Source organism: Sphaerodactylus townsendi, linkage group LG01, assembly GCF_021028975.2.
Source record: "Sphaerodactylus townsendi isolate TG3544 linkage group LG01, MPM_Stown_v2.3, whole genome shotgun sequence".
Taxonomy (NCBI): Eukaryota; Metazoa; Chordata; class Lepidosauria; order Squamata; family Sphaerodactylidae; genus Sphaerodactylus; species Sphaerodactylus townsendi.
In genome coordinates this window covers 24438032-24579421 of record NC_059425.1, presented here as the reverse complement: position 1 = coordinate 24579421, position 141390 = coordinate 24438032, and the positions used below count along the sequence as shown (strand labels likewise).

The 141390-nt window shown below is 48.6% G+C and overlaps 5 protein-coding genes across 8 annotated transcripts in view; 2 read left to right on the top strand and 3 right to left on the bottom strand.

Moving 5' to 3' along the window:
• Window positions 1-6071, top strand: part of LOC125442670 (inositol-trisphosphate 3-kinase B-like) — a 16746-nt gene extending 10675 nt beyond the window's left edge. For all 4 annotated transcript variants that reach the window (XM_048514246.1, XM_048514254.1, XM_048514272.1 and 1 more), the window contains 4 exons: window positions 141-345; window positions 595-696; window positions 3940-4011; window positions 5317-6071. In XM_048514246.1, the coding sequence (XP_048370203.1) occupies window positions 141-345; window positions 595-696; window positions 3940-4011; window positions 5317-5559 (622 nt within the window). In that variant the 3' untranslated portion in view covers window positions 5560-6071. The remainder of the gene's footprint in view (window positions 1-140; window positions 346-594; window positions 697-3939; window positions 4012-5316) is intronic.
• Window positions 6072-7242: 1171 nt separating this feature from the next.
• On the bottom strand, window positions 7243-52414 carry ATG2A (autophagy related 2A). Its single transcript, XM_048514235.1, has 42 exons — window positions 51875-52414; window positions 45979-46141; window positions 45426-45578; window positions 44094-44196; window positions 43656-43833; window positions 43312-43446; window positions 42116-42212; window positions 41526-41687; window positions 40139-40281; window positions 39800-39875; window positions 37776-38016; window positions 36529-36679; window positions 36267-36368; window positions 34077-34250; window positions 33712-33949; window positions 30831-30933; window positions 30464-30626; window positions 30182-30324; window positions 29710-29858; window positions 29286-29443; window positions 28406-28556; window positions 26891-27084; window positions 25673-25753; window positions 25324-25430; window positions 24495-24587; window positions 23602-23672; window positions 22421-22497; window positions 21993-22163; window positions 21699-21825; window positions 20826-21034; window positions 20171-20400; window positions 19350-19485; window positions 18263-18460; window positions 17461-17562; window positions 17057-17141; window positions 16772-16907; window positions 16292-16364; window positions 15872-15954; window positions 10902-11023; window positions 10567-10721; window positions 10162-10317; window positions 7243-9320 (listed from the first exon to the last, which is right to left on the bottom strand). Exons 1-42 carry the CDS (start codon window positions 52043-52045, stop codon window positions 9084-9086), a joined length of 5997 nt encoding a protein of 1998 aa, XP_048370192.1. The 5' UTR covers window positions 52046-52414; the 3' UTR covers window positions 7243-9083.
• Window positions 52415-62166: 9752 nt separating this feature from the next.
• On the bottom strand, window positions 62167-86115 carry LOC125437087 (solute carrier family 22 member 6-B-like). Its single transcript, XM_048504459.1, has 9 exons — window positions 85699-86115; window positions 85135-85238; window positions 83735-83889; window positions 79128-79296; window positions 78771-78894; window positions 77027-77139; window positions 67122-67336; window positions 65766-65874; window positions 62167-62374 (listed from the first exon to the last, which is right to left on the bottom strand). Exons 1-9 carry the CDS (start codon window positions 86113-86115, stop codon window positions 62167-62169), a joined length of 1614 nt encoding a protein of 537 aa, XP_048360416.1.
• Window positions 86116-96247: 10132 nt separating this feature from the next.
• Window positions 96248-120173, top strand: PPP2R5B (protein phosphatase 2 regulatory subunit B'beta). The gene is made up of 13 exons (XM_048514207.1): window positions 96248-97521; window positions 103956-104152; window positions 105461-105562; window positions 105797-105889; window positions 110041-110171; window positions 111162-111221; window positions 111661-111769; window positions 112399-112452; window positions 112951-113001; window positions 115933-116052; window positions 116236-116363; window positions 116932-117033; window positions 118092-120173. Exons 1-13 carry the CDS (start codon window positions 97323-97325, stop codon window positions 118237-118239), a joined length of 1494 nt encoding a protein of 497 aa, XP_048370164.1. The 5' UTR covers window positions 96248-97322; the 3' UTR covers window positions 118240-120173.
• A 309-nt stretch (window positions 120174-120482) lies between these two features.
• On the bottom strand, window positions 120483-131956 carry GPHA2 (glycoprotein hormone subunit alpha 2). The gene is made up of 4 exons (XM_048514221.1): window positions 131898-131956; window positions 129506-129610; window positions 127345-127529; window positions 120483-121496 (listed from the first exon to the last, which is right to left on the bottom strand). Exons 1-4 carry the CDS (start codon window positions 131920-131922, stop codon window positions 121395-121397), a joined length of 417 nt encoding a protein of 138 aa, XP_048370178.1. The 5' UTR covers window positions 131923-131956; the 3' UTR covers window positions 120483-121394.
• Between the last annotated feature and the right edge of the window lie 9434 nt (window positions 131957-141390).

Genomic DNA, 141390 nt, shown 5'->3' with positions numbered 1-141390 from the left:
AGCAGCAGGAGACACCTTGGTTACCTTCTGGGAGACAACAGAGATTAGGTCAAGCAATGAGACGACCAGTGGCCATCAGCAGTCCTTTGCGTCACAAATGGTTGCTCACTTTCTCCTTGTTCACCTCTGCTTGTACCCAGGACCTACCTGGAGGAGGAGGTGAACAAAGCTGGGCAAAGCCCAGTGGCACGGCGGGACCTGTATCAGAAGATGGTGAAGGTTGATCCACTGGCCCCCACGGCCCAGGAGCATGGCCAGGCTGCTGTCACCAAGCCACGGTACATGCAGTGGCGGGAAAGCATTAGTTCCAGCGCTACTCTTGGATTCCGTATTGAGGGTGTTACGGTGAGTGACGGAGGAAAGGAGAAGAAGGGTTCTACCCTGCCTGAGCCTGGAAGGGGGCGGGACATATTACTACTGGGCCACGCCCATTTCCAGATGACCCTTTGTCCTTAGTATCTCTGGTTGCAATCCCATATATGCTTCTTCTAGACTAGAGCAAGTCCTGTTGAGCTGTGGGATGTTATGTCTGGATATATCAGCTGAGGATTGTTTCTTGAGAGGGCTGATTCCTCAAATGCTGTCTCTCTGCAGATGGAAGGGGGAGTCGTGCAGAGGGATTTCAAGCAGACCCGCACTAAGGAGCAGATTGTAGAGACCTTCTTGACATTTACCAGGAGTCACGTGGATGTGTTGGTGAGATCTTGGGGAAAGAAAGAGGGGACTAAATCTCATTGACTGGGGCCAGGGGTCAACGTTTGGCAAAAATAGTCATTTTTTAATTTGGAAATCTCATGTTGAGAAACACATTGGAAATGTTCGAAATATATTGTTGAAAGCTTTCACGGCCAGAATCAACAGACTGTTGTCGGTTTTCTGGGCTGCATGGTCTAGAAAATCTGCATCTATTGCTATCGTGTTTACCTGAAAATAAGACAGAGTCTTATATTAATTTTTGCACCAAAAGATGCATTAGGGCTTATTTTTGGGGTAGGGCTTATTTTAGGGGAAATATGGTACCTTCACAGTTCATTAAGGCGGGCTCTCAGCAGCCCCATTGCTTCCTCTCACATGCGATGCAAGCTGCATCCGCATTGGCAGGGATCACCCTGCTGGATATAGCACCAAATTCCACTACACCCAGGTGTCTAGTTGCTTGAAAGTGTTAACTTTGCCCCTGCAAAAGCATCAAATTACAATGAGTATTTTTTGTAAAGCCCCCTTCCCTACCATATATTTTCCCTGTCAGAAAGATTACATAAAGGTGGTTGTCTCATGGAGGGGAACATCTTACAGGAAGAATATACTGGTTAATACCTTTCATTTAAAAACAATTTGTAGTTCTTTTTTACTGCAGAGTTATAAGGGGAAATGTGCAGGCAATAGAAAGGGTTAGAAAGCTGGAAATTAGTTGAACAGTTGGAAATCATTACACTAGATCTCCTTTATGATTCTGTAGTGATCTAGTTATTGTCAATTAAAAAGAAAAAAGCCCTACACTGTTGGGGAAAATGGTACCAGTGGGGATGGGACATGCAAAAATGTATGCTGTGATTTTTCCAAAAGATCACAACCGGGGCGACGTGGACGGCGGACACAGAACTAAGAGAAACAAAAGTATTTTAGATGCTCCAAAACAGCATAATGGCAAAGAAGAAGAGGCAGAGTTCAACATCTGTGTGGAAACAGTCACAGATTGGTCAAGACAGAAAATCTTTCCCCATTTCTAATTGCAACTTTTTATCAAACTGCCTCTGAAAACACAGAGTTTCTTCTCAGTGGGAAGGAAGGCACAGCTTCACTTCAGGGTCGTTTCCCCACTCACCTTTAGTTGTGGGGTACTTGTGGCAAATAATCCGGGGGCCTGCTGTGTTCCTCAACGGCAGCAACGCAGTGACCCCGATCTTCCGCTCTCCTTCCTCCTTTGCACGCGTTATTTCAGTTCCGGGATGTTCGAGTGCCATTTTGAAAACCCCGCGCCGAGCGTGGGGGTGCGCGGGTGAGTGGGGAAGCCCAGGGGGTGACTTCGGGCTTAAGTTTCCCGCCATCCATCCAATAAGGCAACGGCGGGATGTGCGCCATACGCGCACAGCCTGGGTTTTAATTTTTTTTATTTGTAACGCTGAAAATCTACGTCTCCACGTCGTTTTGAGCGAACCTGGGCAGATGCATATTGTGGATTCCTCGGCAGAATGTGGAGACGTGGATTCGTTTTTTTGAAAAATAAAAAAAAATTCCCACCCCAGAACAGTGCAGCAGCCAATCAGGGCAGCCCTGAGCGGAGTGGGGAGTCCTGCGTAGCTGCTGCGCGGCTGCACCATTCATTCGACCAAGGGGTAGAAGCTGCTGTGGGGACCATGAGCCCGCGCTGAAATGGTCCCGCAGCAAAGGAAACTGCAGGTATCGTCCACCATTTAAGTGGGGAAACGACCCAGGTTGCCTTGTTTAAACGGAGCAACTGGCCTTTTGCTGACGAAACTGCTCAGTTGAATATTCTCTGCCCTGACAAGCAGCATCGCTCCAAGATCTCAGCCAGAAAGGGGCCTGTCCCAGCATCTGCTGAAATCCATTTTTCCAACTGCAGCTGCTGGGTATTGCCCCTATTGGCTAACACTGAGGGTTTCTCGATTGTTATGCAGATTACCCTGGGGGACATATTATACTGTTTCATGAATATGCATCTTTATTCTCTGGCTTTGACAGGTTCCTTTGTGTTATTTTGTTCTGCCTGTTAATCCATCTTCTGGCTGACCAGTTGCAGAGGAAGGCTGTTGAAGCAAAACCCCAAAAAGAGGTTTTGGGGTACTTATTCTGACATTAATTCAGAGGTGGGATCCAGCAGGTTCTCACTAGTTCCCGAGAGTGGGTTACTAATTATTTGTGTGTGCCGAGAGGGGGTTACTAATTGGGTCCACTTTTCCATCTTCATGCCCTCGCCTCCCCCGAGAGGCATACTGCCTTTGAACGTGAAGGTTCCATATAGCAATTACGACTAATAATAATTGCGACTGAACTGGGTTGATCCCTTTCAGGTACTGCAATTCATTAATTCTCAGCCTTTCATACCTTTTATCTCACCAATCTCTATCAAAGAACCTGTGTGTTTCACCATTGCTGTGTTCAGATTTGTGAGTTGGGGCATTTTTCTATAATGTGATGATGATTTAGAAATGACCTGGTGCAAAAAAAGTTTTGGGGTCATGGTGGGGTGTCTGCCCATGCGGGGGGCATCCAACTCAGGTTTTGCCCAGGGCTCAGGTTTGCCTAGGTACGCCTCTGCCCCCTTTGCTGAGGGGGGCTGGTGAGGGAACCTGTTACTAAAATTTTTGGATCCCACCACTGCATTAATTTATGGGTGCTAGAATCCGATTCAGCAGATACACGTGCACATAGAAACAGAACAGTAAACAGCGGGGAGTCGACAAGCACCAAATTGCAAGAAGTCCTGCGTGATATTTCCATGCACAGCTAGATCTAATGTAGACAAGCTAAGCGCAAAGGTCCTTTCTTTAAAGGCGGTATTAACAAGTCTAACAAGAAGGTGTTATTGGCAAGGACTGCTGCTGTGAAAAGTCGCTGGATTTATCTAGTATTCATTTGAGCTTTGCTGGACTTCTTTTAACTCAGTGCCTGTGGACCCTCACCTACCATTCTTCTCTGTTTACATATAATATGCCGCATAACGACCTGTTGAAGAGAATGCTAGCACATAAAAACTGATGCCACGATAGACCTGTTAAATCTTTTAGGGAGCGCAGGATTCCTTTTTGGTTGAGCTTGATGGCTCTCCCCACCCCATCCCCCTGAAAGTCTTGTTTTCTCTTTCCTAGGCAGGGCTAGCCTGAACTTTCATAACTTGTACATTCTAACAAGTGAAAAGGCACGGGGGAGATGGGGGAGACTTACAAAGTGGCTCAGCCTTCCTCTTTTACTTTGCAGAGCACGTACCTTGCTCGCCTGGAGAGTCTGCGCCAGGCCCTGAAGGAGTCCATCTTTTTCAAGACCCACGAGGTGAGTTTTGGGGGGCCCTTTTCACTTTTTTGGGGGGGGGGCAGGCATATGCTTGCAGAGCCTCAAGAGCAGGGGTAGGGAACCTGCGGCTCTCCAGATGTTCAGGAACTACAATTCCCATCAGCCCCTACCAGCATGGCCAATTGGCCATTCTGACAGAGGCTGATGGGAATTGTAGTTCCTGAACATCTGGAGAGCCGCAGGTTCCCTACCCCTGCTCAAGAGGGTGTTGCTGCATTCATGACCGTTAAATGTAGCACCTGTAGATAAAAGTCATCCCACTAAAATACCAAGCACGACACCTCCAAATTAGAGGCTTTATTGGCTTCAGTTTGTGCCACTGCCAGCATCCCTTTCCTTTGGATCTTCCTCCCTATGAACGCAAATGCTCTTTATTAGTGACAGAATGTTCACTTAAAAAGCCAGTGTGGTGGAGTGGATAAGACCAGGTGGGCTCTACTCTAGAGAACTGGTTTTGATTCCCCACTCCACCACATGAGTGCTGGACTCTTATTTGGTGAACTAGATTTGTTTCTCCACTTCTCCGTATGAAGCCTGCTGAGCGACCTTGGGCCAGCCACAGTTTTCTCAGAAGTCTCTCAGCCCCACCTACCACACAAGGTGTCTGTAATGGGGAGAGGGAGGGAAAGAAGTTTGTAAGCCACCTTGAGTCTCCTTACAGGAGAGAAAGGCTGAGAATGAAGCCAAACTGCTCTTGTTCTTCTTCTGCAGTACTGGAAAGGCATTTCTTACATTTGCAGGCTGTATGCTTCCAGACTTGATTTGGAAAATAAGGAGGGCTGGGCTGATGTCCCACTGAAAGCACTGCTCCTCATCTTAGATTCACTTGGGTATGCAGGAAAAGCACTTTTCACATGCCCAGAGAACATCTGTATCAGCTAGTGGGTACAGCCCAGGTGCTGGAACACAAGTTATGATGAGCATTAATATTGAAAATAGCAGGGGGTTGTGTAGAAGGTTTGGAGGAAAAATCCTCCGATGAATTGGCTTGAGTTTGTCGGCAAATATTTTTGTATTGCAGTTTGAGCTTACAACATTACCAATTTTAAAATCTTTGACATCAGCTTTAGAGAAATATTGAACATTTTTAGATTCTCCTAGGCATCTCTTACAATTCAATTTTGCAAAACGTGATTTTTTTTATCACAACATTTTGAAATAGGAATTCTGGCATAAAGAAAGACGCGAATGTCCCATTTGGGCTCAAGGACAGATCAGGTAGCACTTGTAGGCCAGGTGCCCCACCCTCCGGTTTGCCAAACCAGCCCTTGTTTTCTCCTCCAGGTGATTGGCAGCTCCCTGCTTTTCCTCCACGACCGGAAGGGCCAGGCCAGTGTTTGGATGATTGATTTTGGCAAGACGCGCCCCACGCCAGCGAACGTCCAGCTGAGCCACAACGTGGCCTGGACTCAGGGAAACCACGAGGACGGCTACCTGCTCGGCTTGCAGAACCTGATCGACACCATGCAAGCCACCTTGGACAAGGCCAAGAAGCACCAAGAAGAGACAGCCGCTTTCCACTCTTAAGCCCGGCGGGGCTGCCTGGCAGCCTTAGATTCCAAAACCAGAGGAGGTAGAAAAGGCCCAGCCGGTCAGTTTGGGAGGAGGCCGGCGTGGGGCGAGAGGCGCAGTCCCAAAGGAAAGCTACGCTATTCGTGGCTTCCTTAGCACAGGGGCCCCAGTGGAGTCAAACCTCCGGGAATTTTCAAAGCGGCATTTATATATTTGATCCCTGCCCAGGACTTTCTTCATGTACCACTTACATGGAAGGACAAGGTTATGAGATAGCAGCCTTGGAGCTACAGGGTGAAGGCAAAGTGTGTGGATCAGGCTTCTCGTGTCTATGGGACTGCAGCCATGTGCAAAAAAAAATACCAGGTAGAACACCTTAAAAGGTAGCTCAGCAGCCCTCATGTCAGCCCCTGAACATATGAAGCCACCCTCCACTGAATCAAAACATTGGCCTGTTTAAGTTAGTGTTGTCTGATTGCCAGCAGCTCTCCAGTAACATTTAACAAAGAGAGAGATTCAGAATTGAACTTGGGTCTCTGTGCTTGGCAAGCTGACGCTGCCACTGAACCGTGGCTCCCCTTCCCAGGAAGTTGCTTGTTCCCTGTACACCTTTGCCTTGAGGGGTGTGGCTGTGCTCAGATCACTGGGCCAGTGGAGGGATATGGAAAAAAAAGACCCTGGAGCGGGCAAGAGGCAGTGACCAGACCCAGCACACCTGTGAGCTTCTAGCCCTGACAATTATTTCAATCCACCCCCTTCCTGGAAGACAATCCATTCAAGGAAGGCTTTAAGGAAAGTGTAACAGAAAAGCGAACGCCACACCCAGTAGCGACTTCAGCCCTGTTCACAAGTTACAGTGAATGCACATACAGTCCTTGTAGAGCGTACACTTCCTTCTTCTTTATACGTGCATTGAGTAATTCTCATGTTACATTCAGCCCACGCACAGCTGATTATGTGTTTTGAACTCCACATTTACCTCGTTCCCTGGACTCATATGAAAAGTGATCACGGAGAGAGCCAGCGTGGTGTAGTGGTTAAGAGCTCTAATCTGGAGAACCGGGTTCCCTGCTCTGCCGCTTGAGCTGTGGAGGCTTATCGGGGGAACCAGATTAGCTTGTGAACGCCCAGCACATACCAGCTGAGTGACCTTGGGCTAGTCACAGCTCTTCGGAGCTTTCTCAGCCCCACCCACCTCACAAGGTGTTTGTTGTGAGGGGAGAAGGGAAAGGAGATTGTTGTCCCCTTTGAGTCTCCTTACAGGAGAGAAACTCTTCCCTTCTTTTTTTACACACATATATGCTGGCTGTATCCGCATTCATTGTAATGTGTGAACAGGGCTGGTGACTTGATGCAGCAGCATTTTCTGCCTCCTGATACCCCTCCCCTGGAATATTTACAATACTGAAGCACGATTTGGTAACACAAAAGTGCTGCTTTTAGGAAATCAACAGCTCAGCGCAAAACTCCTGCAGAATTGCTTCTTCGCAGCTCTCCTGGATGTGCTGGCTGTGATAGTGTCATAAACTCTAGGGGAATGGGGCACAGGCAGAAATGTCCATGCCCCTTGACAGAAGGCTGTTTTCAATCCCTGTCTGGGATATAATGGAGGCAGGCACAGTGTGGGTGTCTAATTTGGGGCAAGGGGAGGGTCCCAACTCCTAAAAACATGTCACTCTCCTAAATAAAAACAGTCTGTTCCAAAAGCAGATTGCTCCATTTATTCTCAACTTTAATACACTCAAGTTCCCCCCAGAAACTTCCTTGCAGCAGACAAAATTCTGTTCCCGCTCCCTTGCAGCCTCTTTTTCCGTACCACTGTTGGGCCTGAGGCCCTCGTGCCAGATGGTAGCAACTAGGGCAGCTGAGGAAGAACCGGAGCCTCCTGCAGATGAGCGTGCAAGAATCTAGCTCTTGTGGGAAAGAATTTGAGAAACACCACACTGAGGCTCTCCCGAGTCCAAAAGCGGGCCAAGGACAAATGTGTTCCATCCTTTGGCTTCGATCCTCAGCCTCCTGATTACTCCCTGGAGAGCTTGGGATGCACCGTCAGAAGCGGCCGGCACTGTCCAGGGGCCTGCTTGACATTCCATGCAGAATTGCACTCTCCTGGGCACATTACATCTTGCAGCATCGCCCGGGCAACTGGACACAAACAAGCCACTGCAAAGCCCCCGGTCCCAGGCTGAGCGCCAAGGGGCAGGCGGCAGAAGCTTCCCCTTCTGGCAGCTGGAGCCAACCACCGGTCCCTTCCCCCTCCTGCATTCTGATGCCAAGCCCTCGGCAAGCGTTTCCTTTCTATGAAACAGGTTGCCATGGATATGGTTTCCTTTTCCCAACAAGGTGTAGTGGGAGGAAGAACACGAGAGACAATGGGGAAAGGAGGCGGGAGAAATGATTCCTCCTTCCTTGCCGGAGTACAGAAATGACGCACTTGAACTTCTGCTCCTCTCTCTGGAGAAACAAAGCCCAGAAAAACGAGCTCTAGCCCCACACTCGCAACAGCTTCTCCGATACCACGGCTGTGCTGAAGGAGGACAGCCAGGAGGCAGCACCGACACCACTGCGGTGTGCCAGAAAAGGAGATATCTTAAGTAAGGGGTCCATGTTGCTTGCTATGCCAGAACAATTTGGGCTGAGCTTGCAGGGACCCAGTTCCCTAGGCAAGAAGCAAATGGTCCCATTTTGCTCCCCCCAGAGGCCGCAAGGAGCATTGCAACCCGGCTGTCAGGGGCGTTTCCAGATTCAGATGCAAGAAAATGTGAGTCTGGGTCTCTGCCCAGCACGGACTACCTCCTCCAACCACTGGTGGCCATATCCCCAGACGAGCCTCACCTGCTCTTCACAGTGGCCTAAGCTTACCCCTCCCATTACTCCCCTCACCCCACTTTCCTTTTGGTTCTTGGCTTGCTTACTACTGTACATTATCTTCACGTGGAAAGAATTACACCATTAGTCCTGCATGGGGTTGCTCACACAGAGAGACAACAGCTGCTCCGGACTGTGCAGCTTCCGGTAGGCCAGGAGCACCTGAATACTTCTTTCGACAGGTGGAGGCAAAAAATAAGAGGCTCCCCACTTATAGACCTCTGACCCCATATCCAACCACACCTGGAGCTGAAAACAGATCCACATTGTCCTTTAATTGTTCGACTGTTTTCCCTCTCGTCCTCCTCACTGGGGTGGGGGGTGGGAGGTGGGACAGCAGCTGCAGATCATATACCAGCTGGATAGCAGAAGTTTACTCCCAAAAAGTACAAAAATAAGACTGAAGCCACATGAGGACCGGTGGAGTCGGCCCCTCCCCATGATGCTTTGTGTACCCCGTGCGTGTTGAGCTAAACCAACTCCCCCCTAAATTCTTGCTGAGGGAGAAGCTTTTCTCTCCCCCCCCCAACCCACAATTCAACAGTTCTTCATATGGGGGAAGGGGGTTGCGTCGTTCAATGGCTGTGCAACATCTGGCATAATGAAAAGGCACAGCCCCCACCCCCCGCGCCATGCTCCGGGTCTGGCTCCACAGGATTGGATGGAGCCCATCACTCCTGGTTGTCCTCTGACCGCCATTTCAGAGACTCTTCCTTGCGAGCGTCGGGCTTGATCTGGTTACGCATCCCCCCCAGGAGGTTGGAGGTGGCTTCTGAAGCCACGATGAGCGGTTTCACCACCGTGGGGGGAATCTGCCGCAGGACGCCTCCCACTGCTCCCGTGATCCCCTTCTGCTCATGGCCGCGGGTGGCAACGTCACAGATGGCCTGGGCTGTGTCGATGACGCCCTGGAGAATGAGGAGGACAGAAAGCATTGGCAGGAGGAGGAGGAGGGCGGGGTCTAGTTATGTCCATAAGTGCGGTCAAGTTGCAGCTGACTGATGGGGACCCCAGCAAGGATCTTTCAAGGCGTGTGAGAAACAGAGGTGGTTTGCTATTACCGTCCTCCACAAAGCCTTCTTTGGGGTCTCCCATCCAAGTATCAACCCTACTTAGATTCCAACATGGGCTATATTAGAACATAAGAACGTAAGAAAGAGCCTGCTGGATCAGACCAGAGTCCATCTAGTCCAGTACTCTGCTACTTGCAGTGGCCCACCAGGTGCCTTTGGGAGCTCACATGCAGGATGTGAAAGCAATGACCTGCTGCTGCTGCTGCTCCTGAGCACCTGGTCTGCTAAGGCATTTGCAATCTCAGATCAAGGAGGATCAAGATAATATGGGTAGCCATATTATGCCACCTTCCTTCCCGGGCCTAGTTAAGATACTACAAATCAAGGAGTACTTAGGTTTCAACATGGGCTATATTATGCCGCCTTCTTTCCCGGGCTCTAGTTAAGATAAGACAAATTAAAGAGCCTCACCCCACATTCCCCCCAGCCCCTGACAGAACTCTGAAGAAAGGCAGACAGGGAGAGCTGAACAGATGTTGGAGAGATTGGATAACCTCTCTTCTCCCCCATTTCACGCAGAAGGTGGCTCCAGGGCAGGATATAAACTCCCAAAGTGACTGTCAGGAGCCCACATGTTGCCTCTCACTTGACAAGACTGGTGAGGCCTCTCCATTGGCCAGAACCTCCGTTCCTCCGGCAACCCAGCACCCCCCGGGAGTTGCACGGGGGACATTACCTCTCGCACGGTGTCATACGCTTTGGCCATGCCCTCCCGCAGGTCTGCTGGCTGATGACCACGCCTTAGTTTGCGAGTGTGCTTCTTATCCAGAAGGGCGCGAGTCGTAGGAGGGGCTGTAGGGGACAGGATGTCGTAGACTGTCTCTGCTGTGGCCTAAAAAGCAAGAGAAGAGATTGTATGTGGCGAAGGAAGAGGGTGCATTTCAAAGCACCCTGGTTGCCTCCACCCTGCGCCAGAGCAGACAGGTCTCAAGGAAGGCTTTAGAAGGAGGAAAACAAGGTCAAAGCTCTCTGCTCAAAGTTAAGAACCTTGGACACAGCCCTGAAAAATCACAAGGGCAGGAACAACGCCCTCCCCCCCCCCCCCCAATCCTTCCCATCTCCACTGCCACACAACCCAGACCTGGATGGCTTGCACCAGGCGATTGCTGAGCTCCAGTGCCGCAGAGGCAGTAGATGTGCCAAAGGAGGCCGCGCCACGCTGCAGGCCACGGATGATGCGCCCATCCTTGCGATACTGTTCGATGGGGAGCCAGAAGAGGTCACGCAGGCCGTGGACTGGGGGGAGAAAGAGGAGAGTGCTTGTGCGGGGGGGGGGGGGGGGGGGAAGCTTTCCAAACCTCGCACCCCCCTCCAAAAACATTTAGCAGACAGCCACTTTTCTTGCTGGGGCTGCTGCTATCCCCCACTCCCTCTGCACAACCCAAAAGGCTCATTCTGCCGTCAGGGACCACTTACAGAGCTGCACCACCGAGTGCATGGGGCCTACACCTCCCAGGATGCCTGGCAGCTGGTTCTTGCGGATATCTGTCAGCCACTCCGTCAGTGCATAGTTCACCACTTTCTCTACACCTAGGAGCCTTAGGGTGGAAGAGCAAAGGTCAGAGGCCCAGTGGTAATGTCCTTCCCCCACATAGGAGGCCTGATGCAGAATCCAACCACCTACACAATGACTTATGCAGCTCAGCTGGGACTCTTGGCACAATTTATCTCTTTTATTTATATCCTGCCTTTCTACCCCAATGGGGCCCCAAAATAGCTTCTATCATAATTCTTTTCCCCGTTTTACCCTCACAACAACCTTGTGAAGTAGGTTAGGCTGAAAGCATGACTGGCCCCGGGTCACTCAAAGCAAGCTTCAACAGGAGGCAGAATGTAAAACACACGTGTCTGGAAGAAACCTGAATTCTGGGACTTGCCTACGTTTCGCAACTTCAAAAAACTTATATAATTGCCTCTTTTGCATAATTCGCTCCACACTTTTGCTAGGGGCAAAAAATGCAGGCTGCCACTGAGAGGCATCCCAAAAATTCCTGGAATGTCACTAGGATGAAGAAGAGCTGGTTTTTAAAAAGCTCTTTAAGGAGTCTCAAAGCGACTCACAATTGCCTTCTCTTCCCCTCCCCATGACAGACACTGTGTGAGGCAGGTGAGGCTGAGAGAGTGCTGAGAGAACTGTGACTGGCCCAAGGTCGTCCAGCAGGCTTTATGTAGAGGAGTGGGGAAAACAAATCCAGTTCACCAGATCAAAGTTTGCTGCTCTCAACTTCTACATTACGCTGGCTCTCAACAGCATGGACACTCCGCTCCATTTGATTTTCATATTAAAGGCATGAACACATGAATATGAGCACATGGGGCTTTTGATGGGGCCAGCTGCTGATTGTGCCCCACCTTAGTTCCCCTCTACATCTGGGGTCCCGCTAACATCACCAGGACCACCATTCCCCCTCTGTTCTTGGGGAGGGTTTTCATGTGGGTTTTAATTGCAGAACGCCGACACATTTGTATCGATTGCTGCATTTTAAAGAGTTTTTAGCAGTATGACTTTGGGGCCTATATTATTTATGTATATCATGTAATTTGTTTATGTGCTCAACTGGTTTTATTGTTATATGTTATGTTGTACACCGCCCAGAGCCCTTCGGGGGAGGGGCAGTATATAAAATTAACAATGAATGAATGAATAAATGAGTGAATGAATGAGTGAATGAATGAATGAATGAATGAATGAATGAATGAATGAATGAATGAATGAATGAATGAATGAATTCCAGGTCAGTATTGGTTCCACAAGGTCAGTATTGCCTACTCAGACTGGCCGTGGTTCTGCAGGCAGAGGTCTTGAACATCACTTGCGACCTGGTCTTTTCAACTGGAGAGGTCAGGTATTGAACCTGGGACCTCCTTCATGCCGAGCAGATGCTCTACCTGTGAGCCACAGCACCTCCCAATTATAAAATATATATGAATATAGAGTCTTCAGAAATGGATGTCACCTCACCAAACAAGTAACTACCCTTTGCAATTTCAAATTTTTCAGAGCTGGCTAAGAAAACCCAAGTTTAGCCACAATAATTAGCTTTTTTAGTTACTTCATTTATATCCTGCCTTTACCCTCAATTGAGACCCATAGCTCATATCACTCTCCTTAACCCCCCCCCCCTTTCCATACATGTTACACTCAGTTTCTCCAATGCACATTTTCTAAGGACAGAAGAGCATGATTTTCCCCTTCCACTGTTAGCCCAAAATGCAACCAACCCAACCCCCCCCCCTCTTAAAAAATGCTATCCTGGGGTTTCCCTGCCCCCACGGAACTACATTTCAGACCGCATTAGAAGAGGGTTTGAGAAAGTTGTGCTCTGCACGAGGAAAGCCTTCCAAAAATATTTGAAAAGATATTTTTTAAAATGGTACTGAGTGTGTGGGTTCGTTATGTGATCAATTCCACCGTACAAAATCATTCCCAAACGTTTTCTTTGGTGCTACACACTTCCTTCTTTCCGCCGCTATGCAAAATGTCACTCTCGTTGCAGCCAGCATATAAAAAGCAACAACCCTTTTATATTTATAGCAGAAACATTTGTACACAATTGCAGATGATGTCATAAAGGATGGGAATGAGCTTTTCAGCATTCACACGACGAAGGTACAATCAGCCTTTCTGCAGGCTGGATTAATAAGCCCCACACCACAGGGGGTCGAGGATCCTAGAGACAGCAGGAAGTAGCTTACGTTTTCCCTGTCATCAAACTCGAGATCCCACACCACGACAATTCCATTGCGTAAAGTTTGCCAATTACGGAGGAGGAATAAGCGTGGTTGATTCACAGCGCTGGATTTTTTTTTAGAAGCAGGAAGGCAAGCTTGCTCGGCCCTCACTTGTTCGACATCCTAAAGCTAGTGACTGGCAGGCAGTTCCCCTTCAGAAAGGTCTGATTTTCAACATCTGTTTTTGGCTTCACACTCTGCTCTGACTAATCAGTAGACACACTTCGCTGGATTGCCTGAGAGGGGCTTAGTATTGTTAAACACATCTTAAACAAGGAGCGCTTTTCAGGCAGGAGTGCTGTCCGATAAAGGGATTCCTTTGTGAGCACCAGAACAGTATTTTTCTCTGTCAGAGACTCAGTAGTATAGATTGCTCTCTTGCTATGTGTCTGGAAGGAGGGTAGTTTATAGGCATCAAGAAAAAGCCTTTTCCAGCCTGAGACTTAGCTCAGGACCTTGAGTATGTTGGGTGGTCACCAAATCACACACAGTAAAGAGTTTTCAGACACCTGTTATCTCATGGCTTTCTTCTCATGCTGAACATATCACAAATCCAAGGAAGGAAGGCTGTGAATAGCCAAAATTGATGGCACTCAAGAAATAAGGAATTCATTAGTTTTAACTGTGCAACCAGCAAGCAACAATTGAATCTGGCAGTTAAGGTGAACTGAAAGTAAATACAAGGACTTCTGGGGGAATTTAAATTCCGCCTGTTACAAGATTATAGGAATAATAGTATTGTAGTTGGATGGGAAATGCTATGGTTAGATAGACTGAAGAAAATTGGATATACTAGGTGAAGGTAACTGGAAGTAGAGAATTCTGAACTTTTGTTGTTTATGGATTATGTTCTTTCTCTTTTTGTCATGATGATATTAACATTATTTTATAATCAATGTTGTTATATTGCAATAAGCATAACGGTTGATTAATGTGGTATAATGGTTAACAGCAGGTGGATTCTAATCTGGAGAACAGGGTTTGATTCCCCACTCCCACACCTGAGTGGCAGGGGCTTATTTGGTGAACCAGATGTGTTTCCGCACTCCTACATTCCTGCTGGGTGACCTTGGGCTAGTCACAGTTCTTTCAGAACTCTCTCAGCTCCACCTACCTCACAAGGTGTCTGTAAGGAGACTCAAGCCACCTTGAGTCTCCTTACAGGAAAGAAAGGTGGGGTATAAATCCAAACTCCTCTTCTTCTAAATGTGTGTGGTATTTATTATGTCAATATAGGCTTAACACTTATCAAATAAATTCCACTTATGCAGACATAATCTCTGAAGTGGGGCACTGGAATGCTTGTCTACTGAGATCTCTGACAGCTAACCTCTCAACATTTAACTTCTTAATTGCTTCAGGCGAGCCAACTTCATTTTTGATAACCTTCTGGATGAAAAAATGGAGCAATGCTCCCTGAAGCCTTTTGTCAGTGGTAAACTGGAAGAAACTGCAGCAGAACTGGCACTGACTGTAAGCTTCACAGTTTTGGTCCTAGTAACAAGTCACCCAGTCAAAGTTTTAGCCAAGTTTTCCATAGTGAAACTTGGAAATTATTCATGGGCCAACCTCCCCGGCCACCTCACGATGCAAAGGCCCAGCAGTTCTGGAGGGAAACCTCTGGCCACTTCTAGTGAACCCCTAATGAAGCAGTTACCAGCTGGGGCTCAACCCTGGGTGAGCTGCTCCAGGGGTCTCCCTGCTCCATAAGTAAGGAGCCAAAGTTCTCTGCTGCAGTCTCTGAGATCCCCATCTCTGCTTCGTGTGTCACATGAGAAACAAATGAGTGGCACCTAAGTTTTGATCTGTGGGGAAACTTGCAGTAAAAATTCAACAGAGTACTGTTGCTTTTATCTCACTTGTTTGCCCACAATATAGGACAGACCTTCTGTTTGTTGTAAGAGACCAGTGCTTACAGTATCACGTTTGCAGCCTAAGGGTCAGTCACTGCATTCTTATTCATTTTTATTTTATTTTCTTCCTACCACTGCACTGAAATGGGGACGTGAAGCTGTTTGCATTGCGTTCCTTGCCTCCATTTTATCCGGACATACACCCTATGGGGTAGGTTGCTGAGCGTGTGTGACTAGTCCAAGGTCACCCAGCAAGGTTCCATGGCTGAGTAGGGATTTGAGCCTGGGTCACAAAGATGCCAGCGTGACACTCAAGCCTCCCTGGAGTCACTGCTCACATTCCATCCCACGTTTCCTTCTCAGTGTCTCCACTGCGGCTGAAATTGTAACTGTAAGCTCCTTGGGGCAGGGAGCTTTTTAAAATGTTGCTGCTATTTTGGAAGCCTGCCACGTACAGAGATGATGCAACAAAAAGGCCACCAGCTTTGCATCTCTTGCTATTAGTCATCAAACCGAAATAGTCGGCGTATTTTGTGAGAGGAAGCGAGGAAGGGCAATAAATGCCAAATATAGTTTTTGACAAACAGACAAAGTTTGTGAACGTTTCGGAGCAAAAAGACAGCAATCCTGCGAAAATCCCTGTCGTTACATTAATAGTGTGAATATGTGAGTGGGGTAGCGTAATAATGCGCGCGCATACTGAGGTCAGTCCTCGCAAGGACATGCCGCTATGTCAGCAAAAATTAACCACTGCCCTCTCCTGGCCTTCCTCTTCTCTGACCCTCCGCCCCAGCTCCTTACCCATGTCGACAGCAAAGCCTCTTGAGTTTGAGTTCGGAGCAGTTGAGCTGCGCCAGGCCAATCAGGATGCCAGCAAAAGTGCCCTAGGAAAGCAGGAAGTTACGAACCTTCTTCTAAACAGAAAATTCTCTTCCCCGCCCAAACCCTGGGGCATTTTCCCTTCTCAGCACTAAGGGCAAGCAGGGCCATGGGTTAGGAGGAGAAGGTTTTACTCACAGAAAAGAAAGGCAACAAAGTCCCTTCTTTTGGCCTGATTGGTCTTTCACACCGCTTTTGTTAGACGCCTTTGAGTTTTTCCCATCAAAGCAGGGAGGTGGGACACAGAAAGGGCTGCCAGGTAGTCCACAGGGAAGGACCAGTTTCCTGAGTGAGTTCACAGGGCCTGGAGGTGGAAGAGCTTTCCCCAGCTTAGCTACTCACCACCTGGTCCACAGTCACGTGCTTGCCATGGTAGTCTAGCCAGATGGGCACTTCAGAGGTGAACCGGAACTCCCTGCAGGTAAATATCAAGCAGGTGAGGAAGAAAGAAGAAGAGGAGGAGGAAGAGTTTGGATGTATGCTTTTTCTCCTGTAAGGAGACTCAAGGTAGCTTACAAACTCCTTTCCCTTCCTTTCCCACAACACCCACCTTGTAAGGCAGGTGGGGCTGAAAGACTTCCAAAAAACTGTGACTAGCCTAAGGTCACCAAGCAGGAGTGTAGAAGTGTGGAAACACACTTGGTTCACCAGATAAGCCTCTGCCACTCAGGTGGAGGAGTGGAGAATCAAACCCGGTTCTCCAGATTAGAATCCACCTGCTCTTAACCACTACACCACGCTGGCTCTCAGCTTCCTCAGTACAGCCTCCTCCTGCTCTCCACACACAAGTGCTTTGGCCTCCCTCCCTTTGAGGTTATTTACCGGAAGTAGACAGGCTGGTCAGAGGAGGAAGAGGAGGTGTTGGACAAAGAGCTGTTTTCACTGAACGTGGTCTCCATCGAAGCCGTCATCTCTCCCTCAATTCCCTCAGTCTCCTTCCCCAGAGACTCCAGGCGACCTATGGGACGATGGGAACAAAAAAGAGCAGAGGCCACATCAAGGGAACGACTTTCCAGCCTGGTCTTTCATAGGTCTGCTCTAAATCCACAGCCATGCCTCTGAGAGGATGGGAAAACCGGCCAAAACAAACTGATAGGCCAGGCTCACCTTCAGGCCCTGCCTCAATGGGCACTACAGGGTTAATGCCGGCAGCCAAGCTGGTGAAAAAGTCCTTCAGGAAGAACAAGGCGTCCTAGAGAGGAAACAAAAGGGAGAAAAGGAGTCGTGCCACCTCTCTGGCTCCAACCAGGGGAAGGCTGGCTAGCTCCAGAGGGGCAAAGAGGAGAAAGGACCCAGACCTCCTTACAGCCCACAACGCCTGCCCCAAATGCCCCCTTCCACATTAGTCATGCCTGTCCAAATTCAAATGGGGTAAGACAGGGTCTGCACATTTAGACAGTCTGGGAGGATATCACTACCTTCATACAGACGCTGCCCTTGCAAGCTATAAAGCATAAAGGCAGGGCCTTCTCTACTTCCCAGGTGGTGACAGCATTCATGCCGTTCCGTACCTGGTCAATGTTCAACCTCAGTGGCATCAGGGAGACACGAAGGCAGCATTCTGGGCCTCCCAGGCCAGCTTCAGGGCAGACATGGAGGGCTTTGATGGTGAGCTGTCAAGGGAGGGGGCGGGGGGGGGGAAAGCAGAGCGTCACACTCCTGGCATCCCAGAGGATGATCTATACCTGGGCTGCTTGCCAGGCAGAGAGACCCCACTTCTGCAGCCAGCCTGATAGTAAGTTTGCAGCCAGAGGGAGTCAACAAGTCTTGTCAGGCATCCAAGCAACACCTCCACAACCCGATTCCAGAGAGGTAAGGCTCCCACCAAGCATGTAGGACAGACTGAAGGAAACCAAGATCTTGAAAAGCTGCTCCACAATCTATTAAAACATGTTACTTCCAGACTATTGCCTCTCTTGGAACTGCGACCCACTCAAGAGTTTGTAACTTTGTTTTTGATAATGTAATCTAGGATGAAAGGCCTAACAGTCCCATATCACACCAGAAGGTCACATAATGTGAGACTGCCCACAAGAGGACCCACTGTGTGAACAGGCCAGAAGGCAGCATTTCTTAACACAAAGATGGGGAAGGCCCCCTTTCCCCATAGATATGCAATGGAGGTAACAGGGTCACCCAACAGTGTTGCAAGTGTGCAAAGGAGACGAAACAAAACCCAGTTCCAGAGCTTTGGGAACAGTCGTGTTTGTTGGCTCCACCTGGTCATCAAAAATAATGGACCGTCCCACAATCCCATCCCGTGATCTGAGAGTCAAAGCTGCTTCCTCAATATGGCTTGTTATGAGCCCCTACCATGTTGGAGTGGGTACGCCGAGGCATGCACTCGCTGCTGTACAGGTAGAGGAACTTGTTGATCTGGGAGGAGGCCAGGCGGTCCCGAATCTCCAACTCTTGGACGATGAACACCTGCCTGGCTAGGGGCTGCTCCCCCAGCTCCAGGACTGGCTTCTCAGAGTGGCCGGTGGGGTATGTTTCATGCTGAAAGCTCACCTGAGAAAGGAAAGGGTCATGGCACCTTCGCAGTAGGCAGGAGAGACAGAGCCATATGTGCCATCTGTCTCCCACCGAGCCATTTGTAGGCAGCTGCAGGGGGGCAGAGAGGTACTGCCAATGGCTGTCCCACCTTTCAATTTACTTATACCCCGCTCTTCCCTCCCGTGGTGACCCAAAGCGGCTTACATTATTCTCCCTCTCCTCCAGTGTATCCTCACAGCAATGCCACATCATGATGTTTACTAGGCAGACTATGCCATTGCCTTCCTCTGTTGTCTTACCCTGTTTTTTTTAAGAGCCCCAGAACATTTTTTAAATCAGAGAGGATTTATTTCCTCCCACCTTTTTTCTTTTGGATTTATTAGATTTGGTTTTAGAAAATACATTTTTTTCATGATGAAAAATCATACGATGTCTTCTACTGTATCTGCTGCTCTTCCCAATTTGGGATCATCTGATCACTACGCCCTGCTGGATCTCACAAGGAGCTCTTTTGGCCCAAACATCTTCTGGAGCAGAAGCAGTGTAGTGGCTAAGAGCAGTGGCTAAGAACAGGTGCACTCTGATCTGGAGTAACTGGGTTTGATTCCCAGCTCTGCCGCTTGAGCTGTGGAGGCTTATCTGGGGAATTCAGATTAGCCTGTGCACTCCCACACATGCCAGCTGGGTGACCTTGGGATAGTCACAGCTTCTCAGAGCTCTCTCAGCCCCACCCACCTCACAGGGTGTTTGTTGTGAGGGGGGAAGGGCAAGGAGATTGCAAGCCCCTTTGAGTCTCCTACAGGAGAGAAAGGGGGATATAAATCCAAAGTCCTCCTCCTCCTGGAGAGATGGGCCATCAGAGGGGAGATGGGTCTGCCCTCAACATCCTCTTGGAAGCACTCACTTTTGTCAACTGGATTTCCATTAGCAAGTCGTGAATCCGGCCAGTGCCTCCCTGGGCCCGCCAGGTGTTCTGGGGCCGGTTGATGACCGAGCAGCGGGAAGGGGAGGAGCGGGCACTGGACAGAGACGGCTTCGCCCTGAAGTGGGGGGGGGGGGGAGAATAAAACGAGGAGGAGGTTCAGAGATGAATTATGGCCAAAGCAAGGAGCTCGTTTCCCCCCTTTCATTTCGATATTATGCCTGGGAAATGCAGGACAGCTGCATATTTAAAGATCTTGCTTGACTCTGAGGTGGTTATTCACCAGAGCAAGAACTAATACATTTCCTCTTACCTTTTCCTCGGAGAGATTTATGACATCCTTACAGCAAAAGCATACATGTGCATATTGCTTAACCTCTGAGGAGTCATTGGAGCACATTTTATTAGTTGCCCAAATTTACAGATCTCAGACCAAATTTGTTTTTTGAGGCCCCAATACCAGTTTACCCATGCCCCCCCCCCCCCCCCCAAATTTTAAATTGAACCACCTCTTGAACAATGAGGATCCCAAGTAATTGGAAATGCTGGCCAAATTCCTGCTCAATATTGTGAAATAATCCTTTGGGTCTCTGTTTAAAATTATTATTTCCCTGAAGTTTGCACTTTATGAAATACGAGCAGTTGTTTTACTTTGTCAAATTGTACCCGGATCATACTATCACACAGTTTTTATCTGAATTTTTCTCCTGATGCCTAATAAAGGACTCTGAATTCTGAATTATGGCCAGCAGAGATCACTGAGTGCGAACACGACCAGGATGCACGTGGACGGGCGCTCTCACCTTGGCGAATGGACATGACCCGAGGCAGAGCGCCCAACGCCAAAGTCTCTGCCGCCATAGAGATGCCAGACCACCGAAATTTCACGCAGCATGACACGGCTCTCGGGCATAGGGAAGTGCAAGGGAGCCTTCAGCAAATCCGTGCTGCCCAGCGGTCGGGAGAAGTGACCTTCCCGGATGCAGACCGGTCCTTCTAAAAGCTTCGTCACAACGGGCTCGCCGTCTCGGGGCTGCAGAGAGAAAAGCAGACACTGGCCTCAGTCAATACGACCCATGGGCAGAGCCCCCAGCAGCTTGCTTGTCCCTGTACGTCATGCTGATTTTATCAAGACAGTTTATGGATTGTGCAAGCCACCTCGAGTCTGGATTTAAAAGTAAGTTATGGCTCACAGCCCCCAAGTCCAGCCTACTCTTCTTGCTCCTTGAAAAGCATATAATTTTATGCATCCCATTCTTGAATCTGTTGCAAACAATAAGAAAGCCCTCCAAACTGTGTACAATTACAGGAGACGGGCAACAACACCGATAGTCAAAAGAGGGGGTGATGCTGAGGTCGTAAAGAAAGAGCACTTTCCTGAGCAGGAAGGTCTAGTTAAGGAAGGGAAAGAGGCTTGGCCTCCCGCTCCCCACACTTATTGAGGACAGGTGCCCTTACCGGGATGCCTGTGCCTGGGGCATCCAAGATGCAGAAGTCGTCCGTGTCTGTGGCCTCACTCTCACACTCACTGTCTTCTGAGGGGCTTAGATCCAGCCCTTTCCCCTCAGGGGCAGGGGCTGGGACCTTGCCCTTGACTGCAGCACCCTTCTCTCCTGGGAACAGGTAAACGGACACTGGAGAGGATTGCCGCCTGAATCCGGAATCACCTGGGAAGAAGAAGAAAAAAAGAAAAAGAAGAAGAAGAGGAGGAGTAGTTTGGATTTATATCCCCCCTTTCTCTCTTGTACGAGACTCAAAGGGGCTTACAATCTCCTTTCCTTTCTCCCCTCACAACAAATACCTTCTGAGGTGGATGGGGCTGAGAGAGCTCCAAAAAGCTGTGACTTGCCCAAGGTCACCAAGCTGGCGTGTGTTGGGAGTGCACAGGCTAATCTAGTTCACCAGATAAGCCTCCACAGCTCAAGCGGCAGAGCAGGGAATCAAACCCAGTTCCTCCAGGTTGGAGACTACACCTGGCCAAGGCTTGCTCTGTCCATGCTAGATAACAGGGTCCTGGCCAGGCCACCCCCACAGACCCACTAGCAAAAACATCCCTTGAATACTGAAGATCCCATCATGTGCAGTAAATGAGTTTTGATACCAATTGCGGGACTGCATAAAGTGAAAAAGCTTCCCTTTGTTGAACGAAGGAAATCTCAAGAAACAAGAAGCACAGGGTGTGTGGAAAGAGGGTTTTATTCACTTCTAAGGGTTAGAATTTTGGGCAAGCAAACCGATGCAGAGTTTTTGTGCCGTAAAGCAAAAGCGGCAAGAATCTGGACTCAGAAGAGTCAGAACAACAAGGCAAGTACCCCAGTCCTCCCTACTTACCAGACTCAGTAGACAGCTCCCGGAGACTCCGCTCCGTATCAATGAGGGCATCCGTGAGGTCCCGCTGGTTAATGGCTGCTGTCTCAACAGGGGGGCAAGACGGCAGCGATGCTGGGCTCTCGGACAGCTAGCAGAGGAAGAGAGGAGGGTTCAGCAAGCTAGGGTGGGGACATCCTTGCCAGGAAAGGGACTATGTCAATACCCCACTGCAGACGTGGCAAGGACAAGGATGCTGCAACCCCAGGCCTCACCTTTGTGGACAGAGGCTCTGATCCAGCCTTCATTCACACTCACCTGCACCTTCTGGCCGGCAATCTCGGTGGGGCTGTCATGCCGAGGCGGAGGGTGTAGGTCGCCGTTGTTAACCACGTACTGGATAAGGTTTGCAAGTGCCGCGCACGAGTCTGCACAGGTGTGCACGTGAACAACGTTGTTGGAACAGCGAAGCTCGAACAGCGGCTGGGTCTACGACCAGGAGGATAAAAAGAATAAAAAAACCTCAACCTGCTTTTTCTCTTGCTTGTCAAGAGGCTAACAAGGTACAAGAAACAGGGCCCTTCAAAAAACCCTGTTCCTTTCTATTTGATCCAGATTGGGTGGCACAGGATTCCAGGTGGTTTCTGAGGAAGGAGTCTCTTGTACCCCAGTCTGCTGCTTAATGCAGAGCAGGAAGTGTGCAAAGGTCAGCACAGGTCCTCTACAAGGTCCCTCTTATCACTCACCAGTTTCCCATCTGTGGCTCCCTTCCACGTGGTGATCACCAACTCCAGAAGATCCACATCCACAACACACACGTAATCTGAGAGCAAGAGAGAAGCTGTAACCCCATCATGCCCGGAACCCAAGTTCAAACTCATAGAAGGCGAGGAAAAGGACAACACGATGCACCACCAAAAGCTTGCTTTTTGCCTTAACTGGATTTCAGTATGGAAGCATTTGGCTAAGCGCTATCATAGAAAGCAAACTATGTGTAATTCAACCCAAACCGGTGGCTGTTGTGGCCGTGGGCTGGTAGTTTCAGCCAAACAAGCCCACAACACTCAGTTGATTCCAGCTGTGAAAGCCTCCGATAACATCAACTCAAACAAATAACCAGAATAGCGCAAATTACATTCCACCAGAGGCGTACCTGGGCCAAACTGCGCCCAGTGCACAGGGGGTTTTTTCCACCACCACCCCGGCCCCCCTTCCCACATTTACCTTAGTTCCTTTCCTTTTTCTAGTACTTTTTCAGGCTGAAAAAAGCAGCCTCTTCACAGTTCAGGCTAAAAACTGCCCGAGGAACTATACTTCCCAGGAGACCTTGTGAGCCCCAAGGTCTCCTGGGAACTGAGTTCCTCAGACCATTTTTGAGCCTGAACTGTAAATAGGCTGCTTTTTTCAGCCTGAAAAAGTACTAGAAAAAGAAAGGGAACTAAGGTAAATGTGGGAAGGGAGTAGGGCGGGATGGGGTGTGGGGGGTCACAAGGAAAAGGGGGAGGGGCCGGGAGCGATTTTCCGCTCCAGGCGTGCGCCCGGTGCACGACGCACCCCCCAGTCCCATTGCAGCTCCACCACTGCATTCCACTGGCTCAAACAGGAACTACAAGAACCCAACGGTTGTGGGTTTCCCCAACTTGTTGTCCTGGGGAAAATAAAAAGCTCCCTTTGTCTGGATGCTCGAGATGGAAGGAGCCGAGGACAGGTAACTGGCATGCTGCAGGGATGCCTCATTCCTCAACACAGAGATGGGGCAGATGGGACAGTATGGCAAGTTGCCGTCACGTATCTCAGCCTCAGACTTGTTCCTTGGCTGCAATCAAAATGGGCATTCAAGGGCACTGCAAGTCTCCTTTTGACGGACATCTCTTCACAGCCTAAGGTGCACGAACAACAGGGATGCAGAGGATCAAACAGGCATTACCTTTCCTCAAGTCACCCGTCTCAGAGTCGCATTTGTTTGACAGGTAAATGGCAGAGTCGTCCAAAATGAACCTGCGGAGGGAACAAGAGAGCTACTCAGAGCCTTCCGCTTCCCTGGGGAGCAGGGGTCTTCACCTCACTGTCTCTTCATGACATACTCAGTTAGTGGGCAACATGGAGGAGTAGCAGCTCCGTGGCTCATGCCAAAAGCTTCCAGGTTTAGTCCTAGCCTTCTCCATTTAAAATAATCAGGTAGCAGGTAATCTTTTGCATCATCTGAGACTCTGGAGAGCAGCTACGAGACAGAGAAGGTCATACTGATTTTGCCGCAACAGGGATCAGGATAAGGTAGCTTCAGGGGCTCAGAGGAACAGCAGTGGCATAGTGGTTAAGAGCAGGTGCACTCTAATATGAAGGAACCGGGTTTGGTTCCCCACTCTGCCGCCTGAGCTATGGAGGCTTATCTGGAAATTCAGATTAGCCTGTATACTCCCAACACATGCCAGCTGGGTGACCTTGGGCTAGTCACAGTTCTTCGGAGCTCTCTCAGCCCCACCCACCTCACAGGGTGTTTGTTGTGAGGGGGGAAGGATAAGGAGTTTGTAAGTCCCTTTGAGTCTCCTATAGGAGAGAAAGGGGGGATATAAATCCAACGCTTCTTCTTCTTCACATGAGTAAGTGGCAAAGGAAGAACCCCTGTCTGCAGCTGATAGTACACATCAATGAGAAATGCAGATCACACACTTTTCAGCTGAAAATCCCCACTTTATTCTTCCCTGCAATGGAAAATCAAGACGAGACCCAACCTGGCTTCTCACACAAACTCCCTGAAGCTGCCACTTCTACGGTGCAACACAGTGAGCAAAAATTACTTTGAGGTGCAGTGAGACCCACCGGAGGAGGAAGACTGACGTATCCACGATTATGTTGCTTGAGAGGGTGAAGGTCTCGGCTGTAATGAGGACCCGGATTGGTAAATAGAGAGGCCTGAGGGGGAACAGAGCAGAATCAAGCATGGGGGAGAGGAAGGATGGCCAGGCACATCCACCACAGCCAGCCATAGATCGTCTCCGCTTTCATGCATAGCAGGAAGAAGCTACGTTCTCTACACCTGCCTCCAAAATGTGGCTGCTTTGAGTTAAAGTTCCAGCAATGATAAAGCAGCCAGAGCATGTCTTCCCTTCCAGGACAGATACCGTCTTGGGGGGGGGGAGGGGGCGTAGCTGCCACGGGGACACGTGTGGACAAATGTCTCAGGCACCCACCATTTGGTCACACGGAGGGCAGAAAATTTTGAGTTTGTATATTTTTTTTTGCATTTTTAGTGTTTTTGACGTTTTTGGCCAGCAGGGGGTGCAAATATCCCCCCCCCCCCCCCCCGCCAAGCAGCACCATTTTCAATGTTGTTTAAACTAGGGGCCCCCTGAGTGAGTTCTGATTTGTGAGTTGGGGCATGTTCTATAATGTGATGGAGACTTTGAGATGACCTGGTGCAAAAAATAATTCTTTAGCTGGGGGGGGAGGGGGGGTGCGGAAAACTCAGATCTTGCACAGGGCTCCGTTTTCTATAGCTACGCCTCTGGAGGGGGGAGCACACAAGCATCCTCAGCAGACATCCCCATTCCTATACCTTAACTGGCCACCCCCACCTCCATTTCCTGCTCAGCACTCCACAGATGCCTTTGGCTTTCCAAGCAACCCTGCCCGCATCTCTTCTTCCAACCTGTAATCCACTGCGCAGCTGAAGAAATGGGTGTGCAGCACCGTGATGACTGTGGGAGGCACAAAGCCCAGAATTGGGTCATCTAGAACATCCAGGAAGTCAATCATCTGGGAGAACAAGACAGACAAGGTAGAGGAGATGGAGAAGAACACTCCCTCCCCTCATCCATACACCTGTCTCCGCTAATAGTCCTCCATCAACGGCCCAGGAACATGACCAGCGCCAGTCAAAACAACCCAGCTGGCTCCCACATCTTGCTTTGCCTGTCACCAAGAGGACCCAGAACCCTTGAGAACCTCGTGCAGATTTGGGAGAATAGACCTCAGGGAGGAAAGAGAATAGACCTCACCTGTGTATACCAGCTCTGGTGTGTTAGTGCCATGTGATGTCGCATTGTGGCACCTACCAGTCGCAGAGTCACCAGAAATTCCTGTAAAAGACATGCAAGAATCTCAGCCCATGTTGACATGTGTAGCCATTCCAGTTTAAGCGCCCTTTCAACATGTTTTAACTTTGGATGGTTGCTGCCAAGGTGGTGTTGCCAATGTGACATTTACACATCACCAAAATCAGCAGACGCTTTTCCGTAAGCAGCTTCTACAGGACACCTGGCAAAAGTTTTAACCCCAATTTCCCTCTTTCAAAAAATACAGTAGCCTCCTCCTGAGAATGCCTGTTCATCTGACTGTCAGAGTGGGAAACAGCTCTGGAGTATCCCTGACCTCCTTAAAGTGGAATACCACCCCACTAGAAAGCAAATCCCAACAGCTGGGTGGCAGAACACAGCCTAAAAACGGCCCCAAGAACATCCTTCATCAGGCAAGATGATTTCATCTGTGATACAAACTAGGAAAGCCATAGCTTTCTATGCTGGGAATAATTAGGAAAGGAATTGAGAATAAAACTGCCAAGATTGTCATGCCCTTATATAAAGCAGTGGTGTGACGGCACTTGGAGTACTGTGTTCAATTCTGGTTGCCATCTCAAAAAGGATATCGAAGAGATAGAAAAAGCGCAGAGAAGGGCAACGAGGATGATTGAAGGATTGGAGCACCTTCCTTATGAGGAGAGGCTGCAGCATTTGGGACTCTTTAGTTTGGAGAGGAAACGTCTGAGGGGGGATATGACTGAAGTCTATAAAATTATGCATGGGGTAAAAAATGTTGACAGAGAGAATTTTTTCTCTCTTTCTCACAATACTAGAACCAGGGGCATTCATTGAAAATGCTGGGGGGAAGAATTAGGACTAATAAAAGGAAACATTTTTTCATGCAACGTGTGATTGGTGTTTGGAATATGCTGCCACAGGAGGTGGTGATGGCCACTAACCTGGATAGTTTTAAAAGGGGCTTGGACAGATTTATGGAGAAGTCGATCTATGGCTACCAATCTTGAACCTCCTTGATCTGAGATTGCAAATACCTTAGTAGACCAGGTGCTCGGGAGCAGCAGTAGCGGAAGGCCATTGCTTTCACATCCTGCATGTGAGCTCCCAAAGGCACCTGGTGGGTCCCTGCGAGTAGCAGTCTGATCCAGCAGGCTCCTTTTTATGTTCTTATGTTCTTACTTTGATGTTCTTCTCCACATCCAGGTTGATCTGGATAGCCATGGAGAACTTCTTCACAGGCTCATCCTTCTTGACCTCTGATGGCCAAGCCACGGTGCCCTCCTGGGAGGCGTAGATGGTGGGGTTGAGCCCCTCAGGGGGCAAAAAGCTGGGGATTTCCAGATGATCGGCCATGAGGTAGTCCTCAACCACAGCTGCGCAGACAGAGGAGGGCGTCCAAAATTAAGTCTGTGCCAAAACCTACCACCTTCCTCGAGTCAATGGCATTTCAATGAAGTAAGACCCCTCCCCCTCCTCATAGCTCTATTCCCCTCCCACAAGCAGTTCTTTGAGGAAGTGGAGCCACAAGGAAATCTTCAGGTGGGGAAGAAATGGCTCATTCTGGAGCACATTAAGTCCTCGTGGGCAACTGATGAGATCAAAGCTGAACCCACTCCCCTGCAGTTCAGTCTATATTGGAAATGGACTGGAGGAGATGCTAGCATGCCGCCTCAGTGTACACACAAAATTGCCACGCAAAAAAAGCAAAACAAACGTGGAGTTGGAAGGAACCACACAGGCCATCGAAGTCCAACCCCCTGCTCAATGCAGGATCAACCTAGAGAGCATCCCAGACAAGCATTTATCCAGCCTCTACTTAAAAGGCTGCCAGTGAGCGGGGAGCTCACCAGCTCCGCCAGCAGCTGATTCCGCTGTTGCACAACTCTTACTGTAATTCCCCCCCTAATTATCCAGTAAATCTTTCTGCCTGTAATTTAAAACCCGAAGTTTTCCATTCATTTGAAGCTGGCCTTCCAAGTTAGGCAGGAAGAAACCATGTAAGTCAATGGTCACATAATAATGGAGAAGGGCACACAGTACTGGGTTATGGATGGAGTGTTGGACTAGGACCTGCATCACCTGGATTTAAATCCTCACTTGCCTATGAAGTTCACTGGGCGACCCTGGGCTAGTCACTTGCTTTTAACCTGGCCCACCTCGGAGGGTTGTTGCAAGGATAAAATGGAGGTAAGGAGCACGTGCACTGCCCTGAGCTCCTTGGAGGAATGGCAAGCCAAAATTGCTCTACAGCAGTGGTTCTCAACCTTCCGATGCCGCAACCCTTTAATACAGTTCCTCATGTTGTGGTGACCCCCAATCCTAACATTTATCCATTTTACAGATGGAGAACACTGATGCAGAGAGTCTTAGGTGACCCCTGTGAAAGGGTCGTTCGACCCCCAAAGGGGTCGCGACCCACAGGTTGAGAACCACTGCTCTACAGCAACTTCCACTATTTACAGGTTGTTGTCTTCCCAGAGGTTGCTGGCCCAGGGACCTGCAAGCATCCCCTCCCCAGTCAGCAAGAGACAGCTCCACCCTCCAGAACCCTCTTTGGGCACTTACTAACACGGGTGGTTTGAGAAGCTCCAACCTGATCAATAGCTACAAGCAGCAACTGATTTCTGCACACTTTCGGTGCTGCTGACCAAGCCCCCCAGCAGGCTCTTCTGCTCCATCCCACCGCAGTTGTACCTTTGTGATAAAGTGCGACCTTCTCTGACTCGATGCAGAAGTAGCCGAGGTCCTCGCGGCCTTTGTACTGCGAGACGCTGAAGAGGCTGCCGCTCTCCACGTCCAAGACCAGCTCTCCATGGCAACCTTCCAGCTTCTTACCACCCTCACCCTGCAGGCAAAAAAGAGTCCCGTCAACAGAGTAGATAATCCTGGATCTCAGCCCAGACACTTATGGGTGCACCAGAGGGCCTTTCAAGAGGCTGCTGGGCCAGCTCTGCATTGCTCCTTTCTTCCCTGAGCAAGAAGCAGCTATGGGGCTGCTCCAAGTTCACCTACTCTCTATTAACTATTTCAGCAGGCTCCCGTATCTGAGGATTGGCAAGCCAGCATAGTCCATTAAGGGTTTTCTAAATTTTTCTTCCAAGCAGAAGCCAAAAGTGACCAGCCCACCCCCCCACCCCTCAGGGCCAAACTGTATGCAAACTGGTCATTTCTACCCAAACACAGGATTTGCATTCAGCAATACTACTGCTGCTAAAGAGAATGCAAATGCAACTAAAAATGTAAATGGACTGATAACCTCATTCGCAATACAATGCGCTCAACCGCACCTTTGCGTAGCAAGTTCCAGCCAAACACTTACTGATTGGTTCCCCACCCTGAGACATGGACAATATATACCCCATACATTTCCTTCTCTCTGGACACAGGGGGTAACAGACTTCCCTCTGTGATACACCTCGGAAGATGCCAGCCACAGATGCAGGCGAAACGTTAGGAACAAGATCTACCAAACCACGGCCACACAGCACGGAAAACCCACCACAACCAGTTGAATCTGGCCATGAAAGCCTTCGACAATACATTGTCATTTCTTCCCAGCCGCTGTAAGCATTACCTTGGCATCGCACAGAGCGGTGACCCGGCCCTTCCCCACTCGGAGCATGATGGAGACACAGCTCTGGAGAAACTGGCTCCTTTGCTCCCCCTTCTTCCGCTGTGCGGCTGCCTCGTCTGATGAATAGAAGTGGGAGTCCTCCTCTTCAGAGTCAGAATCTGGACAGGTATGTTTTGAAAAGAATGTAATTTCTTTTCCCCCTCCGGGCATGCCCCAAAAGCTCTGCCCCCTGCCAAGGGAGGAAATCCAGGAGTTCTGAGCTCCTGTCACTCCATTCCGCACTAAGAGAGGTAACAGGCTCGTGCGTTCCGGCTGCGAGACAGTCGGAGCTGTGACTTGACCCACATCCAGAACTATTCTCCAGGTAAGGATGGCCCTGAAGTGTCTGCCCCCCAGAGCCCAGCGTGACACCATCATTCCTCACCCAGTTTAAAGGCCGACTTGCACATCTTGAAATCCTCCCGCCAGCGGGGGAATGCCTCAGCAGCTGTGGTGCTCACGTGGCCCCCCAGGGGATCCGAGGGGCTTGGAGGAGGGCTGAAGGGCTCCCACATCAAAAGGTCATTATTGATCCTGCGGGAGGAGGAAATGGAAGACACCGCCCCTTCCCATCAACATCACATAACCCCAAATGCACGTAACAGTTCACCTTGACGTTCTCCCTTCCGTTTCCGTCCCACCCTCTGTCATCCAGAACCGGATAGGAGCAGCTAGATGCCAGCCCACAGGTAACGACTATCCTCCACCCATGGCTAAGATGGGAAACAGCATGCGGCCAACGCGGCACCAGAACAGACCATTTTACGGGCAGAAAAGCCTCAAGGGAAAACACAGAGCTCGCCAGGTGACTCCCGCCGGCCCTGTCTCCCCTAGATTTGCAGAGTCACAATTCTGACCTGTTGTAAATGCTCTCGTAGAACTCCTTGCTGGGGAGGAAAATGTGTGCGGTGGGGAACAGCACCTCTAGGGCGTACTGGGAGGCTGCCATCGTCTGGGCCTGGAACTCTGCCATCTCCTCAGGATCCCCAGGGATCACCATCTAGTGGAAGGGGAAAGAAAAGACCAGAACTGAGATGAATCAAGACATGGCAGGGAAAGGCCTGCAGGAAAGCAGGAGTAAGTCCAGGGAGGGACTGGCTGGCACCCTGACCAGCTGACCGCTACGCCCAATCACTCACCTCCTCCGTCTCGTACATGGTCCTTTTGGAGGAGAAGGGGGAAGGCTCGGGCTGCTTCAACTCACACGGGCTCTCTGCTGACGAGAGCTCCATCTCCTCGACCTTAGCAAGGCTCAAGTCCCACTGAGGGTCGCAAGCCTGAGGGTGGAGGGTCAGAGTGATTCTGTCGGGGAGAAAACAGCACGGGGCAGGGCGCTGGGGTCATCAGGGTGGTTCAATGCCACACAGTTGGAGGGAAACACCAGCCCAAGCCAGAGCGGAGGGGAGACAGGGCAAAGCACCCCTTTCCCATCCACAGCAGCCAAGATGACAACCCCCAAAGCTATCTGAGCTGCAATTCGGAGGGAAGCACGGGAGACAACCTTACTTTGGGAGGATGTATTTCTTTTCTGTCCCTTTGGCCAACAAGTTGGGGGCTTTGCCCACCCGGAAGCAGGGCACCGAAAGCTTCTCACCATCTTCGTACACACCTGCGAAGAGCAAGGGCAAGAGAGACAGCCCCTCAGGCACGAGTGGCCTTGCAAGTGGGCTTCCGACTGCCCCTCCCCCACATCCAGGGCCCTCCTCAGACTCTCCCCTCAGCAATCTTTGGGCTGCCACACGCATATGGAGATACACCCCAAGCATCACATCTCCGGTTCTTCACTAGCTGACCAGTCAGGCCCACTTTTGTGCTGAGTAAGCAACAATACTTAAGGCCGCGAAGGCCAAAATAAAACAAAAATAACATTTAATATCCACACACATCTGTCAGTTAAAATACCTAAAGCAAAGACAGCATTTACTTTATAAACAGACAACCCCCCCCCAGCAATACAGTCTAAACAAGAAAGAGCAGCAGAAGTATAAAAACTGTATAATTGCCACAAGTCACTGTAGCTTGAAAATTAAAATGTTACGTTAGCAAAACCATCAGAGGCCTTCCAGAATGAAACACATTGTGTAAACTGGTTGTGGTGGGTTTTCCGGGCTGTGTGGCCGTGGTCTGGTAGATCTTGTTCCTAACATTTCGCCTGCATCTGTGGCTGGCATCTTCAGAGGTGTATCCCAGAAACACATAGTGTGTAACAGACTTCCCTCTGTGATACACCTCCGAAGTTGCCAGCCACAGATGAAGGCAAAACGTTACGAACAAGATCTACCAGACCACGGCCACCCAGCCTGGAAAACCCACCAGAACCAGTTGAATCCGGCCGTGAAACCTTCGACAATATATTGTGTAAACTTCTGAAGACTAATCTGACATCTGCTAACATAAACAGAACTGGCAAAAAGACGGATTCAAACTGGCGAGATGGGAGAGAGAAGGTTGAATAATGAATGATAAAGCACTCAACTCGTCCTTGCACAAAATAGATGGAACTTCCAATCCTTTTCTCTGCTCCTCCCAGTTTATTTCTGTGCAAGCTGGCATTAAAAGCTCACCTATAAACTGATGGCTGTAAGCCATTTACACTTTTGTAAACCCAGGCCAGGGTAAAGAAAAGGCTGGAACAATTTAAGACTGTCATTAACATTATGAGTAGAATCACATGTAACAGCCTCAGAACTTCATACACCCCTTTCTTCACTGTTCTCACCATTGACAGAAATAAGACCAGGCATTCGCGAATACAGTAAACCCACCAATGGTGACCTTTCCTGAAAATGCACAGTTAAAAAAAATCAATCATCTACGCTGGGGTGTTGTGTGGTTTCCAGGCTGCAAGGCTGTGTTCTAGTAGCATTTTCTCCTGATGTTTCGCCTGCATCTGTGGCTGGCATCTTCAGAGGATCTGATGGTACTTGCTTTACTACCATCAGATCCTCTGAAGATGCCAGCCACAGATGTAGGCGAAACGTCAGGAGAAAATGCTACTAGAACACAGCCACACAGCCCGGAAACCACACAACACCCCAGTGATTCCGGCCGTGAAAGTCTTCGACAATACAATCATCTACATTGCCTGACCCTACAAAACCAAATGCGCTGGCCATAACAAGAATCATTGCTTCAAGCAAGAGCCCACTAAGAGAAAAGGTTGCTGACTAATATCCACCAGGCATCAATCCTGATCAGAGAATCCATCCTCTATAAAAGGCATGGGAAATATTTACAAGAAACTATCCCATTTGTGGCAACCCTTCACCCACATTGTCATGCAATTCAAAAAAACCTTCAAAAAGCCTTTTGCGAGTCTCCTTTCTACTACTTTTTTGCTAGCCTATGCTCATAATCTGCAAGGCTTGCATTAAAGCTATCAAAAATGGGCTTCGTTGCAAATCCTCCGGTATCAGCCATCTTGAAGATGCTACTTACACCACGCTCTAACCCCACCTCAATAATAAAGGTACAATGACTGGGGAAACACAGACACCAACATGCAAATCCAGCAATATCAGAGAAGGCAAATGCCCTGGACATCACATAGAGTAGGTTGAGAGAGCAACCACAGGTCTTAGCATTAATTCCTGTGGAAGACCGCTTAGAACATTTTCCACCAGAAAAGCCATCTGATGCCAGGATGCTAGAAGCAAGCAATACACTGATTAAAAATTGTTTTTAGTATTGGGAATATTCATTCAATGGGGGTGATTCTTACCCCCCAAAGTAACATACAGTACTTCACCTTTCCTTTTTGCTCAAGTTTGAAGAACTAACTGGCTCTTCTGTTGTAGGAAGAACTACTTAAATTGGAAGAAGGCTATTTGGAGGACGGTTGGGGCCCTACCCCAATCTATGCTTTTAACTTTGTTCACATTTTAAAGCTCTTGCACTATGCAAGAATTCCCCCTTCTTGAGGACTCTTTCTATCCTCAGCCTGCTTAAAAAGTCACAAACCTCAATCTAAGTAAATGCTGGGGCCTATTTTTTTTTTAATTGTGTTAGTGATGAGGATAGAAGATGAATCTTTTCTGCTAAAACTTGCTCTACTTCATGGGTACACCTGTTAACGTTCTTGCTAAGATGCACTCAGAAAGGCTAACAACAAAGTGCTGTAGATAAAAACAGAAGGCATGAGAGAGACCATACTGCTCAACACAGAAATAAAACATATCCCCCGACACTCCCAAGCACAACACTGGTCCTCCCCCACTGTCCACTTCTGCAATTTGACCAAGTATTTCACCCAACATAAGCCTTGACTTCTTTTGACAAGGTTCACAGTATGCTGGGATTTTACGCTGTATTATAGAGGCTGTGCAGCAGCTTTCTGCAGTTGCTGGGGAAGGAGCTCAGCTTGAGAGTAGTCCGGGCCTTTTCTTACCATGCACATTGCTGAAGGTGGCTTCTAGATGGGTGGAGCCAGCAGGCCCAAGCTCTGTGTGCAGCTCGAGATCCGCCAAATCCAGGCGCAGACTCTCTTTGCGCACCGCCTTCTCCGCCCAGGGCCGTCTCTCAGGCCACGCCCGCAGGTCTGGAATTGGGAACTGCACCCGCAGGGTGGTCTTGGGAGCCGCCAGCTTCACACTTGTCTGCCATTCGGCAGCAAGGGGAGAATCTGCCTGGCACCCAGCCAGAGGGGAAAGGGGAAAAGAAATGGTTGAGGAGACCCTTTCCAGTGGGGGTTCCCGTGGCGTCAGTGCGCCAAGTGTGCCAAGTCAACCAGCGTCGCCACCATCCCGCACTTACCAAGTGTGCCTCGGCAGGAGGGGCCGGAGACCAAGTTGGGCCGGTAGGCTCCGTGGCGCGGTGGAGGAGGGAGCAAAGCCGGTCAAGAGTTCCCAGATCCACATCTGAGCAGAAGTCAGTCAGCTCGGCCACCAGCTCCACAGTATGTTTGGCAGCAGCTTTGGCAAGGCGGCTCTTTTGGCAAAACAGAAGCAGAGTTTCAGGAGGAAGGCTGGTCTCTTGTGCTCAAGCTGGGCTGCTGCCCTTGCAAAAGCCTCTTCGGACACACTGTGCACCACGCGTTTGCATGCCGGGTTTGGAGACGGTTCACCTTCACAGCCAACGAGGGGGGCCACCTCAGCTTTCATTTGAAAAAAATAACAGAGCTCTGCTAATGCTGTTTTTTGAACATTTTCTAAGGGGAGTTTTGACGACAGGGAGCAGACAAATAAAATACTGAAAAGTGTGGAGCCCAGCCACCGCCATCCCTTCCGCAGCATCCTGTGCCTTCCCATCTTCCCTTTCCCGAGCGTTGGCAATGTCATCCTCGCCCCCATTTCGGGTGTGTGTGTGTGTGTGTGTGTGTGTGTGTTGTTAGCGACGACCGTCGAGGCCACAGGACAACTCATGGCAGATTTTCCCTACCCAGTCAAAACCGCCTCGCCCCATCTTCCGCTTTGCCTCTGCCCCTGCAATGTGCCTAGCATAATGTCGTGATGGGCCCCTGTACTCTGCTCTTCACTTTCTCCTTCCAGACACTCTTTCTCCACCTTCCTCCACCAGTTCCTTCACCACCCTGCTGTCTTTTGCAGTTCAATGTAGCAAAATGTAAAGTGATGCACATAGGGGCAAAAAATCCAAACTTCACATACATGCTACAGGGATCAGTGCTATCAGTCACAGACCAGGAAAGGGATTTGGGCGTCTTAGTGGATAGTTCCATGGGAATGTCAACTCAATGCATGGCAGCTGTGAAAAAGGCAAACTCTATGCTGGGGATCATTAGGAAAGGAGTTGATAATAAAACTGCAAGGATTGTCTTGCCCTTATATAAAGCAGTGGTGCGACCGCACTTGGAGTACTGTGTTCAGTTCTGGTCGCCACATCTCAAAAAGGATATCGAAGAGATAGAAAAAGTGCAGAGAAGGGCAACGAGGATGATTGAAGGATTGGGGCACCTTCCTTATGAGGAGAGGCTGCAGCATTTGGGACTCTTTAGTTTGGAGAGGAGACGTCTGAGGGGGGATACGATTGAAGTCTATAAAATTATGCATGGGGTAGAGAATGTTGACAGAGAGAAATTTTTCTCTCTTTCTCACAATACTAGAACCAGGGGGCATTCATTGAAAATGCTGGGGGGAAGAATTAGGACTAATAAAAGGAAACACTTCTTCACGCAACGTGTGATTGGTGTTTGGAATATGCTGCCACAGGAGGTGGTGATGGCCACTAACCTGGATAGCTTTAAAAGGGGCTTGGACAGATTTATGGAGGAGAAGTCAATCTATGGCTACCAATCTTGATCCTCCTTGATCTCAGATTGCAAATGCCTTAGCAGACCAGGTGCTCAGGAGCAGCAGCAGCAGCAGCAGGCCATTGCTTTCACATCCTGCATGTGAGCTCCCAAAGGCACCTGGTGGGCCACTGCGAGTAGCAGAGAGCTGGACTAGATGGACTCTGGTCTGATCCAGCAGGCTAGTTCTTATGTTCTTATGTTCATCTCTTCCATCAGTTCCACACACACACTCACACATACCCAACCTGGTCAGTCATCTGCCCTCCATCCCCTCCGCCCCTGCCATGCCCTCCCTTATTAGGTCCACAAATGAATGAATGAACAAGTAGAAGGCATGTGGTTGTGGTAGGTTTTCTGGGCTGTGTCCAGTGTGTAACACAGTGTGTAACAGACTTCTCTCTGTGATACACATCTGAAGATGTCAGCCACAGATGCAGGCGAAACGTTAGGAACAAGATCCGCCAGACCACAGCCACACAGCCTGGAAAACCCACCAGAACCAGTTAGGAACAAGATCTACCAGACCATGGCCACACAGCCTGAAAACCCACCAGAACCAGTCAGGAACAAAATCCACCAGACCACGGCCACACAGCCTGGAAAACCCACCAGAACCAGTTGAATTCGGCCATGAAAGCCTTCGACAAAGGAGCAGGCATGTTGGCATACCTAGCTGCCCATCTGCCAACACTTACCTTTGAGGAGGGCAGTTTCTTCGAGTGCTTGGAGTGGACACGGGCACAAGGCCGAGGTGACTGGCTGTATGGAAAGGCACTGGGGATGGCGAAGACCAGCAGCTGAGAAGGAAACAGGGAAGCAAGAACAGTTGAAGGGAAGACGTTTTCCCAATGAAGGGAAGGGGGTTGTTGGCTGCCATCACAGATGTATCACCCACATGTAGCCAGCACAGCCTGGACTTGGAAGAAGCCTGCAGTTTCCAGATGATCCTGCCCTCACCTCTGTGTACTCCGGCTTTGCCAGCGCGCTGCTCTCCGGCCAGAGGCACTCTAAAATCTCTAGCAGTCCGAAGGACGCGTCCCAGCTGAGCATCTGCTGCCTGCTGGAGGCTTTGTGCTCACAGCTGATCTGGACGGCAGCCCCAGTTAGCCTGAAAAGAGACCCACGGTATTCAGCATTAGGGAATTGCACAGAATATGGAATTATGATGCTGCACACCAATGATGCACCTCCCTCCCTCCCTCCCTCCCTCTTGTTTAAATGAGGCTGGTGTGAAAAAGTTAATATTTTATCTTGGTATTTTCCTGCTTCTTTGATTAAATCCACATTAGAAAAAAACTGAAGAGGATTGTTACAATGCAATCCAGGGCAAATTTATGCCCTTCTAAGCCCATTGACATTGATGGGTTTAGAAGCCTATGATTCTGCTTAGGATTGCAGTGTTTGCCACCATATATAGCCTTTCATTATTCATATATATATTTTTAACTACACTTACACGTAAACATGCATAAACATGTATCGCTACAGTTCACCCAACTAATGTATATATACAGTTATTCCTATTCATTTACCTATAAACATAAATGCGTTCTCGCTATCTAAGCGTCTGAAATATAAATATAATATTGGTTAACATGCATGGTATATAGAGATATTGACATCCTCCTCTGTCTTTTTTCCTCACAGATGAGTCTTACAGACTTGTCCGGTAAAGTATTTATGGCTTTCCACCCGGTCAACTGCACGTACCGTACTGTTTATAGGTAAATGAACAGGAATAACTGTATATACACCTTGTTAGTTGGGTGAACTGTAGTGATATATGTTTATGCATGTTTACTTTTAAGTATAGTTAAAACATATATATATGAATGATATTCATGCAGCATTGGTGTACAATGTCATAATTCCATATTCCGTGCAATTTCCTGATTTCTTTCATTGAACACTGATACTATATAATTCAGCATTAGCTGGAGCAGACAAAAAATGAGAAAGAAACTGGGGGGGGGAAAACATGAGCGAGAGGGAGAGATCCCTCCGTGGGAATGTTCTGGCTCCTAGCAGCAGAACTGTAGACCACAGTGAGTCTTTGCAACACAACAGAAGAGTTTACTCGGCCTTTCTGGAATGCTCTTCTGTGCTCTGTTCCTTGTCCCACCCGATGCAATTGCAGTTCATCTGCAGGAGGGTACAAGGGCTGGAGGCACAGCGAGTAACCGAGTTTGGGCCTCAACACCTACCTGACGTTGCTGAACGGACAGGCCTCCTCGAAGCACCGGCGCAAAGGCTGGAAGTCCCGACCCCCAAAGGCAGAGTCCTTCAAGCCACCCAACTGGGAAAAGAACCGCTGAGCCAGTTGAAGGCAGGGGCTTTCTCGGTACTGGTGCAGCAGCGTCACGGTGAGTCCCCCCATGGTCACCCGCAGCAGGGCTTCAGGCCGCTGGCTCTCCATGGAGGGCAATGGTGGATGGGTGGGCTTGCCTGAAAGACAGAGAGGAACCTTTGAACAGGCAGAATCGGCACCCTGAAGACTACCCTACATGACGCTTGAGAGGTCTGTGGAGATGCCTCTGCCAAGCAGCTGCACAGAGCTCAAAGACAAGTGAGGATGTCTTCCTGGCCAGTCAGAGACAGCAATTCATTCAGATCAAGCAATGCAACAGGAGCCAACTTGGTATAGTGGTTAAGAGTGGTGAACTCTAATCTGAAGAACCGGTTGTTGATTCCCCACTCCTCCACATGAATGACAGACTCTAATCTGGTGAACTGGATTCATTTCCTCACTCCTATACAATGTCTTGTGCTAGCCAGAGTTTTGGCGAACTCTCTCAGCCTCACCTGCCTCACAAGGTGTCTGTTGTGGGGGGAGGAAGGGAAAATGAGTTTGTAAGCTCTTCTTACAGTCACCTTACAGGAGAAAAAGCAGGGGTATAAATCCAAACTCTTCTTCAAAGAAGCGGCAGCTTGCTCTATTGGATGCTGACCAGACGATTACGTTTTTAAAAGCCTCCACTGTTACAACCTTGCTTCTGTTCCTGTGGCAGCTCCGAATGCAGGGAGATCCAATCAGCACTTAAGTCCTGCATACCTATTATTGCTATAAATAATACAGTACAGCCATTACCTAGGCGTGGGAGTATTTTTGCATGCTTTGACTGCAGTTGGCCAACTGGTAGGATAAACAGACTGCTCACCACTGGAAGCCAAAGCCGGCCAGCTCAACAACAGCATCTCCAGCTATGCAAAATGTTTATGCCCCTCTCACTGTCAAAGTCTAAGGAATATTGCAGCCTGAGTTTTTTCTGTGTCTTTGGTCAAACTTTCACAGTGAGGGTAGAACGTTAAGGGTGCTGACAGCTTTAAAATAGCTTGGGAGTTTGGTACATTACTATAACAGGGAATCAAGGAGAAGCTATCAAAATCAGCCTTTTCTTCTGCGTGAAGCTTCTCCATATTTAAACTGCAAGTTCTCAAAATGGCACCTGAACAGTAGTGTTGGTAACAGAAGAAGAAGAAGAGTTTGGCTTTATATCCCCCCTTTCTCTCCTGTAAGGAGACTTCAAAGGGGTTTACAATCTCCTTGCCCTTCCCCCCTCACAACAAACACCCTGTGAGGTAGGTGGGGCTGAGAGAGCTCTGAAGAACTGTGACTATCCCAAGGTCACCCAGCTGGCATGTGTTGGAGTACACAAGTTAATCTGGTTCACCAGATAAGCCTCCACAGCTCAAGTGGCAGAGTGGGGAATCAAACCCAGTTCCCCAGATTAGAGTACACCTGCTCTTAACCACCTCACCACGCTGGCTCTCAATAGGAAGACATTTTCACATTTACTGACAATTATAAAGTTGGAGCAAAAAGCCCTAATAACCATTGCTGATCCACGAGGTGATGTCACAGCATGATGTTTACTAGGCGGACTATGTTGACAGGGTGGTTTGCCATTGCCTTTTCCAGTTGGCTGCATTTTACCTTCAGCAAGCCACCAGGCTCCTTACTTACAACTATTAAGAGGTGATTTATTACTGCTAATAAAAGTTCTGTCCAACTGACTCGTTCAAGAGCTACAAAAGGCTGCAGTCTTTGTGGTGTCTGGAGGAAACCCAGCTTCCTACATGGATCTGGCTTGCATTACCATCCTAATACTCATGTTGGATTCTAAAACCTCCTTTCTACTCCTTCTCAGACCTCTTCCAGAGACTCAGGGAAGAATATTATCCTTTTTCTCCCCCCCCCCCACCTTTCTCCAGCGGAAACCCCTCTCACTTTGTATCTTGTTGAGGCATGGCAATGTAGCAGCAAAGGGTGACTGTCCGTAGCGCCTGGGACTACTCAGGATCAGCTGTGGGGAGAGAAAAAGAGAGAGACCAGAATGAAGCAACATCTGTATTCGGAGAGGTTTTATAGGGAAGCAAGGATTGCACAGCACTTATGGGCAGCAGGAAAAGGCAAAGTAGGGAAAGGGACCTACAGCCAGAAGCTGAGACTATCTGAATCCCCAAATATACCCCAACAGCAGTCAGGAAATGACACAAGCCACAAACGGTTCAAAGCCTCCTGAGCAGGCCGAAGATCTCTGTCCCAAAGCTCAGCAGGAGTTCTTACCCCTGGGGTGAAGGCCGGAGCCTGAAGATGGCTGGCACTGAAGTCACTGTGAGTGGAGGACTCTAGATCAATATCGGAGAGTTCGCTGACTGAGCGCACTGAGGCCACGCTGCTGGTCATGGGTGCCATGGAGAAGAACATCTCTGAAAGGCAATGCCAGATGAATGAAGACCCGAAGCAGTCAGCTCAGCTCTGCAATTCAAGGGGGCAACTGGCTGAGCCAAGAAAACCCAGAGCAGGAAGCGGGCCACTACAGGGGGGTTTTAGCTTCCGTGCAAAATTCACTTTTGGCATCAAGAGCATCTCAAAAGAAGCCTCCCGTCAGGATCTCACAGATACAGAGGTGGAGCTATCAGTGTGTGTTGCACCGGGCATGCACCGTGGTGGGGGTGGGGGCGGAAATCACCTCCCCACCCACTGCGCCCCCCTCCTGACCTCCCCCCATGGTGCCCTCCTCCCCCACACTTACCTTAATGAAACAGTGCAGGTTGGAGAAGTGGCCTGTTCCCTTCAGACTGAAAACGGCCTGGTGGGAACTACACTTCCCAGGAGACCTTGCGAGCCCCAGGGCCGTTTTCAGCCTGAAGGGATCAGGCCGTTTCTCCAGCCTGCACTGTTTCATTAAGGTAAGTGTGGGGGGGAGGGCACCGTGGAGGGGGGGGGGCGGAAAACACAGAGTGCGTACCAAGCGCGCTCTGGCCCAGCTACGCCTCTGCACAGATACCAAACAGAAAAGAAAAAAACATTAGGGCTCATTCTGCAAAAGGTTTGCCCAGGAAATGACAAATCCCTTAGTCTATAGGCAGGATGAGATACTTCCACTTAGGCTACATGGAACAGGAGGAATAAGAAATATGTCTGCTGTCAGCTCCTTCAAGCAGGAATGGGAATTAGGGCCTGGAAGGGTAACGAGGGAGCAGGAATGGGAATTAGGGCCTGGAAGGGTAACGAGTGACATCAAATAAGCCATGGAGCCTTTTGACACCCAGCAGAGCTTCGTTTCCACATGACGACTTGCCTCATCACTTGGAAAAAGACTAGCTGGTGATAAGGAACAAAGTCCATTAAAAAAACTGGCTGGTCACACAGCAGAGAGTTGCTATAAGAACACCTTAACTGATGTTGCTGTGTATAATTAGTAAAACCGAGAACTAAAGAGCCATCGCTGAATATGAAGGCCAGGTGTCTCAAAACTTTGAAATGAAAGTCCTTAGGTGGAACTAGGGCACACTGCAGCTGGGCAGCATGGGTGAAGGGGGAAGCCATAAAAAATGAATTCAGCAGCAGAGTCCTGGAGTCACCTGGGAGGATACCCTGGGGCTTCAGGCAAGTGGATGCACAGGGGAGGCCACAGGAGCTCCATGTATCCCCATCAGCCAAAGCCCACCTCCATTTTCCAGTGTCATGCGGCTCTCCACTCCCTCCAGGCATGTGGTGGCAGACCCCAGCCCCGAATGCAACTGCTGACTGAGGTCCTGCTCTATCAGCTTCAGGTCATCTGAGTCCAGAGGGCGACTTTTGCTCAGCTGTTCCCGCAGGACACTGGATTCTGGGGGAGAGAAAAGGGTCAAGGAAGTGAAATGGAACAAAGGGCGATGGGAGCAGTTGTAGCAATCAACAGAATTCATTAGCAGGTGGCACAAATGGCACATCAGAGAACTGCTACATACCGGACAGGATGTAAGCAGCCCCAAATGAACTGCCAATTATTGTTCTGCACAAGCTACCCTGGGTCCTGATAGATCAAAAGGCAAGGCAGAAATCATACAGAAAAGTAACAGGGCCCTTATCTCCCGAGGCCTTATGTAGCAGGGACAGCTGAAGACAGACAACTAGGCTTGTGACCATTCCCTAGGCGACTGTCCCTTGCAGAACTGGGGGCAGCACAGGATACTTCTGGCCTTGCAGGAATGAAAGCCCAAAGCTGTCACTGAGCCATGACCAATTTCCCATAACTGCCAGCACCCTCAAGCTCACCTGAGAGGTTCAGAGAAGAGAGGAGATCTAGCAAGTACAAGATCTGACGGGGGGAGAGCAGGAGATGCAGCGACCCCATCTTGCCATCCAGCTCCAGCTGTGAAGATAGACAGCACAGCTCCAGTTTATCAGGAATCCCCCTCATCTACTCGGCACAGATACTAGGGCTAATGTGCAAGGAACAGCCAGAAGCCAGGGCTCCCAGCAGCTAGGGCGTGGCAGCTTTTCACATGCACTACATGCACTCCATTTCTATTCCACACTTTGAGGACAGAGGTATGTGCTTCAACGGTACTGTCAGCCCTGCCACCTCTCTCATTAGCTGACCCCACAGACCAATCCTTGTCCATCAGGCACAACTAAGCCCTCCTTCGGAGTCTGCCCCTTGGTCTAAGCACCGGTTCTCTGTGAACAGGCAAAATCTCCCTGATGCATTTTAGATACTTCACCTCTTACCTATCCTGTGTCCCCAGGCTTAGACTGATAGCTAGTGCCATTTAGACATCACCCTCTGATCTTTCGGGACCCAACGCGAGCAGATACACAGAGGGAAGTGGAGGAAGATGCAAAGCTAGTTGCTTTGCCTTCATCAATGGGGTAATTTGCTGTTTTGGAGTCATACTCACCCACTGTCTTATTTTCTGCCACCCCTGTTCCCCAGAACATCAGTGGTCACCCTAACTATGCTGACAGTTTCAAAATGGTGGCTGTGCTGGTCTGTAGTGCAAAATCTTAATTCAAGTCCAGTAGCACCTTACGGACTCAAAAGATTTTGGGGGTATAAGCTTCTGAGAGTCAAAGCCCCCTTTGTCAGATATCTGACAAAGGGAACTTTGCCTCAAAAGCTTATATCCCGAAGCCTCGTGGGTCTCTAAGGTGCTGCTGGACCCAAATCTAACTCTTATATGGACTTAGATAGCAAAGTCCTTGTTTGCCTAGAAAAACTGGGAGAGGAAAAGCCCCCTACTCCAAGGCTTGTCTTTGTGAAGAATCCTGGGAATTGGGCACCACTATCCGGGAAGTTCACACACACCAACGTCTGAACATACTTTTGATACACAGAGAAAAGACAGTAAATCTCAGCCCCAGTTCCTTCCTTACTCTGCTCCCAACATTTGAACAAGATACCCGGATTTCTAGGGCAGAGGCAAAAAAACAACGGCTTTCAGCAGATTGCATGTATGTGTTTGACTGACCTTGGGTCCAGGGAAAGCCTCATTTTGCTTAAGTTTGATCCTCATCTCTGTGTACCCAGAGCAGCTGCCAATCTGAAGCAGAGGAGCGGCCGTCTCCTCCTCCTCTCCCTGAGAGCTGGACGACTCCACCGCCTCCTGGATTGGAGGGAGGGGACAAGGCATTCCTAAACACAGGGAGACGGGAGTCTGCAACACCCCACCTCTCTCTGGCGTGGGCATCCCTCCATGCATCTCAGAAGCAGAGGCAGCTCCTCAGCCCCATGCCTGGGGTGCTGGTGGTGGTACTCGAGGCTCTTGCTAGTGTCCTGGCCCTACCAAGACAGAATCAGCCCACAGAACTATACCTTGGGGACTGGGGACGGCGCACGCACATTGCTGCCTCCACTGTGTTCTGTGAACTCCTCATAGTAGAGCAAGATGCCGCTCAACTGCAGGATCTTGTGCACAAAGGCTGGAGGCTGGTGGATGTTTACGGGCAGCACTTGCCCGGGGTCTTTCACTGCTTCATCACAGTATTCCAGCCTGTGGGCCAGAAGCAGAGAAAGAGTAGAATAGGTGAAGCGGATCAGGACACGCAAGGTGCCAACAACTCAGAAGACAGCATTTTCAAGGCAATCTCTCACACACACCACTGCTTGGTCAAGTCCACCTTCCTCAATGTTCACTGAAGACATGTTCAAGAAATGTACCGCCTCAAGAGTGCTCACTGCAGTGCAGCGGCAGACAAGTTCAGGCGCTCTAACAAATGCACCATGTCCAGCAGGTGAATCGAAGCCACTGACCTTTTGATGTGCACCTCCAGGGCCACGCTGCCCTGTTCCTTGCTCAGCATGTGCTCTATTCGCACCACTGTGTCCAGGAAGGTCACTTCAATCCTTCGCAAGACTTGCAGAAAGCAGAGAAAACCAGAAGATCACTAGGCTGCCCACAAGAATCACATTCTGTCCAGTCGTCATCGAACAGCAAGAGAGCAGGTTACCTTCAGTTCTTAAAAGAGCAGTGGCCTTAGGAGGCGCCCCACCCCACCCCAAATCAAGACTTGTAAATAACAGTGCTGTACAAGGACATATTCTCTGGGAATTCCCACAGCAGCTATGGATGATATTTTTGATGAGACACAGAAGTGACTTTGTCCACAGTGCTGCAGCGTGGTCCAACATCAGTGGCTTGAGAGTCACGCAATTGTAACCCGAATCCCCCCGCACTTCCTGCTTTAACCCTGCTTTGTAGATTCCAACAAATTGGGCAAGATTTACTTGATCAACTGTATAACTACTGAGGTTTCACTCAAAAGCAAATGTATTATATCCCCTCTGCAAGAAGGCTGCTGCCTGCATTTGAGATGTGCAGGCGTATGCTCTCTTAAGGAAGTAATGGCCATTCTAGAGCTGGAGGAGGTGAGAATACCCAGCCCAAAGAAAATGGATTCAGAATCTAAGAGTGCTTCTTTTAAAGGCCAGGAAAGATTAGAAAACAGCGCACTGCTTTTTCTCCCCTCTTTTTAAAGGGCTACATGAGATTCCATTAGGGGGAACACCCCTCCTTTCTCATAATGCCAAAAATATACATAAACCATGTTAAAAAAGGGTTTCAAAACAGCTCCAGGCATGGAGGTGAAGAATTATTTTTCTCCTTATTGGTCATGTGTATTATCCACTAGCTGCCTTCCACAATCACACTGAAAAACACTTCCTTAATTCATTTACACAACACTTTTCTCTCAGTGCAAGCACTGGCTCATTACTGAACCACGGGATGAGGCAACCTTATAAAGTTTACTAGGCAGACTATGCTTACACGGTAGTTTGCCACTGCTTTCCTCAGTCATCTACACTTTACCCTCAGCAAGCCGGGTAATCATTTTACTGACCTCGGAAGGATGCCACCTACCTGAAACTTACTTCCACCAGGTTCAAGCTCAGGTCATAAGCAGAGCTTTAACTGCAGTACTGCTGCTTACCCTTTACCCTCCCAGAAGCTCTCTGAGGCAGGTTGGTCTGAGAGCATGTGACTAGCCCAGTGCCACCCAACCCTGGAACACGTAAATCAGCCCAAGCCTGCATGTTAGCATAACTCCTGTACCAAGTATTCTTTCACATTCCTGGGAAACTCACCAGTTTCTATGGTTTGGGCAAACATCTCAAGCCCCTCGAGTGGCTGGGGAGTGTCTGAGGGCTCTTCGGCCTGCTCCTTCAGGCACTCCTGTGCAAGCTGCATGCTCGTGGTCATGCATGACGCCCAGTTCTGCGACTCTGAACCGGGGGCAGCTATAGGAACACAAAAGGGAAAAGGGTCATCAGGTCACTAGCAGATACAAGAGGCAGAGCCTCGAGGGTGGGGGAAACTGGGGCACACAGCCTTGGGGGCAGAAAGCCAGGCTGCGGAAAGAGCGGGAGAGGAGCTCCACCTTGTCCTGCATCTGGCCTCCTTGGACTGGTCATATTATGACCACTCAAGACAGATGGGTCTGCTGTGAAGGCAGCTGCTAATCAACATAAAAAGAGTGCGGGAAAGATGAATGTGCTCAGCCAGTCCCATTGTTTTCCCCTACCCTTCACTCTGAGGCCAGAATTAGGAAGAGGGTCTGAGTTTCCGCAGGACAACCCGACTGCCCGAGTCTCCCCCTTCAAACCTGTGCCCCATCCCTTCCCCTTAACTGGCTCTCACCACTACGGTACTTTGGCCGGCACGTAATCTGCAGACCGCTCACTTCCACAGTGCAGTTCTCCGTGACTAAGGCAGACCAGGGGATCGTGACGGCGATGCTGTCGATGAAGCCATCAACAATTTCCAGGGGGGCCCCGATGGATTCCAGGAACTCATTCACAGACTGTAGCAGGAAGAGACTGAGGTGAAGTCAGGTGGCAAGAACATGTTCCATCTAACACAGCTAACTGCCTATGTGCCAGCAAGAAGGCCCACTGAAGTGAGCCCTCCCTGGGTCACCAAGCACCACAAAGCGGTCTTTTGAGACCCAGTAGGTTTTGGGTGAAATGGAAATTTGGCTCACTTGCATGGGCAATGCCACCCACTGTTCAGCCCCTGCTCTTAGAGAGCTCAAGTGCCAACCTCTGGGCTCCATCGAAGTGTATGAGTCTGCTAGCAGCAGTGAAAGAGAAAGGGGGTAGGTAAAACAAAGGGTCCAGTGCTACAGTTTTATATATTTATTTCACAGAACTCACTGCAGCATACAGTTCCTGGGAAATCTTTCGTCCTGCATAGCCTCAGCAAGGCTCAGGTTGACCTTACGCCCTCCCCAACCATGCCCAAATCAGTCCTGTCACATTGCAATACATAGTTGCCAAAATGGTCTGCAGGTAAACATGCAGCTGACTACAGTTCGGTAAAAAAAACCCCAACTGCTTTGATGGGCATCTGGTAGTGGAAGATGCTGCCAAGCTGCAGCTAACTTATTGGAACCCTGCAGGGTTTTCAAGGCAAGAGACTTCAGCAATCGTTTGCCACTGTCAGTCTCTGTGTAGTTACTCTGGACTTCCTTGGTAGTCTCCCCTCCAAGTATTAACCAGGGGCATTCCTGCTTTGCTTCTGAATTTGAGGAATGGTCAAATTTAGAGCTATGGTCAGTGGATAAAAAAACTTTCCTTAAATGTCACCTTATAATTCATGATCAGAAAACTAAAACACAGTGATTAGTTTCATCATGAACTGACATCTGCACCAGACAAATTCCATCACAACCCTTAGATACAGATCACCAGCTCACCACACATACACAAGAAACTTTTCTTCTGTATACTGCTGGCAAGTGGAAGCCACGTTTTCCATCAGAACAAAAAGAATAGCTAACTAAATTCTGGCACTTCTGCAGTTAATCCAATATGAGTTATACTCTGTCTCAGATAACGATGTTAGTATGGTCACTTAAGATGCAGTGGCTGAGAAAATTGGATGCTTCTGCAGTAGAATACAGTCCTGAACGGACATGAGAATTATTTGTTCATTTTTGGATACTGCTTTTGTCAAAAACATGGTATTCTGATACAACAGCATTTATAGTTCATTGAATGACTATTGGAAATGGATGGGGTGGGGGGACAGGGCTAGATAGGCACTAAGACCTCGGCAGAGCGTTCTACAACAAAGAAGGTTCAGTATGTTGAGTTCTGTGGCAGAGGAATATACAACCTACTATCATCTTCTTGTGAGACAGCATACATTGTCTCAAAATCAAGCCAGTTATGAAGTATTTTTTTGCCATTTGGTTTTTCTTTCTTATGTACAGTCATTGGAGGAGAAAAAAAATACAACCTACCTCATTGCCAGCATATTTTCATTGTGAATAATGTGTACTTCATATAATGTTTCAGAAGATCACATCTTCTGTTTTAAGTGTTTTAAGTTCAGCGTATAATTTAAGTTCAAGTGTAATAATTTAAGCGTATAATTTAAGTTTAAGTGTTTTAAGTTCAGCGTATAATTGTTTTAAGTTCAGCGTATAATTGAACTTAATGGACCATGTCTGTTAGTTTTAAAATTATTTTATTCCTAACCTAAGCTTGTGTCTCTTGAGCTTCATCTCATTCATAAAATTGTATGTTACATAATAGCTAAATAAAATATTTTCAAAGGACTGTTACATTTAATGTCACTTGATGAAGCCAACCACTGAGTGAACTGAAAAACTGACTTGGCTAATTTTGCGTTAATCTAAGAGTCAGCTGACTTTGATTTCTCCTACCTATTATACAAACCAAGCATTCTTAAAGTGGACCAATCTTTAATTATAACACCTCAAACTCTGTGCATTTGAAACCACACAGAATGGAACCTAGTGCTGCATCACCAATCAGGGGATGGCAGTGAATGATCCTCACCATATACATGGGGGCATGAATAAGACATTTTGGACATGTTTTCCCCAGACTGGACCACTGACTGATTTAGTATCGAATTACGGCAGTGACCTCTAAGTCAAACGATGCACTCCAAAAAGATCTATCTGTCAAAGCAGGGCAGCTACCTGGGGGAAGTTAGGAGGGGACAGTACAGAGAAGAACAGTTCCATAAATTACCCTGGTCAGTTCAAGATAGGCACCCAGAATGAAAATTCAGGGAGAACGCTACATGAAAGAACTGGAGAGCAACACAACTAAACAGTAGATTAGAACTACTTGCTCCACTGCAAATCAATTCGGGTCCATGATCTTGGTAGCAGAGGTACAACCCAACACCCCTGACTTTCCTTGAGGGAAGACAACCAGAGACATGATCCACTATCATTGCTGGAAATTAAACTCCAGAAATGATCTGCCCAGATCAATGAGGCTGCAGCAGTTGGGAGAAAAAGCACATTGGCTTGTACATTCCGAAAAAATCAGCCAGAATTCTTCCGGAACCATGACAGAATCATAGAGTTAGAAGGGACTTCTAGGGTCATCTAGTCCAATTCCTGCACAGTGGAGGAAATTCAAAACTACTTCCCCAACCTAACCACAGTGACCCCTGCTCCATGACACTTCCTGCCCTGTTGTGTCGTGCTCCTTCAGTTTTCAAACAGTCAGCAATGTTGTAACCCAGGACTCAACAAACCTCAGGTGCCAGGTTGCCTAGAAATTTCACTGTGACAGCTAGTATTTTCATCAGTGCTTCTTGGTGACTTTTAGCAGAAGTACAAAGATTAATTAGGTGAGGAGAAGAGGTTAGATTTTTGTTGTGATTACAAATAGGACCACCCCATATTTATTTATATACTGCAACCCTTCTGTTATAGCTTTAAAAAATGACAGTGTTTAGGATCATGTTCTGTGGTAGCAATAATTAGAAAGTATGGTCTTCAAAATACAAGACCTTGAAGAATGAAAAGTGAGCCTGGCTCCTAAACCAAAATTCGTCCAAGTCTGTTATTACCCCTCTATCACATGTCTTCAAGGCCCTTCCTCACTACTGGCTGGCATGAGTGAAATTTATTGGAAGATGAAATCCTCAGCTGTTTACAGGAATACATATGAGCTGAACCTCCAAGAAGGAATATCCTCTGCCTCTGTGCCAGGCACTATACAGAAGCAGAGATAGCCTGCGCAGGGCAAGGCTGGCAGGCAGATAGGGAGTCTGTAAAGCCCAGGCCAAGAGCTATGTGAATGGCAGGCACGCGAACTACTTATAAGCCACTGGCCTCCTATTCAGCCAAAGGAGCCAGCCAAATTTAACTTGGGATTTCTTATAACATGGAGGAACAAGGAAGAGAGAAAGACGTGAAAGGTTCTGTTGAAAGGCCAGCACCGAACAAGTTGGCAATGACTTGCAGGGATAATTTTAACTGGCTGGCCTTTCTCTAGGCTAGGGTGAGAGATGTCAGAGCCAAGAACACCTCCCACTTCATCCTACGTTGGGCTATGTGCAAGTCCTCATGCTTCAGAATATGAATTCTTCTAGAACGATTACGTCTCCTCTGCTTTGGCACCCACAAAGCAGAATCCCATTAAAAAGACAACTGCTACTAGGTCTCAAGGAGCAGCTAATCCACAACGAATGAGTTTCAGCATGTGGCTTTATATCCTTATTCTGTGCTCTACAAACTGGCCTCCCTGGGAAACGCTGGACCTTTGCTAGGGAGGCTTGCCCAAGGTTGATATTAAAAGCGTAGCTCCTCTTTTAGGCAGATTATTGTCTTCTCTTTGCCTTCCCTTTACAAAACAAAACCAACACTCATCACACTGTAGAACATTATCCATTTGTGTAAAATAGAAAACAAGCCCAGGGCAACCCACTGAGAGTGTGATAGAACAGGAATTTGTGGCTAGATCCAAAACCCTGGCTTATTACACAGTGGTTTACCCTGCCTGGCTAAGGAAGAAAGGAAGCTAATGTGGCAGTCCTTAGGATAAAGAGAGTGACTGAAGAGAATGGAAAAGCCAACAGTCATGGAGATCACCTACATTCATCACCGTCCGAATGTTTTCCTGGATGTAAATTTTCCTGAGCTTTGGATTTTGGTCCCCACCCACCACCATCTTTTGTGCTTTACCCCATAACCAACTACATTGATTCGAGCCAGGAAAAAGCCCCAGAAGACCAGTTGCTTCTTGCTTCTCCCCTCTGTGAGTCTGTTTATTTCCAAGGAGCCTTCCCATCCCTGGACCCCAGCCAGCAACAACTCTTAACTCAGTAAACAGCCTATTGCAAAAGTTGGAGGCTGCTGGGGCTTTGTCATCAATCAAGGCAGCTGGTCACAACAGATGGGGGCAGGGTTTATGACCACATACTGCCATTTGGGACCAAAGCTCAGAGGGAATCAAAGCAGATATACATTTTTAGGATGCCAGGGCTGCATGTAAGTGCCCGAGAACTGCTTGTGTTTATATGTATTTGGCAGCTGTGTGGTGGAGACAGGAAACGCTTAGCTTACTCCTAAAGCTGACGGTATCTCTTCCCATTCTTAGAGAGCATCATCAGATCAGGCATGAAGACATCTAGGAATACTCTAATCTTCAATAGCAACTTCGCCCCAACATAAACCCAGTGCCTATTCCCCACCAGAATTTCCTTTCAGGGCAAACAACAACAACAACAACAACAACAACACAACAGTAATAAACAAGGGGGCATGTTTACCCCCTTGTCATTACCCCACAATGGGGCACATCCTTCTCAGCTGTTCTTTTGGCTTCAGCAACTCAAAGGATGACTCAGGGGCACACCCCATCCAACTGCACTCAACAGGATGACTGTGGGTGTGAAGAGGCCAATTAAAGGGCACCTGGAGGCCAATGGAAGGACCAAAAGGCAGACAGAGAAATTGGGGACAAGATTATTCCAGGGGCAGGTATGCATCTAAGCAAACAGCAGGGTAAAGTTGGATGCAACAACAGCAAGGGGTGGAGAGCAGAGATGTCAGCGGCAACTGCTGTCCAGAGCCACAAGCAACCTCACCCTGACCCCTTGTGGCAGGCTGCATGAGAAGACAAAATCAGAGATAGCCTAGACTAGAAGACAGTATGGTGGCTGTTTGTTGACACTCCAGGGCAACACTGCGAAACAGGATGCTGGACTACATGGACCTACTGGTTTGATCCTGAAGGGCCCCTCTTAAAGAGGTCAGCTAGGCCTGGGGAAAGTCACGTTCAGATAGCCAGTCAGCTCTGTTCCCCTCCCAACCACTCAATGTAGCCAACCTGGCAATGCTATTGAGAGAGTAAAGAAAGAGGGGGGGGGGGGGTTCTGTACATCACCCAAAGAGGAAGATAAGGACGAAAGTGTCTCTGTTTTTGGAACTGATAAAAATGTGGTGGAGATAGAGTAATACACAGAATCTTGGTGCCCCAGCTGAATTAAAGCAGTAACTTAAAAAAAGGTAAAAGAGTGGCAGGCGAGCACTTTGAGCACTCCCTTTTAATTGTCAGTGGGCTGCCGGGTCTAGCAGGAGGGGGCAGCTTTCCCAGGTAGCTAACAAGCAGTGCCCTGCCAAGGCAGCCTCCGGCCCACTGGGACTCGGCCACAGTCCCTCCACCGCACACTCAGGCCAGCCTTGCTCCCTTGAGAGGCAGGCGAGCGTTCGTCAGGTGCAGCTGCCCCCACTAGATGTGCCCCGCCACGCCTCCCTCACCCAGACATCGAGGTGGATACGGCTGAGGCGGCCCGCGCCGGCGTAGAGGTCGAGGCTGAGCTGCTCGAGACCGAGGCGCTCCTCCAGGAAGTGGCCCAGGTAGTGCTGCAGCAGGTAACGGCAGGCGCGCTTCTTGATCGAGCTCGACCACGGGAAGAACCAGCGCGACATGGCTGGCTGGCTGGCGGGGTCGGCCCGCACGGCGCCTCACACGGCCAGCACGATCACTTGATTCCCCGGCTCAGAGTCCAGCTCCTTTCCTCTCAGGCCCAAACGGAGCCCCCTCTCCCGGTGCTGAGCGCCCCGCATTCATTGGCTGCGCCGTCGATCCCGCCCACTTGTGTTCGTCTGGTTGGCTTACTGAGCCGAGAAGTAGGCGGGGCTAGTGGTAAAGAACCGACCGCTGGGCGTGTAATAAGTCCTCTCGGCGGCCCGAGAGCCTGTGAAATAAATCTCCGAATTCAATAGAGCGCATGCGCCTGTCCCCAAGAACTCAGGGACGAAGTAAATAAAACCTATCATCGCGCGCGACTGGACATGCGCAAATATAACTGGGGTGCGGCGCATGCGGCAAAAGATTGGCCTCACGCGTGCGCACACCTGATCCCTGTGTGCAAAGTAGAGTCGCCAGGAGAGCAAGGAGCATAGAGTTTAAAAGGCTAGAGTAGTCATGACAGCCCAGTTTCTGGTTTCGTCTTTGAATGAGTTAGCGCCTCGTGTGGAGTGAAAGTGCAGTAGGAGGGCTGAATTGAGTTCAGGCATGGATTATATTTTATTCGCTCTGATATTTAACCAATTAACTCGCGTGGCGATGACTATTGGAGGCGTGGGCGTTTTGCTTCGTTTTGAATATAAAGCAGCTTCCCGAGGAATATGATTAAGGGTATTATTTATTGATTTAAGATATTTATAAGCTTATTGCAAAATGAGGCACAAGTCAGGTAACTGTAATATGTCAGTGAAATTAAGCACTTCTATAAATTTGAGGGTGCACTACTGCAGCGCATGGGGTTGCCAGCCTTTCAATAGAGCCTAGGATTTTTCTGGAATTACAACTGTTCTCCAGACTTCATAGATCAGTTGCTTTAGAGGAAAAAGTTGCTTTGGAGATTGCACTTTAAGGCATCGTATCCCTGGTGCACTCTCTTCCCAAAGTTCAGATTCCTTTGACACTGCTGCCAGATCTCCAGGAATTTCCTACATTCTACTTGGCCCAACTCAGTCTGCATGGAGTTGTATTTACAAACACTTCAGACGCTCCAAGTGGTACCAAATAGGGCTGCTGCTTGCCTGTTCATAGCGAGCCCATAGCCCCTGCTTTAGCACTCGTCTGCAGGCAATGAAAGTCCATTTTTCACAGGATCTCTGATGGACACTACACTAACTGTGGAAGACAGTGATCTGAGGTGAGGACGGTAGAATGAAGATAACCTCCCAATGCACACAGCTAAGGAAACAGTGGCATCTGCTTCAGCATTTCAAGGTGAAATGTCTCAGTGTGGGAACGGGCAGCTTTGCATATAGTTCAGCCTGGTAGTGTGGCAGAGTGGTTTAACTCTACTGGGTGGCAGGGCGCGTGAGAATAGAGTTGTGTGGCCTGTCTCTGGTGATGAGCAGACCTGGTCACTTCAAGGTTTAAAGAGAAGTCAACACATAACTTGTATATAAATAAATTGTTTTATTAAACCTCTTGCTACATTGATCGCTGTACTCTTCAGGCTCCTTACAGACTTTACCTCAAAGCAGTCTCTCAAAGCCTACTGTAAGAACATTCTGTAACTAAAGGGGTAACATTCTGTAACCCTTATATCTCAAAACTAATCAGGTCCATCAGAGAGGCAGTGTAGGTCCCTTTAGTTTCAAGAAATGGCCTGTCACAGAGATCTTTAAGGGAACTGTCCTTAATGGCATCAGTTGTTTGGTTCTGCAGCAACAAGACCAACAGCATTGTTAGCCAATGCCTGTTTTGCTACGGCTCAGACATCAAAACCTTGTTTCAAAACTGCTTTTGTCCACTTGTTGCAAGAATCTTCTCTTACCACCTGGTGTGCCTGTTTTGAACTTTTATTCTGGGCCATCCACCTGTGGGAAGCATTTTACAATACCATAACTAAAAACCGCTTCTGTTGGCAAATCCAAAAGCATTCTTTCCCTTTAGAGGGAACTATGCAACCACAACAGCTGTTTTGGCATTTCCCTGAGAAAAAAACGGTGTACTTTTTAAAGACAGTGAATCAAGGGTCCTTCTTCCATATGATTTTCTTTCCTTTCAGAAAGCTGGAAGAAGTGGACAGCCTTGATGTCAGATGGAGATCACCTATAATTTTACGATCTCCATTTTCCTGGGTTCGTTGTTGTTTTTCAGAGATGGCACTTCCTGCCGTTGGTTTAGTTTGACTGGGAGAACAACTAAGACTGATGGCATTTTTGTGATACATACCTGATTTATTGCAAAGAGATGCCCTCCACTCTGGAATGTACTGTAGTATTTATTAATTGGGACTATACAGTATGCATGCCCCAGAGGCTACAATGCTGGTAAAATACAGGTAAAGGGAAAACTGCGGGAGATGAGTCATCTCTCTCTTATGCACAGAGCACTCCAGAACTCAATTAAGCAAATGGCTGTAGTAAAAGTAAGAACAAAGGTTTAACATTTCACATCTTGCTGGGATGTTATATCTAAGGAGACAGAGATGTGGACAGTAAAATGACTAGAAGGGTCAACAAGATAAAAGTGTGCTGCCCCTTTAATAGAGATTTAATGAGTAGAAATGGGCAGTTGAAGCTTTTCATGGCACCAAACTAAGTAACATCACCTGAAACTTTTTCTAGAAACAGGGCCAGCTTCCCAGCTGGCATAGCATCTCAGATGTGTTATTTTTCTCTTTGCTGTCGATTTGGTACAAAGGGTAAGTATGACTAGGGTGTGGGGGCGAGAGCAACCTGTGCCTAAGTCAGCCACAGTATTCAGGACTGGGCGGAGACTAAAATAAAGTATAAGTTTTCTTTGTTTATTGGTTTATTTTGTGGAGCTTTTTTTCTATTACTGAAAGTTCCTTTGGGGAGAAAAACAAGATATAAAATATTTAAATAAATAAACTTGCATGCAGATCAGATTGGTACTAAGTGGACAGGTTTTTTTGGGGGGGAGGGGTTACCGTCAAGTTACAGCTAATTTATGGCAACTCCATAGGGTTTTCAAGGCAAGAAACATTCAGAGGTGGCTTGGCCTTGCCTCCCGGTGCTTCACAACCATGATGTTCTTTGGAGGTCCCCATCCAAATACTAGCCAGGGTCAGGGCTGAGAATGTGCACCTGGCCGGCAGTCACCCAGCAAGCTTCCATGGCGCATTCCAGGTCCTAGTCCGCCACCTTAACCTATACCTTGCTGGCTGTCTAAAAGGGACAGTCGGACCAGTTTAAAAGTTGGCAACCATACATTGTTTTCTCCCTAAGCTGGATTCCTTCAGTAGCACAATGAAGTATGCATTACATAGGTTGCCCACATTCTCCATTAAGTAGAATGCAAAATGAACAAGTTAGGATTGTTAAAGTATATACGCATTTCTACCAAATCAATAAAAGGTACATCCCACCAGCAGCATTCCTGAGTTTCTGCAATAGTTTCAACCCCTGCAAATGACAACTTTAAAGCACATGACTTATCAGGAAATGATGCTCAAAAGACCTTTGCCCCGCCAGCCAAAATGTTTAAACTGCTACAACATCCACTCTCATCCTGTTCCTCTGCAGACGAGATTGCTTGTAGAGTTCATCAAGGGAAATTCGGCACGCCAAACCTCACATCAGTGGATTCCACACAGCATAAATGTATCTCTTCCCCAAAACGACTTCACCCCTTTCTATTTCTCTCAACCCGGGTTTTTTGAAAATCATTACACTGGCAATCTTTTTTTTAAAATTCAGCTTGAAGACACTGCCGTGAGAACACAACAGGCACAAGACACTTTCTTTTTCCTCCCCACTGGCTGATTTTCCTCCCCCCTTCCACCCTTTTACTTTCATTTCTGCTGCCGTCCGCCATTTTGTGCAGTTCACCCAGCACATTGTAAGCTGATTCTCTGATCGTCCACCATTTTACAAAGTTCCTCAAGCATGTTTTCTCCCTATGGCTGCAATTATGTCTGCCATTTCACTCCTAGCTCTACAGTAAAACATTCATTACTGCCTGGCCATTGCATGAAAGTCCCTTTTTCTCTCTTTTTTTAATTTGGTATGTTGAAAATATGAAGCTATGCAGATGATTGTTAGGTGGATGGGTCCAGGGGTGTAACGAGGAAAACTGGAGCCCTGGGCAAAACCTGAGTGATGCCCCCCCCCCCCATGGACGGCGGAAGGAGGCAGAGCTCCCCCGTCCTCCTCCCTGGTGGCTTGTGGCTTCCCCCCTCCCTGCCGGCTGAACTTAGGTGCCCCCCTTACCGGTGAAAGGACATGAGATGCGGGGGGGGGGGTGGCGGGCAGCGGCGGCATCCAGGGGAGAGCGGCGCGGTCGGTGGGTCGGCCAGGTTGACTGCTAGTCCTGCCACCCCACAAAGATCCATCAGAGGACACAGCAGGGCTGACAAAAGGCGGAGTACAGGCAGCAAGGCCTGGCAGTTTGGCTCAGCTCAGCCCGATCCATGGATCAGGCCGAGCTGAGCCGGTTCGGAGGCGCTTGGAGGGCCAAGGGCCCGAGCCTGCCCCTCCGAACTCTGCGCGATCCAAACTTGCAGTAACATCCAAGATTCTCGGATGCGTTTTTATTTTTGGGTGTTTTTTGCATTTCAGCCTGCAGGGGGCGTGTTTTTAGAGATATTGGCACCAAAATTTCAGGGTATCATTGCTCCAGCACATAAAGCCTGCTGGGTTCCACAAAAAAACAGCATTTTTAAAGCTAGTGACACCAAAATTGCAGGGTATCTTCAGGAGACCGTCCTGAATACACCCCCCAAGTTTGGTGAAGTTTGGTTCAGGGGGGCCAAAGTTAATGGACTCTCAAAAGGGGTGCCCCATCGTTTCCAATGGGAGCTAACAGTAGAGGCTGCCCCTTTGAGGGTCCATCACTTTAGTCCGCCTGAACCAAACTTCACCAAACTTGGGGGGTGTCATGAGGACAGTCTCCTGAAGATACCTTGAAAGTTCTGTGACTGTGCCTTCAGAAATGTGCACCCCACAGGCTGCACCAGAAATTCCCCATTGACACCAATGGAAAAAAATCAATGCAGAAGTAAGATTCTTGAGCAAATTTCTGGGGGTGCCTGTCAGGGGTGCAATTGTTAAGCTAGTGACACCACAATTTCAGGGTATCATCAGGAGACTGTCTTGATGACACCCTCCAAGTTTGGTGAAGCTTGGTTTAGGGGGGACACAGTTATGGACCCTCAAAGGTGCAGCCCCCATCTCCTTAGCTTCCATTGGAAACAATGGGGGATAGGGGCAACCTGTTTGGAGTCCATGACTTTGGACCCCCTGAACCAAACTGCACCAAACTTGGGAGGCATCATCAGGACAGTCTCCTTACGATACCCTGAAATTGGTGCCGATATCTCTAAAAATGCCCCACCTGCAGGCCAAAATGTGAAAAAACACCAAAAAATAAAAACGCAGGAGCATGCCCTGCAAAATTCCTGAGCCCTGGGCAGCTGCCCACATTGCCCAATGGACATTATGCCACTGGATGGGTCAGATTCTCAGGTTCATAATCAGCACATTTCATTAATATCATTATCTTGGAGAAGGCCAGGCAGTGGGGAATTGTTTCCATTTTGTATTAGGATTTACTATCCTGGAGAAATAGGAGGGGGAGGACTTTGAAGTGTGTGACAACCCCACCCTGATGAAAGCAAAGGAGGCAGGGAACACCAGACACATCCAATCGGACCACTGGCAAAAAGGAAAAGCCTGTCTATGTGGGACTATCGGCATGGCTGTGAGGATTCGTTTCTGCATGCCTTCGAAGCTACGCATGTATTGTAGAATTTTTTTACAAAAGTGTTTTCATGCAAAGGGGCCAAAACAACCCAGATTGTTTTCATGAGCTCAAATAGCTTCCTGAATGGGTAAAAGACACACATGATGCGAATCTAAAAAGGGAAGACGGGTTCATTTATAATGATTGCAACTCATCATAAATATGCTGTGCTGAATCCACCATTGATAGGGCAAATCATGCTGTTTATATAAGAAATGGCCTTCCTAATGACAGAGTGCCAAAATTTTACTCTCTAATTTATTGCCTATTTTAAGATGCATTTCTCATTTTATAGTTCCCAGGGGATTTTCAAAGCAGCTTACTAAAATTGTAATAAAATCCCAACAAAGTCATCTCTGCTTGACTTCCATAGACATCACAAGTGCCTTCCAGGGCTGCCCTTTTAGAATTGCTTCTACTGAGGCAAAGGAGTGGGGCTGAATTCTGGAAGCTACTTGGCCCTTTAGGAACTTACTCAGCTCCCCCCCCCCCACCCCACCCCGGTTCCAATATTCCTTAACTTCAGATATTCAACCTGGAGTAGAAACTCAAACTTTTTTTCAAGGACTTGTAACTTCCATCAAATAACAAGCATAATGACACATTTATTGAAGACTGCTTAGTACAGACACCAAATAAATAAAATGTGCAAGATTATATCCATCAGTACAGCCTCTGCACAGTTATATGCATTTACCGTGCTCAGTGTTTCCCAACTTTTTCAATGTCACGGTACCCTTGACCTCACTCTTCATATCTCACGGTACCCCTGCCATCCCCCCCTTCCCCTCTCAGTGCCCCTGCCTTCCACCCCCTTCCCCTCCCAGGGTGAAGGGAAGAACTGGGGGAGGGGCGGGAAGTGGCTGCTGACCTTGTGGCAGGCCCTGCCCCCTGGACCAGCTCCATGTCCTTGCTGGTGCCGGCGGGATTAACCACAAAAGTGAGGGGGGCCAGTAGCATTGCCGCGGCACCCCAGGTTACCACGGAATCCTGGTTGGGAATTGCTGACTGGAGGCTCATTGCTTGCATTCCTAGACTTCTCAGAAGTAACAGCCTGCTTTTATGCAGAACATTCATCCCATGGGCAGAATCTTGGGAAATTATCCACGTGGATTTTTCTATCAGTTTTGAGTCATTAGCACCCACCATCTCATCAGTCTGTGCACTGGAATGATGACACATGTCCTCCTGCCTTTGACAAGTGGACTCTGGCTCACAAAAGCCTATGCCACAATACATTTGTGAAGTCACCAGGTATCACAAGAGTCTTTGTTACAACAAAGAAGACACCCTCAGCAACAGTAACAGTCCTAGAAGGAATACTAGGCAAAGAAGGAATGTTTCAAATGCGGGTTCCATGATCACAGAAGACTCAGTAGTAGCAGTTAGAGACACGTCACCTTTGAAAGGGGTACCTGAAGAAAACAAAGTGAAATACTGGCCCCAGGAGAACGATGGTAACATGGAGGAAAGGATAACCACAAAAGGCCTCGAGAATAATCTTGGAATGAACAATACAGCAGGGTCTTCCTTCTTATCGCCAAATTGTCACAAGAGCCATGTCCGAATACCAGCTGAGGATGTTGTTCAGGAAATGAACACCTCAAACAAGTGTAATATTACAAAGAAGACAAAGTGCATCCCAGAATCTCAGTGCCTTTCACATGCAGCGTTATCTCTGCATTCTACCATACAAGCAACAAAACAGGTGGTTTAGCAACCAATTAAGTCAGATAAGACTCAATGTGACAGGAGTTAATGCCATTCTTCTGTCATTTTCTCTCTGGGAAAACCGACAAAGGGTCTGGATCAGACAACGGAATCCAGATGTTCATCTGTTCTACAGCCTGCCTGGCTTGATCCAGAGGCTGCACATTCCTCTTCAAAGAGCCTTCAGCTCCAAGTATAAGGGTATTAGTTTAGTCCCAGTTTAGATCCCGATGGACCCACAAGAAAGATCCTTTCCCGCATCTATCTGAGGCTCAGAAGCGGGTCGACTGGATGACATGAACCATAATCTTCCCAGACTCCTCTCTGAGAATAGCTTTTGATTTCTGGCTGGCTCTAGAATACAAGACATTAAATAGTGTTAAAAGCAAAGCATCTAATTGGTGGAAGGACAGAGAGCAAAAGAGGAGAGGGGAAATGCAGTCTCATTGAAAGGGAACAGCACTTTAGCAGACCTCGGGCTCTTTGGCGAATGGAAGAACATTAAAAAGGGGGGAAGGGAGAAAGAATCGATTGGAAAACAGAGTAGGGAAAAGCAGTTAATACAACATATTGAAGAGCTCAAAGCAACTGTGTTGATCTTGCAGAAACACAAGCACCAGATAGGTGAGGAGATGCATAAGGACTTTATAAAGTGAAAAATATATGTTTTGGAATTAGACCTGCCAGTGTGCTTGTATAAAAATGGTCTGTCATTTTTTCATAAAGGCAGAATGTATGGAAATGGGCAGTTGAAGCTTTTCATGGCATGGTGGTAAATAACACCCCATTAAGCCTCGATTAAGGGACAGGGCATCTTTCTCTAGGCACGTACAGCTACCAACCTTCACGTGGGCCTGGTGTTCTCCTGGATTTATAGCTGATCTCTAGACTACAGTTCCACTGGACAAAATGATAGATCCTGGGGACAGACTCTATGGTATCGCATCCTTCCTCAGTTCCCTCCCTTCTCCAGGCACCTCCCCCAAATCTTCAGGAATTTCACAAGCCAAAGGTAGCAACCCTGCCAGGCAGTGGCCAACCCTCCTTGGGGTTCAACGGGATTTTTTGCAAGTTGATCTTCAAAGTTATCAGCAGGGCTAATTATTTACTTCATTTATACCAGTGGTTCTCAACCTGGGGTTCGGGACCCATTTGGGGGTTGAATAACCCTTTCACAGGGGTTGCCCAAGACTCTCTGCATCAGTGTTCTCCATCTGTTAAATGGACAAATGTTAGGGTTGGGGGTCACCACAACATGAGGAACTGTATTAAAGGGTCACGGCATTAGGAAGGTTGAGAACCACTGATTTATACCCTGGCTTTCTCCCTCATGGGGATTCAAAGGAGCAGCAGTGGTGTAGTGGTTAAGAGCAGGGGCACTCTAATCTGGAGAACCAGGTTTGATTCCCCTCTCTGCCACTTGAGAGCTGTGGATGTTTATCTGGTGAACCAGATTAGCTTGTGCACTCCCACACATGCCAGCTGGGTGACCTTGGGCTAGTCACAGTTCTTTGGAGCGCTCTCAGCCTCACCTACCTCACAGAGTTTTTGTTGTGAGGGGGGAAGGGAAAAGAGTTTGTAAACCCCTTTGAGTCTCCTTATAGGAGAGAAAGGGGGATATAAATCTAACTCTTCTTCTTCTTCCATTGTTGTCCTTTCCTCCGTGTTTTTCCTTAACAACAACCCTGGGGAGTAGATTAGACAAATCAGTGTGACTGACCCAAGGCCATGCACTGAGCTTCCGTCACCAAATGTGGATTTGACTCTGACACCCTAACCACTGTACCACGCTGCAAACCAATCAAATGATTCTCTTCCCTTATTGCAAGCACAGTAGAAATGGATAAATGTAAGCATCTAGATGTGTAACATCTGGAGCACCAAGCATAACACGAAGCCATTTAGTAGTGCTATTGTTATAAGAATGTAAGAAAAGCCTGGCTGGGTTACTTAAGACAGTGTGTCTACTTCAGCATCTTATTTACCGTGGTGATTAGGAAATCTTTAACCAGAAAATGAAGACAACAGCGCCCCTGTTTGTCTCCCAGCAACTGGCATTCAGATCTACACTGCCTATGAACATGGAGGTTCCATTTACCTCTCATGAATAGTTGCTATTGCTTGTCCTCTTCTGGGAATTAGGGTTGCCAGCAGAAGGAAAATGTTCTGCCTCTTTAGTAGCGGGTTAATGCATGGAAATGGGTAGCTGAAGCTTTTCATGGCATGAAGGTAAATAACATCCATAAATAAAATCCCAGTAAGCCACTGTTAAAGAGACAGAACATTTTTCTTCCTAATTGTGAAGAATTTTCCTCCCAATATGCTTACTTTTCACTTTTTTCTTGTTTTCCTCCTAAGGAAGAGATCTGTATAAGCTGAAGTTTCCCATTGTCCACTTTAAAACACTACTTGGTCCAGATAAAAGATGTTTTCTATTTGCCCTTGCTGTATAGTGAAGGCAGGGACATAGATTTCAGCTTCAAGGTGGATAAGAAATAGCAAAAAGCCTTCTTGAACTGCAATACAGGGAGTCTGATGCCACTTCCCCCTGTTCACCTTCCCCTGGGAAGCAACAGACTTGCCACCTCACAGTTTAGAGAAAACAGACCTACCTTTGCTCAACTTGTTCAATGGTGTCCATTAGAGGGACCTGGAACATTTCTGGAAGGAAGCCAGCAGAAATGCCAGAGATGATGGGAGTAACGCCAAAGATCACCAGAGGCAGGAAGGGCTGGTAACCACCAGCTGTCAGCACCACCGGGGCCACAATGCCGCCCAGACGTGCCATCGCTGTAATGAAGCTGGTGCCTGTTTGCCTGCCAAGAAAGCTCTGGGTTAACTTCCTCACAAAGCAACTGCTTCCCCCTGGGCCTTGTTCTCTGCCTGTGTAACCTTTTAACCCTGCCCTTCATCCAAGGAGTCCAGGGCAGCATGCGTGGTTCTTCCCTCCCTGGTTTTTAATCCTCTCAACAGGTGTGTGAGAGAGCATGACTAGCCCAGGGTCATTCAGGAAGTTTCCATGGCAAAATGGGGATGGGGTCTCTGAGATCCTAGTCCAGTGCTCTAGCCACTATCCCACACTGACTATCTGGAAATAATCCAGATTCTCAAAAGCGAAGTTTAATTACTCCCTTCTTGACTAAGCACTAGACTAGTAGAACCACCCCTTCATGCCTGCTAAGTCCAAGCTAAGGCTCATTCTGCACATGCAGAATAATGGACTTTCAAACTGCTTTCAGTGCTCTTTGAAGCTGTGCGGAATAGCAAAATCCACTTGCAAACAGTTGTGAAAGTGGTTTGAAAACACATTATTTTGTGTGTGCGGAAGGGGCCTAAGAGTCCACTTGAGTTGAGATGTTTATTAGCCTTTACGGCATGCTAATAACCTATTCACTCTGCTAGCAGAAATATCCATAGTCAGAAAACTATGAGGTTTTTTAAAAAGTTGTGGTAACGCTTGGGACCAAATGTGGAATAGGCACTGGAAACCTCACCCATATGTGTGCCTTAAGATAGAAGTCCTTTAGCAGGAATTTTATTCTACTTAATTGATATGAATTCTACTTAATGGATATGAATAAAGCATTCTTTTCTTGGGTGCTGTGTGGTTTCCGGGCTGTATGGCCGTGTTCTAGCAGCATTCTCTCCAGCATTCTTTTCTTGATGAGTTTGCAAATTGACTGAGAATTCACACACTTTTTCAACTGTCAATGGCCTCTATTGTTTAGATCTAGCTTCATCTTGGACAGTTAGTTGAAATAGTCAATGAAAAAAAATTAGATCAATAACTTTTTAATACAGGTTAAGAGATTGGCCTTTTTATCTTGCTATATCAGATGTATCTCATATGTACCTGCTGATTGGATTATTTGCTCTTATGTTGCTAATCTTATATTTACTTACAACCAATCAGCTATCTAGATATAACTACATAATTGTAATATGTCAGATTTATGGAATGATAAGATTGATATTTTTCTCTGCATATACACTCCCGTGACAAGCAAATCAGATTCCTCTGACCGGAAGTCTCAAAAGAAGAGTAGGAGAGATCGCTGGGTGAGATTCTTGGGTAAATTAGAGCCCCATCCAAAGGGGAGGGGTGCAAAAGGGCTTGTTGGAGCCCTTGCACCAGCGCCTTTGCCCTCCCCAGGGCACTTACCCCAGCAGAGAGCTAGAACCACCAGTGTGCAGCTGCCACCAGCCTCCCCTGGCACTAGGACACGGTGTGGGAGGCTTCAGCTGTGTCCCAGCCTTCACAGAGGGTGTGGTTGGGGGCATGCCCAGGGGAGGAGACACAGGTATAGGAAGGGGGGAAAGCGCCTGGTGCACTGGTGTGTCCTCTGCCCCGCCCCGGAATGTCCCCGACCCGGAACGCCCTCTTCACACCCCCACAGGGGCATGTGGCCGGTGCATCGCGCACGCCACAGCACCCTTGGAGCTACGCCTCTGGGAGGAGACAACGTTAGTTGGCATCCTCCCAACCATGATGCAGGGTGGCAGGAAATTCGGACTTACGATAAGTCTATTCAGCCCCATAGAGGCTTTTGGCAGCAAGAAGGCTGCTTTGTTTTGCAAGCCTCCCTGGGAGCAGCGGGGCACCGTGGTTGTGGAGCAGTGGCCGCCCACGTCACTGCTTGGATGGGGCTGCTTTAAAAAACTGTTATATTATTAAACTAAGTAGATTATTAAGCTACGCTTAGAACTTTGATAAGTCTAGTAGCTATCTTCATAGTGGTTGTAGGGTTTATTTTTTCATGCCTATTTCTTTTTATCTTGCTCAGTTTTCTCAATAAAAGTGTATGCAGGCTGGTTGATAGTTCGGAAAACCAAACCAACTCCCTCCTCATTTGTATAATCAGATTTAAAGGCTGTAAATTTCCTTTAACAAGATAAATCCTGGAGAACTCTGCTGCTAATCAGTTTAGCACAGGAAAGCCTTGAAAATTGTTTAGTACAAATCCCCTCATAGGATGCGGGAGGGAATCTCTCGTTACAGTCTCCTTTTCTCTCTCTGCCAATTATGTTGTTAGGGCCTGAGGTGAATTGATCATCTTTTGAGATATACCGTATTATGAAAGTAGCACCTGTAGTCTGATTTTTTTTCCTCAAACACCCTGAAGAGCTCTGAGTTTGAGGTGATGTTGTTGTGGCTCTGCAATTAGATCACAGACAAGGCCTCAGAAAGCCTGACTGGAGCTCTCTTGGGTCTTGAGACAGCTATAGTCAGAGACACTGGGGGGCCAGAAGACAGCCAGTGGAAGCTCACTCCTGCCAGTTCAGAAAACAAGTGGACTCAGATGCATAGTTTGTGATAGTTCGTTCCCAGAACTTGACTAGAATTTACTTCTTTCACAGTACCCGAGTTATTCCAACATATCTTGACAACTTTCTGTATATTTTGTGCGCTATCTCAAAATGCTTTTACAAACTAGAAAAAAAATCAAGTCTTATTTGGAGACTGAAATGAGATTGGACCACTTTGTGACATCTTTGCAATAGAGCATCTATAGAGGAGGGGTCCTACCTACTTTCCTCGGTCATTTACTTGTGGCCACCATTTCCCCTCCCCCACGCTGGCTTTTTGCTGCTTCTAAAATTGGTAGTTGCTGTCTTAGCAGTTGTGGGGAGCCAGAAGGAGATGATAGCAGCAAAATGGCAACAACATGGGCAGGAGGTCCAAAAATGCCCATCTTCGCATGCCAAGAGGATGAAGCCTCCTTGGACTGCAAAAAGCAGACTTGAAGAAGAAGAGTTTGGATTTATACCCCACCTTTCTCCCCTGTAAGTAGACTCAAGGTGGCTTTCAAGCTCCTTTCCCTTCCTCTCCCCACAACAGATACTTTGTGAGATAGGTGGGGCTGAGAGAGTTCTGAGAGAACTGTGACTAGCCCAAGGTCACCCAGCAGGAATGTAGGAGTGTGGAAACACATCTGGTTCACCAGATAAGCCTCTGCCACTCAGGTGGAGGAGTGGGGAATCAAACCCGGTTCTCCAGATTAGAATCCACCTGCTCTTAACCACTGCACCACACTGACTCTTTGGGAAGTTGAAGAATGGAAGATGACATGTCCATTTGCTAAGGCAAAGAATGGAAACATGTCAGCTGTGGAAGGGAAAGGAAGCACAGCTTTGAAGGGGCCCCTGCAGCTTGTTGTGCAGTGGGTTGCGCACTTGCAAGACATCCTTCCCCAGGTCTGAGCTTACCTGATGACTGTTGGGAAGAGTTCCCCCCCATAGAGGTACAAGCACATGGAGGAGGCTGCCAAGCATCCCTTCCCCAGCACCACCAAGGTCATCCGCACCAACTGCATCTCTAGAAATAAACAGAAAAACTGCTCAAAGTGGGAATCCCTTCAGCCTTTTTCCTGACCCACAAACAAAGAAGAGTTGGTCTTTATACCCTGCTTTTTCTCAACCCCAAGAAATCACAAAGCAGCTTACTACCACCCTTCCCCACCACAACCACAGCAGGCACCTTGTGAGGTAGGTGGGGCTGAGAGCATTCTGAGAGAACTGTGACTGGCGCAAGGTCACCCAGCAGGCTTCATGTGTAGGAGTGAGGAATCGAACCAGACTCTCCAGATTAGAGTCTGCTGCTCTTAACCACTACTCTTAACCATGCTGCTGTCTGCTGCTCTTAACCGCTACTCTTAACCACTGCTCTTAACCATGCTGGTTCTAAATGAACTGCTGTCCAGGGTGGGGAAACTCCATGCCCTTGGTGGGATGTGAGTAGGACAGACTTTTTGAAACCAGGTTACTCATTCTGGGCACCAATTAAAGCATGTTTTTTACAAGCTATTAAGTCATGCAAATTTGCATGTATTTCAGAAATGTATTTTCAGAAATGGTTCCATTTTAGGGCGGGACATGGCAGAGAGTTCCCAGAACCCCCCCCCCTCCTGTGCCTACCAACAGGCCCCCTGCTCCCATCTTCCTTTCTACTCACCCACATACCTCCCACCTGCTTGTGTGTTCTTCCCTTGTCTGCTCAAGAGCCCTCCTACTGCACCTGCTCCCAGCTGCCTGCAGCTCTCTGCCCCGTGGCACTCTGCAGTGAATGCAGCAGGGGATACAGGTAGTCTAGCAAAAAAGTGTGCATTAGCAGCAGTGGGCCTTGCCAGAAACCCTGAGCCTCAGCAGCTGACCCACCTCAGGACATGTTGACACTGGTCCTGTGTATTTGCATTAATTTCAGCTGCTGCTGGCCAAGGACCCGTGAAAGGCTCCAAAGCCCAGACCCCTGATCAGACTCTTTTGAAGTTCCACTAAGCCTGTACCAGCATCTTTCCTGGCCCATCTCTGCAGCCGAAAGGGCTGGAAGCTTGCTTTCGAAAACTGCTTCTCAGACTGATTTTTTTTTTGTACAGTATGATTGCGGATGCAAGGAATGTCCAAAGCTCTTCTGAAAAAGCTCTGTCCCCAGGTTCAAGTAAGGCTGGGGATTCCCAGCTCTTTCCAGAGGGCTCTCATGCAGTGGATATCAAAATCCGACAGCTGTCCCAAGATGCTCATCAAGAGACTGCTGCTCTACTGCGGCTTCTGTGTGTTATTTCTTACCAGGAGGCACAGGGAGTGTGACCAATAGAAAAGTCCCAGCTAGGACAAGGGAGGTAGCTTGAATGGTGCGACGGCCAAAGAAAGTCAGCATCAGGGCGCACCCCATCTTGGCCAGGAGATCTATTGCCCCAAAGAACAGCTGCATCAAGAAGACGTTCAAGCCAAATGCTGAGAGGTCCATGGAGAGGCCAAAGAATGTCATGTTCATGGAGAAGCTGAAGGGGAAGCAAGTTGGACAGGTGAGAGAGAAGCACAAGAGGTCTCCCCTAAGTGAAACAATCCAGACACATTTCATAGCACCTGTAAGATTTACCTAGAGATCTACAAAGAAGATGAGAAAAGGCAAAAGAGTCTGGGGTTTTACAGTTCAGAGAAAAGATGACTGTGGGGGGCAGGCTTCACATCTAAAATCTCCAGGTATTTCCCACTGGTCTGGCTGAACCTTTTTTTGGTTCTCTAGGCAAACTATGACTTTGGATCCCAGCATCCCAGCATCCCATTTTCCATAATGTCTAACCAGATGTTTTTGAGAAACCAACAAGCATCACACAAAGGGTATTGCCACCTCCCACTATGAATCACAAGTAAGGAGGAGATCCTCTCCTCCTCCTCTGGCAGCTGGGCCAGAGCCAGAGTTTTAAATGTATGCTTGGGAGATACACATAAGAGATACACAAAGATGGCAGAGGACAGTTGTAGTAATGCACTGCTGACCCAGCAGCACCGTAGTAGAACGTTGGCACACCAACGGACCTACGGCCTTCTGGTCGCACCGCACCCCCACTCCTCAACCCCGTATGAGTCACGGGTCATGAACTATCTGGCTCAGTCACCGGGCGCAGGGACAATGGTCTTGCCCCCAGGTGAGGATTAGGCTTAGACGCTTACGCTCCTCTCCGCACGTAGCCAGGTGAGATCATGCATCACATGATGATCTCCCGACCTCCCGCTCTCCCGGAACTCCCTCCGTTCCTCCCTTCTACACGCCCCCGATAGAATGATAATAAAAGGTGCCAGGAACCAGCACGCGGGAGATTCGCTAGGAACACGGACCTCCGCGCTCCCGCTGCTGGCGATCTCCACCAGATGTTATCTCCGCGTCTCGTCTCGTTCTTGCGCTGACCACGTGGGTCGACTACAAGCTGGTGCCAAACCCGGGAATCCTCGAACCTCCACCCTGCTCACCGTCAGCCTGGGGAAGGGCCGCGATACCGAAGTCCGGCTGGATCGGGCGCATCCAGGGACCACCGTTTCGGTATCGCCTGTCCTCTGGATCGGCGCATCCAGAGACACGCGTCCTAGGACACTCTCTCGTCCGACGGAACACCGGTGAGTATGGGAGCTTGCAAAAGCAGGGCTTATGACAAGCACGTTGACAAGCTGAAAGCGTTAGCGAAATGCGGCAGGGTCCCCGTAAAGAGAAGGGAGCTGCGCAAATTGGTTGAGGAGATTGAAGCTCAATGTCCATGGTACCCATAGGGACATTGAATCTTAAGGACTGGGAAAACATCGGGCGCACTCTTCGCACAGAGCCTCGCGCCCCGACCTCACTGCTACTGACGTGGAGACAAAGCTATGTCGCCACCAGCCTCCACACCTATCGCTCCCTTGCTGTAGGCCGCCCCCCTTTCGATCTTTCACCTTCAATTTCAACCCCGGAATTTTCTCTATCCGCTAAATTGGACGCCTGTCCTCCTTCTGCCCCCCTTGCTCCCCGCCCATTTCAAATTCCCCAGCGGCTCAGCAGCCTCCCCTTGCTCCGCCTTCATTTTCCGAAGCCACCGCACCTCCGTCGGCGCCATCGGTAATGGCGCGGGTTTCAAAACTCTTGCAGAGCGTATTAGCCACGATCTGCAAAAGAAGGAAACCCTGACGGAAGACGATGCTGATATCCTCGCATTGTGCCCCGTCCACTTCACGGATACCGTGGGGGAGGATGGCATAGTTCGGCGGGTTGTCGAGTACCGCCCCTTGAGCTATAACATCCTCACCGAGCTCCGCAAAGCGGTGCGGGACGTAGGAGTCACCAGCCCTATGTGAGAGGCATGCTAGCGGCAATCGCGAGGAATCCCTTAATGGTTCCGAACGACTGGAAGCCCACCTGCCGCATGCTCCTCAGCCCTGCACAATCTGTGATCTTGGAGAGCGAGTTCCGCCAGCAATGCCTTAGCAGGGCAGCCAGCCTCCGGCGGGCGCCTACACCGCCGCACAGCTTTACGGCTTCGATGCCTTCAGTAACCCCAACAATCAGATTGTCCTGCCTGAGGCCACCCTTACGGTCGCCTCTGAGTGCGCTTACAAGGCGTTTGTCAAGGTCCCCAATTCTGGCCAGCCCACACAGAGCTTCTCCACCATCCCAAGTAAAACCCCAAGAACCCTATGCCGAGTTTGTGAGCAGGCTCCAGGAAGCTCTCAAAAGGCAGGTTGACAACGAGGGAGGCTCAGGGCTAACTCCTTGCGTCTTGCCAAGGAGAACGCCTCCGCTGAGTGCCGCAAAGCAATCACAGGTCTAGGTAGGAACCCTGAACTGGCCAACATGCTTAAGGCTTGCCAGGATATCGGGTCCTTAAGCCCTCTCACGCGGACCTCCTGGCCGCGACCCTCTCCATTGCTAGGAAACAGCCCCGAGGCAGATGTTTCAATTGCCACCAGTCCGGACACTTCCGTCGAGATTGCAGGCTGCCCAGTAGGGGGGCCTGCAACCCACACCGGGGGGGGTCTCCCCCCAAGGGGAGAGGACCCCCAGGGAGGCCTGGCCCCCGGGCCTTCTCCACTTTTAAACAAGAACTATCCCTTATTGCAGGGGCCACTGACCTCGCTTGCCGGGCCCGCGTACACCCCAATGTGGGCGGGTATCCTGCAGGAACTGACCTCACGAGGGCAGCCGCACGCTCTTGAGCCATGGCTCCTACGCCCAAGAGCATCCCGCCGCCCACTTCACACAGTTCAGAGGCCCAGGTAAACCCCAGGGTGCAGGGAGCTCCGGCACGGCCATCGGCGAAGTGACCGGGCGGCCTGATCAGTGGCGGCTGGGGCACATTTGCGCACCTGGGAAGAGGAAGGGGAGCAGGCCACACCGGAAGCCCCCCCAGAACTTCGGGCTGGCAACTCATCGCCCTCCCCATTGCCATGGGAGAGCTCGAGGCGGTAAGCCCGCCCCCACTGCCTCCCCCTCACATGGACCACGAAGACCCCAGTATGGGTAGAACAGTGGCCACTGCCCAGAGAAAAATTGACTGCCATGCACCAGCTTCGTGGAGGAACAGCTGGCTGCGGCCACATTGAGACCTCAACATCACCATGGAACACGCCTGTCTTTGTAATAAAAAAGAAGAGTGGCCGATGGCGGTGCTACAGGATCTCAGAGCAGTAAATGCCTGCATCCAACCCATGGGCCCTCTTCAATGCGGTTTACCCAACCCCAACCTTATCCCCTCGGACTACCAGGTCCTGGTTGTTGACCTGAAGGACTGTTTCTTTTGTATTCCCCTCTCTCCCGAAGACCGAGTACATTTCGCTTTCACGGTGCCGGTGCTTAATCATCAGCAGCCCACGGCCAGATACCAATGGAAAGTATTGCCCCAGGGAATGCTCAACAGCCCCACCTTGTGTCAGTTTTTTGTCCATCACGCCCTAGCCCCGTTTCAAAGCGCCCGGAGCCCATAATCATCCATTACATGGATGATATCCTAGTAGCCGCACCGACCATCCCCCCGCAGTGGATAGCAGCTACTGGCCGGCCACGTTAAAACAGTCAGGCCTATACATCGGCTCCCGAAAAGGTGCAAAAGAACGAGCCATTCTTGTATCTGGGGCATAAACTCCTCCACTCCTACTCCGCCCCTGTCATACCAGAGATGCAAATCCCAGACACGCCCACACTCCTCCAGCTGCAGCAGCTGCTCGGAACCCTCAACTGGGTCCGTCCCTTCTTTGCCCTCACCACCTCCTTGCTCAGCCCCTTGTTCTCGCTACTCCCGCTCGCCAAAAACCCAGGGGACAGGATCCAACTCACCCAAAAGCACAAGGACGCCTTTCGGGCAGTAAGGGAGGTCCTAGCTCGCCGATGGGTGGATCGGGTCCCCCTCAAGGATCAACCTCTCTCCCTCTTCCTCTTGAACACCCCCCCTCTCCCAACCGGAGTCCTAGGGTACACACGGCCGCCACAAACCTTCTTGGTCGAATGGCTCTACCTACCTCATGTGCCCGCAAAAAATCTCTCCACCCGGGCCAGCTTTACGCAGATCTCATCAACCAAGGGCGTCAGCGCACTATGGTAATGGTGGGGTGGGACCCCGAAAGAATCGTCATGCCTCTAAACAGAGCAGAATTCCAGCATCTCTTGAACGCTTCTTCACCCCTCCAGCTGGCCCTGGAGGGTTTCGTGGGGGAGATCCTCTTCCACCTCCCCCCAGATCCTCACCTCACTCTCCTCCACTCTACCCCCTGTCCCGTTCGGCCTCTAGCGGCCTCTGTCCCACTCCCAAGCGCCCCCACCATCTTCGCCGACGGGGGCAAACGCGTCGGCGCCATTGCATTTCAACAAAATGGTCAATGGCAGACCGCTTACACCGCCGCTTCCCAAGCCTCCGGCTCAACGGAGCGAACTTCGCCGCAGCCATTCTGGCCTTTCAAACCTTCCCCCAACCTTTCCAACCTTTTGGTCGATTCCCAATGCGTGGCGCACATGATCGCCCACCTACCCGGAGCCCACGTGGCCCCCCGAATCGACTCCAAACCTCATGAGTCTCTTCCTGACATTACGGAACCTACTAGCATCCAGAACCTCTCAATACTTCGTAGGCCATATGCGCAGCCACACGCCGCTCCCAGGCTCCCCTCAGCGAGGGGGAACCAGCTACAAGCGAACAACGCTACCCACATCTCCACCCTCTTCTCCGACCCCTTCCAGTCACACGATTTCTTCCACCAGGGGCAAAAGCACTCGCCGATCCTGTAGCATCCCCCTCAACCAGGCACAATCTGTCGTTAAATCTTGTGCTCAATGCTCACGCCTTGGCCCTCGTCAGACCCCGGGGTAAACCCGAGGGGGGCCCTGGCAAATGACTTGTGGCAAATGGACATAACCCTGGTCCCTGCCCTAGCCCCTGGAAGCACCTACATGTAACTATAGATACCTACCGGGATACGTCTGGGCCACCCCACTCCAGTGAAACAAATTCAATCAGCGTCATCCAGCACCTCTTTGCATGCATAACCGTCATGGGCCCCCTCCGCCCTAAAACGGACAAGCCGCATATTCTTCCGCAGCCATGCTCCAGTTCTGCACCAACTGGGGAATCGTGCTAACACACGGAATCCCCTACAACAGCACCGGTCAAGCAATCGTTGAGAGAGCAAATCGCAACTTCAAAGAAATTCTAGCCAAACAAACTAAAGAAAGGGGAGGTAGCCCCCCCCATTTAGGCCACATACAACAGACAGTATCAAAAGTACTCTTCACTATCAATCATTTAAATCTGCTCGCCCTACCATCAGGGCAACAGATCACCCCCGTAGAAAGACACTTCAGGCAGTCAGACCCCCTCCCCCACGCCAAGGTCTACTACCGCCAGCTCCCAGATCGAACCTGGCGGGGACCGGCCCCCCTCATAACCTGGGGAAGGGGGTATGCTTCAGTCCTTCTTCCCACAGGTCCTCTATGGATCCCAGCCCGACATGTCCGACCAGCTCGAGGAACGATGCCGAACGAAGCCAGGCCACACCACGAAGATGGAGCTGGTCCCCCCGGAGTACCCCGCCCCATAGCTTCAGCAGACTTGCAATCAACATCGGAACGACCCGAAGATCCAGAGGATCCGCAAAGGCGCCAGAGCTACGATCAGCCTAACCCGAAGACTCCCGCAGCAGCCGGCCCGCCTCAAGACACCCAAGAATCCCAAAGCTGCAACCTCTGCGGCTATCGCTGCGGATTTCACAGCCATCAACAGCTACTCACACAATTACCCCCCACCGGTGACAATCGGTCACCCCCTGCAGGATCTTCATCTACAACCGCCATCCTCTCTTCCTCCCCGCCGCCCCCCGGCTGGAATTTGAATTTACAGCCGGGAACATCTCTGATAGGTTAACCCTTGGAACTCTCCGCTGTTTTCAGCCGCTTGAATATCGTTGGAACACGCCTTCTCTCACAACCTTGCTCGTGAGAATCACTGAACCTGCAATGCGAAAGACTATCAGTAGCTCTCCCTACGATCTTGAGAAACCCATGGACTCTAACGCCATCGCTCTGTAGTTTTAGTAGTCAAACAGCAAGAGCCATGCATTGGACAATTATGCAACCACGGGTTGCCTTCCTTCCGTATGTCATCCAGCCTATGTATCATTTAACCATGTTTTATTGTTTAAATTTGTTGCATGCCTTAATTTTAGAAGTTATGTTAGTTGTTATTGCTGCTTTCCCGCCTGTCTGTCTGCCGGGACTCTCTGCTACCGCCTCACCATCGTCCTGCCTCAGGCTTCACCCCGGAAGCCCAAGCACAGCCGCCGCTCCGCCCTTCCCCTCGACCCCCCTTTTTTGCCGGAGCGACGCGGCGCCCCTAGCCAAGGCGGAGTGTGTTTTCCTCGCAACTTCCCTCGTGGGAGCCCCCGGACTTGTTTCCTGTAACACCAAGACTATTGGCCAGCTGGCCTGTGCCCTTGCGAAGTCCATCAACTCCACCTCCATTGCCCTGGATGCCTTGGCCTCCGAGCAGCAAGAACTTCGTTAAGCGACTTTAAATAATCGTGCCGCCTTTGACTATTTGTTGTTATTGCATCACCGGAATTGTGAGAATGTACATAATATGTGTTGTTTTAATCTTCCTGATAACTCCCAATTGATTCATATGAAAGTGTGTGAATTGCAAAAGGTTGTATCCAGTCTAAAGTATGACGTATTGCCCGATTGGTGGTCAGCCCTCTTGCCTGTAACATGTGTAAGAAGCCCCTCGACTTTCCCCTGCCCCGCAACCAAGTTCTAATGTTGCACAAGCAGCTCGGTCGACTCGACCAAACAGCGGAGGAGACAAGCGTCCCCCTAAATCGCCCCTTAGCAATTCGGTCCCCCTTTTCTAAAATGTAAAAAAGGAGGAGATGTAGTAATGCACTGCTGACCCAGCAGCACCGTAGTAGAACGTTGGCACACCAACGGACCTACGGCCTTCTGGTCGCACCGCACCCCCACTCCTCAACCCCGTATGAGTCACGGGTCATGAACTATCTGGCTCAGTCACCGGGCGCAGGGACAATGGTCTTGCCCCCAGGTGAGGATTAGGCTTAGACGCTTACGCTCCTCTCCGCACGTAGCCAGGTGAGATCATGCATCACATGATGATCTCCCGACCTCCCGCTCTCCCGGAACTCCCTCCGTTCCTCCCTTCTACACGCCCCCGATAGAATGATAATAAAAGGTGCCAGGAACCAGCACGCGGGAGATTCGCTAGGAACACGGACCTCCGCGCTCCCGCTGCTGGCGATCTCCACCAGATGTTATCTCCGCGTCTCGTCTCGTTCTTGCGCTGACCACGTGGGTCGACTACAGACAGTAAGGCAAGGCATGGCATGGGGCGGGAAAAGAGGTTGGACTGCTAAAAGCACCACCAAGGCAAAGTCCAGGCATCAGAGGCGTAACAAGGGGGGAAAGCTCCCGGTGCACTAGTGTGTCCTCCGCCCACGCCACACCACGCCCATGCCACACCCCCACGGGGGGGGGCGTTCGGTGCATCGTGCACCCCCCCTGGTCCCCTTGGAGCTACGCCTCTGCCAGGCACAGACATGCCTCTTTCTATCCTTCTCTGATTTTTCCAAGGCGTGCTCAACAGTTCCCATTTACTCTCCAACACTCCCCTCCTTCTTTCAGCTGCCACTATGAAGTTACTAGATGCCAGATGGCTTCTCTTCTCCTCATTGTTGTGGCAACAAGGGGTGGGGGGAGATGAGAATATGAGAAGTCAGTGAGGAGGAAAGAAAGAGAAGGATGCAAAGGGCAGCAGTGCCATTACGAACAGCTGGCCTGTGACCCACTTTCAGAGGCTTCGCAACCCATTTTGGGGTCCTGACCCACAGGCTAGAAAACGGTGTCCTAAATCACCCTATAGCTCCCACTCCCCTCTTTTGTTACTGAAGCATGTAATGGTATTGCCGATACAGTTCATTTATGAAAACAATATAGTTCTATTACATATATAAAGGATGCCTGATCAATGTTTTATTTGTTTACTTAGATAAGTGCATATTCACTATCAACCCACTTATAATTCCACACAAAGCAAAACTATACAATACAAACTGCATGTGAGCTCCCAAAGGCACCTGGTGGGCCACTGCGAGTAGCAGAATGCTGGACTAGATGGACTCTGGTCTGATCCAGCAGGCTAGTTCTTATGTTCTTATGTTGGCTCTCCAGGGTAGCTGGTTGGCTGCTGTCTGAAATAGGTTTCCGGACTAGAGGGACCACTGCACTGATATCATGGAGCTCTGTTTATCCCACGTTTGCTAAGCTTGCTCAGGAGTCTTGGCCACTTATACATTTGTCTCCTTCGCACGGAGCACACATTCCATTTGGGTCTGATTTTCAAATGTTTCCTCCTCTTCTGAACTCACCACACTGCATATCAGAGAAGCCCCACAGTTTCTGAAAGCAGGCAAAGTGCAATCCCCCCCCCCCCGACTGTGCAGGGAAAGCGAAGCTGACCAGTGTGCATTTGCTTCCTTTGGATTTTCCACTCCCCTCCACCTTCCCCTGCCCACCCACAGGAGCATTTCTGCCCACTCCCCAGCCAGCATTTCTGATGGATCAATGGGGCTTCTTTAAAAAAAATTGATACTTTTGATCCATCGCTGATATGATAGTGAAAATGGCTTTAAAAAAAACCAAAAACAGGTAACAAGCAACCTTCCGAGCTGGAAGCAGGGTGCAGACACAATGGTAGGGGAAGCAGTGGGGCACCTCCTTGTGTGTAAACAAAGAACATGCAGGGTGACCCCACTGCAAAGAACACAGCCACACCACAAACAGTGTGGTGAGTTACCTTTTCCAAAGCCCTTTGGAAGTCCAGATATACAAAACCTACTGGAACACCTTCATCCACATACTTGTTCACCTTCTCAGAGAAGGGCAGCAGTGCTGGGAGACTTTCCAGATATCAGCATAAGAACATAAGAAGAGTCCTGCTGGATCAGTCTAGCTAGCGGTCCATCTAGTTTAGCATCCAGCCTCACACAGCACCCAATCAGTTACTCTGGATGGCAACCACAGGTCATAGAGGCTGGGGCCTTCTGTTGATATTACCTCCTGGCACTGGGATTCGAGTGTGTGTGAAGTGCTGTCAAGCTGCAGCCAATTTATGATGACCCCGTTGTGTTTTTAAGGCAAGAGCCAAACCGTGGTTATATGGGTTGTAGTCTGCCATCCAAGGGCCAATCCTGCTGAGTTTCTGATGAGATCAGGGTAGCGTGGGCCATCAGGGCTTTCAGAGGTTTGCTGCCTCTGTAATGTGAAGGTTCCCTTTAGCAGCCATTGATAGACCTATCCATGATCGGTCTTTGAAAACCATCCATGCCTGTGACCTTTACTACATCCTCAGGCTGTTCTTTTAGGACAGAAAAGAGAGGGAGGATGCGAAGTGGAGGGAGGATGCGAAAAACGATCACTGTATCTAATAGGAAAGTGACTGCCCCCAGGTCATTTGTAAAGCAGCAAATCAAAGCCACCCACACATGAGGTAGGAGTTGCTATGTGTTCCTAGAATTTCCAAGGTACATAGGAAAATGTGATTTTTGCACATGACAAGATAAGGAATACTCATCCCTGTCCTCTTGCAGCCTTACTACCCTCACCCCTTTTTCCCCACAGGAGGAGGGAATCCTACAGGCATCTTCAGTTTCCTAGTTGTACGTGGTACCTGATGAACATGAGGCAGCAACTGATACGTCTCAGGCCAGGCGTTCGAAAGAGATCCAAGCAGGAGTGGGAATCCCTCCCCGGCGTGCTGCTTCCCACTTGAGTCTCCAGCATCTAGGATGTAAGACATGAGATGGTTGTTGTAGACAGTGAGGCTGTGACTGAGTCCCCCAGAAACACACTAGGGAGGACAGAGGCGTAGCTACCAGGGGACCAGGGATACGCTTTGCACTGGGCGCGCGCCTGGGATTTGTGTGAAAAATCGCCCCCCTCCCCACCCATGGCAGCCCCCTCCCCCCGTGGCGCCCCCGCTTACCTTAATGAAACAATGCAGACTGGAGAAGCAGCCTATTCCCTTCAGGCTAAAAACAGCCTGGTGGGAACTACACTTCCCCAGGAGACCTTGCAAGCCCCAGGGTCTCATGGGAAGTGTAGTTCCCACCAGGCCGTTTTCAGCCTGAAGGAAACAGGCCACTTTCCCAAGCTGAACTAAGGTAACGGGGGTGGGGTGGGGTGGGGCAGGGGCATAACGAGGCAGCCCTGGGCAAACTGTAGCCCTGGGCAAAACCTGAGTTGGATGCCCCCCCCCCCCCCATGGGCGGCCACTCCACCACGACCAAAATTTTTTTGGCACCAGGACATTGATGCCTGCAGGGGGTGCATTTTTAGACATATCAGCACCAAAATTTCAGCATATCATCAGGAGACTGTCCTTATGCTACCCCCCAAGTTTGGTAAGGTTTGGTTCAGGGAGTCCAAAGTTATGGGCTCCCAAAGGGGGTGCCCCATCCCCCATTGTTTCCAATGGGAGCTAATAGGAGATGGGGGCTACAGTTTTGAGGGTCCATAACTTTGGCCCCCCTGAACCAAACTGCACCAAACTTGGGGGGTGCCATCATCTCCAGATGATACCCTGAAATTTTGGTGCTGATATATCCAAAAATGCACCCCCTGCAGGAACATCCTAGAAATTTGCCCAAGAATCTTTATTCTGCATTGAGTTTTCTGCATTGCTGTCAATGGGGGTTGCAGGCTGTGGGGGGCACATTTCTGAAGGCACAGTCTCAAAACGTTCAGGGTCTCATCAGGAAACTGCCCTAATGATACCCCCCAAGTTTGGTGCAGTTTGGTTCAGGGGGGGCAAAGTTATGGACCCTCAAAACTGTAGCCCCCATCTCCTATTAGCTCCCATTGGAAACAATGGGGGATAGGGCACCCCCTTTGGGAGTCCATAACTTTGGACTCCCTGAACCAAACCTCACCAAACCTGGGGGGTAGCATAAGGACAGTCTCCTGATGATACGCTGTAATTTTGGTGCCACTAGCCTAAAAACTGCGTCCCCTGCAGGCCAAAAATGGAAAACCACTAAAATACCCAAAAACGAACCCAGCATTTTGATGCCCCCCCACAAGGTGATGCCCTGGGCAGCTGCCCACCTTGCCCAATGGGCATTACGCCAGTGGGGTGGGGTGGGGTGGGGTGGGGTGGGGTGGGGTGGGGTGGGGTGAGGTGGGGTGGGGTGGGGTGGGGAGGCTGGGTGCCGCAGAGGCGGGTGGGCAGAAAACACTGTGTGCACCGGGCGCACTCTAGCCCAACTACGCCTCTGGGGGAGGAGGAGACATGGAATTTTGCCACCTGGATCTGCCAGCCCTCTGCACTCGGAAGACCATCTTTGCCTATCTGCCAGTCCAACCGTTGGAGCTGAGACATGGAGCAGGCACGGACCACTGGGAGCTCTACTCACCTCCAGGAACACTGTCTTTCCAGCGGCTGCCTTCCCATTGATCCTGGCTACATGCTTCAGGTTACGCAAGGCAGCCTCATGCTTATTGTTGGCAAGGAGCCACCGTGCTGATTCTGGAAGCCACCTGTGGAGGTTGAAGACTCCATTTGAAACTGGCCAAGTATGTTGATTAGTTAGAAAGAAGTCCCTGCCAGCCCCCAACGCACCACTGGAAAGGGTCCCACGGGATGAACGCCTACAAGGATTTTCTAGACAGCATTATGTGGCGAGTAGCATTAAGACTAGACAGGGAAAAGGGAATCTGGAACAAGAAGATCCTCTGCCATCGTCTCTGTTTTTGTAAGGATGGAGACTCACCAAGAGTAGGCAAAGAAGCAGAAGAAGGGAGCAGAGATGGCAAGCTGCAACCAGCGCCAGTCACGAATACCGTAGGCTAGACCGGCCAGCAGCACTTGTCCTGCCGTGCTACAGTAACTCTGTGTGGCAATCACTATGGCCCGGTATCGGGTGGGCACCCACTCCAGACCTGAGGAAGGAGGAAAAGAAAGACTAATTGACTTATAACTATCAAATTGACAGGAAAAGACAGGGCTTTGTGACTTTGGGCACCGATAATCTTGATCAGTTGAAATCTTTCAGAGCACACCAAACAATCAATCACTGGATTCCTTTTGGCAGATTGAACCCGCCAAGGTAGGAGGATCCATATATTATTTTATTAGAGTTAACCAAATATCTCAAAATCCCACCCAACACATGAAAATCAAGCTTGCTAACTGCACCCTTTACACTTGTTAAACAGGCAAATGGTTCTTTCTCCCACCCTGGACATCCCACAGGTATATATATTCCATTTGCTTTACTACCATCAGATCCTCTGAAGATGCCAGCCACAAATGCAGGCAGAACATCAGGAGGAAACTAGATTAGAACATGGCCATACAGCCTGGAAACCACACAGCACCCCAGTATCTCCACATAGTTTGCAACCATTTGAATTCTCTAGAACTTATCAGCTGATTGGATTTTTTTAAAAAAAGGATGGTGAAAGAGGGAAAGATGTTTTAGGCCATGATGTTATGCCTTCTTTGCATCTTGTACAGGATGGGCTGCTGATTTAATTAGATCCGGGGGCATTGAGTAAAGGCAATATCATGTTGAACTTTAAGTTTCAGGGACAAAGAAGGGGAATAATGGCAGCTTCCAAATGTAAAATATGGAAAGCAATGGCCGGTCAAAGGTCTCTTTCTAGCTGAAAATAGAACACAAGGGTCCTTTAAAAGGCTGAGACCCGAGGGGAAATGTAGCTGTTATTCACAGTGTAGTCCTAAACACTGTGTAGTTACACTCTTCTAAATCCCCTACAGACTCTAAGGAAACCACTGCAAAACAAAACAAACGGGCAAGATAGCAAGTCCACTGCAGTGTAATGATAAGAGGGTTGGGTTATGATTTGGAAGACCTGGAGTCAAATCTCTACCCTGTCATGACATGCACAAGCTTTCCCTCATCCTGCAGGGTTGTTGGGATGATAACATGAAGGACAGGAAATTGATACGCTATTGTGCAGAGCTGTAGCAAGGGGGAAAGCGGCCAGTGCACCCGTGCATCCTCTGCCCCTGCCCTGCAACGCTCCCACCACACCCCTACAAGGGCGCATACCCGGTGCGTTGTGCCCCCCCGTCCCCCTGGAGCTACGCCTCTGCTACAGTAACATGTATCATTTTCTCTTTAACACATTATTTTATTTCTATTTTTAAAAGGTTAGCATTTAGAGGGTCACCGAGCATGGACAGAAGGTAAAGTTGCTCCTACTGCAAGAGCCCCATCTCCTTAGCCAGACAGTCAGCAGGAGATGGAAGGCCTAGAGGTTGGCTGAGGGGAGTGCTAATTTATTTGCAGGCCAAGCTAATACAACGCACTGGAAGTAGAAGCAGGAACTGATGAACACACAGGGAGAAAAAGCAGCCCTGGAACACTTGGGCTTGCTGCTTTCTTGGTGTAACTGGGCACCATTTGTTAGGACTTGATTCAAAGTGCCTTTTCTGAAGGGCACTGAAGAGGCCATCTCGGCAAATATTGAAATGTTCATTCATAGCCATTATGATTCAGTTGTTGTCTGTGGATGCAGTGGATGTCCATGTGTCGAAATCCTTTGCACTATAAAATAATTTCAATGCTTGAAATCACCATAATTCTTGCTTTAGGACCACGCCTCCCTGATGACACTCAGGGAGTTAGAGTTCCTAGGGCTGAGTTAGTGGATCCCAGCAACCAGTTTTGGACCAGTGTTCTCAGTCTGGAAGCCCAGTGTAGGTTATGAAGGTGGATCTGTGAGCTTCTGCCCTCATTTCAAGGCAGCTGAGAGGGCTCCATTATCCTATTAGCTAGATGGCCTAGAGAGAGGTCCACTCTCTGTCCTTCCAAAGAACTCCCTATGAGTATCCTCACAGACCCTACAGACCCTAGTTTCAGGAATGACATGTGAGGATAACTTTGAGTTTTTCTTGCTCGCACATGATTTCTGTGCTTTAACACGGTGTTCCTAACCAAATATTTATCACTTATACCCTACCTTTGGCTTTAGGTAGACAGTCTGGTCTACAACAAAATCCAAAAACCAAAGCCATTTATTATGGTCAACCAAAATAACAAATCAGCACGAAAGCTGTTGAGTTTTCTAGAACTCTTCATTAGACCAAACATCAAATAACAGTGCCAGAGGTGATGGGGGGAGGGAGATATTTTCTCCTCATTTTTTATTTAACACCCATCCCGATGAAGAGCTCTAGAGAACTCAAAAGCTTTCACACTGATTTCTGTTATGTTGGTTGGTCTTAATGAAGGGTATTACATGGCTTTTGACTTTTAGATTCAACTGCATGGGAATTGTCAGCATTTAAGAGAACAATTCTCTTACAAACACTGCTTGGCTGTGTCTGTGATATTTAGGGAGTTATACGGGCAATTACTTTGCTTGATAGGCAGTGCTTTCTTTTCCTCCTATTACTGAAATGGAAGGACTCTGTCTCAGTTTACTTACTTTTGCCCTTTTGGTAATCAGGGCCAAATTAGATTATACATTTTGCCAGGGGTTTGGGCTGTGCTCCTCTGATATAACTCTGATCCTCTAACAGATGGTAGCACATCAGGGCCTAATTTGGAGTGGAACAGCATAACTACTGATGGGCTACTTACGCAGCCTCCCTGAAAGGCAAATAATATCTCCTGGGCCATTTTTGGTCAGAAGAATGGCATGGAGGGAAAGGCACAGTCCCTTATCGCACCACAGTCCCAATCTGAAGCTGGTCTTGCACACTTGGGAAGTCTAAAATGGCTGTAAGTGGTCCAGTAATACCCACAGGGTTGGAAGACTGAGGGAAGGAGAGAAAGAAAGAATCCCCTAGATCACCTTTGGTCATGTCCCAGTGATATCACACATTATGAAATGACATCATTTGGCATGAGGGTGGCAGGGTTTAATCTGGTGCTTTCCTTACACTTGACTCTTGGGCTATCCACAAGCAGAGGTGTAGCTGGGCCAAACTGTGCCCGGTGTGCAGTGTATTTTTTCCGCCCCCACATTCCTCCCCCCTGCGGCACACACAAACACACCTGCCCCCCTTCCCACACTTTTTTACGTTCCTTTTCTATTTCTAGTACTTTTTGAGACTGAAAAAAGCGGCCTCTTCACAGTTCAGGGAAAAAACTGTCTGATGAACTATACTTCCCAGGAGACCTTGTGAGCCCCAAGGTCTCCTGGAAACTGTAGTTCCTCAGGCAGTTTTTAGCCTGAACTGTAAACAGGCCACTTTTTTCAGCCTCAAAAAGTACAAAAAAAAGAAAAGGAATGTAGGTAAGTGTGGGAAGGGGGGTGGGGGGCGGCGGGGGGCGCAGAGAAAAGGGGAGGGGCCGAGGGGCAATTTTCCACCCCCCAGGCGTGCGCCTGGTGCACGACGCACCTGTCCCCTTGGCGCTCCGCCACTGTCCACAAGCATAGCCTGGTTCTTTGCCATTCTCTGCTGAGTGAGCCAGCCTTTTGCTTAAGGACATCTAACACTGCATGGGGCACATAAACAGTCAGCAATCCGCCTAGAACCATGGTGGCGAACCTTTGGCACTCCAGACGTTATGGACTACAATTCCCATCAGCCCCTGCCAGTATGGCCAATTGGCCATGCTGGCAGAGGCTGATGTGAATTGTAGTCCATAACGTCTGGAGTGCCAAAGGTTCGCCACCACTGCCCTAGAATAAATTTAACACCAGGAACTGTGTTTTGCCTCCAAGCCTCCCTGTGGTTTGACTTTTTCTGAGTTGTAACCATAGACAGGGATTTTTCAGTGGTGGCCCCTCAGCTGTGGAATCTCTCTCACACACACACACACTCCACCATGTCTATCCTACTCTCAGGCTTCTAACTAATTGTTTTATTTATTTTAAATCTATTTTTACATTCTGCTTCTAGCCTGAGGACTTTTAAGCCTGCTTAATGTTTTATGCTATTTGTATTCTCTCGTTTAATTTGTTTGCTTTTTCTCTCCTCAAGGCTGGTTTTTCTGATAATTGTAGCATATCATCGAGCAGGTTTCTGGAGGAGGCAGCTTCTATGTTTTCTAAATAAATAAATAAACAGTTTGCAGAGGTTACTGGGAGGGTGGGAGCAAACATCCTGTACAGTGTTGTTGTTTTTTTAATTTCCGAAATCACCTTGGTCCCTCGGACTCTTCTAGAATAGAGCTTGATCTTGAATGGGAATGGGGCTAAAGTGCTGGGCCTGGATGGCAGGAAACAGGCTGGCTGAGTGGTCTTGCTCATCTTACAGCCTAACCTATCGTTGTGTGGATAACACATTGATTTTTCTCCCGTCCTAAACCAATCTTATTGCCACACACTTTCCCCACCACTCCGTGTTTTGGGACCCAGCCATCCTGATCTAGACCAGCCCTGCTCAGGGAATACTCACTAAGACAGATGTAGTTGAGCAGGAACCCAGAGATCCCCACACCACTCAGAAAGCGACAGACACAGTAAGCGGCAAAATTGGCAGATAAGGCAGCGCCACTTCCCATGACAGCGACCAGCAGTAGGGACCAGATGAGGATCAGCCGTCGCCCAAACCTGCCGCACACAGAGGACAGAAAGAACAAAATGGAGATGACCTGTGGGGATTGTCCCTCAGGTAGCTCACTGTGTGTTGGGGTGGGAGACAGTGGTGGGATCCAAAAATTTTAGTAACAGGTTCCCATGGTGGTGGGATTCAAACTGTGGTGTAGCACCAATGGGGATGGGCGGGGCACGACAGGGGCATGGCTGGACATTCCGGGGGCGGGGCATTCCTGGGCGGGGCTGTGGCAAGGACGCAGCCACTGCGCCGGCCCTTGGGCGGGAAATGAATGCACGCAGGCGCAGGCTGCCACGCACGCCGGTGCACCTCCTGCTAGACTGCTTCAAGTTCTGTGCGTTACTGCTGAGAGGAGGGGCGTAACTAAGGCAAAAATCACATGGCAAAATCACCAATTAGTAACCCCCTCTTGGCACACACAAATAATTAGTAACCTACTCTTGGGAACCTGTGAGAACCTGCTGGATCCCACCTCTGGTGGGAGACCTCAAGGACTGAGAGGTGAGCAATAACTGCTGATCCTCACGAGAGCAGCTAGTCAGCTTCAAGGCTGTCTGGTGACGTATTATCAATGATTGCCAACCCAGTAATCTTGTTAATTGCAACATAACGAGCAACTCACACCGTGTTGCTTCTAGGACACCTGTTGTTGTGCTATTGGGCCAGGAACCCTGAGAACGAGTTGGTACATAGCGTTGCTAGCTCGGGGTTGGGAACATCTGGAGATTTTGGGAGATGGAGCCTGGGAGGAGGGAACTGGGGAGGGGCTGAGCTACATCCAAAAGGGAGGAGGACACTACGTTAACTGAACCCTTTGGACTGCTCTGAGGGCTGCTGAGTCTCGAGCTGGGGATGAGGTAATCCTGCAATTTGGACCCACCCTTTCACATTATGCTGACTCAGGGTGAGCTAAACAAGAAGGTAAGCTTTTGGGCATATGGACCACCCAGCTAATAACTCAAGGACAGGCAGACTTGGAGGGTGAACATTTAAAGCTGCCTTAAACCAAGTCAGCAAAAGGCAGACAGAAAGAGAAGGGGGGGAAAACAAGTCGGATTTTTGATCTATTAAGGTCAGTATTGCCTACTCTGACAGCAGCCCTCCAGGGTCCAGGAAAGGGTCTTACTCCTTCTAATTATCTCCTTCTGATTGGAGATAGCAGGGATTGTACCTGGGACTTCCTGAATGCAAGGCAGCTCATCTTTACCAAGCCACAGCCCCTTCCTTGGGTAGCTACTTACCTGTCTGAGAGGTCTCCGAAAATGAAGGCACCTAACAGTACACCTGCCATGAAAAGAGACTGTGCCAGGTTCTTGAGAGGTTGCAGGTTGCATACCAGATCCCACTGCAGACGATAAAGATGGAACAGTGTTGGGAGGACAGCCACAAGGGAAAGATACTGAGGCATTATCAGTCAACTGGATCTTGAAGGGGAATGGAAGTGTGAGAAGGACAGATTCCCCTAAAATAAGCTGCCTTCCCACTGTCTAGACAATAGTTAGGCATCGGTATGAGGAGAGACAGTATTTTAGTCTAGGGGGTCGTGATAGTCACCTTCTCTGTCCCTGGCCTTCTTGAAGCTTGCTGAGGGATAAGAGGCTGGGTTCAAGGACCCTTCCCGTTCCTCCCCATCTCTAGCTTAGATCCACACCACAATGGCCTCAGCCATGAATGTCAACCCTTGGGAAGTGAGTCCTCCTTGCCATTCTGTGGGGCTGTTGCTAGAGGCATACAAGCAGTAGAAGTTTGCCTAGCTACATATGATTCAACCCGGGCAAATGAGTCTGGTGGCCTCCAATCCATACCTCTGTCACTATGGTGGAGGCAAAGGTACTGTTGTCATACAGCCAGCCATCGGGACACGGCTCCGTCTCTGCCTCTTGGCCGTTGTTGTGGGAGCCATTAGGATCAAGGGCCATCCTGCGGACAAAGCGCTGGCATCTGTCTGGCAGCTGACTCTCGTTGAGGGAGAGGGGGTGCCCGCTGGAAGCATTGGCAGAAGGTGAGAGACGACATCTGTACTCGGGAGAGGCGGCGCTGAAGTTCTGCACCAGGTTGTGGCTTGCCAGGAGTAGGACCGGCAGGGAAAGCAAGAGCACGGAGAGGAGCTGGAAGATCCCCATGCTGCCCACTTCCTCCAGTAGGTCCCCAAAAGAAACTGTGGGAGCCACGGGGATCTCAGGGATCAGGGACAGGCGACTCTTACGACCTGCAGGGGACATCGTCTGCCAGGCTAGGCTTTCCTTTGCCTCAAATGTGGAATGTACTTTTATGCCAGGGAGGGGAAAGGGAAGGTGGGGTAGGAGGGGAAAGGGGTTAATCACTGACTGGACCCATGACTGCATATTCCTTCCAGGAAAATGGGTGGGGGAAGCAACTGGACCTATTGGTATAGGGGAAAGCGGACCCTGGCATGTTGTTCCTGGCTCTTTCCCAACAAGTTACCTAAAGATGACTGGAGGTTGCTTCAGCCCTTTGCTCTAATTTGAGGTGGGGGAGATGAGGGCTGTTTACCAGCCACATTGTAAGGAATGGGGATATGGCAGGAAGCAGCACAAAACCTAGGACTCTTTCCCTTTTGTCTTTCTCTATAGATACCGGAGGAGGAGGAAGAAGCATTCATCTTCTCCCCCACCCCCAACAACCGATTCTGTCTCTCGTTTTAGCTAAAGGGGTAAGATGGGGTTGCTCAACAATTATTCTCCCACCCGACAAGCTGCTCTAGTTAATCAGTGTAAAGACACGCACTGAGTGGTCTGCCCTTGACACATTCCCACCCTTCCGCTCCGGCACTGTCCTTCTTACATCTGAGGATGAAGAACGTTAAGAGTTAATCATTCATGACTTTGACCACCTGCTTCCTGCCAGCCTTGGCAGACTGGACTCCTTCTCCCTGCATGCCCCAAGAGGAACCCCCAAGGCGCTGAGTTTACATTTGCAGGGCAATCCTCCTCCGCCGCCATCCCTTGTCCAATGGCTGTTGTTACTTCCAGGTTTCTCCCCTAGGCATCTGCCCCACCCTTGTACCAGGAGACACAACACACTGCTTGACTGGGGGTGGGGTGGGGAGACTGTTTGGGATGTAGCAGAAGATCAAAACAACAAAGATGGTTTCTGGCTGTTGTGGGTTTTCCGGGCTGTGTGGCTGTGGCCTGGTGGTTTTTGCTCCTAACGTTTCACCTGCAAGAAATGTTTCTCTCTGAGTCCCAATGCAGAAATGCAGAAACACATCTCGCTGTGACATACCTCTGAAGATGCCAGCCACAGATGCAGGGGAAATGTTAGGAGCAAAAAGTACAAGACCGTGGCCACACAGCCTGGAAAACTCACAACAGCCAGTTGAGTCCAGCCATGAAAGCCTTCGACAATACAAAGATTATTTCATTTGAGGTGGGTGGCCAGCGGGGCTTATTGACTTGAGGAGGTTCCACCCTAGCAATGATTAAAGAAAAGCGCCCCTGAACACATGCAAACTGCCATCACTACCACACTTCTAGGCTGGTGCTCAGAGTCAGGTTGGAGACCCACAAACTTGCCAGCAAAACCTTTCAGCATGGCCCCTACTTCCTAATTGGGGAGTGGCAGGGGAGAGGGGAGGCACCCCAAGGAAAAGTATCAAGAGAGGGCTGCATTCCAGTTGCTGGAACAGCAGTGGTAGCTGGGCGGGGTTTGCTGCAAGTAGAGATTGTAAAGGCCAGGCCAGACATTTCCCAGGGTGGCCCTTGTTTCAGCTGTCGTGCCCTGGACTGTTCAGTAACAAGACTCTGTATTCCGTTGATTTCTTAACTATGAAACAACATCATGACTAAGCATGTAGACTTCTATTGCCAGCACTAAACATAACCAGTAATACGACCTCCATTATACCACAAGTCACCCCCCACGTCACATTACACCACCCCTGACTACCAGTTCTCAAAGGGGGGGATGGCACCCTGTTAGTCGCACAGTCCAGAGATGAAGACGTCTCCCCCCAGGGTCAAAACAACCTACATTCCACACTAGTACTGACAGAGCTACAACAGCAGGTATCTAGAGTTTGAAAAAGAAGAGTTTGGATTTATATCCCCCTCTTTCTCTCCTGTAAAGAGACTCAAAGGGGCTTACAATCTCCCTTCCCTTCCCCCCCCCCCCACAACAAACACCCTGTGAGGTGAGAGAACTCTGAAGAACTGTGACTTGCCCAAGGTCACCCAGCTGGCATGTGTTGGAATGCACAAGCTAATCTGGTTCCACAGCAAAGCGGGGATTCAAACCCAGTTCTCCAGATTAGACAGCACCTGCTCTTAACCACTACGCCACACTGGCTCTAATGAGCTGATAAGGCATTGCCAGAGAAGCAAAGAGGAAAAACACAAGCACAGTAGGGAGGGAGAATGAGAACAGAAAGGTTCCCCCATCCCAGACAGGAGACATGGCAGGATCAAACAGGGGCTGATCATGAATGACACCAACTTTGCACAAGGCAGTTCCTAGTGTTGCAAACTTCTATGTGGGGCCTGGAGACCTCCTGGGCTCCCTCCCCCCTCCCCTCCCCCCAGCAAATAGGATATTCAATGAGAAGGCAAGATAAGAGTCACTGGAAAAGACAATCATGCTACAAAGAGGCAGCAGAAAAAGAAAACCCAACATGAGATGGATTGGCTCAATTAAGGAAGCCGCGGCCCTCCGCCTGCAACACCAAAGCAAGGCTGTTAATGATAGGACATTTTGGAATTGAAGAAAACTTGTTGGGTACAGGTTTTCTTCATTTTCACTTTAGTGTGTACCTTCCCCTTTTGCTTAGCATGGAGGACATTTTGGAAGGCATTAATTCTTACGGTCACCATGAGTTAGAAGGGATGTGGCAGCACTTAACACAGAGAAGATGGTCAAATATAAGTTATGTCAATGTACATACAATTCATTTGATATTTACCGTATTTTATTACAAGTTTGTTACGGAACTTAAGTCCTGACCTGTCAGGGAAAAGGTAGATCGGTAACATTCCACGTGAATAAAATAAATCTGTTTAAAAGTCACATCTTCTGGTTTGGAATCCCTTCCTGTGAGGGAGTTGGCTGTGATTACTCACAGTGCAATCCTAAGAACAGTTTCCTGAGAGTGAGCCCCATTGAATAAACTTGAGTAGGATGCTGAGTGGACCTGGTTAAGATAGTACTGTTAGCGCTGACGCAAAGGCACTCCGTGCATGTCCAGAGCACTCTTTTGCATTCATTTCACTTTTCCTGGGGCTCTCCTGTCATTAAAAGGCAAATGCTTGTTTTTGCCTGCACTTCTAGTTTTTTCTCTCCTGGGGAGGGCTAGGCTCACACAGGAGGGGGGGGAGAGGGCTGAAGAGGTGTAACTTTGGACTGCATAGGAATGTGTTGAGAGCCAGCAAAACCAAAGCTGGGGTAAGCAAGGTCCTTTTTTGTTTAGGTGCAAACTTCCGTCATCACGGTTCACGGGTCAGCGCTCAGCTCTTCCGTGCCTTGCCCCAAAGGCACAGCCAGGACATCTCCTCTTCCTGTAAGCTTGCCTAATGAGTTCTGCTAATGGCATTTGGTGGAGGGGAGGGGAAAGGCACTGTTGCAGAGCCACTCACGGCATCTGTGCGAGAGGGAGATGCTCCTCCCCAGGCAGTGCTGGCACAGCTAGCAACCTCCAGAGTTACCTGCCTGTCCCGATCAGACATCGTGACTCTGCAGCTGTGGTTCAGCCCTCTCTCTTTGCATCGAAGGGGCACAGATGCAATGCTAAACGGCAGCTGCAGCCATTTCCACTTCTCAGACATGCCAGCCAGTGTGGTGTAGGCAGTTACCGTGACTGAAGAGACCTGGTTGAATCCCCAGTAGGCCACAGCGGCTCGCTGGGTGACGCCTTCTCAGCCTAGCCCCCACTTCGGCTGTTGCTGTGAGGATACAATGGAGTAAAGTAAAGCTTTCCCTTCAGTTGTGTCCAACCCTGAGGTACCACTGCAAGCAGTGATTTTATAGGCAATCTGCTTTTGTGGGGTACTTTGCCATTGCTTTCCCCGGCTATTCTTTACCCCCTAGCTATGAGCTAGGTCAGGGGTAGGGAACCTGCAGCTCTCCAGATGTTCAGGAACTACAATTCCCATCAGCCCCTACCAGCATGGCCAATTGGCCATGCTGACAGAGGCTGATGGGAATTGTAGTTCCTGAACATCTGGAGAGCCGCAGGTTCCCTACCCCTGAGCTAGGTACTCATTTACCGACCAAGAAATGGATGGATGGATGGGTGAGCTGACCATGAGCCAGCTGCCAGGATATCTGACCCCCAGGGGGCTCGAACTCCTGACCGTGTGAGTGGCAGTGCAAGCACTTAACCACTATTCCACGCAGCTCCTTAAAATGGAGTAGAGAACAACATAAGCTGCTTTGAGTCCTCATTGGGAAGACAGGCAGGCAGGCAGGCAGGCAGGCAGGCAGGCAGGCAGGCAGGCAGGCAGGCAGGCAGGCAGGCAGGCAGGCAGGCAGGCAGATGGATAGATAGATGGATAGATGGATAGATGGATAGATGGATAGATAGATAGATAGATAGATAGATAGATAGATAGATAGATAGATAGATAGATAGATAGATAGATAGATAGATAGATAGATAGATAGATAGATAGATAGATAGATAGATAGATAGATAGATAGATAGATAGATAGATAGATAGATAGATAGATGAGACATTTGCTTTCAAATGTCTTCTTCCTAGAGAAGGATAAAATATGTGGAGGGTTTGAACAGAAGTCCTCCAAATGCCACAAAAGTGGCTTGTCTACAGCCACAGTGTGCACCTCACATGACATAAAAAGATGCATGTCAGTTTCAAATAGGGTAGCTGGGCCAACCGGGAAGACATCTCTTATGGTGTGTAAGGAATAACCTTAAGTGGGCATAACATGTTTGATGGAGGAGAAGTGTAACAAAATTACCAGCGAAATGGGTGGATTCTGCCCATTTGCTCTGGCTACAGAACTTACAGAAAGGGGTTTTTCTTCAGTTCCGACAGCACTCCTGCGGATTTTTGACCCTTCTTGGCTCACTTACAAGGGTTAACTGGAGAGATTTGATTTTCTGGGATAGACCTGTCCCTGTTTGTGACGCACCGTGGGGCAATGTGAGTGGACAGTCCTGCCTCATACTAGAGACTTGGTCTAAAGAGCCCTTTTGTGCCTTAGGACCCTCTGGGCCTATTATCTGTTTACTTCAAACATTTCTAGACCGTTTCTCAGCCAAAGTTATCAAAGAGGTTCACTAGGAATGCCAGCCTCCAGGTGGGGTTGGCAGATCCTCTGGAATGACAGCTTATTGCCCTACCACAGAGACAGAGGCGTATCGGGGGAGAAATGGGGCCTGGAGACATTCCCTTCTTCGGGCGCCCCCCCCCCCACACACACACACCGTGGCTCGTGGTGCTGATCCCCGCCCCCGCTGGCCTGCACATGGGTGACCCCATGCCCCTATAGGCCATTCGCCTCTTCACAGAGACTAGTACCACTGGAGAAAATGAGTACTTTGGAGAGTGGGCACTGTACCCCACTGTGATCCCTTTCCTCCCCAAACTCCACCCTAAATCTCCAGGAGTTTCCCAGCCTGCACCTGTTCCACTGTTTTCCCACAGATCAACCAAACAGAGGTCCATAACAATGGATACATGCCTGACCATGTTCAGCGCCACCTGTATCTTACAAAGGAATTAGAAGGAATTGACAGGAAGAACTGAGACAGCAGGTAAAAAGGACAGCAGAAATCTATAACAGTATAGTATAGGACATTCTATACTGTAGTATTGGGCATTCTAAAGGAGTTTGCCTTTGCTGAAAGGGACTGTGGACTCTGGGAAGGGAAGGAACCTTGTCCTAAGCCCACAGGAAGAAAACGTAAAATGGCCTACAGTGCACTCTAGAACAGAGTCAATGAAGTCAATGAGTTTAGACTGGAGTAACTCTGTTCTGGATTGCATAGCTAAAGCAGTTGTATTGAGTCCGCAGATTGTGGAGAGCCACACTTGCAACTGCTGTTAACCAAAAGAGCCACAAAATTCCTGCACACCCTGCGTGCCACCCCAATCATGCACAATTAACTGTTATATAACCTGGTAAATTAGCAAAGTTTCTCTGAGCAACAAAGGCTGTCTTTCATCACTCCTGAGAGTTTTGTTTTATGCGCCGGCAGTCAGCAGAGGCATGCCCCATTCCACCACTTCATCTGTTGGCCTGTCCTCAAACTAAGACCCCATGCATCTCCACTTTTAAGTCACAGCTGATTTAAGGTGCCCTGGAGGGTTCTCAAGAAAAGAAATGTTCAGAGGTGGTTTGCCATTGTCTACTGCTGTGTCATGTCTCTGGTATTCCTTGGAGATGTTCCATCCAAGTATTTGCCAGGACTGAGGCTAAGAGTGTTGTGACTGGCCCAGTGGTGGGATCCAAAATTTTTAGTAACAGGTTCCCTCGCCAGCCCACCCTCAGCAAAGGGGGGCAGAGGCGTTCCTAGGCAAACCTGAGCCCTGGGCAAAACCTGAGTTGGATCCCCCCCCCCCCCCATGGGCAGCCACCCTACCACGACCCCCCCAAAAAATTTTTTGCACCAGGTCATTTCTAAATCATCATCACATTATAGAAAATGCCCCAACTCACAAATCTGAACACAGCGATGGTGAAACACACAGGTTCTTTGATAGAGACTGGTGAGATAAAAGGTACGAAAGGCTGAGAATCAATGAATTGCAGTACCTGAAAGGGATTAACCCAGTTCAGGGAGTTACATTATTAGTCGCAATTGCTATATGGAACCTTCACGTTCAAAGGCAGTATGCCTCTCGGGGAGGCGAGGGCGTGGAGATGGAAAAGCGGACCCAATTAGTAACCCCCTCTTGGCACACACAAATAATTAGTTACCCACTCTCGGGAACTGGTGAGAACCTGCTGGATCCCACCTCTGGACTGGCCCGAGGTCACCTAGCACGTTTCCATGGCAGAAGGGGGATTCGAACATGAGGTTCCCAGACCCTAGTCTTGTTAGAACCTGTAAAAAAGACATGCGTAGATGAGCAAAATCTACATGACAGATGTGTCCACCCCTAGACAGGTGCCGTGTGCATAATCAGTGTCGAGTGCAACATTAGTAACGTCTGTATAACTGATAAGACCTGTGCACCTGATTGGGACCTTTATTGTATATAGTTGGCACAGAGAACACAGAGGAGTGTGCCTGCAAACACCTGTTGTCTGGCGAAGCACTTTGGTAGTTAGAGCAATAAATAGAACTTCTGCACCGTTGACTGTGTGTCTGTCAGTTGTTTCTGCATTGCATTCTACAAGGTAATCTACTCTGAGTAACCACTGCTTCAGCAAGTCTGACAGTTTAACCACTACTGGCTGTCTGCTTCTCCACTATCTTGCTATTCATTCCTTTCATTTATATCCTGGCTTTCTCCACAATGGGAACTCAAAGCAGGTCACATCATTCTCCTCTCACCCAGTTTGTTTTCACAACAACCCTGTGAGGTAAGTTAGGCCAAAAATGTGTGACAGGCCCCGTGTCATCCAAGGAGCTTCCATGGCGGAGCAGGGATTCAAGTCTCCCGGAAACTAGTCTGACACTCCATCCCCAGCACATTATGCTGACTCTCAAGCTATAACTGCCATGGCCAAATTGTGTTGAGTTTTAAAAATAAAGTTTTATATTGGGCCCACAGTAAGAAATTGCCCTCTTTTCTTGGAACGTGAAGCAGGGAACGATGCTCAGAAAAGCACAGGTGGCATGTCAAAGAGAGCCATAGTGTGTCAGGAACCTAGAGCAAATCTTGACCTGTGATGCACCAAGGTCAAAGGCCAGTAAAGGTGAAGGCACTACTATACTGTTTAAGTAGTGCCAGGTGGAAAGAACCATGACCCCCAGCCATCGAATGCTTGATCTCTCAAATCTTCCCTCTGAAATAGGCTTTCTCACCCTGCCTGATAACAGTCTAGCTCTCACAAGCATCTCAGACTTTTCCCTGTATGCTTTCAGAATTATCAGCAACCAGCAATTTTGACTGGTACATGCCCACCAATACCCAGTTAGTTTGAACTAGCAATATTCTGTATCTCGCAGCTTCTGAGTGAATGAGACGCATGTGTGCAAGTCAAAGACGTAGGTAAGGGGTAGTTCTTGGGTTAAAAAAAAACCCATTACATGTCCGAAGCTCCGCTCTCATTTGTGGGTTTTTTTAATTGTTAGTGCTTTTTCGGTTTTTGGCCTGCAGGGGTCACAGATTTTAGGCTAACAGCACCAAAATTTCAGGGATTTGTTGGGGTACTCTGATGATATCACCCAGGTTTGGTGAGGTTTGGTTTAGGGGGTCCAAAGTTATGGACTCCCAAAAGGGGTGCCCCATCCCCCATTGTTTTCAATGGGAGATAATAGAAGATGGGGCTATACCTTTGAGGGTCCATAACTTTGGACCCCCCTGAACCAAACTTCACCAAACCTGGATGGTATCATCAGGAGAGTCTCCTAAAGATACCCTGAAAGTTTGGTGCTGCTAGCTTAACAATTGCACTCCTGACAGAAGGCACTCCCCCCCAAAAAAAATTTTTCCCAGATTTTCCTTTTAAATCCCCCCTTTAGTATGGATTTAAAGGGAGAACCTGAGGTCCCCAGTTTAAACATTGAAAGTGATACTGTTTCAGGGTGGTGGAGAATCCACCCCAAAACAGCATCACTTTCATTGTTGTTCTAACTGGGGACCCCAGATTTTCCCTTTAAGGTGGATTTAAAAGGAGAATCTGGGCTCCCTAGTTTAAACACCATTGAAAGTGATGCTGTTTGGGTGTGGATTCCAGCATCACAGTGGCCACCCATGGGGTGTGTGTACAAAACTTAGATTTTGCACTGGGCTCCATTTTCCCTAGCTACGCCTTTGCCTGGAGGGGAAGGCGGGGCAGGGGAGTCTGCCATTCCTGGCCTCGAAGAGCTGCTTTTATGAGCACTGAGGCTAGGGGCGGGGCTTGGGGAGGCAGGGCCACACCCCCAGGGGCAGGTGGGGGCGTACCCCCACCCCAAACCCCCTCCCATAAAAAATCTATACCTACGTCACTGGTGCAAGTACTACAGCAACAACAACAACGCCACAGCATTTATCTCCCAGTTCTTTACATATTACATTAGTGTAGCAGCAGCTGCTGCGGAGGCAGAGGAAAAAAAGACAGATGACCCATATTTGGCCTACAACTCCCATGATGCAAATGAACATGCCACTATTTTAACTCTTTTGGGGGCCATAAAGTGTATGGAATAGTTCTACTCCATTTACCAGCAGGATGTGAGTCAAGGGTTAGCATTCATTAAACCACAGCAAAGGAGCTGCTTTGCTAAGTAAGAAACTCCATCCCGGAGTCAGTACACTTTCTAGGCTTTGTGGTCTGTCTTGTTCTATTTAACACAGGTTAAAAGGACACAGTCGCTGTTTCTCAGCCTTTGCCCCATTTCCTCCTCAGCCAAGTTCACCAAGTACAAAGCACAGTTCTTCACGCATGTTCAAACCCCACCTTTATCACTGGATAGTTTTGGATAGACAAATCCCATGTTCCGGTGCTACAAAACATAGCTTATGCGCCAAACAGTAATAACACTGGCCTACCATACAGGGCTGCTGTGAAAATTACAATGTCTTCTGGCCCTGCATGAAAGAGCAGGATAGAACCAACTAATACATATGCGATGAACGGCCAATTTCTTCTTCTGACACACGAACCACTGTTACTACTTAAGCACCTTGGGTGGCATCCTATTTCACAACAACTTGCCCTGTTTTGAACAGAGGGTGGGACAGGAATGGGATCTGGGGTGCAAACGATTAAGAACACGGTCACTTTACGCATGATGCTTAAGATCAGCTTCAATGTCACGCATGTTAAACATGCACGCCCCGAACCCATTCAGACGACCAGGAGCCGCAGCAGGTGCCCCAGGGGACTGCCCACCTGCAGAAGCACCTGCATACTAAGACGGGTAAAGAGTACAGTTGACTACTCGGGCGGGACTGGGGCAGGATGGGCTGGCAGCGACGCCGCGAACTGCAGGGAAAGCATCAGGCAGTGTCCAGAGGGCAAGTGGCCGGCTTGAAAGAAGGGAGAAGCGCCGTAGCTATCACTGCCTCCCCCCTTTTCTGTGGCTCCAATGACCAGCGCGGATGACATCATCCAATGGCGAATGACGCAGATTCTATTTTTAAGGGGCCAATGGGAGGGCCCGTGTGGCGGTCACGTGGCCCTGGAAGGTTACTTAGTGTCAGCCTCAAGACAGGCGGATCAAAGGGAGGCGCGCGCTGCCGGGGTTGGGCCTTGTGCGGCCCGGGGCGCGCGCGCGCCGGTCTGTGCACGCGCCGCGGGGAGGACGGGGCTGCACAGGCGCTTTGCCCTGAATGCGCTGCGGAGCACGGGCGGCGGCGGCGGCGGCAGCAGCAGCAGCAGCAAGGAGAAGGAAGAGGGGAGCGGAGCCGAAGGAGGGGCTTTGCTCTCGCCGCTGTTTGCTCCGAGCGATGCACCTGCTTGCACCTGCGGCGGCGGCTGCGCCCTGAATCGGCCTGCTGGGTGCCAAGGAGACGGCTCCGCGCGGCGTTGCCCTTCGTGCTCTATGGCGGAGCTGCCAGGCCCTGGCTGCCCGCTCGCCCCTGGCATGGCTCCTGCTCAGCCAACCCCCTGCCCCTGCGGCCGAGCGTGAGCCGTCGCTGCTCCCCCGAGGCTTCCCGAGACGCGCGGCGGGGGAGGCAGCCGCTAGGGACTGAACCACCCGAAGCACCCTGAAAGCCGGGGAGCGGGTTGGCCGGCCCCAGCCTTTCGCGGACTTTGCAAGGAGTGGCGCCCGCTGTTGCTTTCCCGCCCTGCTGCGAAGTTGGGGGTCTCCCGTTTTGGAGGCTGATGGTGGAAGGGCAACCCGGCGGGCGGCAGCTGGAGCGGGGAGGACCCGGCTAGGGAGGGGCCGCGGGGAGAGGCCGGAGGAGCAGCCGGTCCCCTCTCCGGTGACAGGCTGCCCCCAGCCTGCGGGTGACCTTTGACTGGGACAAGCGGGACTGGACGGAACGCGCTTCTGGCAGCCCTGCCCTTCATGCCCGTCTCCTCCTCTGGGGCTTCCCTGAAGAAGGCACTGCTGCCGGGATCCGGCTCCGTAGGCCAAGAGTAGCCTGCATGGGGGGCCCAGCAGGCCGAGGACTGGGCTGGATGTAATCCTGGTGCCACCTGGTCTCAGAAGCATCGGCGGAGGGTTCTGCGAAGCTGAGCACAGGCTGTATCGGAGGGCCGGGGAGCCAGACCCCCGGCTCCTGTCATGGGGCAAATGCCTTGTCCTGAGGAGAGGCCAGAAACAATGCCAGGGTGTTAAGGGGGCTCTCGGTACTGAACATCCTCTTGGCTCAGCCGGCGGTGCTGGCTCTTGCATGCTACCAGTATGGAGACCAAGATACCGCCCGCCGTCACTCCCACCAGCCCTTCATCCCCGGGAATGTCCCCGGTGCCACCACCGGATAAAGTGGATGGCTTCTCCCGGCGCTCGCTGCGTCGCTCCCGCCAGAGGCGGTCTCACAGTTCCTCCCAGTTCCGGTACCAGAGCAACCAGCAGGAGCTCACGCCTCTCCCTTTGTTGAAAGGTAAGGCCCAGGTATGACTGTGTAAGGACTGGGTTCCATCAGCACCTGCGCTTCCTCTCTCCTTCCCAAAATGAGGAACATGGTGCAGGAGCCCTGTGCCTCTGGGAGGCCTTGGGAGAGCCAAGGGCTCCGTTGCCTGAGTCTGGGCTCTGAGTTGCTTTCCAGCCCTGCCGCTGATTTGCTGAAGGTGGACCCATAAGTATAGCTGTGGTCTCTTCAGCCCCACAACTGAAGCTGGCAAAAAGTGTTTTCCAATATTTTAGTTTGCTCACAAGCCTGGGTGTTTGGATGGCCAGCAAGTACTTGAGTAATTTTCACAGAAGCCCATGAATCAGCCTTATATTAAACTAGCAGTAAAGCCCATTTTAAAAACCAAATGAAATGGGCTCTAGAAAGGGGTGGGGAAGCGGGCAGGAGAGGGCTGTGTTCCCCCCGCCAGTTTTCCAAGCCCTGTGCAATGTGGGAAACAGACAAGGGCCCTCGATCCTAGGTGAGAATTGGTGAGAATCGTCCCCCCGCCCCTGCACACCCATTGGCTGGGGTTTGTTGGACATTCCAAACCCTTCGCAAATTATGTATAGGGATCAGACTGTTGGTCCCTCAAGGTCAGTATTGTCTCCTCAGTCTGGCTGCAGATGTCTTTCACATCACCTGCTGCCTGGTCCTTTTTATCCGGAGATGCTGGGGGTTAAACCTGGGACCTTCTGTATGCTCAAGAGATGCTCTCCCACTGAGCCACAGCCCCCTCCCCATGCTGGTAGTCATTCTACTTCCCTCCCTCTTCTTACCAAAGACCCACCTTACTTTTCTACAGGTGCATCCTTTACTTGCATCACTGTGACAGAATGGGAGCAATTGTGGGTTGCCTCCACCCCCCACTTTTGTGGAATAGTGAATCTGGATAGTGCTCCACTGTAGTAATAAGCAGGTTTGGGGACCACCGTTACAGAAAGGACAAAGCTTGGAGCCAGGCAAGGTCACCTCCAAGGCCATCAGTTCTTCCTGTGAGGAAGAGAGTCTGGGTTTTAGCTTTTATTATGTCTTAAATTTCTGGGCATATGCATGCATTAAGAAAATAACTTTCAGTTGAAGTGAGACCACTGGTACATATAGCACAGTACCAGCTGGTAGAAGGTTTGCAGCCACTTGTGCTGTGAACAAGTCTTTCCCAGCTCTGCTACTTGGGATCCTTTTACCTGGCAATGCTGATGTCTTAACCAGGGTCCCTTACACCTGCAGTACCACTGAGCCATTGTACCACCGAACCATTGATGAGCGTTTTTATTTTCCACGCATTTCAAAGTGAGGGTCCAGCACATGCCTTATTCTTTCCCATTGAACCTAGTGACAGTACAAAACTACCAACCTGCAGTATCTTGAAAAGAGAGTCTGAATTGTGGAAAACTCAGGTTCGGAGCTGAGCCATCCAGCTCTTTGACTAATCACTGTCAGCCTAACCTTCCTCACTCAAAAGCTGTAGCTTGGAGCTGTGCAGAAAAGCAATGCATAAAAAGCAAGGCAGGCATTGAGTCATGAATGTCTGTAGGCTAGAAGCAGAGGCAAGTATTTGCCTGTCAAAGCGCCTGCCTGATGCCAGGCATAAGTCTTGGCTGCAGATTTAGCACCAGCCAGGTTGCTTCCTCGTTGAGCTCCATTATGCACCTTGGGTGTTGCTTTGAGATGGGAAAGGTGGCTGCTTGGAGTTTAACCCTTAATCTTCACTTCTGTGGTTTTTTAGTTTTGGCATGACACCTTTTCATACCTGTTCTGATTTTAGGAGGTGACCCAAGAGCCTTGGCTGTATTGCTGTGCTGTTCCAGAAATATGTGTGGGAGTTGGTTGGCCACTGAGGGCTTTTTTGACTCCCAAGTTTTTGCTCCAGCATGGATTTTTAAATGCATTATTAACCCCCCCCCCTTTCACACGATATCATCTGCTCGGTCCTTCCTCTCCCGTTTGCTTGGTGGGTTTTCTTTTTTTAGATTGTTTTCCAGTTTACCACAAAAGTGATCTGAAAAAACAACAGAAAAAATGGGGAACAGTGGCGGAGCTACAAGGGAGAGGGGGGGTCACGTTGCACTGGACGCGTGCCAGGGGGCGTGAAAATCGCCCTGGCCCCGCCTCCCTTCCCCCTGCCAGGCCTGCCCCCCCCCCCGCCTGGCCCATTTTCAGCCGTCAGAAAGCTGTTTTCTGCCAGCTGGAAAAGGTAAGTGGGGAGGAGGCTCGTGGGGGGAGGGGCCGCAGGGTGTAGAAAACACAGAGTGCACCCTGGGTGCACTCCTGCCCAGCTACGGCTCTGCTGGGGAAGTACTAAAGTATACTATATGTTAAGAGAGTAGGAAAACCCATTTACTTCAGAAGCCAAGCTGGAGCGAAAACCCAGTGTGGAAATGGCCTGAGTGAAAGCTCCTTGCTTTGGCCTGGATGACCCAGGATAGCCTGATCATGTCAGATCTCAGAAGCCAAGCATGGTTGGCCCTGGTTAGTATTCAGGTGGGAATACCAGGGTCATGTGATGTGAAGGTAGGCCGTGGGAAACCACTTGAGCTGATCGGTTACCTTGAAAATCTTACAGGGTTGCCAAAATCAGCCGCATCTTGATGGCACTTTCTAGGACCAATAGGTCCTTAACCCCCACAATGTTGAGTGAGCATCCTTGGGCTACACCCTTGCCCCAACACATTCTAATGAAAGATAAATTCTCTGCATGGGCATCAGCACCGGCCCAGCTGTTCTCCCACCACAACAGCTGGGTCAAGGCTGCTTCCGCCCATGCAGAGAATTTACCTTTTGGGGGTCTTTCTATGGTACTGAAACAACCTGTTCCTGGGGCTGAGCACTGCTGCTCTCACAGTTGCACAAATTGCATGTTCAGCACCTTCAGGTGTTCTCTGTAGTACACACAGGACCATTCTGTGGACCTCTTTGTGGGTGCTCTCAGCAATGGGCAAAGGGTCTGTTGGTAGCCACCCTCACCCTAGTCCCGTGGTGGCGAACCTTTGGCACTTTCGATGTTCATGGACTACAATTCCCATCAGCCCCTGCCAGCATGGCCAATTGGGGCTGATGGGAATTGTAGTCCATAACATCTGGAGTGCCAAAGGTTCGCCACCACTGCCCTAGTTGAAGGGGCATAGCCGGGGCTGAATGATTGAATGCAGTAAAAGCTATTTAAACCCTAGAGGTTTAAAAATAGGTGAGAGGGAAGTGTGGCTTTCCATGTGCCTGGCTTCCTGTCAGGATGGGAGGAATGATTCTCCTGGGTTGCTCTTGGAGACTCCTGTTCACTTTGGAAATGCTTTTCAGACTCTGGGAGGTTCTTTCCAGGCGGTGGGAGGGGGAGTAGGGAAGTGCAGCTACCACACCTCTGCTGGTCCCTGAACTAGGGGCTGGTCCTCTCTGCCTCTGGATGTGGCTGTCTGGCTCCAGCGCTGCCATGGTTACAGTTCCCAGGGGGATTCCCAGCACTGCTTCCTACCCCAAGGGGCACGAAGGAGGAGACGGCAACATGGCTTGTAGGGCTGTAATTGATGCCGCGGGTCTCAAGTCACAGCTTCTCGATGTCTGCAACCTTCTGTTCTCCATTCCCTGACCTTCTGGTGACTGTCAGCCCCTCACATTCCCTTTTTTCCATCACCCTGAATGCTTGGTTGCTTTATCTACCATGTTTTGAGCCTGATCTCCCTCCCAGGATCTCAAGACAGTGTACCTGATTTGCTTCTTCATGTTATTCTCACAGTCACCCTAGGGAAGCAGGTGAAGTTCAGAGAGAATGCCCCAAAATAATCCTGGGAGTTTTGTGAGAGATGAACCAGATCCAAACACTGATCACTAAACCATGCTGGCTTTAGGTTTTACCCATCAGAAACAGCCCTGTCAGGTTTACCCTGTATTGGGTGCACACCTATCTGTCAGGAAAGGGCTTGGCTTCCCACCCCCCACCCCCCACCCACCCCGCTCCTCCCATGATCTTTCATTACTATTTGTTCAGGCAAGGGGTCCATAAGCCATAAACCTGCCATGTATTGTGTGAGACCACAGGTCTTACAAGATCAGCGTTGCCTGCTCAGACTGACAGCGTCTTTTCAGGGTCTCCAATAAAGGTTTTTCACATCATCTCTTGCTTGATGCTTTGAAATAGGCATGCCTGGAATTGAACCTGGGACCTTTTGCATTCAAAGCAGACGTTCTGTCACTGAGCCACACCCTTCCACAGTTATCCGTGATGGTCAGAGCCAACCTTAATACTGATAGAACCCTTTGACCCTCTTGGCGGTTGCTAAAGATAGATTTCCACCTGGTGCCATAGTTTGCAAAGGCTGCAGGTACTTTAGAATGGATTCAAGTAGGTTAGTGGGTACAAATTGTGAAGTGTCAGGGCCCAGCCCCTGGCATAGCCACCACTGTTTTCGGAGTGCCCATTCCTCACTTCTTCTCCTGGGCATCTCTTTGGCATGGTGTGCCTTGCCAGAATTAGCCACATGCATTTGCAGCAAAGGACCTCTTCCAAGTCTCCTGGAAATGCTGCCGCCGCACCCTTTTTAATGCTGGGATCGCCTTTCAGTTCTAGGCCACAAAACATCATCCCGTTTTCTCCCATGCATGCAGGGCTACAGCTACATCTTCCTGATCCCAAGCTGTTGTGTTGTGCCAAGCTGTGAACTACCGTAATCCTGCCTGAGACAACCAGAGTCATTACAGGGAAAAGGCATTAAGCAGGCCACTAGACAGTTGAGTGCTCTCAGGAATTAACTCGGGCTGCCTGGCATGTTCACTTTGGTCTAGGAGTGCATATTGCACCCGCACTCCCAAGGAGTCTTCCAAGAAATAGAAGGAGTGATGGTTGCATTCCAAACTGAGGAATCCTTGCCAGGATCTCTCACCTTGAGAGGCTTTTGTAGTGCAAGGACCACCTGGTAGAGGGGCCATGGCTCAGTGGCAGAGCATCTGCTTGGCATGTAGAAGTTCCCAAGTTCAGTCACAGGCATCTGTAGTTTAAAGGATGAGGCAGTAGCTGATGTGAAGTGAAGGACCTCTCAGTAGATAATATTGTGATGGACCAAGCATCTGATGCTGTATAAGGCAGCTTCATATGATCAAGAAGAATAGAATAGAATAGAATAGAATCTTTATTGGCCAAGTGTGATTGGACACACAAGGAATTTGTCTCCGGTGCATATGCTCTCAGTGTACATAAAAGAAAAATACATTTGTCTGGGATCTCCCCATTTCTTACTTCTGGGTTCATTTTTTAAATAAACTTTATTAAGAAAACAACAATAGCAAAAACGGAAAGAATGAAAAAGTAAAATGATATACAAACATAACCTTACCCTAACAGGCTAAGTACATCTCATATGTTTTATGTTTACAATCACAAGAGACAATACTATACATTTGAATAATTATTGAAAGTCAAATTATGTCAAGAGATTTTGAAGAAAGAAAATGAGTGATAGGAAGAATTAGAGGATTTATATAAGATAAAAGGGAGAGTACAAGAGAAAGAAGAAAGAATTAAAAGTACTAACAGCTTTCTTTTGCTTCCACTATTGAGACAGATCTCTAAAGTTACTTCCAAATAAAACAATCAAAATAGGTTCATTTTATCACCCATTTCAATGCTTAAAATTTATTTTAACGCATTGTATTTTTTCTTATCTCTACGGAATTCAAACTGACTGGAAAGATAGGTGGAGGGAGAGAGGAAATTTAGTAGAATTAAGATAATTGATATACAAATCGCATGTTCTTTCAAATTGATCTGGTCTTCTCAGTTTATGTGTTAAGTTATCAATGTCCACAATTTCATAGATTTTCTTCTCCCAATCTTGAACTTGAGGCGGTGATGTTGATTTCCACTTCTTTGCAGTTTTATTTTTTTTATTTACAATCAAATATAGAAATAAGGTGTCATTTCTCTGGAGTTTGTTGTCATTCACTAAGCCCGACAGGAAAATCTCAGGTTTTATTTCTAGATTATGGTTTTTTTTAATTTCCATTATACCAATCATCTCCAAAATTTCTTAATTATGGGATATTCCCACCACATATGCATGAATGATCCGACCTTCTTTTTGCATTTCCAACAAAAATACGAAGTACAGCTTTTCATTTTAACCAACCCCAGTAGTGTAAAATACCACCTGTAAAACCTCTTTTGATAATTTTATCTTAGACTCATTGAAGCTGTAAAATTATTGTTTCTCATCCAGAGGTCTGACCTTTTGTCCAATGTGATGTTCCATTCCTGGGTTTATTTTTGAGTTGGAATGGGCTGTGCTTCGGTTCTGGGATTCGTTTCATGTGGCACATATTGAGTAAATAAAGCAGAGGAGGTCATACTAGCTCCGAACCTGTGTCTCGGAGAAGGATTTTGCTGTCTCTGGTGTCAGAAGTGGTCCTTGTGAATCCCTCCTCTTCCTTTCCTTCAGATGCTCCTGTTTCAGAGCTGCATGACCTTCTGTGCAAGAAGCTCCAGCAGTGCTCCATCCTCTTCGACTTCCTGGATTGTGTTGCAGACCTGAAGGGCAAGGAGATCAAGCGAGCAGCCCTCAACGAACTGGTGGAGTGTGTGGCCACGAACCGTGGCATTCTCATTGAGCCACTCTACCCTGAGATCATAAAGATGGTGAGGGGAGGGCAGGAGGACCGGGGGTGGGAGGGGGATGTCCCATAAGCACAAAATGTTGCTTAATTACCACACCAAATTTAGAGCTCTTGCTAGATCAGATCCGTAGTCTGACTAGTCCAGTTCCTGTTTCACTCCAACTGCTCAAGGACCAGCAAAAAAGTACAACTTCTTCTGCTAGTGTTGCTTCCTTGCACTCGTATTGCTGCTTTTGACTATGGAGGGTCCTCTTTAGATCGCCATGGCTAGTTGCTATTGATTAATCTATCCACAAATCTGTCTAATTCTCTTTTAAAGCCACCCCTTTTGGCCACTGCTACATATACTAGCTGTGAATTCTACAGTATAATGATGTGTTTTTGGTTTTTTTATATTTTAAAATCCATTTTTTTAAAATTTCCCCATAAGATCAATTATTACAACCATTGTGAAATTTGCTGAGTAGTTCCTTCTTATCCAGGGGTAGGGAACCTGCGGCTCTCCAGATGTTCAGGAACTACAATTCCCATCAGCCCCTACCAGCATGGCCAATTGGCCAAGCTGACAGAGGCTGATGGGAATTGTAGTTCCTGAACATCTGGAGAGCCGCAGGTTCCCTACCCCTGTTCTTATCCATAGCGTCTTTACTAACTCTAATTACCCAAAATCATTAGTTATATCATTACCTAAGTCATTGATTTAAGTATCCCAAAAAAACTCTCTTTCTTTGTTCATACTCTGTGGAGAGTACGTTGCAATTGTTGAACAAAGAAGTACTTCTTTTTTCTTTCTTTCTGTCCTGAATGTATTGCCTGTCAGTTGTACTGAGTAACCCTAAATTCTATAGGAGTCAGAGAGGCTGGAAGCCGGAAGGACTCAGCCAGAATGTTGGCTGCCGAGCAGGACAACTGATGCAAAATGATTTTGGGGAGGGGAAATGGTTCCTAGAATCGTACACTTTTGTTCAGCCTTTGTTACTAAGAAAGGACATTTTGGTTGTGTGGGGGGGAACTGCTTTGGTGCAGCGACTGGTCTTCCATGAGTTTTAGGTGGGTAGTCATCTGCAGTGGAAGTATTGAAAGTTAATTGTCCACGATAGGAAGAGAAAACTTCTGTTTCTAGTGGCTATCCACACATCTGGCCACCAAATGCTGTGGGGTAACATGGTGCCAGAAACCTATTTCTGAGCTTCCTTAAAGCATCTTGCTGGTTTTACCCCAAATGCCCATTCCTGTGTCTTTGGACAGCAGAGGGTTGTATTGCCTGATGAATGCAGGCAGTAAAAACACCAGGACCTCTTAACATAGCTGGTTTCTCCACAATCCCTAGATCACTGTCAATATCTTCCGGACACTTCCTCCCAGTGAGAACCCTGAGTTTGACCCTGAAGAAGATGAACCCAACTTGGAGCCTTCTTGGCCACATCTACAGGTGAGACCTCTGTCATTTCTCAGCTAGTGAGGAGTCTGATGGGAGGGTGGCAGTGACCCGGATGATTTTGGCTTCTCTGAGAGGCAGGAAGTGATGGTGGACTCTCTTTCCAGTTCCTCCCATTCTAACGTTAGCGTGCCTACAGTTTGTGCATTGTACTGGTGGTCAGGAAAGAAGGAAGTGGGTCAAGCATTTCATGCCTGCGGTTTTCAACTCTTGCCTGTTTCTTCTCAGCTTGTTTATGAGTTTTTCCTCCGGTTTCTTGAGAGCCCAGACTTCCAACCCTCAGTTGCCAAGCGCTACATAGACCAGAAATTCGTATTGCTGGTGAGTTGGTGTGTATGTGTGTTGGGGAAGGGGTGAAGGCTGGGCAAAGAGATATTTATATAGCTTACAGCTGGAGTGCATGTTATTGGTCATTATGGGTGTGTCTTCTTTTCTCCACATGCGGGCCTCAGTGCTGGACATAAGTGTTTTTTAAGACCTCCATTTTGGTTGTGGGTACAGAACAACTTGATAAAGGGACCAGCCTTCCAACAAAATTAATCCAGGCAATTAGCTTTTGAGAGTTGAAGCTCTTTGACAAAGGGAGCTTTAACTATCGAAAGCTTATACCCTAGAAATCTCTTTTTCTGTCGCAACGGACTTATGGCAACCTTGTGGGGTTGTCAAGGCAAGAGCCATTCAGAGATAGTTTGGCATTGCCTGCCTCTTCAAGGTAAACCTGGTATTGTCGAAGGCTTTCACGGCCAGAATCACTTGGTATTCCCCAAACCTGGTATTGCTTGGTGGTCTCCCATCCAAATACTAAACAGGGCCAACCTGTTTAGCTTCCGAAACCTGATGAGATTGAGTATCCAGTTCAAGAAATCTCGATGGACTTTTAACTGCTACTGGACTTGAATCTTGCTCAGTCTTCAGTTAGCCTCATTTTGCTTTGACGTGACCAATGTAGCTTGGAGAAAGGGATTCCAAGTGTGCTAGCCAGTGCCTCAAGAAGGAATAAACTGTTGTCATGTCAAAATGAAATGCAAGAAATGAAGGAAGTTCTGCGAGGTAGCAGACATCCCTTCCCATGTTTCTGTGTGATGGACTTTAATTGTTGTAAGTTAAGATTTCTCAAGCCAGTGTCTGGGAATCTGTAGAGTGTGTGGTTCTTCCAGGTGGTCTGTAAGACTCATGGATGGGGCAAATGCCTCTCATGCCTTTGGAAACTGAGCCCTTTCAGTTTTCTAGGAATGGGAGCACAGATTCCTACCTTCCAAAAAAGGGAATGGAATTGGTATTTCGTTCATTTGAAGGGCAGGAGCTCATAAATTTGTGACGTCCATCCAGTTTCCAGATCTCTGCAGAATATTAGCCAGAAAACTAACTGTTGCTTATCAGAATTCAGTAGCTCAGCCTGTAGAAATCTAACTTGGCTGAGTGGTGATGGTAACTTCAGGTATAAAGTGGAACAGTTTTTCATGCCACTTTCTCATGCAAAGGATTCACTGTTGAAATAGGAAGAAGCAACGTAGCATCCATAGGCAGTCGAGGTTTTGAATTGGGTGCTGGAAGCTTACCCTGACCCAGGTGGCTGAGGCTAACTTGATCTTATTAGATCTTGAAAGCTAAGCAGGGTCGGCCCTAGTTAGTTCTTGAATGGGAGACTACTAAGAAAGTCCAGAGTTGCTTGCAGAGGTTGACAATTGCAAACCACCTCTGCTGCCTTGGATATAAATGATGGAAATGTTTAATAAATGAACAAGCACCTCTTGCCTTGAAAACCCAACATGGTTTTCATAAGTTGGCTGTGACTTAACAACACTTTCCAACACCACCACCAACAGAAGTTCAGGTTTTTGTGTGATGCTGATCTTGTTCTTTTGCATGTGCAAAGGTGAAAATATTTCCAACCCCCTTCCTGTTGCTGCTCAGCTGGCCTCTGGCTACAAGTAATAACATAAGGAAGTTCCTTTGCTGTCTCTGGTGCAACGCTGCTTCCTAACAAAGGGCAAAGTCTATTAGAATTTGGGCCTTTTGGGTGGTGGTGACCATATAGAAGCAGCTACCCTCTGGGAGCTGACAGTGGGCTATGTGCAGACAGTACAAACTTTTTAAAAAGCTTCCTTTTTGATCTGGCCCTTGTATTGCGGTTGCGAGACTTTGACAATCTCTGTGGGGCATGCCTAGCATTCAACTAGCACTTTGAAATGGCATGCGGTTAGCACTTCCTCTTTCCTGTGGAAGGAGAAACGATACTGGGGATCTCCCTCCCAAAAAATAAAAAATTGAAATGTGGTTGCTTAAGTATGAAAACAACTGTTATAAGGTGCTCATGGAGCCACTTGGTATAAAAATAAGATAATAAACCTGGTAATAACCCACTTAATTGGAAGGCAGAAAGGTAGCAATGCTGCTGCAAACCACACATTCTGTGTGTTGAGCCAGTGTGTGTAGTGGTTAAAGTATTGATTAAGATCTGGGAGTAAAGCTAGACTTATTTCCTTTATTGAAGAGCACACCTTGCTGCAGAAGGTCGAGCATTGTTACATAAAGACAAGCCCTGCCTTCCCATTTTTTTTAGCAAATACACACATTCTTCACAATGTTTTTGACACACTCCATTGTCAAAGCCTACTAAGGAAACTTGGGGGGACACCAGTTAAGAACATGGTATGCTTATGAATCAGCAACTTTAAAAAGACACTGGGAACCAGAGATAAGAAAGCAGTACAGTCCTGCTGTATAGTGCCTTGATCTGGATGATACAAGCTATTCCAGTCTCTTCAAATCATGGAAGCAAGGTTATCCAGTGTGGTGTAGTGGTTAAGAGCAGGTGGATTCTAATCTGGAGAACCGGGATTGGTTCCCCACTCCTCCACCTGAGTGGCAGAGGCTTATCTGGTGAACCAGATGTGTTTCCGCACTCCTACATGCCTGCTGGGTGACCTTGGGCTAGTCACAGTTCTCTCAGAATTCTCTCAGCCCCACATACCTCACAAGGTGTCTGTTGTGGGGAGAGGAAGGGAAAGGAGCTTGTAAGCCACCTTGAGTCTCCTTACGGGAGAAAAAAGTTGGATATAAATCCAAACTACTACTACTACTCCTTCTCGTCCTCCTGAAGCAGGGTGGGTGCCCACATGGAATTGAGTTTTCTCAACAATAACCCCTTTTGCTCTTGGTTCCCAAAGAGCAGCTCTGTTTTTGTTGAGATTTTTGACCTGCCAATCATGGTTCTGCAGAGCCTTCAGGTGGAAGCCTATGGCTGGTTGGTGAAACCCTGGGCAAGGGAAAGGTATCTGATACCTGTTGTGTTGCCATAGATTGCTTTAGGGAAAGTGCCATCAAGTTGCAGTCAACTTGCAGAGATTTCGTAGGGTTTTCAAGACATGAGGCAAACGGACATGATTTGGTGGTCTCCCATTGAAATGCTAACCACGGCCCACTCTGCTTACTCTTGAGGTCTGATGAGATTTGACTATCATGGGCCACCCAGGTCAGGACAACAGAATGCTTCTGTGGAAAATCAGCCCAACAGATAAAGCTGTAATCTATTCTTTGTATTTTATTGTTGAATGCTTTTAAAACTTATCTTACATTGCCCTGAAAGCATCTTGAAAGCTAAGCAGGGTCTGCCCTAGTTAGTTCTTGAATGGGAGACTACTAAGAAAGTCCAGAGTTGCTTGCAGAGGTTAGAAGGTGGGAAAAATAAATGAATCACATTCCTCCTAGAATAGCGTTAGGTAGGCTGACTCTAATCTGGAGAACTGGGTATATTTCCCTGCTTCTCCACATGAAACTTGCTGGGTGACCTTGGGCCGGTCACAGTTCTCTGACAAGTCCCTCAGCTCCATCTACCTCACATGGGGAGAGAGGAGGGAAAGGCATTTGGAAGCCCCTTTGAGACTCCTTAAAGGTGGGGAAGGGTGGGGTATAAAAACCAACTCTTCATAGATCAAATGTTGGCTTGTCCTTGTTTAATTCGAGTGTGGCCCAGGGGGACTGGTTGTGGCTCAGTGGTAGAATGTCTTCTTTGTGTGCAGAAGGGCCTCTGGTTTAATCTCCCAATATCTTGTTCAGATAGTCCTTGATAAGAGAGTTCTTCTTGAGCCTTTAGAACAGGGGTCTGCAACCTGCGGCTCTCCAGATATTCATGAACTACAATTCCCATCAGCCCCTGCCAGCATGGCTAATTGGCTGCAGGTTGCAGACCCCTGCTTTAGAAAGAGGCTGCCATGCATTGAAGACAGCAAACAGAGCACTTGGGACACATTGAGATGCTTTATACTGTTAGGCCTTTGGTCTGTCAAGATCAGTTTTGTCTCCTCTTAAGGGGCAGCATCACCCCGGGTTCTCAGGCAGATGCAGCTCCTGTGTCTTGATCCTTAGCTGATGATGCCAGGAATTGAACCTGGAATTTTTGTGTGTGGAAAGCTTTGCCACTGAGCCACAGCCCCCTCCCCTGTCTCCTTAATATCTCTGCTTTCCTCTAGCTACTAGAGCTATTTGACAGCGAGGACCCCCGGGAGCGTGAATACCTCAAGACCATCCTCCACCGTGTCTACGGCAAGTTCCTGGGCCTGCGTGCCTACATCCGCAAGCAATGCAACAACATTTTCTTGCGGTGAGCTCTTCTTCTTCCACCCCAACCTGATCCCCCAAATTTGGCGAAAGGTGGTTCAGTTTGCAGGTCAGCTCTATGCTGCTTCTGGTCTAAAAGCCATCACACTGCCTGAAAAACATAAGAGCAGCCAACCCTCCTCATATTTTATGTGTAAGCCACCTTGAGTCCTTCAGGAGATTGGCGGGGTAAAAATGTCATAAATCAATAAATATCAATAGTCTGTCTAGTCCAGCCTCCTGTTTTTCACAGAGTGGCCTAGCTGCTCAGATCCCTGGGTGACCTGCATTATTGGCCACGTCGGCCAAAACTGTCTCTTATTGGTGCCTCCAATCATGAACTTTAGAAGATTCAGTTTAATCGTGGAGGGAGCCATAGATGGGCCTCTCTTTCATTAACTTGTCCAGTCCCTTTTAAAGCCAGCTAAATTAGTGGCCATGATCACATTCTGTAACAGAAGATTCCACAAACCAACTATCCTTTGAGTGAAAGAGAGCTTCCTTTTGTCTGTTCTGAATCTGCCTGCCTGAATTTGAAGGGTCAAGGTCCAAGAGCAACTCTGGTGGGAATGATGCTATTTAACGGTAATGCCACCTGGTGCCCACTAGGGGGCAGGATAAGCTCTCCTGTTTTCTCATTTCCTAGCTGGGAGTCCATATCTGCTCCTCTATTGTTCCTTGCAAGAAAATCATTTGAATGGCTTGTCTAAGAGGTTTTGAGACCTCTGAGGGTCCCTCTCTTCCATGCCTTCTTTCTAGTAGGCAGGAAGTATGGAGCAAAAGAACCACACTGACTGTCTTCCTATGCCTTTCCTCTAGCTTGGTATGTTAAAATCTCCCATGGTGTGAAATAGCAAAGCTACCAAAATCAGCTCTAGGATGTGAAAGGGCATTGCTGGAAGGTGAATATGGATGTACTGAATTCAGATGTGTGATCCCTGGTGTGGAGAAGACTGTGATGAGATTCCCCCATTCTATTCTTCCTCCTTGCCAGGTTTATCTATGAGACGGAGCATTTCAATGGTGTGGCAGAACTGCTGGAGATCCTGGGGAGGTAACCGGCGAGCTGTGCCTTTAAAACCTGTGGTCAGACCTGCCTTTCTGTTATTTCCCCACAAAGTTGTGTGTTGCAACTTCTGCCTCTTCCCGCCCTCACTGTTTTCTCAATCTGTCATTCTGTGCTTCTTCCTAGCTGGGGTGGGGTGGAATAAAAAGGGCAGAATGGTAGGGCATCTTAAGTCTTGCTTCAGGGTGGGGGTGGCAGGCGCATGAGGAACAATATGCTACTCTTCTAGTCTGAGGTTATGTGATTTTTGGAGGGATGATTCTTTGGCATCTTCATGTCCCCCAGCAATTGCTGGAGGTAGAATTCCTAGCCTCTTGCTTCCCTGCATCAAGAGCCACAGGATGGTATGGGCTTACCTGGCAAGGGCCAATGTCTCTCAGCCTCCTTTTTCTAGCATTAATTTATGTTTGCTTCCCCTTCTGTTCAGCATCATCAATGGCTTCGCCCTGCCCTTGAAGACAGAACACAAGCAGTTCCTGGTACGAGTCCTCATCCCACTTCATTCAGTGAAATCCCTCTCCATATTCCATGCCCAGGTGAGAGCCACGAAAGGCAGTTGGTTGGCAGTGTTGTATATGGGTTAGTGCAGTGGTTCTCAACCTGTGGGTCGTGACCCCTTTGTGGGTCGAACGACCCTTTCACAAGGGTCGCCTAAGACTCTCTGCATCGGTGTTCTCCATCTGTAAAATGGATAAATGTTAGGGTTGGGGGTCACCACAACATGAGGAACTATATTAAAGGGTCGCGGCATTAGGAAGGTTGAGAACCACTGGGTTAATGTGTCATGTGAGGATCTAAGAGACCCAAGCTCAAATTCCCCATTTAGCTGTGAAAACTTGCTGGGTGATCTTGGCCCTGCATAAATACAGAAACTCTATGAAAGCCTAACCTAACTCACGGGATTGTTAATTATAGGGTATGAAAAAACCACAAATGATTCTGTGAGCTGCTTTGGATCCCTGGTGGGGAGAAAGCGGGGAATAAGTACCTTAAATCCTAGGATGGTGGTGGTGAGACTCTGTTGGAAGGGGAACAAAGAGGGCATTGTCTGAGATCTTGCAGATCCTGGAATCCCAGTAGAAGGGAGGGGAGAGTGGACAGCAGCCATGGGAAAGGAGGTGCTTGATTCTGGTCTCTGTAGTGCTCACTTTTCCGTCTGTTGCAGCTGGCTTATTGTGTGGTCCAGTTCCTGGAAAAGGATGCCATGTTGACAGAGCATGTAAGTTTGTTGCCCCTAGTGGGTTGTGTGAGATTTGTTGGGAAATAATAGATCAGGCCGGGCCGGGGGGGGGGGGCGAGGGAGGGGGAAGTGCTGCAGAGTTATAGCTGAGTTACGTCAACTTTGTAGAGCTTTGAAGGTCAGAGACAAACAGAGGAGGTTTGCCATAGCTCCCTCTGCTTAGCAACCCTGGACTTCTTTGGTGGTTTCCCATCCAAGTACTGACCAGGGCTGACCATGGTCTGGCAAGACTGGGCTAGCTTGGGACTTCCAGGTCAGGGCAGGCTGAGAGTAATACAGATAAATGTCTGAATGCATGAATACAGAAACTCTGAGAGGGTAAGCCCTCAGCGGAGCATGCCAGGTTAGTAGTATTCTCTTCCTTTTGAGGGGAAAAGGTCTAGCTGTAAACAGCAAGATGGAAGCTCCAGGGGATACCAGCATATCTTCCTAACTTCTTGCCTTCTGTTTTCTGTTTCTCTTCCCCTGTTGCACCAGGTGATCCGTGGGCTGTTGAAGTACTGGCCAAAGACCTGTACACAGAAGGAGGTAGAGATGGGCATTGTGGGGGAGGCCAGAAGAGTGAGGAGAGGGGTCAGCATGACTGTCCCAGTGTGCTGTAGTGGTTAGAGAGTTGTACTAGGATCTAGTAGGAAACCAAAGTTCAAGGTCCAAAACCACCACTTGACGTGGAAACTCCCTGGATGGCCTGGGAACAGTCACAACGTCTCAGCTTGATCTTTAAAATTGTTATGGGGATAAAATTGAGAGGATCTGAGATTGCAAAAGCCTTAGCAGACCAGGTGCTCAGGAGGAGCAGCTGCAGAAGGCCATTGCTTTCACATCCTGCATCCCAAAGGCACCTGGTGGGCCACTGTGCGTAGCAGAGTGCTGGACTAGATGGACTCTGGTCTGATCTGGCAGGCTCTTTCTCATGTTCTTAGGACCATGCAGGGCTAGATTGGCCATCAAGGCCACCAGGAAAAGTCTCTTAGAGAAGCCCTGGATGAACTGGGCAAGAGCTGGTGAGAGCCGCTGTCCCACTCATAAGACAGCTGCCCCTGCCTTGCATAAAGTGGGTGGCAGCCACTGCCACTAGGAGGCAGAAGCGAGCTGCAATTGCAAGCCCTCAGCCCCTATCCTGCTCGCAGCAGGCATAGCCGCCACATGCCTTTTCTTCTTTCTTTCCTCCTCCTCCTCTGAGGGAGAGGGGGCTTTTCCAGGGCCATTTTGGCTTCCCAGTCTGTTCATAAAGCCATGTATGACCCTGAGTTCCTTGAAGGAATAGTGGGGTAAACATAGACTCATGGATCTTCCGTTCTTGCCTAATTTCTCCATCCCACATTCTCCCATGTTCAAGAGGTCATTTTTATATAAGGAGTAGGGTTCCTTTTTATAAGGAATGTAGCAATATAAAACTCTACTGATGAGTTTTTCCTATAATTTAATTGAAAAAAAGCATTAGGAAAGGAAGCATGAGCCCATCTTGGATGCATTTTGGCATGTTGAGAAATATGAAAGATTTTCTAATTGCAAAGTAGTGGAGGCAAACTAATCTGTCACCCACTGATGCAAAGCTTAGAAAGAACAGGCTATGTGCTTTTTATATATAAAATACCAGTTTGTAAGCAGATGAAAAGAGGGAAAACATTTCCACAGGTTTATCTTTGTGCAAAGACGATCCTTGTTCCTAAGTCATTTGGAACAGAGTCAGATCAAAGAGATGACCCACATAGCAATTCTGACTTGCATCTGGAACTTGTTAGGAATATTTAATATTACTCTCTTCTGAAGGGTTTTTGTTAGAGCTGGATGTAGACGTTTGTGATTATGCATCATTCGTAAACTTTGAAATTTGTAATAACTCTCCCCTGCTTTAAAAAATCTGGTCAGGTCAGCTTGTTTATATACAGAACACCACTGTGATAAAATTGAATTGTTCAGGTGGCCATTTTGATCAAGGGAAGAGGGCTGCAGCAGAGGTGGGATCCAGCAGGTTCTCACCAGTTCCCGAGAGTGGGTTACTAATTATTTGTGTGTGCCGAGAGGGGGTTACTAATTGGGTCTGCTTTTCTGTTAGAAATTCCATTAGGTCCAAAAATCATAAAGTCCTGTTGTTTCCTATGTGGCTGGTTAGCAAAGGTAGAAAACGGGCTGCTGGGCTGTTTTAAAAACATGTTTTAGAAATATGGTAAAGTTCCTTGTTTAAGGAAAGTATCCTTCTTTTGATTTCTAGAAATAAAATTATTTGAAAGTATTAAGTATTTGACAGGCAGTCTATTAGATGAGAAGTAGTTGTTTCTGTTGGCAGTAGACGATAGGACTTGTTGTAATGAGTTTAAATTATGGACAGAAAGATACCAGCTAAAAATTAGGAACTTTTTTTTACAGTAAGAGTTTTTTACAGTAACCAGATAAATTATTAATGCCCTGCCCCAGAATGCCCGGCCACGCCCCTGCCGTGCCCCTCCCATCCCCATTGGCGCTACGCCATTGTTTGAATCCCACCACCATGGGAACCTGTTACTAAAATTTTTGGATCCCACCACTGGGCTGCAGTATTAATTGCACATGGAAAATCTGAAGGTAGTTCTCCACCCCACCCCACTTCCTTAGTCCTGTGTTCATTATATTTACTACCATGTCACTGCATTCTTTCCTAATCTTTGTAATCCAGGTTTACTGCATTATTATATATATTATTCTCATCTACTAAGTGCATGCATTTGGCAAAACTGAACTGAAAAAAAACCCACCCTAAAATGCAATATTTGTATTTCTTAGTAGGGTGTTTCTGCTGGGGAAAATGTCATTGAGTTAAAAACCAGATTCTGAAAAAGTTAATTCCCTCGCAGCCCCAATTTTTCAGACTGCTTGGCCTGCCATCTTTAAAAAAAAAAAAGGACTTCAGAATCCATCCCCTCTTTCCTGGTCCCCTCACTTCTGCTCACTGGCTGGGCCCAAAATCCAGCTCTGCACCATCACTTCTGAAGTCCATATGAGTCTCAGAAGCAGCAATGCAGAACTGAACGCTGGGCTCGGCCTAGCTGAATCTGGCACTCAGCTCTGCCGCACCACTTCCAAACTCTATGCGGACTTCAGAGGCAGCACAGAATTTAAATGCTGGGCTTGACCTGGCTGGGTCCAGCCCTCAGTTCTGCGCTGCTGCGTGTAGTTCCCAAGGCTGGTGTGCATTCAAGACCCACATGGAGTTTGAATTCCTGAAAAAAGCCAACATGAGGATCTGGGTTTGTTCCAGTTTTTCAAAAATTAAACCCAAACCCAAAAAATACCGGGAGAAAAATGGTTCATACCTCTATCTTCTGCATTGTCTTTCATCTTATCTTTGTATTCTAGTTCTAATTGGGTATCATATGTATTACGCTATTTTATTGCTTTGCTTTTTAAGTTCTGCAAATTCACATCTGAGAAAGATGAGCTAGAAATGGAGTGAATACATATTTTCCCCCCTTCCACCAGGTGATGTTCCTGGGAGAGATAGAAGAGATCCTAGATGTCATTGAACCCTCACAATTTGTGAAGATTCAGGAGCCGCTTTTCAAGCAGGTGGCTCGCTGTATTGCCAGCCCTCACTTCCAGGTGACCTTGACAGGGAAGGAGAATGAACTGGGTTGGTTCATTTGAAGGGCTAAGTGAGGGGTCAGTTGGGTGTCAAATGGGCTCTTGATGTGCAAGAGGAAGACTACCACCACCACCACCACCACCACCACCCCGCTTCCCCATACTTCCTGTACACTGTGACCCCTGCTTTGTCCCCTGTAGGTTGCAGAGCGGGCTCTGTATTTCTGGAACAACGAATACATCTTGAGCCTGGTGGAGGATAACTGCAACACGGTGCTGCCCACCATCTTTGGCACACTCTATCGTGTCTCCAAGGAGCACTGGAACCCGTGAGTACATGCATGGGTTGGGAGACACATGTGACAGGCAGGCACCTGGTGGCAGGCAGTACTGAGACATTGGGAATCCCCCTTGGGAAAGAAAGATCATAATCTGTAAGCCCCCAACCTTTTTTAATTGGAAGTATCTTTGGAATTCTGATACAGTGCAGTGAGCACAGTCACAAAATGGCTGCCACAGGAGCAGAGCCAGCAAACAAAATGGCTGCTGCAGCTTACCTGCAGTCACACAGTGAGGATCCTTGTGCTGTGGTGGCAGCCGCTACCAAAGCAACATATTTGGAGAACTGCAAGCCAATCAGGTTTGTGGTCAAAAGCCTCACCAGACCTAGCCTACTTGCTAACAGAACTTGGCAGGTGCCAGAAGAGGTTTGGCAGACACCATGGTGCTTGTGGGCAACATGTTGGGAACCCTTGAGGTACTCCCTTGCATGACATGGGAGCAGGGTCCTTCTGCTTTCCTGTAAAAGGTTGGGTGTTGCATTTGGTGGTGAATGGGGGTGGAGGCAACAGAGGAAGCTGATATGTCATTCTATGGTTTTCCTCCTCGTTTCCCTAGGACCATTGTTTCTTTGGTCTACAATGTCCTCAAGACCTTTATGGAGATGAATGGGAAACTCTTCGATGAACTCACAGCCTCCTACAAAGTGGAGAAGCAGCAGTAAGTGGGTGGGGCTGGAGTGGGGGGAAGAAGAACCTGGACCCCTCCTCTTGTTCTGCCATCTACCTTTGCCAAACCGGAAAGGCTTTCTGTGTCTGTGATGTCTTATCTCCTAAACAAAAGCCATACAGGCTGGAGTGTTTTGAACGGCTCCCCAGTGCAGAGGAGAAATGTAGCCAAGGAAGAGGAAGGGGCTTGTCAGCATCCCTTGGCTTCGAATAAAAACAGCATCTGTCACAATACATGGTGCACTAAAGCTGCTGTTGTAAAGAGCTCTTGCTTTGGGTCCTTCCTCAAAACGATGCCAAATTCCATGGTTTTTATTGTAGTTTCAGCACAGTGGTGACGTGCTTCTGTCGACTACTTGGGTTTCCCTCTATCTATTTAGGTGTGATCTTTCCTGCAAGGTTTGGAGAAAATTTGGACAGGAAGGTTACACATTTCTGCATCTTGTCCATATCTAGTACTGCTGGCAAGCTTCTGGACTTTTAAAAAATTACAGCAGTGGATATAGCCCTACAGTGTTAAAACTATAGTGACATACATTCTACCATCCTGATCTGGATGGCACAGTCTAGCCTGATCTGGGCCATTCTTGGAAGCTAAGCAGGGTTGGCTCTGGTTAGTGTTTGGATGGGATACAACCAATGAAGATAAAGTTGATACTCAGGCAGGCAGTGGCAAACCACCTCTGTTTGTCTCTTGCCTTGAAAATCCTTCAAGGTCGCCGTAGGTTGACTTCAACTTGATGACACTTTCCACCACCACACCTACTGCCAATTATAAAAAGGCACAAAGAGACAGGGTCAGGTGGGAATGGAAGGTGGAAGGAGAAGGCTTGGGGAAACCTACCACTCCCATGCAGAAGCATCACTGCAGTGATGGAGAATTGGAGCAGAATGGAGAATTGTCTCTATGTGGAATTTGCCGTTGTGATGAGATTTTTCCAGAGCTTTTCCTGTCCGCCATCTTGTTGTACTGCAGAAGCTGGTCTTGGGGCGGAAGAAAGAAGGATCCTGCTTCTCACCCTGCCTTCCCCTTCCCTCTTTTTCCCAAAGGGAACTGAAGAAGGAAAAGGAGCGGCAGGAGCTGTGGCGGCAACTGGACGAGCTCCAGTTGCGGAAGCTGCAAGGACTGGAGGAGGCCAAGATGAACCGCCTGAACCTGCAGCACAGCTTGGCTGTGCAGAGGGGAGAGGCGAGCTAGGAGGCCCCTCTCCCCTGGGATCCCCCCTGCTGTGGCATGGGAGCGACACTCACTGGTGCAGTCCCCATCCTGTACAGCTGACCCCACTCACCAGGTCTGTGCCAAACCAGAGCTCATGCCCTCTGCCCTGTCTGTTGGTGGGCATGCCCCCCCTTCCCCGTTGCCCCACAGGGATTGTCAAGGCCCCTATTCAACACTAGACTCGTGGGCAAGTGCACAGCTGTATTTGGGGGAAGAAGAATTAAATTGCAGGGTCTCTGTTGCATCCTTGGTGTCCCCTAAGACAGGTGCTGGGGGTGGATTGCATGTAAAGAAGAACATTATCAGGTGAGGTGGGGCCATACTGGGGTGAGGGTAAGGTAAGGGCTGTCATTACTGCTGCACAGGCTTGGAACTCATGTGTAGGTCGAGGTGGGGAGGGGAGCGTGGTTCCCATGGCAATAGAAAGCAATAGACCTCCTGATCCAAAGTTCACCCTCTGAGTGGGGTTCCAGTGACTAGAGGCTTAATGTAGTGGGGAGAATCATTTATGATACCCTGTTGGGGGAGCTCTTTGGGTTTTCTGGCCCTAGGTGTTGCCTCTCTTCCATGAGGTGAGCCCTTGCTCCTTTGGCGTTGACAGGGTGGCGCCCCTTGTTCGTTGCTCCCCTGTGAGTGGAAGATGCGGCCTTGCTTTTGTCTTCCCCCAGAAGAAGGAGAGATGAGGAACCATGTTAATACTCCTTGGCATGTCAGTGGGAAGGGGTTCCCACCACAGTAGGGATGAGAGACTTGTATGGCTGAGTGTGTGTGTGTGCAAACCTGGGCCTCTGCATGCTATTATGGGGAGGGGAAGTACGGGGGCTTTTCCCTCCTGTATTTAGAGCTGGGGGGTTGGCAGCTGCCTCTTCTCTTTGGTATTTGGGAATGAAGGAGATTCTGCCCCCTCCCAAATCATTTCATTGGATTTCCCACACACACACACTTTTTTTTTTGTTTTTGCATCCTGTGGTCGGGTGTGTGGTTGCGTGCGTGTGTGTCTGTGACTGAACTTAGCTGCACTTTTGCTTGGACACTCACGGCCCTTAGATGGAGTGTAGCGTTATTCTCTTCACACACACCCTTCCTCCCTGCTTCCACTGGGCTTGTTTTTTTAGCCGTGAATAGAAATTTGGAGGGGAGGGGGTGCAGAGAAAAGGGAGAGGGTGCTCAAATTCCTGCACTTTAGAAGAGCTGGTTGTTGCACAGGTAGAAAATGGGATGGCTCTGCTGGTCCTCCAGTATTTGGACAAGGGAGGGGGGAAAGCACCAGACTGTACCATCTCGGGGAGTGGGGAAAGGTGGCCATGGTTGCTCACGATTCTCTCAGGTGTTAGCATATTCTCTGCCCATCTCAAAGGAAAAGGGGAACCTAAGAGACTCTCTAGAAACACTGTTGGGTGTTGACATGGACTGCAGCATTTACAACTTGAGGATTGCAGGACCACAGTTTTACATATTTAGTTACGAAATTATTTCTTTCTCCTCTTCCTCCTCCCCACAAAGTTTTGGCAGGGGGCAGGGTGAGTGCTCCCCCCCCCCCTCACTAGGCATGATGAATTCAAACGTGCTCTGTTTTATGGAATAGTCACAGGGTGGTTCTTTGTGGGAGGGATGGGGTGGGTGGGTTGCGTGTATTACAGTTTATTTTTTAGTAAAACACTGAAGGCAGTTGGCAACCGTAGAGACCAGGTGCACTTTTTCTGTAGTCTTTTTAGCTGATGCCTCACAGGGGCATAGTTTCCACAGGATTAGGCCTTGAGGCCTAGGGGTGGGGCTGCAGAAGAGAGCTATTTTGGTGGAGGTGGGGGGGAAGTCTATTTATTACAAGTTTCGCTACCATGAGCCCTCCCCCTGCCCTCATTTTCCTTTTGCTGGACGAGTCTGTATTCAATAAAGATTAAAGTTTCATGTCACAACTGATTCTACTGTCTCATCAAGGAGCTTTGCGGAATGTCTCGTCGGGTGAGGAAATGACAGTCAAACTCGGTTAAATTTGATGCACAAACGGTGGCATGTTGATTCTGAGGGAATTTCCAAATCCAAAGCCATAGGTGTTTTAGGGTGATAATGTGAAACAGACCTTGGAGAAGAGTCAGCCTCCTGAAAGACTGACATGAAGGCTTTTTTAAAAGGAACAGTAGGCTTAATTTTGTGTTGGTCACATTGTACTATTTCCAGAACTTCTACAAATGGCTTTCTCACCATAAATATTCTAAGCCCCACCCTGCATTCATTATGTATTCAGAAAACACTTTTGGGGTTACTAGAAAGTCTTTTTGTAGGATGAGTTGTTCTTCGCCATTAATTACTTGCATTGATCTGATTTCCTAACTTCATGTCCTAGGGTCCTACTTGTTGCCCCCACTTCTTGAGGCAGCTGCTTCTCAGAGTTGTCACTGGAAAGGAGCATTATTAAATTAGAAGGAAAAAAATCTTTTATGGAAACAGTTTTAGAAATTACATCTGTGGAAAAGCAAACTGTGTTCTAAACAGAGAGGTACTTTCTGGGCTTATAGTGTTTTCCTGAGCTAATTGCAGTCAGTTTCTGTAGCCTGTTCCATCATGCTGTGTACACACGCGAGTAAAATGGGTCATAGCTCTTCAAAGCCTCAGTTCTTGAAAGCCTGGGCTGCTTTGTACTTGTATAGGGGATAATTTTTAGCAGCTTCTGAAGCTACTATGAGTCCAAGAATGAACTACCTCAGAATCTAGCTCCTCTGAAAAATGTTTTGGGCTCTGAAGGTACCTGGGCTGACTTCTTGGCCAGTTTAAAATACTTATTTCAGCCTAGTCTCAAATCAGTTTTTGAACGGTTTTCCCCATTATCGTAATGAATGGTGCTGATTTCCCCCTCCTCCCAATTTGAAATGAGACATCTGATGTACAGGGCATGGTCGTCTGGTGGTATCTTTCCCAGCATGAGTGAGAAAATGAAACAGTTTGGGAGAGGGGACTAATCAAAATAACTTTAAAAGTCATTGGGTCTTTCCTAAGGGACTTCAATTCAGCAGCTATCTCAAGCCTTGTTGGGGTGTGTCTGGGGAAAAAAAGACCTTACAGCTGCCCCTGGGGGCAGTAGAAAAGGTTGCTAGTAGGGAAAAAGAAAGCAGTTTACGTCTGTCTTTCCCTTCCGTCTAGTATCTGGAGAGACGACACATGTCACACTGACAGGTCTTAGCCGTGAAGAGTTCAATATTCTTACGCCTGCTGGCTCCACAATGCAGTCGTACCTTGATCTGTAAAAAAAGCAGGGGATGGGTGGGCAGAGATCCCAACATGTGATTTGGCTTTTCTTCCTGCAAGCCAAGACCCCTCCCTACCCTTTCTGCCCAAGCCTGACAACATCACACACACACCCCAAACTGCTAAAGAGCTTCATTGCTCTAGTCCCGTGGTGGCGAACCTTTGGCACTCCAGATGTTATGGACTACAATTCCCATCAGCCCCTTCCAACATGGCCAATTCGCCATGCTGGAAGGGGCTGATGGGAATTGTAGTCTGTAACATCTGGAGTGCCAAATGTTCGCCACCACTGCAGTCTAGTCTAAAGCCTTGCCTTCCTGGAGCACTCCCATCTTAAAGAGCCAATAATATTAGATGCTTATAGCTCCTCCCTTAGTGCCAGGGGATGTTCTTGCCCATATTTCTCTTCCTTAATTCTCTTCATGCTTCTAGCACTGGCAAATCCTTTAACTCATTTATATTCTGCCTTTTCCCCCAATAGGGACTTAAACTCGCTTACATTGTTCTCTCCTGTTTTATCCTCACACAACAATTTTGTAGGTTAGGCTTTGTTTGCGTGACTGATCCAATGTCACCCAGCAAATTTCCACAGCAAGTTAAAAATTTGGACATGGGTCTCCTGGATCCTAGTCTTGATGCTCTAACCACTACACTTTAGGTGCCTCCTACACTTGACCCGTTTCTTGATATATTTCTGCAGATAGGGATGGGAACCCTTTCTCCCCATGATCCTCTCCCACAAATAAATCAACCTGGGAGTTGAGCTAATTACGTTAATTTATACTGAGCCAAAAATTCTTCTGTAATTGTTACTTATTTCCCAATTTCAAGTGTATCATACCCCCATAATTAATGTGTCATTAACTTGTTTATTTAAAAGGCGAAATTAGAGCAACAAAGATGACTTCAGTACAAAAGATAACTACTGGCTTTGGTTTGTACATTTCTTACTTCCCTGGTACGCTCAGCACAACTGTCTTAAGATTTAGGGAACCAGGAAGTCTTTAAACCTCCCATTTGTCGTGTTGTCTAAATACCTGAACAGATTGGAGTCTCTTGTCCATAAACCAGGATTGTAAATTCGGGTCCCAATTTATTGGAAAGCAAGAAACCTTCATTTGGATATGAGGATGCAGGTAGAGTTAAATGGAGGGCTTCCAAAACCAAGGAATGGTTTAGAGCAGATGGTTGTAGAACCAACCAGGGGAGATGTGATCCTAGATCTAATTCTATGTGGGACCCAGGACCTGGTGCGGGAAGTCAGTGTTGTTGAGCCGATAGGGAACAGCGACCACAATGCTGTCAGATTCAGTATCTCTGCATGCGAACAAGTGACAACTACTAATGTAGTTACATTCGCCTTCAGAAAGGGAAATTTCTCAAAGATGAGGGGGATAGTGCGCAGGAAGGTGAAAGGGAAAATCAAGAGAGTCAAAAATGTCCAAGATGCTTGGAGGTTATTTAAAAACACAGTCTTAAAAGCTCAACTGGAATGTGTTCCACAGGTTAGGAAAGGCAGCGCCCAGTCCAAAAGAAAGCCACCATGGTTAACAAGGGACGTTGAGGAAATTATTAGGGGAAAAAAGATGTCTTTTAGAAAATGGAAGTCCAACTTAACTGATAAAGAATACCAGAGAGAACACAAATGGTGGCAAAGGAGAAGCAAGTTAGCTGTAAGGGAGGCAAAAAAGGATTATGAGGAACGCATGGCTGTGAACATCAAAACCAGCAACAAACAGTTCTTCAAGTACACCAAAAGCAGGAAGCCAGCAAGGAAGCGGTAGGCCCGTTAGATGACAAAGGAACAAAGGGTGTGCTAAAAGATGACAGGGAGATTGCAGAAAAGCTGAATGAATTCTTTGCATCTGTCTTCACCCAAGAGGAGGTGAGGAAAATTCCTGCACCTGAACCAAGCTTCTTAGGAGGTGAATCCGAGGAACTAACGAAGATAGTGGTAGACAAGGAAGAAGTTCTGGCAGCCATTGATAAACTAAATGCTAGAGTTCTTAAAGAGCTCAAGCATGAAATTGCTGATGTTCTCACTTTAATATGCAACTTATCCTTGAAATCAGGCTCCATCCCTGAAGACTGGAAGATGGCCAATGTCACACCAATCTTTAAGAAAGGATCTAGGGGGGACCCGGGAAATTACAGGCCAGTCAGTTTGACATCTGTTCCTGGTAAATTAGTAGAATCTGTCATTAAAGATAAAATTATAAAACATGTACAAAAGCAAAACCTGCTGAGAAAGAGTCAGCATGGCTTTTGCAGAGGCAAATCCTGTCTTACAAACTTACTAGAGTTCTTTGAGGATGTAAATAGGCATGTGGATAAGGGGGAACCAGTGGACATTGTCTACTTAGTTTCCAAAAGGCTTTTGACAAAGTTCCTCTGCAGAGACTATTGAGAAAACTCAGCAATGAAGGAATAAGGGGAAGTCCTCCTATGGATTAAAAACTGGTTGAGAAACAGGAAGCAAAGAGTGGGTGTAAATGGGAAATTCTCACAATGTGGAGAGATGTGGGGAGTGGTGTCCCCTAAGGATCCGCTTTGGGACCAGTGCTCCTTAACCTATTCATAAATGACCTGGAAGTAGGGGTGGGCAGCGTGGTGGCCAAGTTTGCAGATGATACCAAATTATGTAGGGTGGTGAGAACCACAAAGGATTGTGTGAGGAGCTCAGGGACCTTTGATAAATTAGGTGAGTGGGCTAAGAAATGGCAAATGCAGTTCAATGTAGCAAAATGCAAAGTGATGCACATGAGGGCAAAAATCCAAACTTCACATACAGCTACAGGGGTCAGTGCTATCAGTCACAGACCAGGAAAGGGATTTAGTCTTAATTGATAGTTCCATGGGAATGTCAACTCAATGTATGGCAGCTGTGAAAAAGGCAAACTCTATGCTGGGGATAATCAGGAAAGGAATTGATAAAACTGCAAAGATTGTCATGCCCTTATATAAAGCTGTGTGCGACCACACTTGGAGTACTGTGTTCAGTTCTGGTCACCACATCTCAAAAGGATATTGAAGAGATAGAAAAAGTGCAGAGAAAGGGCAACGAGGGATGATTGAGGGGACTGGAGCACCTTCCCTATGAAGAAAGGCAGAAGCGTTGGGGACTCTTGAGTTTGGCGAGGACGCGTCTGAGGGGGGGGTATGATTGAAGTCTATAAAATTATGCATGGGGTAGAAAATGTTGACAGAGAGAAATTTTTCTCTCTTTCTCACAATACTAGAACCAGGGGGCATTCATTGAAAATGCTGGGGGGAAGAATTAGAACTAATAAAAGGAAACACTTCTTCACGCAACGTGTGATTGGTGTTTGGAATATGCTGCCACAGGAGGTGGTGATGGCCACTAACCTGGATAGCTTTAAAAGGGGCTTGGACAGATTTATGGAGGAGAAGTCAATTTATGGCTACCAATCTTGAGCCTCTTTGATCTGAGATTGCAAATGCCTTAACAGTCCAGGTGCTCGGGAGCAGCAGCCGCAGAAGGCCATTGCTTTCACATCCTACATGTGAGCTCCCAAAGGCACCTGGTGGGCCACTGCGAGTAGCAGAGAGCTGGACTAGATGGACTCTGGTCTGATCCAGCTGGCTTGTTCTTATGTTCTTATGTTCTTATAAGGAATCTTCAGGGGTGCTGGATGTGCTGTAGCCTCTTACTGTAGCCTCTGCTCTGGGTGTTCACTATCAAGCTGGTTGTTTGATTCTCTGCTTTCCTCACAGTTTTCCTGATCTTCTTGCTGGATATTTCCTCTATATGTGTCCCATGTGTGGCCATGTGAGGGTCCCCCAGACCTGCCTCTCTACCCTCCCTGATCTCAATGGAATAGATGCCTAATAGTCATGTCTAAAACTTTATATCCAGGTCTGAAATGTTCATCCTTCTTCCTAACTCCTCTCCCCCAAGCCCTGTCTGAATATTGAATGCATTGCCAAGCCACACCTTATTAGGGAAATGTTCAACATGGTTTGCATTCCTCTCCCCTCCTGCTTTTCTGTGGCCCACCCACCCCTACCTTGGTTTGCTTCCACTCAGCAACCAAGCTCCAGTTGTGGCTGTGAATGCACACATGAAGCTGCCTTACACTGAATCAGACTCTGGGTCCATCAGTACTGTGTACTCCAGGGGTCTGCAACCTGCGGCTCTCCAGATGTTCATGGACTACAAATCCCATCAGGCCCTTCCAGCATGGCCAATTGGCTGATGGGATTTGTAGTCCATGAACATCTGGAGAGCCGCAGGTTGCAGACCCCTGGTCTACTCAGACTGGCAGCAGCTCTCCAGAGTCTCAGGTAAAGAAAGGTCTTTCACATCACCTACTGCCCGGTCCTCTTCTGAACTGGAGATACTGGGGATTGAACCTAAGGCCTTCTCCAGGCAGAGGCTCTTCCTCTGAGCCACAACCCCTCATTATCAGCAGTGGAGCAGCCCTTCCATGGTTTCCACTGCCCTTTCCTTGACTCAGCTCCCTTCAGAGTTCCCCATATTACTTGAGGGCTTTTTACGCCCGCCCCCCAAAAGATAATTGTTATATTTTTAAACAAGAGATTGCAAACAGACATCTAGTAGGACAAGGCTGTGTCGATGAAAATTGTGTTGATGGGGATGGACTGTGCAAAAGCATGCACCGTAACATCCATGTGATAGCCAAATGTGTTTTAACCATGATCTTCCCCCACCCGCCACCCACCCCCAAAGATTTTGGAAAGATCCCAGCAAAGGCAGAGAAAATATGGAAGCCAGGATTAATCAAAAAGAACATCAGGTAGGTATTTCTGTAAGGAAGCCAGGATGGAGCAAGCACCTTTGTGGAAGCACCTTGTGGGGGGCATGTTGATTTTGAGGGAAGTTTTCATAATGGAGCTACTAGGATTGACTGGTAGCCATGGAATGACTTCCAGCTAGGAATGACTTCCAGCCATGGACCAAGCTGGTGTCATTCAACCTGAAAAAATGTTTATTCTGAGGGGAAAGGAGGGAAAAGAAATGGCTGGCATGATGGGATGGGTGTATGTGCCCGTCTTTAGCATTGACAATACAGTCTGTGATGTTCTAACAGAAAAGCTATGCGCAATTGGGGTAGAAAAAGCGCTTTTCATATTGGTGAAAGGATGCCTTTACCCTTAAGATAGTGAGTTTGACACATGGCGACCGAGTAAACCTGAACAAATAAAACTACTGTAAGGGCTGTACCAAAATATCAACACTTGTGGCTTCACCACAGCCCCAGAAGATTCCCAAAACTCTGCAGTTGCTGATGGCCTTTTGGGAGTAGGGAAGTAGGAAGATGAATCTTCTGCCACCCCATCCTTTTGGGAGAGGGAAAATAGGCTTGGTATAGAAGCTTCCTTCTCAGTGATGGAGAAAGAGCAGACTACCTCAAAGATTTCAATCCCCCCCCCCCCCTCGTTTGTCCAAACAGCTCAAGGATACCACATTCCTCCTTTTATTCTCATAATAACCCTATGGGGTAAGTTTGTCTGAGAAAGAAAGAAGGAAAGAAAGAAAGAAAAAAAAACTACTTAACCAAAGTCATCTTGTATACTTCATGGTTGGGGATGGTGACTGAACCGAGCTCTTAGTCTCTTTAAGGGACTCTGAGAGCTGTGCATAGAATTATCAATTCTGGGTTGGGAGATTTCGGTGCGGAGCCTGAAGAAAATAGGATTTGGTGCGGGACTGGACATAGTGCAAAAGGGGCCACCCTTGAAAATGGCCATTTCTACCACAGGAACTGATCCCTGTGGTCTGTAAACCAGTTGTAATTCTGAAAGATCCTCAGCTTCCCCTGTAGAGGACGGCAACTCTAACTGCGCAATACCTCTCACCTTTTGCATCTTGGTGATGGTACAGCACTGGGACACTGAAGTAATGTTGTGCTTGAAGTTGCTGGCCAGGAGTACAGAGTATTTGGAGGGGAAGGCACTCGATTCACAGTAGCCCACGCAGGCCTGGACCACGTGACTGGCATGGCAGCTCCCTCGGTTGTCGCTCTTGATGGTCACATTGAAAGCTGGAGCGGAGGAAGGGGAGAACCAGCCAAGATGGGTTTAACTTGTATCTGGCAAGAGTGCTGGTCCCAAAGCTGAATGAGGCCTCTGGGGCTTCTAATTCATTACTGAATTCATACCCTTGCTTTCTCTCGAAAAGGGACCCAAAACAGCTTATATTGTTCGTCCCTCCTCCCTTTTATCATCACAGTGACCCTGTGAGATAGGTACTAGGTTGAGTCTTTAACTGGCCCAAAGGTTACTCAGTAAGCTTCTATTGCAGATAGGGCAGGGGTCTGCAACCTGCAGCTCTCCAGATGTTCGTGGACTACAAATCCAATCAGTCCCTGCCAGCATGGCCAATTGGGCATGCTGGCAGGGTCTGATGGGAATTGTAGTCCATGAACATCTGGAGAGCTGCAGGTTGCAGACCCCTGAGATAGGGGATTCAAACGTCGCTTTCCCCGATCCTAGTCCAACACCCCAATTACCTATTCCGCACAAGGTGGTCAGAGTGCCTAGTGAAGACTGGCTCATTAGAAGGTAGAATGAGCAGTCATTTCAAAGAACAGGAGCCTTCCCCCCCCTTCAAATCATATTCAAATATTCATAAGCACATGTATATTTCATCAGCCAACTCACTTGTACTAGCTCTTCAATGACTCATGTTAAATAACAGTTGCTTGGGTCTTTGTGCTAAGTAGGCGTGCCAAAAGCTGAAATCTGTGGTTTTGTTTTAAAGAGGCTGACCAGTCTTCTTCACACAGCTATAATTATTAAAAGATCTTTGTAAAAACAACAACAAATGTTCTCTTTACAACGTGGGGAAGAGGGATGTTTGCATATTGATCTATAACTGACCACAGCAGGCTGTAGAATAGTTTCCCCAACAATTGCAGGATTGCCTGGGCAAAATTCTAGAGCAGTAGGGCAGTCATACATGCAGGGAAAGGTCAACTTATCTTGGTCAGCGTACTAGGCTGCCCAGAAGACAAGGTTCTATTTTTTTCCAGGCCTTCTTAAAAACAGAATGTTCTGGCAATTGTTTTTGCAAGCTGTAGTCCATATTTTGTTTCTGGGTAGGTGGGGGTGCAAGATATGCTCCGGTTCCATTTAGGGTGGCTTTGGCCATTTCCCCACTTTTAAAAATGATGTCAGTTTCATCCAGAGTGGATCTTTTCAGCGCGGGGATTGTGTTCCCCGGCTTCCCCACTCCCCCGCGAAAAGGCGCTGTTTTCAGCAGCGCCAGAAATGACATGCGCTGAAGGGGCGTGAGAGCAGCAGAATCGGGGCGGCTGCGTTGTCGCCGCCCCTGTAGTGGGGAGTGCCACTGGACCCCGTGTTACTTGGCGAGAGTAGTGCGCAGCAAACGGTGAGTGGGGAAAGCACCTTTGATACAGAGGGATCCCCTATCTCAAGGGAAGGCTCAAACTGAGCTTGACTGTTGCATGGAACCTTGAAGAGCTGTGTCTAGGAAAATTGTGCCCATTGTGGTGGGCCACACAAAACATGCACCATAACACCCATGTGATGTCCACATGTGCTTTAGCCATGATCTTTTTTTGAAAAAAGACAGGCTTTGGAAAGATCCTAGCAAAGCCAGAGAAAATACGAGACTTGACCAATGGGGCAGGATCACAGGCCATGGGCCTATTGCTTCAGTCTCTGACCAAGCTGGTACCATTCAACCTGAACAATTGTTCGTTTTATTATGGGGGGATGGGGAGATGGAGAAAGAAATGGCTGGCATGATGGGATGGGGGAGGGTGCACATTCTCTAGGTGGACCACCAGCAGGGCTTTCCTGACACTCGTATCGGTTAAAAAACCAAGGTAATCCCCCTGTGTAAGCACTGAATATTTACAATTTGTGTGACCTCGTGCACTGGACAGAACACCTAGCAAGCAGGTCCCAGCTGGCCAATTGCATCCAATTTCTCAGCAGAAACCCTGACTGGTCTCCCTCTTCCCACCCCCCACCCCCAGACCTTGGTGCTTACAGTGCAGGTGGCAGCCCAAAGCTGCACCTTCATCTCTCCAGCATCCTGTGGCCAGCAGAATATAGAGGACAGCAGAGTAGAAGGTGGGCATCACCCCGAGGCTCTCTGAAAGGTATGGTGGTAAAGGTATGGTGAAGCTTTCATGTGTGAAGACAATACTTGACTTCAGGAGCATACCTGTAGAAAATGGTGCCCACGGCAAGCACTACTCTTGTGCATGCCCCTCCCCTTACACACACACACTTCACATGGTGTACAGGCTGGCTGCCATTTGATCCTGGGCTCAACTTGGCTGGGTCCTGGTGGGACTGGGTCCTGCTTTAAACTGCAGGTTTCCACAGGGCCTACCCCAGATACACCTCTGCTTGGCCTAGCACAGGGGTCGGCAACCTTTACCACCCAAAGAGCCATTTGGACCTGTTTTCCACGGCCCTGAAGGTCTACCGAGCTGGAGAGGCAGCCATTCCAACCCCCTCTGCCCGATTGAGCAGGCAGCCGCCTGCTCTGTGGGGCAGAGGGGGATAGCAGCTGCGGGGATAATAGAGAGGGGATGGCGGCTGCTCTGGAGGGACACGCCCATGCTACCCTCCGGCTTCCAGGGGTCAGAGGGCAGCATGGGCTTGTCCCTCCAGCCCTCCAGAGCAGCGCTGGAAGGAGAGGTGAGTGGAGGGGACACGAAAAGCGGCACCCTCACACACGGAGCCGCCTCTGGTTCAGCCCCTCCACTCACCTTTCCTTCCAGCGCTGCTCTGGAGGGCTGGAGGGACACGCCCACGCTACCCTCCAACCTCCAGGCCATGTGGAGCTGCAGTATAAGGCTGAAAGAGCTGCACGCGGCTCCAGAGCCGCAGGTTGCAGACCCCTGGCCTAGCAGAACCAAGTGGAACCTTGAAATTAACCACTTTGTCAACTGCTGGTGAAGGCTAAATCAGGGAAAAAATCAGCAAGAATCTTGCGCCACCTTAAAAGGTTTAAAAAAAAATCTTACGGTATAAGCTTTTGTGGACGCAAGCCTGCTTCTACAGATGCATCTGAAGATGACGTTTTACAGTGGCATGAGATTTTGCAGGCTTGATCCCCATGCTGTCAGGTGGCACAGACGCAGACACTTCAGTGCAAAGGAAAGGAAGACTGAAAAAGCTGCACAATAAGAATGCTTTTTCTTGTTTCAGCAGGGCTGTCCCCAGTGGTAGGATTCAAATAATTTAACAGCCGGTTCTGTAAGGACTCAGTGGTGGGATTACAAGCATTCTCTGAGCTAGACAACAAATTAGCTACCGGTTCTACCGAATAGGTGCGAATAGGCTGAATCCCACCACTGGCTGTCCCTCTGGAAAATATACACATATACAGAGATACCACGACAGGTTACAGAGAACAAAGGCTGTGTCTGGGGTTGCAACTTCACATGTGGGTTGCAACTTCTATTTCTCAATGTGAAATGCCCAATTAGGGGGTGCACTGCTGAATTTTCCACCATCTCTTCTTGCCCCTGCCTTGTAGCTACCAAAAACACAAAATCTGCCTGTTAAGAGTAGCTGGGGACATAATTGCAAGTCACCATCATCTTGGGCAGAGCAGTCCCCCATTTAAAACAAACAAACACTGTTTTCAAAACCAGTTGTCAGAATTTTCTTCCCTCTGACAAAAAGTAGACTTTTTAAAAGTGTTGTATCATTTTGCTTTTGAATCTCTTTAAAGCTTTGATAGAAGGGCAAGTCTCTCATCTGTTGTGGCCAACAGGTGACCCTAGCCTTCCCTGAAGTAGTTCATTACTTCCCCGAAGTAGTTCATTATGAGCCCTTCGGGGGAGGGCGGTATAAAAGTCCAATAATAAATAAAATAAAATGAATAAATAATATTATAGCACACATGCTCTCCCGTCTTTTGTTTAATCTTTACAACAACCCTGTAAGGTGGGTTAGGCTGAGAGTGTATGACTGGCCTAAGATCACCCAGGTGGCTTCATGGCTGACTAAGGATCTGAACCCTGGTTCTAGCCCAGCACCCAACTCACTGCAGCACCCATTTCTGTCCCTCACTCAGACACACACAGACACACACTGCCACATTCTTCTTGCATTGTTTTATCTCCACCGGTTTTTCATCTCATTTTTAAAATTTGGTTTGATAGACAGCTTTGTGCGTCCCCCTTCCCACAGATTTGTCAGTCATTATTTACCTTTGCATCTTACTTTTCTGGGAGACTGCCAAACATTTGACATATTTTTTAACAATCTGATTTGATCCTTCCAACATTCCAGCTCAGCATGACTCATCTGCTTGCTCAATGATTGTGGGTCAGCTTTAACAAGGACCTCCCATATCCTAACCAACCCCCTCTCTCAGTCCCCTACTTCTAGCACTTGGCCTCTGCCCCCGGGGCACTCACCTGTACACCTTCTGGGAGTTTTCATGGGTCTCTAACAAGAGAGGATGCAGTCAATTTCTAGGACTTGCCTCTGCTCTACTCACAGGGGTATTTCTAGTCCAGGTGGCTGCCTCTCCTCTCACCTGAGCCCAGCCCACCAGAGCTTCTAGCCTTCCCATCTCCCCACCCACTTCCAGACTAGGAGAAACAGATTGTCTCTCTCCAGGCAGAAACCCTTCCTGCAAAGGTCTCAGAAAAGACCAGCCTCCACAAGCCACCCCATGTGGAAACATCACATTAGCAGTTCCACGGGGAGGGGCTGTGACTCAGTAGAAAAGGCTCTGCTTTGCGTGCGGAAGGTTCCAGGTTCAATTCCCAGTACCTCCAGTTGAAAAGACCAGGTAATAGGTGATGTGAAAGACCTCGGCTCGAGACCCCTGAGAGACCCCGCCAGTCTGAGTAGGCAACACTGCCCTTGGTGAACTGATGGTTTGATTCAGTATAAGGCACCTTCAGGTGGGTTCGTGTGTATTCAAGTCGGGCCAGATTCATAGAGTGTTGGCCAGGTGTTCAGGCGGCTAGTTCTAAACATGATCCTTGCACAAGAAGAAGCACCCACCACACACTCTCAAGCTGTGCTTGTTTTAGGGTTAGAAACATACAGCTGGAAAGGATCCCCAAGCTCATCTAGTCCAACCCCCTGCACAATGCAGGAAATTCACAGTTACTTCAGGGAGCAGCAGTGGCATAGTGGCTAAGAGCAGTGGCTAAGAGCAGGTGCATTCTGATCTGGAGGAACCGGGTTTGATTCCCAGCTCTGCTGCTTGAATTGTGGAGGCTTATCTGGGGAATTCAGATTAGCCTGTACACTCCCACACATGCCAGCTGGGTGACCTTGGGTTAGTCACAGCTTTTCGGAGCTCTCTCAGCCCCACCCACTTCACAGGGTGTTTGTTGTGAGGAGGGAAGGGCAAGGAGATTGTAAGCCCCTTTGAGTCTCCTACAGGAGAGAAAGGGGGGATATAAATCCAAACTCTTCTTCTTCTTCTTCTATTACCACTCCCCCAGTGAGTGACCTCTGCTGTATGCTCGAAGGCAAAAAACCTCCAGGATCCCTGAGCTAATCTGTCCTGGAGGAAAGTTCCTTCCTTACCCCAAAGTGGGGATCAGTATTACCCTGAGCATGGAAGAAAGAGCCAGGAGAGCCGAGCACTGAGTCATCTCTTCCTGCTCTCCTTCTCGTGATCTGTCCCTGTTCATAGTGGATTTAGTGAATGTGGTTCTCTTGGAACCCTGCAAAGATCCAGTGACAGACTGTTGTTCTGCACAGGCCCCAAGAATTCCTCTGCTGGGTATGTTGGAACTGTTGCAGAGGGCTTGCATTCGGGGTCTCAGTGAGAACTGCTTAGGCCAGGGTTTGCCAGGAATTCTCCCATGGAGGTGTTCAGAGAATGAAGGAACGGAAGTCAGCTCCAGCCGGTTCTCTCTACTTTCTCCCCTGACCAGGAAGGCATCCAGGAGCTCCATTTTCTTGCCAAGTGCCCCGACATGCACCTGGCTCTGAGTGCATTAAGTAGGTAATTATGCTGCTTTTAAAAAGAGGCAATAATTTCTTTAAAAGAATCTCTCATCCCATTGGGGACTTAGGTTTTTTTTAGGACACAGGGCCAATAATTTCAGCCATATCCCGGCAGAGGCACTAAACTGATAATAGCTTCTCCTGCGCTGGGGGGTTTTTCACTGAACCATTCAGCAGTGGCAAGCATAATCCAGCAAATCATTCTCCCCTCTTCCATTTTATCCTCACAACATCCCTGTTGTCAGGCAGAAGCCTAGCATCAAGCAGGGAAGCACCGGGGGGGGGGGGGGGGGGGGGATGACCAAGCTGATGGTACAATGCTGTCGTTTTCCCTGGGTCAGTGGTGGCGAACCTATGGCACGGGTGCCAGAGGTGGCACTCAGAGCCCTCTCTGTGGGCATGTGCAAACAGAGTGCCCCCCCCCCCAACACACACACCTAGGCTGGCCTGGGCCGCTGGGCTCAATTATTAGCATTAAACCCAAGACCTAGTTTTGGGGAAGCAGTGTGGGTAACCCTGTTAAGTGCTGTTAAACCCCACTGATTTTCATGCGAAGAACTAAAGTGTGATCCTTTACCTGGGAGTAAGCTCGGTTTCTGGCAATGGGGCTTCCTTCTGAGTAAACCCTCCTAGGGTCGTGATTCTCGCATTGGAAAAGTTGCACAGTTGCTTCAAAGCAAAGCCACCGACTACCACCAAGCTTACTCCTGAGTAACACATGCCTCGGAGCCCACTGTTTTTTCTAAACTAAAACCTCAGTATTCAAGTTAAATTGCCGTGTTGGCGCTTTGCGATAAATAAGTGGGTTTTGGGTTGCAGTTTGGGCACTCGGTCTCGAAAAGGTTCGCCATCACTGCCTCCTTAGGGTAAATCTCAAGTAAGTATTGATAGAAGGCAATCCTAGGGCCAGGTGGCTTTATCTCAGTCCTGTGTCCTTGAGTCCATCCTGCATTCCTGTCTTTCGTGCCTTCTGTAGTGTAGGATAGAGCAAGGATAGGGAGAGGGGGAGGAGGATACGGGATTGATAGTTTGGGGTTGTTTGAACGTTCCACCAGAACTAGCTTTTCCCCTCCAGCCTGTGTATTTACCGATAAAGACTTCTGAACCTTCAAGTTGCAGAATCTGATTTGAGTTACAGATCCGGGGCTTGACACCTATGAGGTAGGGTTGGCTGACAGAGAGCAACCTACCCAGAAAGGTGCCATGGCAGAATGGGGTTTACAACTGGAGTCTACCAGATCGTTGTTTGACTCTCTAACCACTACATCGAAGTGGCTTTCAGAGACGGTATGAAAAGTCAAGTCTCAGCCAATCTGCTCAATTCTCAGTGGGTTTCCAGGCACTGTTGCCTTGCTCTTCAGTCTCTCTTGCCTTGGGCTCTTTCCGTGGAGTCCTTTCCTCGGAGGAGTAGCAAGGGGGAAAAGTATATCTCTGAATACTAGCAACTGGGACCAAAGGCTTGGTATGGCCATGACCAGCTTGTGAGGCGTCTGTCAGGCTTCTATCAACATCTTGCAATAGATGGACCTCTGGTGTGATCCTGCATGGTAACGTTCCAAAGAGACTAAAAGGTACTTTCCTTTAGGCCTCTTAAATCCTTCCACCTCGTCTGTCATCTTCGAGCTCAGTTGGGCTTCGTTCCATTTCCTAATCCTCTCATCCTTATTGTTTTCTTTTGCAAAAACTGTGCCTGCCCTTCAAGCTTTGTACCTGCAACCCCACACATGCAAATCTGAGATTAATCTCCAATGAAACTTTTGTTAGTGGAAAGTCCCATCAAATAGCAGCTGACTTACAGCAATCCCATTGGGCTTGCAAGGTGTGAGATGATGGACAGAGGTGGTTTGCCATTGCCTGGCTCTGCATAGCAGCCCTAGACTTCCTTAGAATCATAGAATCATGTTGGAAGAGGTCACAAGGGGCATCAAGTCCAATCCACTACCATGCAGGAACACACAATCAAAGCACTTCTGACATGATCATCCAGCCTCTGTTTAAAAACTTCCAAAGAAGGAGACTCCACCACTCTCCAAGGCAGTGAATTCCACTGTCAAACAGCCCTTCTGCCAGGAAGTTCTTCCTAATGTTTAGGTGGAATCTCTTTTCCTGCACCTTGAATCCATTACTCCGTGTCCTACTAGTCTCTGAGGCAGCAGAAATCAAGCTTACTCCCTCTTTGACATGACATCCCTTCAAATATTTATCATATCCCCCCTTAACCTTCGCTTCTCCAGACTAAACATACCCAGCTCCCTAAGTCTGTCTTTGTAGGGCATGGATTCCAGACCTTTTACCATTTTGGTTGCCCTCCTCTGGACACATTCCAACTTGTCAATATCCTTCTTGAATTGCGGTGCCCAGAACTGAACACAGGACTCTAGGTGAGGTCTGACCAACGCAGAGTAGAGTGGTACAATTACTTCCCTCGATCTAGACCAGGGGTAGGGAACCTGCGGCTCTCCAGATGTTCAGGAACTACAATTCCCATCAGCCCCGGCCAGCATGGCCAATTGGCCATGCTGGCCGGGGCTGATGGGAATTGTAGTTCCTGAACATCTGGAGAGCCGCAGGTTCCCTACCCCTGATCTAGACACTATACTCTTATTGATGCATTCCAGAATTGCATTGGCTTTCTTGGCTGCCATATCACACTGCAGACTCATGTTCTGTTTGGGGTCTACTAAGACTCCCAGATCCCTTTCACATGTACTGTTGCCAAACCAAGGGTCACCAATCCTATATCTGTGCATTTCATTTATTTTCTGCCTAAATGTGTTAAATTGCTCAGTCTATGACAATGGTGGCGAACCTATGGCACGGATGCCAGAGGTGGCACTCAGAGCCCTCTCTGTGGGCACGTGCAAATAGAGTCGCCCCCAGCCCCCACCCCACATCTAGGCTGGCCTCGATTATTAGCATTAAACCTAAGACCTAGTTTTGGAGAAGCAGTGTAGGTAACCCTGTTAAGCGCAGTTAAACCCCACTGATTTTCATGCAAAGAACTAAAGCACGATTCTTTACCTGGGAGTAAGCTCGGTTGCTGGCAATGGGGCTTGCTTCTGAGTAAACCATTCTAGGGTCATGATTCACCTGTTGGAAGAGTTGCACAGTTGCTTCAAAGCAAAGCCACCAACTACACCAAGCTTACTCCCAAGTAACACATGCCTCGGAGTCAACCATTTTTGCTAAACTAAAACCTCAGTATTCAGGTAAAATTGCCATGCTGGCATTTTGCGATAAATAAGTGGGTTTTGGGTTGCAATTTGGGCACTCGGTCTCAAAAAGGTTCGCCATCACTGGTCTATGATATTGTACTATTCCTTTAAGAAGCCAGGAGGACGGTGATCAGCTTTTGTCATTCGTTCCTACACTGTACTCCATTGAGTTTTGGTTCAGTCAAAATATCCGCCAGGCAAACCCCCACCCCCATCTGGCCTCACCCACTATCTAGAAACAGGAAAAGTGTTGATGGGCACCATGGTGGGGGTTCCTGGGTTGGACAGAGAAACCAACTGACCTGAGTTCACCCAGTAATATATTTTTTAGCAAGTGGGAATTTAACCTCTGTTGTTCTCCATGGTCCTAGATCAGTGATGGCGAACCTTTTCAAGACTGAGTGCCCAAATTGCAACACAAAACCCATTTATTTATCACAAAGTGCCAACATGGCAATTTAACCTAAATACTGAGGTTTTAGTTTAGAAAAAAACGGTTTGCTCCAAGGAGTAAGCTTGGTGAAGCAACCGTGCAACTCTTTGAACAGGTGAATCACGACCCTAGGAGGGTTTACTCAGAAGTAAGGCCAGCCTAGATGTGTATGGGGGTGGATTTTCTGCTCCCCCCATGACGAACTCTGTGCGCACGTGCCCACAGAGAGGGCTCTGAGTGCCACCTCTAGCATGTGTGCCATAGTTTCGCCACTACTGTCCTAGATGTTACCCCTATGCCAGTGGTGGCGAACCTATGGCACGGGTGCCAGAGGTGGCACTCAGAGCCCTTTCTGTGGGCACACGCAGAGTTCGACTCATGGGGGGGAAATCACCCCCCCCCCCACACACACACACACACATCTAGGCTGGCCTGGGCCGCTGGGCTCAATTATTAGCATTAAACCTAAGACCTAGTTTTGGGGAAGCAGTGTAGGTAACCCTGTTAAGCGCTGTTAAACCCCACTGATTTTCATGGGAAGAACTGAAGTGCTATCCTTTACCTGGGAGTAAGCTTGGTTGCTGGCAATGGGGCTTGCTTCTGAGTAAACCCTCCTAGGGTCGTGATTCACCCATTCTAAGAGTTGCATGTTTGCTTCAAAGCAAAGCCAACAACTACCACCAAGCTTACTCCCGAGTAACACACGCCTCGGAGCCAATAGTTTTTTCTAAACTAAAACCTCAGTTTTCAGGTTAAATTGCCGTGTTTGCGGGGTGGCAGTTTGGGCACTTGCTCTCGAAAAGGTTCGCCATGACTGCCCTGTGCCAAACAGATCTTTTTCACTTGAGAAGGAAACTAGTGCTTGCTGGATGCCAAGTGGGTTTTCTACAGCACTTTCTCCGGATTAAATGCTGTTCCTTACAATTATGTTAAGATACGGTGCGGCACCTCTGTGTGCATTAATCCATCCTGGAAAGTCTCACCGAAAGGCCTTTCTCTAGCTTAGCCAAAACAAGTAGAAAGATAGCCAAACCCCAGGGAGAGCTAATTGGGGCACCCACCTGCAAAGGATGAGACTCCAAACGGAGCCTGAAAATCCTCCGGTTGGCTGTTGATCGACAAGCCTTCCTGTTTAAGCTTGTTTGAGAAATTTCCTTTCCATGTACTTTGCAGAAGGGAAAATTAGCTAATTTAGAGACTAAATCAGATTAGGTGGGGACTCAGCTGAAGAACAATTGTTTGAGGCCAGGGTGGTTTTTGCTGGGTGTTTTCTACTAGTAGCTATGGTGACCGAGAGAGGTGCACTTGGAGACTGAGCTGGAAACTCCCGTGGAATAATCTTTCCATTCAACCGGAAGTTCTTAAAAGGGTGTTGCTGTTACCTGTTGACCTGAGTTCAGAAAGAATGAAAATCTCCCACCAGCTCGGCCCTCCCCTCTCCCAGACCTTGGGACAGAGGTCGATTCCCCACTTCAAAAATGGAGGTCGATTCGCACCGGTTTGGTTTGCTTCGGGACCTTTTGAGCGTGGTTTCATGGTCCCCACTGCAGCTTCTGCCCCCTTGGTCCCATAAACGCAGCAGCCACGCAGGACTCCCCACTGTCGGCGGATCAAATGCGCGCGATCTGCTCAGGGGCTGTCCTGATTGGCTGCTGCGTTGTGCTGGGGCGAGATTTTTTTTTATTTTCAAAAGGACGGTTCCACATCTCCACAAGCATGTGTGGGAACGTTTTTAAGTGAATGCAAGGTAGACACTCCCCCACCCCCCTCCCCATTGCCTCAGATCGACGTGTAGACATCTGTTTTTGTGCAAAAATGGGGGGGAAAGGCTGCACGTGCATTGCGCACACCTCACCGTGGCCTGATTGGACGGAAGGATGCACGTCACTATCAGCAGCGACAAACCCAAACCTGGAGTCACGCCCCGGACTTCCCCACTGCTCCACGTCCGATGCGTGGTTTTCAAAAAGGTGTACTTCCGACCAGGATCTGAAATGACGCGCGCTGAGGGGTGGGAGGAATGGCAGAATCGGGGTGACTGTGTTGTCGCCGCTGGTGTAGTGGGGAGGGCTGTGGGGGCCCAGGATATTTGCCACGAGGAGCGCATATCTAATGGTGAGTGGGGAATCGACCAGAGTATAGAAACAAGTGCTCACTCTTGAGTTCCTAAGTGTGCAGTTGACTCTTAGGGAACCGCTTTTCATCAGCCATCATGGTGTCCCACCTTCCTCAAGGTGCTCAAAGTAGTCTACCTGGGATTATCATTATCCTATTAGGTTATGCAGTGGTGAGTCCATTCTATTACCTTTTAGGGGAGGGCCTGTGGCTCAGTGGAAGAGCTTCTTTGAATGCAGAAAGTTCCAGGCTCAATCCCCAGCATCTCCAGTAAAAAGGACCATGTAGGTAATGGGAGAGACCTCCACTTGAGACCCTGGTCAGCGGCTGCCAGCCAGAGTAGACAATACTGACCTTAATACACCAGTGGTCTGATTCAGTGTAAGGCAGCTTTGCATGTGTTCATGTGAGCATCGTCAGCTAGGCAGGGATTTGAGCACAGGTCTCACTAAGCCTTGCCCTGTGGGTGGTGGGTGATATGAAAATACATTGTACGGAATCCATTTCTTTCCTGGCCAAGCACCTGCATTCACTTGCTGTCTTTACAAGATATAGGTTTCCAGATAAACAGTTCAGGAGAAGGATTAATGGCAGTGATCCCACCTATGGGTGCCATCACACTTGCAGATGTATTTCTTGTTGCTCGCTTGTTTCTTTCCCAGTGCAAAGAGCCGGTCCTGCCTCTATTCCATTGGAGTAGGAGGTGCCTCTGGAGACCACAGGAGGAATCCATTTGCAAACAGCGCCCTCCATCATTAGAAATTCTCTACATTTGTGCTTGGCCCTGGCATCCATGACCTTAGACCTAGCCCCAATAATTTTGTCACTGTGGTCCCCCATAGCAGTCATTTTGTTGAGGCAAGAACTATTTTCTCTCAACATTCCAAAACTATCCACAAGTTTTTTTTTCAATTGTGGATCCTGACCTATATGTCCTTTGATATTTGAGTTTGCCCGCCTTCCCAACATATCAAGCTTGAGTTGCTGTGTGTGTACATGTGTTTTAGCTATGATACTGGTGTGTTTCCCTGATGTGTTTGCTTAATTTTGCCTTATAACATCTATCTATCTCCCTCTCTCCCTCTCCCCCCCTCTCCCCCCTCTCCCTCCCTCCCTCCCTCCCTCCCTCCCTCCCTCCCTCCCTCTATCTATCTATCTATCTATCTATCTATCTATCTATCTATCTATCTATCTATCTATCTATCTATCTATCTATCTATCTATCTATCTATCTATCTATCTATCTATCTATCTATCTCCATTTTGTGTACCAAGCCTGGGCCGGAAGAAGGTTGGCAGATTAACTATCTCTCTCTTTCCTGTCCTTTTCCTGTGAAGCAGGTTTAATTGAGTACCTGGCCCAAGATCATCCTCTGAGCTCACAGGAGAGTAGGAATTTGAACCTCAGTATCCGAGACCCTAGCCCAGATTTCTAGCCACAGTGCTACACACTAGCTCTGAAAAAAGAAAGCAGCTTCAAAACAGGCATTTAGGATCTGGGAAGCTGCAGGAAGAGAGGTGCGGGTGCAAAAAAAATAGGAAGAAAGCCAATGGGTCGTCTTTGGCAAGGATTAAGTACTCTACTCTCCCCCTGATACTGAAGGAATGGGACCATTATGTTGTGCATTTTACATGGGGTATAATTGCATGCTTTCTTTGGCACCAAATTGTGACTTCATTTTTTTATGTTACTTCTGCCATAGCGCTGTTTGCCATGTGACTAGCTGTGTGGTGTGAGCTTACTATGTTGTGGGACAAAATCTACATTGATTATAGAAATAGAAGTTTGTTTCTGTTGGCAAAGCACAATGGAACAGGTCTGTTTAACCTAGCAGAATAAAAGGCAACCATGTGAAAGATCCATCTATACAGAATACACACTTCATTAATTTGGAGACCTCCCTCCCTTGTTGAAGTTTAACTCCACAATTACACGGTCCAAACATTCCCAAAACACACAAAGCACAAATAAACATCACTCCAAACATTCCCCTTAATAGTTGAGCCTTCTGCTTCATGTACTTCTACCATTAGGGACCCCCTGGATTAGTTGACTATAGAATTTGGAGGTCTCTGGTCAAAGGTTATGTACCAAGATTTTGTTACCATTTCAGTCTTGTGAAGGACTTTTTTGCTCTGTTTTAACATCAGGGTTGCCCTTATATTATTGGG

Bases quoted from the DNA above. Each gene is read 5' to 3' on its own strand.
- ATG2A (XM_048514235.1), bottom strand. From the start codon at position 52,045: ATGTCGCGCTGGTTCTTCCCGTGGTCGAGCTCGATCAAGAAGCGCGCC. The intron at 22,164-22,420 runs GTGAGTGATAAG...TCCTGGTCGTAG, and splicing joins GAGCCACAGATGGGAAACTG to ACCCAGCCGCTGTTCGAGCT. The intron at 19,486-20,170 runs GTGAGAGCGCCC...CCCCCACTTCAG, and splicing joins GGTCATGTCCATTCGCCAAG to GGCGAAGCCGTCTCTGTCCA.
- LOC125437087 (XM_048504459.1), bottom strand. From the start codon at position 86,115: ATGTCCCCTGCAGGTCGTAAGAGTCGCCTGTCCCTGATCCCTGAGATC. The intron at 79,297-83,734 runs GTGAGTATTCCC...CTCCTTCCTCAG, and splicing joins GCTCAACTACATCTGTCTTA to GTCTGGAGTGGGTGCCCACC. The intron at 78,895-79,127 runs GTGAGTCTCCAT...CAACCTCCACAG, and splicing joins TGCTTCTTTGCCTACTCTTG to GTGGCTTCCAGAATCAGCAC.
- PPP2R5B (XM_048514207.1), top strand. From the start codon at position 97,323: ATGGAGACCAAGATACCGCCCGCCGTCACTCCCACCAGCCCTTCATCC. The intron at 105,563-105,796 runs GTGAGACCTCTG...GTTTCTTCTCAG, and splicing joins CTTCTTGGCCACATCTACAG to CTTGTTTATGAGTTTTTCCT. The intron at 116,364-116,931 runs GTGAGTACATGC...TCGTTTCCCTAG, and splicing joins TCCAAGGAGCACTGGAACCC to GACCATTGTTTCTTTGGTCT.
- GPHA2 (XM_048514221.1), bottom strand. From the start codon at position 131,922: ATGAAAACTCCCAGAAGGTGTACAG. The intron at 127,530-129,505 runs GTAAGCACCAAG...CCTCCGCTCCAG, and splicing joins TTTGGGCTGCCACCTGCACT to CTTTCAATGTGACCATCAAG. The intron at 121,497-127,344 runs GTGAGAGGTATT...CTTTTTTTACAG, and splicing joins CCATCACCAAGATGCAAAAG to ATCAAGGTACGACTGCATTG.